At 32.1% G+C, this 125,512-nt stretch overlaps 4 protein-coding genes across 4 annotated transcripts; 1 reads left to right on the top strand and 3 right to left on the bottom strand.

Moving 5' to 3' along the window:
- Positions 1-17,339: 17,339 nt before the first annotated feature.
- Positions 17,340-21,252, bottom strand: LOC130670167 (uncharacterized). Its single transcript, XM_057473407.1, has 2 exons — positions 20,195-21,252; positions 17,340-20,109 (listed from the first exon to the last, which is right to left on the bottom strand). The coding sequence occupies exons 1-2, from the start codon at positions 20,880-20,882 to the stop codon at positions 20,069-20,071; spliced, it is 729 nt and encodes a 242-aa protein (XP_057329390.1). The 5' UTR covers positions 20,883-21,252; the 3' UTR covers positions 17,340-20,068.
- A 3,360-nt stretch (positions 21,253-24,612) lies between these two features.
- LOC130669885 (putative sodium-dependent multivitamin transporter) lies at positions 24,613-119,752 on the bottom strand. Its single transcript, XM_057473026.1, has 7 exons — positions 119,595-119,752; positions 94,455-94,589; positions 94,160-94,381; positions 93,744-94,087; positions 93,555-93,674; positions 34,536-35,192; positions 24,613-25,015 (listed from the first exon to the last, which is right to left on the bottom strand). The coding sequence occupies exons 1-7, from the start codon at positions 119,598-119,600 to the stop codon at positions 24,754-24,756; spliced, it is 1,746 nt and encodes a 581-aa protein (XP_057329009.1). The 5' UTR covers positions 119,601-119,752; the 3' UTR covers positions 24,613-24,753.
- LOC130669887 (uncharacterized) lies at positions 46,283-47,303 on the bottom strand. The gene is made up of 2 exons (XM_057473028.1): positions 47,079-47,303; positions 46,283-46,665 (listed from the first exon to the last, which is right to left on the bottom strand). Exons 1-2 carry the CDS (start codon positions 47,181-47,183, stop codon positions 46,384-46,386), a joined length of 387 nt encoding a protein of 128 aa, XP_057329011.1. The 5' UTR covers positions 47,184-47,303; the 3' UTR covers positions 46,283-46,383.
- Positions 49,715-51,475, top strand: LOC130669886 (uncharacterized). Its single transcript, XM_057473027.1, has 2 exons — positions 49,715-50,097; positions 50,190-51,475. Exons 1-2 carry the CDS (start codon positions 49,926-49,928, stop codon positions 51,443-51,445), a joined length of 1,428 nt encoding a protein of 475 aa, XP_057329010.1. The 5' UTR covers positions 49,715-49,925; the 3' UTR covers positions 51,446-51,475.
- Positions 119,753-125,512: the final 5,760 nt, after the last annotated feature.

Below are 125,512 nucleotides of genomic sequence, written 5' to 3'. Positions count from 1 at the left end.
AATCTGATCGCTCTTTTGAGTCGAGCAGGATTGAGATACCAAATTTCCACATTCGATAATTTTTTCCATCTAACTTCGTAAGATTTGCTGTTTCTTTCTCAGCCATCTTAACACAATTACACTTCACCAACAAAAAATATTAGAATTACCTAGCAAACAATGAACTACTTAAACTCTTACACTTATAACTTCACTGTATCAGTCAACAATTATCAATCACTTCGCGCAGTGGAAACGTGCTGGGCCCATAACCTGTTAGAAATAAGTACTCAGGTATTGTTTAATTATTGTTTATTGATACAAAATAAAAATAAGTATATTAATTAATATCAAATTAGCTACACACTGAATTTCAACTAAACGAACAATATTAAGTGAGGTTAAATTGACAGAAATATAATGTTAAATTCTTTGCAATATAATGACTCTAAATTTGGACAATCGACACTTGATGGTGAAGAATTTTAGCTCGACTAACTATAACAGAAAAATTATTAGTTACATTCAGTACTCTCAGTACTCAGTATACTCCCACTACTTTATTAAGGGTCAAGGGGTAGTGGAAGGTAACATTACCAGGTATCCTGAATACAGGACTTTACAGTAGACTGTATACTATACAAACATGTATACGTGTATAGGTATACTAAATACAGTGACGTTGTACTGTACAACTTTTCTCTAGAATAAATCTAAATATTATTTCTAACAAAAATATAGATATTTGACAGTAAATCCTGAAAATTTCATTAATTGATCTTCAACGGTTGTTTTGGCATCAATTTTTAAATTAAAAGTACTCAAAATTTTCATCGAAAAAAAATTGATGTTCAATTGAAAATTTTGAAAAATCGTTTAGGGGATTAATTTTTCATAGTGACTACTTAACAAAAAAATACATAGACTTAATTTTTATAATCAAGTGGAAAATGGGGGGGGGGAGTCCACTTGAGGTGATCTTGCTCAAATACTACTTTTGAATTATCAAATGGGTTCAACAATCAATTTAGTCAGTCAATGAAACAAATAAATATTTATACAAATAAATAACAATAATTATATTAATGATTTTACGTTTCAGTAAATAAATAGATTGAAAGCCTATTTAATAATTCGAGAGTAGTTTTTTTTTATTAAATCGAAAGCGATCCTTGAATTGAATTACATTTAGAATATTAAAATAATTTTGAAGCTGTTAAATAGTTTGGATAGGTCGCTGTTCCTCTGTTAGATTATTAAAAATACCCTTATCCGAATCATCATCAGACGGGTTTGTTTACATGAAATTAAAAATATTTTTCTATTAACTTTTTTGTACTAATTTTCTCTAAAAATTTTAAAGTTACCACTAAAATTATTGTAAAAAGATCATGATTAATCATTTAACTGTGCTTATTCATTACTAAAGTCTTTCTTAATCACTTACATTTCTTTTTTATTTATTTTAGGTTATTATTTTCGAAACACATTTGAACACACGTTTTTAAATTTAAATATTATACATCTTCAAAGTATTTATTAATGAGCAAAGTCACTTCAATTTTTTTTCTGTTTTTTATATTAGCAGTTTTTTAAACTTGGCTTAAAGCTAAGCCGTATCTAACAAATTGTCGAATTTTAGTTTTTTAATACGTTTTAAATATTTACGGAACTCAGATGATGAAAATCTTCCGAGGAAGTTTGTCTTATGAATTTTTCCGGAAGCTAATAAAGCCGCTGTAAGGATAATCAATTCATGAATTAATAGAAATGTAGAATAAAAAAATACACTGTTAGGAATTTTGTGTATTCGTGATAAAAAATTATTTGGTTAAATTTGTTGTGTTGATTTACAACGCACTTGTGTTAATTCGACCCTCGCGGTCCTGCAACCACCGTGGAACCACCGTGGATCCACGGTGAAACCACCACATCGTGGACCCACCGTGGAACCACTGTGGATCCACCGTGGTTTCGTGACATTTCACCACTGTTGATCCACGGTGAATCCACAGTGTATCCACGATGAATCCACAGTGAATCCACGACAAAACCACGGTGGATCCACGGTGAATCCACGACAAAACCACGGTGGATCCACAGTGGATCCACAGTAGGCCCATTGTGGATTCACCGTGGTTTTTCCGTGGATCCACCGTGGTTTTTCCGTGGTTTTACAGTGGTTTGACGCGAGATCTTGACATGAATTTTTCAGTTGAAATAGTGATAAATGAAGACGTTTCTAAAAATCTAACTCAAGTAAAAAAATTTTTTCCGTAGTTTTACCGGATGAAAACGTAAAATGAATTTTTGTACGCGTGTAATTCAAATAGAAAAATAGAAATTCATTGAATCTCATTAAGAACTGAGATATAAAGCTGTGCTTTGAAGGGAATTTTTTTTTGTCTAAAAGCAGTTTTTTCTTTGGACCACTATAGTATGTATAAATAATAGTGATAGTTTACATAATTTTTTTATCGACTTAATTAACCTAAAATATGATGCAGCAATCATAAGACGTTTTTTTTGTCCAACTTTCTGTAAATAATAATTAACGTTACCTCATTGATTTTCAACAACCTCACGAATAAAATTATCTATAACATTGTTTTGGAGTGATAACTTTTACGTAATTTTATTGATCAATTCCTGAAAACTAACTAGTAATTTTATTCAAACACAATATCAAATGTTGCAAAGCATGTAATAATTAGCTGATTCGCTCAAAAAATTCTGTGGACGAAGTCTTTCGAAATTTTTTTTTGACAATGATAAATCATTTCAGATACAACAAAAAAAAAATTTTGAAAAAAAAAAAATTTTTTTCAAAATTTTTTTTTTTCAATTTTTTTCGATAATCGATCTTTTTGAACGAAGAAATGAAGATTATCGGTAAAAAAAACCATTTTTAAATCGAAAAAATGAACAAAAACCGAGAAACTACCAATTATGGTGATTTTTGACAAAATCGATAAATTCAAAGCTTCGGGGCACTAAGAAAGAAAAATCGCAGCGATTTGAAATTTTCAGGGTTTTTTCAGGACACTTTGAGGTTGAAAAAAAGTCGAAGATATCCTTTGTTCATCCTTTATATCCAAAGTTATAGCAAGATTTCCGAATATCCTTAAATTTGTGAATTTTGACCTGTTTTTTACCAAACAATATCGCTTTAAAAAAAATATTTCTATCAAATGCCACTAATTTTGCCTTATAGAGAATGTTTTCCAGTTTTCAAAACCCTGCTTCCATTCTCTGTACGACCGATAAATCCGGAGTTATTGATTATCAAAGCCAAAATGGACTTTTTTGCTTTGATCAATGATAACTTGGCGCCAAATCGTCGTAGAGACTTTTTTAGGCCCACCAAATTAAAGGGCATAAAATTTCCGAGAAAAGTCAGACAGTCGGATTATTCAAAAAAATTTATTGTCGCCTATAGAGGTATTGAAAGACCAGCAAAAATTAAAAAATTTTTTTTTTCGTTGGTTTTCTTATGATAACTCCGGAACCGTACATGATAAAAAATTTTAAGGTCCAGATCTGAAAACTAGAAACTTGAGGCTACAATTTGCTTTTTTTAGATTTTTTATACGACCATTTTTCACCGAGTTACAGCATGTTGAAAATCACCTAAAAATTTCGGATTTTTTTTCTATCCCTTAATTTCTGTGACCAGTGTATATATTTGTTCGAGGTTAATGAATATATATTTAATCCTAATGATTATTGATTTAAAAAGTTATGATGCTAGGCAGCAGCAGCGGAAGTAGTTCAGTGCTCACCACTAGATCGCGCCCACCTTTTGTAGTGTCCCTGGTAAGATACTTATTTTAGAAGTTATAAATTCTGATCTTGAAGCAATCATGAAATGCGTTACTCGCTGAATGTTAGCAGAGAGATAATAATCCATTTTTGATAATAATACAGGGGTATCTTGTATTACTCTATGACATTAATGTTTTCTTGAACTATTTCTGTCAAAGTACAAAAAATAAATTTTGAGGTGAGACCAAAATATACATACGCGCTTTCGCGCTAAGGCATGTGAAAATCGGTCTTCGGTCACTTACTATCAACCCAGCAAAGATGAATCTAGTTTATAGTAAATTTAATTTTTTAAGACTTATAGCTTTACATCGTAATTCAATTGTAGTTTCACTCTCGAATTTTTCATTTTTTATATTTGATAGTTGGTAAAATCTATTTTTAGTTAGTGCTTATGTATTAAACGGTATAACTATACCATAAAAGTACGTTGAAAACGTACTGCAAACACGACAAAAAAACCATAAAACCACTATGAATCCACTGTGGAAACCACCGTGGATCCACCGTGGTTTCACCGTGGATCCACCGTGGTTTCACCGTGGATCCACCGTGGATTTATAGTGGTTTCACCGTGGAACCACGGTGGATAAATGTCACAAAACCACGGTGGATCCACGGTGGATTTATTGTGGTTTCAAGACCGCGAGGGGACACAAGTCGTTCGTGTAATTTTACAACTACAGAATTTTTGTGTCAAATAATCATGAAATCTGAAATATAACACATTTCTTGTGTTATTAAAATATTAATACAAAAAGTTTGTTATTGAGATTCAATAACATATATAAGGTGTAAACTTAATAAAAAGTTTGTGTTGTTCAGTAATCCTGATTAAATAAAACGATTTACTCAATGATGAATGTATACCTATATAGTATTAAAATTGAATCGTTTCAAATTGTTTTGAATCATTTTTAATAATTTTTTTTAATTAGGGATTCGAACTCTCGAATCATTTTAGATTACATGAGAGAATAATATCGCAATTATCTGCATTATTTCAAATTATAGTTTTAAGATATAATGCAATATGAAATAATTTTGCTTTTTTAAATCACCACTTATTAGATTTTTCAATGAGATAACTAGCTTACCTTATTTAAAAGTTTGGAAAATGTTTGATGTGTTATTTTTATGTCATAAATAAATTAATAATTTTTGAACTTTGTTTTAGGGGAATTATTTTTTTTTATATAAGTTTTAAAAATTAAATCGTTGTTTATAAAGAATTAAATGAAGACACACAATGACATTGTAGGAAAATTCTTCTTGCACTACACTGTAATAAAAACGTATAATTGTGAATTTAAATTACTTACGATAAATGCTTCTAAAGCAATCGTTTGTATTATTTGGAATGGTATGTTAGTGAACACCAAAAATTTTAACTTCAATAATAATTCTGTTTTCTTCTGAGTTGGGATTACAGAGAGCTGCAGACCCAAGATTTTATAGTAAATAATCGAAATTAAAAATCAATTAATGAAAAGCAAACATATCCATGGAGATATGATTATAGGAAATATGAATTTCGTACAATTGAAATTACAAATGAAGCGTTTCAGTTTTCATATAGAAGTAATAAGAATATTTGAAGAATAAATACTCAATATTAGATGAATAAGCTGTAAAATGTTAAATGTTCAAAATAGTTTCATTAATTGAGATATAATTCATAATTATTTTAACCGTGATCGATCAGCGCTTACGATTTTATCGTCGATCGATATACCTTCCCACACAAACTCTAAGAGCGCTTTTTTCTGATCTTTTTCTAATTAACTGTTTAAGACTTTAAATTTGATTTTCAATTTTTGAATGAAATTCAAAATCGAAAAAAGTTTGTGTAACGATAAAAGTCTGTGTTGAAAATATTATGTAGAATATTTAACATTTTTGTGTGTTAATTTAATATACTGCTTTTGTGTTGCTTGATCAGTTCATTTGTAACATAATAAAATATGCTTCACAAGAAGGGTGAAACTTCAAATCCGAACAACTACAGAGCCATTGCTCTAGTGAACTGTATAACCAAACTTTTCACTCGGATCATTCATGACAGAATTATGAGTTGGGCCGAGGAAAATAGTGTACTCCCTGAGGAACAAGCTGGCTTTCGGCGCTCAAGAGGGTGTGCTGACAATACTTTTGTTCTACAATCAGCCTTACACATATTTCTTAGACAGCAAGGAGCTAGAGCTTATGGTCTGTTTGTTGACTTTAGTAGAGCTTTCGACTCTGTCCCCCATGAAGCTCTCTGGGCCACCTTATTATCACGTGGCATTTCTACAAAGATCGTCGTTGTTCTTCGGAGTCTCTACAGTCGCACAAATATGCGAGTTAAGGTCAATGGCTCCTTTTCCCAATCGGTGGACGTTACGTTAGGTGTCTTACAATAGTAGAAGATCCGAACTGAAATCGACCTTCACCGGGCTGATAATTCAATAAAGCTTATTTTATAATAAATTTAGTATAATAAAAAATATATTAAAAATAGGTTGTCTGAAAATATCCTGTACAGAGTATTTTTAATTATTTTTTGAAAAATGATGTTTTATAAAATTTTGCACCATCATGATAATGATATAAATTTTATCCAGACTTAAAGTATAAAACATATAGAATGTGCCAATGTTGGGTTGTCTATTATTTACCTCTAGAAACTACTGGGTTGCCAGGTGTAAACAGGTACATCAATGCCAGTTACCTTTACTCGTTATGATAATTTAAAAAATATTATACCAACACAAGCGCTGTTTTATTGCGAACACGTTAATATAGGGTTGTCTGCGAAAAATTTGGTCCTAATAGCGGTTGGCGAATTTTAAAGATTTTAATTTTAACGCGTGTGGACATGAGTGACAGAGAGATCCGAGGTAAGTATACTGTGTAATAATAAAAGACACAACATTTCAGTCGTGTTTGATGTAAGTAGGAGAAGTACCTTAACCCCTCCATAGCTTACGTGCCGAGCATGTGCACTTTCAGGGTCCTATCGGACACGACTGAAATGTTGCATCCTCTATTATTCCACAGTATACTTACCTCGGGTCTCTCTGTCACTCATGTCCACACGCGTTAAAATTAAAATCTTTAAAATTCACCAACCGCTATTAGGACCAAATTTTTTGCAGACAACCCTATATCAACGTGTTCGCAATAAAACAGCGCTTGTGTTGGTATAATATTTTTTAAATTATCATAACGAGTGAAGGTAACTGGCATCGATGTACCTGTTTACACCTGGCAACCCAGTAGTTTCTAGAGGTAAATAATAGACAACCCAACGTTGGCACATTCTATATGTTTTATTCTTTAAGTCAGGATAAAATTTATATCATTATCATGATGGTGCAAAATTTTATAAAACATCATTTTTCAAAAAATAATTAAAAATACTCTGTACAGGATTTTTTCAGACAACCTATTTTTAATATATTTTTTAATATACTAAATTAATTATAGAATGAGTTTTATTGAATTATCAGCCCGGTGAAAGTCGATTTAATTTCGGATCTTAGACTACAAGGTGAGATCTTGAGTCCGCTGTTGTTCATACTGTACATTGCTGACATTGTGGATTTATTTAAGAGCAAAGGCGTTACTGGTATCCAATTAAATTATCTTACTAACCTTCTCATGTTGATGTATGCTGATGATCTGGTAATCTTTTGCGTCAATGTTAGGATGGTCAGACTTTGCCTATTACTTCTTGAAGAATACTGCTGTTGGAAACGACTTGAAGTGAACATCAGTAAAACTAAAATTGTTATATTCAGACCCTCAGGTGGAAGACATAGATTGACCGACTCAAAATTCTTGTACAAAGGTGGAGAGGTTGAAACAGCTAATTCATACGTTTATCTCGGCGTGACGTTCTCCAGCTCAACACAGGGTCGACTGGCCACACTTTCTGCACTCTCTAAAGCTCAAATTGCTTCGGGTACTGCGTTAAGAATCCTTGATAGAGTTAAATCTGATTCCTGCTGGGCAAAATTAAGGTATACAACGCTATGGTTCGGTCAATTGCCCTTTACCTAGCACACATTTGGGGCTTAAGGTATCTGGACACCTTAGAACAGGCTCAGGCGGGCTTCTTTGAAAGAGTACTGTATCTACCGCTCAATACACCCATCCATGCACTTAGGCATGAACTTGGTCTTGAACCTCTTGCGGTACATATTTTGGATGCATCGATCAAATGGGTTGTTAAAATCTTAAAAATGAGCGAGGATAGACTGCCAAAGTTGTGTCTCCTCAGATTAGTTCAACTCGCCTTTCCACCTAAAATTTCCACAGCTAACGGCTCTACAGTTCGTCTCAGAATGGCTTCTAACACCACTCCTAACCTCTCGATGATCAAGCTGAACTGGGTTACTCAACTGTGGTACATATTACATGAACTTGGCGAAGAGGTTCTTTTTACGAAACTGTGTCCGGTATTTTGGGAATCAAAGCGCGGGATGATTGTATAAAAATATAAACATTTCCTCATGGAGAGGGACCAATCGAGATACCTGGCCTCCCTCTCGTGTCAGCTAAAGTTCCCCAAGCCTCTAAACTATGGGGTGGCTTACTACCTTAAACGCTGTCCTAGTTTTGCTGCTAATACTATGGCTCAATTGAAACTGGCCACGTTTCATGATGGCAGGTTTATAATAAACGGAATTTTCTACAAGATCACTCCAACGCAGCTGCGCTTGATTTGTAACACTGGAGAAATGGAAACCGTTAAGCACATTCTTATCTGTTGCCCAATCTATGCTGCTTTTCGTCAACACTACCTTGCCCACGCCCAAGTTTCGACTGACAGCAGTTTTGACATTCTCAAAATCTTGAACTCAGACAACTCATTCTGTACCAAACAACTTTATTATTTTTGGAAATGCTGCATGAAACTACGCTCGGATCTACTCAATGACTGATTGGTTAGATGCTTGGGATTTTATTTTATTTGGTTAATTTATTTTTATTTTGCCACTTTTAATTGGTCCAACTGTACTATCACTTAATGATTGCTGCTATTCTAACGTGTTAATATGTTTTTGTGTATACACTAAACTTAATTGTAAATTTTATTACCTAGTGTTTTATAAGAAATGTAATGCTGTTATGTTGCATAATTTCTTTCTCATGAATAAATAAAATAAAATAAAATAAAAACATAATTAAATATTAATAATTAAAACAAAAGTGTTTAAGTGCTAATTGACAAAATTCTATTTTTCATTTAATTTTTAAATTTACTTTAACTTAAATATTCATTTAGTGCATTTAGTTGTCTATATTTTAAAATCAAAACTTAAATAATAAAACTTTAATATTAAATTATCAAATATTTCTATAAAAAATGATTGTATTTTTAGTATGCATAATGTCTTCTAAAATACTCAATTTTATTGTTTGTATGCTTTGTATTTTTATGAAATAAGCCTGGCAGATGCACATTTTGCTCATTCATTTCATTTTAAGCTCTTCGTCTTATAATTTTTTCCCAATACTTTATGTTATAAATATTCTTAAATGACCCTGGAATAATAATTTGGTTTTCCCTAATCTTTTGAAAGTAAGCTAAAATGTACACATAAAATTTATCTTTAAACATCCCTTTTACTACTTTCGTGAAAATATTTTCATATATTTGTCAAATGTGCCGTTGTTCATTAAGTTCAATACTTTTTGACTCGTTTTGATCGTTTAAAAGTAAAATTGTAATCCTCTGTGTTTATGACCTTGCAACCTTTCCCAGGTACCTCTATCTCTCGGACCCAAAGTCTCACTTCTACGTCACGTCTAACTAAGTCCTGCCCTTCGTGGGAGAGCTCTAGCCCCTACTTCCCTAATTATTTTCCAATTACTTTCTTTCATTCGATAGAATAAGTTAGTGTTAAGTACAACATTGTAGAAGCAACTGCGCTTCAAAAAACATACATCAAGTTTTGTACGAGACAGCTCGGTCTCCATACATAAAATAAAAGTCATTTAAGTTTTTACTACAAAACTTTGTACCTTTTTGTGTCATTATGTTATTGCAATATTTTGGCTAAATTCGCACGGCAATCCAGTCGTGTGACAAAACAAAAAGTAATATTTATTCAGTGTTACTGTCAAAATAACATTTTTAAAATGTACCTTTAAAATAGAACGCGTGTTAATTCATGAAAGTCACGTTGTTATATCAAAATAGCACAAATAAGAATGTAAAATCAACATTTTACGTGATTTGTAAATAACACTTGAATGTGTTAAAGTTATAGAACCGGTAACGGAGAATATTAAAATCTTATTTTGTTACATTTAGCAATTTTTATGTTGTTCTGTTTATGCAAGAGAACATTGTTAAAACTACATAAAAATTTATGTGAAATGTCGTTCTAACACTCATTTTTGTGTTAATTAAAAATAATATTTTTTATTCTGTAAGATGACTTGATAATAGTTACTCAACTTCTTAATTTTTCATTCTACAAATCGTTAAATAGATTGCTTCATAGAATTGATTGAATTATTTATCAAAATACTTTCGCCATTACGATACTGACATTGAATTAATGATTTCAAAATAAATATAAATTATTGTAGAATAGTTGGGTTGTAAAGAAACAGCGTTTAACTATACGAGATAAGGGGATTTTTTAATCAATCGGAACGAATAGGCATTGTGCCTAAAAAGGCATCTCATTCGACTAGAACATCTGATCATCTCATAACGTTCCCTACTATTTAACACAACCCACGGCAGAGTGTGGTGTGTGTGAAATAGCCGTTATGGCTCGCCGCTGGTGAAACACTGAAAATAAAATAATAAAGCAAACGAATTTTCGTTGGAGATATCCCAAAGTCTTCCCTGGATCCGCAGCTTTTATCAGGATGGGTTAGAAATCCTAGTTGGGCGCCAGTTCGTGCACTTCCACGAACAGAATTTACTCAATAATGAATTAAAGAAGTGAGAATGAAAATGAAATAATAAAATCAGAGAGCAGTTTCAGATGTAGGAAAAGGATAGCAAGAAAGAGATAGTATACAGTAAATAAGCAATATAAATTAAATAAACTCCGGGTTGGTAGCCATTTATCAACCCAATATATTTTTAAATTATAATATTATCCATCGGGTATCAACAAACAATAATGCAAATAATAATAATTTACTTCAAAATAAAACGCTTAACCAATGGTCAAGTAACGCAAAATAATAATTCTAATACTTGTACGACTTGATATCACTCGCATGCGATAGCGAATAAATATAAATAATAATATTGTGCGCGCTAAATATAATTTAATCACAATTGATAATTAAATAATACGTATGAATAATTAATAATTTAAACAATTGTAACTATTTACCGCCAATAATGAATGATCGCTAATAATAATGGTAAATATTTACCGCAAAATAATGAATACTCACAAAAAAAATTTTCGCAATAAATCACAAGTGTTCACAAATAGTCATTGAATAATTGTAAATAATCAACGCAAAATAATAAATGACCACTGACAATATTTAAATAAATGTAAATATTTAACGCAAAAACAATAAATGATCACTGAGAATATTTAAATAATTGTAAAATATTTAACGCAAAAAAATAAGAAATGATCGCAAATAATAATTACATAAATGTAGATATTTACCGCAAATAATAATTGATCACAAATACTAGTATCGCCCTAAATCACAAATGATCACAAATAATACTTCAATACTGGTAAAATATTTAACGCAAAAATAATCAATCATCACCAATAATACTTAAAGAATGATGGTGAATAATAAGTGTAAATATTGTTAGATATTGAAACGAAGTTGAGGTCCACCCCTCTAGTAGGGATGAATCAACCGTCCGTTACCCATTTAAATTAAATGGGCCCGTGTCCCTTTTAGCTAGTAAGCTAATTATTTGGTAACTGATCCTGGTGTTACCCGGTTCGTAAGGACCAGACGACCGGTTGGCTATAAATTTATAAATGCAAAAGGCATATAAAGGATCGGGAGTCGTGGGGCATGATAGGTATAAGTAATATACGAGAAAGAAAGATAACAGACTACAGGTGCTTGCAAAATAAGCCAAACTAGTGAGAAGCACAAGAAATTATAGTGGTATAATAATAGTGTTATTATACTTACCTGTGAGGTATTGATTCACTGGTGTTGTTATATGAGTGCAATAAATAATTAAGACAATTGTGAGCTCTGTATCACAATTGTCTGGTATAGCTACAAGCAGGTATTGTAGATAAATATCGCGGCAGGTACGCGCTTCTGTAAGCAGGTATTACAGGATAGGTCGCGGCAGGTACGCGCTTCCACAAGCAGGTATTGTGGGATAATATCGTGGCAGGTACATGCTTCTACGAGCAGGTATTGTAGGAAAGGAGTGCAGCAGGTATGCACCTCTACAAGCAGGTATTGTAGGAGAATATCGCGGCAGGTACGCGCTTCCACAAGCAGGTATTGTGGGAAAAGGTCGTGGCAGGTACACGCGTCTACGAGCAGGTATCGTAGGAAAAGGATGTAGCAGGTGTACATCTTTACGGGGTTACCGTCTTCTACAGGAAGGTATGTAGGCTAGGAAATGTAGGTAGTTCTACGAGAGAATAATCATTGTAGTTAATGATTATTATATTATTTAAAAGAATACTTAAATAATAATGAATACTTAGTCGTAATCAGGTAAGTTAAAAGTTAAAAGAAAAAGAGTTAAAAGAATAAACTGTATTTATTATAAATTCATAGTGGTAGTAAAGTTGAGAAAAAAGCTAATATCTAAATATATTCGGCGCGCAGGCCTTTTTATAGATTCACGTCGATGCTTACGCGTCGACGTGATGCGCATCCCTTTCATTTAAAATTCAAATGGAGAGGGATTATTAAATAATAATAATAATTAAATATAGTCCAGCGGGTAAACCAGATAGCATGTGGTAATTACCCCAGGTAACGGCCTATTATCATGGTACGATAATGAGGATTTCATAAACCTCGTTACAATATTTACCGCCAAAAACCCATATGAACAGTCACTATATAATTACTCAATAATAAAAATAATAATTATTAGTTTTTCAAGTTTTGGAAAACTGACCGCTGGGATACACAAGTACGCAATTAGTTATATGTCTGAACTTTACTGATAAATATTGCGCTCTCTCTCACTCACACTCGTGAGATATGGAAATGGCCACCAACGCGGGAATGAATTACACGCCAATGTATACAGCACAAAGGTACTTACAGTCATCATCAATGTATAAAACACGTACAGGCTCCATTGGTGCTAATTATTACTTTGGCAATAATTATTGCAACAACCCAAAAACAATTTTATTGCCAAATGGCCAATACAATTTATATTTTTTTAATTATTGCCAAATGACGTCTCAAGAAAATTATAACAAGGCAACAGGCACACACTCTGCTCGTACAATTGCTTATCCACATCTGATCACGGCAGCATGTGTTTTTCACGCCGGCACTTCGGCTGAAGCCATTTTGTGATCTATCTCACTCTAACCAATGGAGAAATATACCTGTCGCATGTTAATTTTTACAACACCACCAACATGATGCATGACTTGTTTCGTGTAATTTAACCCATTCCCGACATTCAAAGGTCACCCACACATTTCAGAGTCAATTATTAATATAATTTACAGATAAATCCCGCATTGATTTATTCATAAAACTAGTAAATTTATTTATAATGAATAAATTTACTGATGCCAACTGTTGCGTTGACGCGCATGCGTCAACCAACCAAAATAATCATCAGCACATAAATAAAATGCGCAATTATCCATCCCAGTGCCAATAAAATCCATTTATATGTTTATATAAATCAGTAAATTTTCTTGAATCCGACGCAATTTACACCTAAGGAATCAAGCAGATAATAAAGATACAGTAATTAAAACAAAATCGTACATAAAATAATGATAATAATATTCAAGACGTGAGAGCAGCGTATGCTGCCATCTGTTGCCCCTCCCCGGCCTAATGCGAAGCTGCCGCGATATTTAAATATCGTGACAATCTGATTAGCATTAAATAAAATTTTTTAGGACATTTTTATTCTACTATAACCTATTATATTTGATTATATAAAATTCAGTATAATTATACAGTATTAAAATTCATACAAAATTTGATATTATTAATTACAGTATTTTATGTATAATCGTATATAATTAGGGGCCAGTAGCGGGGAAAGGACAAAACGGGGTAGGACGAGCAAAACGGAGTACACCCGAAGTTTTATAAAAACAATTTTTTTTAAATGTTTTTTAAAACTATCCCAAATCACTTAGGTAAATATGATTGATCGTTATTTTAAATTTTTTTTTGTTCAACTTTTTCAAAAATCGAGCGTTAGTCGAAATTTTAATGACTTTTGTTTAATAATGAAAACTATTAAAAAATTTCAAACTTCCCGCTAAGAATATTGTAAATTTTCAAAAATTCGGGAAGTTATTGGTTTCGGTCCGATTTTCGAAAATCGAGTTTTAATCAGATGTTGACGTTTTGAGGTCCTAGGAAGCTATTCTGACTATTCTCAGAATGATGTCCAAGTGTGTGTGTGTGTGTGTGTGTGTGTGTGTGTGTGTGTGTGTGTGTGTGTGTGTGTGTGTGTGTGTGTGTGTGTGTGTGTGTGTGTGTGTGTGTATTGGTGGGTGGGTGTGTGTGTTGGTGGGTGGGTGTGTGAGTGTGTGTGTTGGTGGGTGGGTGTGTGAGTGTGTGTGTGTGTGTGTGTGTGTGTGTGTGTGTGTGTGTGTGTGTGTGTGTGTGTGTGTGTAAACTCTTTGTAACTTTTTAACTAATGAACCGATTTGGATGGTTAAGGTGGCAATCGAAAGAGCTTGTTGGCCATCAACTTTCCTTACAATTTCAGATCATTTGTGTTACGTCCAGGATGACAAAAACACGGTTTTAAGTCCCTTAATTTTGAGTCAAAGCACTTAAGCCATTTACCCGGGTAGCGGGGATCTCGCTATTTAGTGTAGAGTATGTCAATATACGGAAATAGGATGTACGAGGTGAATGGATGTGTCTTATCACTAGATAAATGAATAATTAATCGAACTTACAGTTGGTTTATTGAATATTATAAATTGTCAGGATACAATAATTGGCTGAGCTGGAGACCAGATTGTTGATAGCAATTCGATTTGTCTTAATTGTTGTTGGGCGAAATTCGATCCGAAATGAAATGTTGTCAGATGGCTTGATGGTTGGTTACGGTTCTTGAATGTTGAGAAGTGTTGATGTAAATGAGCAAAGGGGTTTACTTATATTGGGTAATTGACAATCTGTCTGAATATACTTTTTAATACGACGAAATTTATTTAAATGTGAATAATAAATTTTAGAGCAGCAATAGTTAACAAAAATAATTTAATTATTTAAATTATTTATAATATTGAATAAAAGAATTAAAAATCGAAATTATATATATTTAATATAATTCTATTCAAACTGTATGAATTCTGAATTGAATTTTTAACGACTCGAGCAAGGAAATAGAAAATTAGTATTTAAAATAATAAGATTTTACGTAATCAAGAGCTTGATAATTAATGGGCACAGATGACTAATTTGCGGCAGTTTTAATAGGCGCTATCATACGCGAGGGGTGACACGCGTGACCTAGATTTGATTTTGTTACCAAAAACTAATGTTATTTAGAAGAGTTAAAGACTTGCGGGGCATGATGTGGAAAAAGGCGTACGTGACCATCTCGGGTAGAAGCTTCTAGAACAATACTCACACCAAGAAAAATATATCCGTTCCCCATGTTATTAGATAGGGACCATTTTAGTATTTTCATTACGGATTATCAATGAGATTTAAAGCATAGGTGTTTATTGATTATTAATCCCTTCATTATTATCTTTCGATTGATATTAGTTATTTCTTTCTACCACTACCGGCGTAGATGTTATACTCATTTTCAATTATTATGGGGTAATCTCGTATTATTCTTGGTTCAGCTAAATAAGATGGACATTCGGGTTACAATGATATTTTTAGTTTGTAATTATTTTAAATATTTATCGAGTTATTCAAGTGGAAATTATCGATATATTCATATGTGTTAGTGGGAAACGACGGAATACGTCACAAGAAGGGGTGGTAGAAGATGGGTCGTGTAGCACATATCTCCTAAAAAGGAGATTATAAATCTAAATCAATATTACTAAATAAGTAGAACTTATCTGTATAGTCGTATGTGTTAGTGAGAGATATGGTGACACGCGTCACAAGAAGAGACCGTGAAAACGCAAGCGAGAATAATAATAATAATAGAAAAGAACTGGGTTCGAAGAAATTTATAGATCTAGATCATGGTTATTAGAGGAGTATTTATTTCAAATTGTTAATTATGGATCATCCGTTACGATTAAGAATCGAGTGCTTAACAATTAATAATCCCTTTTTTTCCCTACCTATCGATGGGTTATGGTTAATAATTCCCGTTGTTAGTGATATAGAAGTTGTGACCCTTTTTTTATTTTAAATATTCAATAACTTGCAATTATTATTAATCTCGTCAGTAAAGGGACACTAGTAAATTATCATGGTATCATTGGTTGTAGCGTAAAGTACTAACAAAAAAAGGAAAAATTATCTGGTGTTGGCTGGTGAAAGGTCTTGAAAAAAAAACACTTAATTTTAGCACAAAAAATGAACACGTGGTTTGCTTTATTAAACCGCAAATACACTGGTTGTCCACGTGGCGAAGATTATTACAAAAAAAATAAGTGAATTGATTCAACAAAAAAAAATAAATAAATTATTTAGTACTGTAGCGAATTTATATCTCAATAGCAAATTCACGAACGAATAACTTCATATTTTTTTAAATTACAAAAGCAAAAAAGGCCATTCGGCAGCCGAAATGGAAGTAGATTTCTCATTGTTGAATTTTTTTCACTGTTCAAATAAAAGTTAATAATGAAATAAAATTTTTTTTACATTTTCTTAAAAATTCTCGAGATGGTAAAACAATAAAAATCAAATAATTATAAGTATAATGCCAAAAATTGAAGCTAACTAAATGGCTTCAGAAGAATTTTTGATGATAATGCACTATAAGTTTTGATTTGACGTTATTTGAAGAGACGTATGCATATATTCAAACTATCGGACCAATGGTATTCCGGACCGTATTCGAAAAATTATGATAGATTATGGTTTTAATGCTTGATAATTCTACCATAAAGACAAAGGCGATAATTTGCTTTCAATAAAATCTATACTAATAAAATATTCTAAGATTAAAAATTGATTGTGATACATCAAAGTGTCATACTTGAAATTAGTACTAATATTTGGAATAAAAAGCCTATTAGAATATCAAACGACGAGTAGATATAGAGAATATTATCATCATAACTAATGTTAATCTTGTTATTGGTTTATTTATTTATTTTATTTATTTATTTATTAAAATTTTTAGGCCCTGAAGCCTTAGCTCCCTAAGGGCCTTACAATAAATACAAAATAATAAATATATATAGAGAGGGGCAAAAATAAATTTCATAATAATAATAATAATAATAATAATAATAATAATAATAATATTGCCAATAACAAATAATTGTAAAAATTACAAGGGCAATAATAAGTTACGTTGTCTCAAAGCAAGTTGATCAATTATAATTTGCTGTGTACAAATGACAATAGTTAACATAAAATTTGGAATGTACAGGAATTACAATTATTGATTATCTTTATCTATAAAAAACATATAACATTTTGATCGAAATTCATTGTAATCAATAATTGTAACAATCTCCTCCGGTAATTGATTTCACACTCTAACTGCCGTAACAATAAACGAGTTGTCAAATGTAACCGTCTGAGCATATGGTAAACTTAATACGTCAGTTTGTCTAAGAGAACGTGCACGAACTGAAGTTAAAACACTGAAGTCTTGCAGTAGTATTCTATCATGATGTAATCTCAGCATCTTATAAACAGAGCAAGCAATCAGAAACTCACGCCGACCTGATAATGTCAGCCAACCAAGTGACCTTCTGCTTGGAGTAATATGCTCATATCTCGCCAGTCTGTAAATGAACCTGATGCAGGCATTGAATTTTCGCTGCAGCTTTTTTCGTAGAGTGCCTGACATGTCAGTGTAGGCCACTGTACAGTAATCAAAAATAGGCAAAATAGTTGCTGCAACTAATCTTCTACGCATAGGAAGATTAAATAAGTCACTGTTCATTTTCAATCGCGCTAGGCAATACATTGATCGATTGCACATTGCAATAACTTAATCATGCCATGAAAGAATATTATCCAAAATAACACCTAAATATTTAACAGAGACAGAGTAGTCAGTAACTGTATCTGTTAAATAACAAGAGGTAGAGAGTCAGTTTTTAATAGATTTTATTGACACTTTAATTATAAATGAACACAAGTATTTTATTGATTATAGTTTCACTTAGCAACTAATCAATGTAGTTTATGAGTTTATACGGACGACTGGAACGCTGTCTTAACGCCACAAACTCTCAGAGAAAGAGATGCTGACTCTATTGACAGGAAGAGACTTCTAGAATTTGTTCAAGGAAGCCTGTAGATGTACCTTACAAGGTGCTGATCAGCCGGGCCTTGGGTACGATGATTTTCTCGAGCATGTACTGCAAGGAAGCTTGTAGGCCACCTAGCAGGGTGAAACGAAAGAGCGAGCCTTGAACAAGATGAGTTTCTTGTCTAGAAGTCACCGAAAGTTGATTTTCTCTAGATTAGTTTTTTCTTTATCACACAATTAAGATGATTTTCTTATTGATGGATTAATTGCTCCCACTTAGATTAATAATACTTTACTTATAGGAGATGATTTTAGTTAATTGCACGATGCTTATAGTACTCGTTTAAATTTAAGACTGACTCGCAGCGCCAGGCGCTCTGGCTTATATACTTGACTGACGAGTTTCGAGAATTGTCCGCCGGAAGATTCTCGATCGGGTTCGAGAGACTTCTTTTTTACGAATTCACCTTTGTGCTGGATAAAAAGTATTAATTGTATAAAAGAGTGAAATTAGATTTTATATTAATTTATTTTTTATCTTAATTAACTGACTTTTAATTAAACTCAGCAAGATTTAGAATTTTTATCCAGACTGTTCTGTTACTAGATGTTTCTGGGCGCATGTGCGAGCTAAACGCAGGCGCGAATACCAGGGGTGCCGTTAGAGTTCTTATAAAAATCAAAAGATGGCGCCATGTCTGAATTTAGATTTAAAACTGATGTGTCGCTCGGGTTTTTTTTTTTTTTTTTTTTTTAAACAGTATCACCAATCATAATTTTCCGAGCAGCAATACAAGCAGGATCATTTACATGCTGAGGGGAACCAAATATAATTGACCTAGTCTTTGAAGCATTTAGCTTTAAAAAATTATTAGAACACCACTCAACTACCAAATTGACGTCCGGATTTAATTTTAACACTGCATCGTTTGAGTCAGACATTAAACAGGATATGTAAACAAACAAGTCATCTGCATAAAAGAGATGCTTGCATTTAATCTGTAGACCTAACCCTGAGACAAATAACGAAAACAGAAGTGGCCCAAGCACACTACCTTGCGGGACACCGCTCTAAAAAACACTGCTAAGAAGATAAACTATCTCCATGCTTAACAGCTTGGGTTCTGTTAGATAAATACGATTCTATCCATAATAGAGCTCCTGACGATAGATTTAAGTTCTTAAGCGTAAATAACAACAAACTATGATCAACACAGTCAAACGCCTTGCTGAAATTAAAGAAAACAGCAACAGTAACCTTGCGGCCATTAATTGCAAAGCGAATATCATCACATAGTCGGATCACTGCAGTTTGAGTATTCATTCCCTCTTGGAAACCCGTCTGATAAGGATCCAACAAATTATTTACTTTAATGTAGTAAATGAGTTGATCGTGTACACAACGCTCCAAAACTTTTGATAAAGGACACAAGATTGAAATAGGTCTATAATCATCACAAGACTGCGGACACCTCACTTTAGGCAAAGGTAACACAATAGACTTCTTCCATTGCTTCGGAAACTGGTATGTCCTCAGAGAAATATTAAATAAATTAGCAATTGATGGCAGTAAAATTTGCTGTAGTACTTTGTAATAAGTAATGGAAAGACCATCTGGACCAACAGCTGTAGTAGTGATGCGCTTCATATTTCTCTTAATATCTTCCTTAGTAATTTCAATAAAATTAAACTGATTCGTGGAATTGCTATCATTTACACAGACATCTTGATAATTATCACAATCGCACCTAGAACTACCAACAGACACAAAGTAGTTATTAAGCCGATCCAAATCAAGATCTGGTGAAACAAACACCTTAGAAGAATCTCTTAACAGACCCAGTTTTCTGAAGTCATTCCAAATGGCTTTTGGACACTTAGCATGCTTAAAATGGTCTTGCAAATAATTCTTCTTAGCTTCAATAATCCGCTTCTTTACAAGACGACGGACATTGCAGTACTCCTTATATGCATAACCAGATCTACGATAAATTCTATACAGTTTATCTCTGCGATGCTGCAAATCACGAATGTCATCAGATATCCAAGGAGCAGGCGGACAAGTTATTTTTATCACACGCTCAGGAGCAATGGAGTCAATAATATGCAATACATTCTGATTTAAATGAGAAACACTGTCATCAACTGACAAATAATTATCACAGAATAGGACTGACGAATTATTGACTTTATCAGCTATTGACTCACTACTAATAAGACTCCAATTTCGATGACGGAATGTCAACGGAGAATGCCTAGGAACACTAAAATTAAAAGTCATACTAATAATGTCATGTCCAGAGAGAAAAGGCACATCCGATTGACACGAATTAACCAAATTATTAATGTCATTAATTATACAATGATCAATCCATGTGTGAGACGTAGCAGTATGATGTGTCGCTCTGAACGGAACAATGGACAAATTATATGAATTGCAAAAGTCAATCAAATGCGCTGACAAATTAGAATTAGACAACATATTTATATTTAAATCACCCATAATAACAATGTTTTTATAAAACATAAAGAGATCACTGAAGTCATTTTCAAAATTATTTAGTAAAGCAGTGTTCGGAGGACGATAAATTACCGAAATTAAAATTTTATTACGTTACGTAGACCACACTTCAGCAATAATATACTCTGGATGACCATCTAGTAGATTAGAAGAACAGCAAATAATTCTTGATGATAATGTATCACGTATAAATAGTAAAACACCTCCACCATGACGTGTCTTCCGGTCATTACGGAGTAGGTGGAACTCAGGAAGGTAGACTTGAGCATCAACAACACATGACGAGAGCCAAGATTCAGAAATAGCAATAATATCATAATCCAAAAATCGAAAATAATCACGAAACTCGTCAATATGCGGAACTAATGACTGTGCATTTAGATGACAAATTTTTATATTAACTAATAAATTGCAAATATTATCACACTGTTTAGAGACAACGACACTACGTTATTGGCTTAATCCAGGAATCTTTGTTATATCCATCGACGGTCATATCTTCAGTGGTTCAGACCCATCTTGAAGTCTAACACATACAGCACTTGACGCTATCCAAACATTTTTCTTGCTAATCATCGGGAACTGCTTCACAATATTCTGACGTAGCTTATAAAGTGCAGATGGAAAACGTCTGTTGATATAAACCGGTAATTTACGTGCACCTTGAACTAATACATCAGCTGTAATGTCTCGACGCTTTTTCTTCGCCTCGAAAAACTTATTAACAATATGCGCAGACTGACACTTAACGAGAACATCACGAGAACGCGAAGAATCAACTCCAGCAACAGCTATCTTTCTTTTACCAAGACGCTCCACCGATGAAACACAGTTGACATCAATCTCTTGAAGTCCCAAAAATGTACTCAAATTCATCACAATATCTTTCAAATTCTCAGAAGGCATCTCAGGAATTCCAGAAACAACAAGTTCATCAGACAATTGTTTTGTTTCCATAAGTAGCTGGCGAACTTCAATACCTTGAATTGATTTCACATTGCTTAAATTATGATTAACCTCCAAAGAAACAGCAGTAGCATTTTCAACCATAGCAACACGTTTTTCTAAGTTGACATAGTCCTCACGTAAATCTTTGCAAAAGACATTCAAGCCATCCAGTCTTTCAGCAATACTAGTAACTTGCGTACTAACATCTTTAAGTAACCCTAACTTTTCATTTATCTCTTGAATTATTGTAGATTCTGGTTCAGGCTGAGGAAGTGTCTTTGTACAAAGAGGACACTTATCAGCAACAAAATTCACAACATCAGATCTTGAACGCAGAGCAAATCTTACTTTTACACATGTCAGATGGAAACAATGTTTACAAACATCACTCGTAACTGCATGCTCATCGGTAATCGAGCGAATACAGATACCGCACCAGTTAGTAGGTTTGTCCGGCATAGTATAGATGGCAGGAAAATACTTTGCAACTAAATAATTAATAGGTTAGCACACTATAGCTAATACTAAAAACACGTGCTAGGAAAACTTAAGATTCGAATTGCTGAGCAAAATAACTGTTATCACCAAAGTAAAATAGCACAAAACGAAAACAAAAAATTGCTTAATTAACTCAACACAAAAAAAAATTTTTAAATTGAATGCAAAACACAAAAATGATAGAAATATAAGGAGCGAAATATAATACAACTGTTCAGATTGCGCCCTCTATTGATTTATCATATCATTTATACACTGTCGATAAAACGAAATTGTATATACCCACTGAATTGAGATGTTTGGATTTTATAAGTGTCACACTGTGATAATATGGATTTAAGTAGCTCCATGAATGTACTAAGAAGTAGGAAAACTAATGCAATAGCAAAATTTCATTAAATGAATGGTAAAATAAGTAATTTCAGTGGTCTAGGCATATATATAGGCATGAAAATTAAAGCTTATTCGAAGAGCTTTCAGATAAATTTGATATAAAGTCGATAAGTTATCACATTCAAAAGATATTGAAGGAAGAATAAGTAAAAATATGAATTTTGGACATTATGAAAATTTTGAAATGCTATAACTTCTAAGCTAATAGACCGATTGAGCTCATTTTCAAACTCGAACAAGGTAGTCACCCACAAAATACGTATACTTAGTTTCAAGGTGATCGGTTTGAAATTGTGGCTATAATCAAAGTGAAAACCTGCATAAAATTAGTTTTTATAATATTTTGTAAATGTTCAAAACCATTTATCTGCTAGAAAAAATGGTCCAATCAATGAGCTGTATAGTCAAAGTTGTAGGCAATCGGACGAGCATGCACATAGAACAAACGAAAATAAGCTATCTCTTTCCGTTTAGAAGTTACATCTAGTTAAAGCGGCAAACAAATTTTTTTTGAAAATTTTACAAAATTTCAATTAACCATAACTTCTAAACTTATTGGCCGAATTGGCTCATCTTTGAACTCATCCAAGGTAATCGTCCATAGAATAAGTATACTAAGTTTCATTAAGATCGGTGTAGAATTGCGGACGCTATCGTTGGAGAACAGCGCGTTACATTATATATATATATATATATATATATATATATATATATATATATATATATATATATATATATATATAAATACATATATAAACTTTTGAACTGAATGTATTTCCTGACTCAGCTCATCGAGCTGAGTTGAGATATAGCAAAATTTTTCGAAAATTCCATTATGAGGACAAATACAATAGTTAGATTTCTATGAAATCTACTAAAAACTAAGATATTAAATTAAAAAAGTTTTATTTTAGTTTAAAAAATTTTAACTTCTCATTTATACAATTTACCAAAAAAGTACTTATGGTCTCACTGTTAGTAAGCGTACCGCTATTAGTCTCGTTAACCTATAAATAATAATATAATTCAATATAACACAAATAGGGAAATCAATCGTTTATTTGATGTCTTTAATATTCTCTAAATAAATACAATCAACCTTATCTTTCAAGTGTGTGAGTCGGCACAGTGGATAACAGATCAGACTTTAAATTAAAATGTTTTGAGATCGAGCCTACGAGTTAGTGGGATTTTATTTTCTGTAACAAAATTTGTGGAATAGTCACGGAGCCATGGTGGGTACACCGTGTAATCACGGTGGAAAAACGGTGGGTACACCGTGTGATCACGGTGGGTACATGGTGGAACCACCGAGATTCCACGGTATATTTACGGTGTTTCCACTTCGGCTTAAAACGGCCAGGTTTTTGAAAATCGCACTTCTATGTTTAAAACCAAGAAGATAAATTGAAAAAAAGAATTATCAAATTCTTAGAGATTTTTTATTGGAAGTATATTTAAAGCTGAAAAAAATGATGTACGATTTCATATATTTATTCATATTTTTCATAAAGTTATGAGCATTCATATAATTTGTATCTGAAATTGTCAAAAATTCATAACTTTTTCAAAAAAAAAACATAAAAACTTGAAAAAAAATCGGGGATGCGTTTTTCAACAAGGACTATAGCATGTCATAAAATCGGTCAAATAAATAATGGTCGGGTCCGCGACCTCGGTGATTTGGCGTGGAATGCCCCATATACATATGAAAGTTTGAAGAATCTTGCTCATTTTTCGGAGTAGCTCCGAGCATCCTAGAGCAAACTATTGAACACATTACTTGTTTCATCTGTATTTAAAATTTTTTTTTACACTAATTAAAGATTGATTTTAAATCAGCCTTCATATTTCCATAAAATTAAACGTGATATATCCAAATTAGAGTAAAATAAAGTACAATAAAGTTTTTGATGAACTGATTTTTTTTCTTCCTTACAAATGGATGAACATCAAATGCAAAATGTTAAACTATTTACAATATTCAAAAAATAGCTAGGATTACAAAAAAACACTATTTTTTATTTCAACCCTGCTTTTAATCTTGATTTCTCGAACTTAACACAAATATTTGGCTATTCTTCATATCTTCTGTTTTTTTTTGTCGTCGTCTTATTCTCTCTGCGATAAACGGAGTAAAAAGAGAGGGATCGGATACTGGCGGTGGTAGCTTTGAAAGTTTCTGGACTACAAGGCTTGCTAGGTATCCGGCTATTATTGTCATATTCATACCAAGAGGTGTTATCCAAAGGTAGGAAAGTCGATTAACGTAAGAATAGGATGAATCATCACTGGTAATTCTGAAACAAAAAAAAAATCTCTGTAAATTAGGCATATCAAACGAATTACGATTTTTAATTTGCGTCACAACTAATCAACCCTCTGTCAGTCGTGTAATGATCGTGGTGCCGTTTTTTTTTACATTTTATTTTTTTTTCTCAAAATCGCTTAAATTAGTAGCTTTGAAAAAAATTTAATTTCTTCTTTGAACTATTTTGAAAATTTAAACTCTGTTTGCAAGGATCAAACACTTGGAAAATATTCTTAAATTTCAATATTCGAGACCAAGTATGAGAAAGCGGCGCTCCGGCACACGGTGCAAGCACGTGTCCGAGTTCTTTTCAAACTGCGCTGTTGCCGAATTTCTTTACCGCCACTATCGTAGCCTCTTTTACCACTTGTGGAATGGGTACAACTGTTGAGAGTGAAGTGATTTTTCATCTTAATTAATGCTTTGAGTATTTTATTTACAACTTAATATTATTAACTTTATCCATATAAAATAATTGTTAACAATTTTCTCATTAAAAAAAAATTTTTTTTAATACTAAGAAAATGCATAAGGTCGTGGTTCGACATCTGGCTACAGCACGGCCGATTTAACACGGTGGCGTAAGGCGATGAGCGTAACCTAACTCGGCTAGAAAATGCATGTGACCGCTTCGTGCTTGAGAAATTCAAACACGTCATTGTTTGTTCGGCTGTCACTATTTCTCTCCTTTTTTTATATTCAGTAAATCATAGAATATTGTTAACAACACATTTTTCAAATAAAACTTCTTGATTTACAGTATTGAGAGTTATCTCACTTTTGACACGCATACGATAATGAATATTTTCATGATACCAGGATGGAAACCTGAAGTTTCAGTGTCTCTACAGCCCGCCGAAACAAACTAATTTTGAGCCGATGCTGCAAATAACTGCTAGCGAATTCGTAATTTGAAAATACCTTCACACAACGGGCAGAAACATGCGTGTTTCTTCCCTTGGGAAAAAACACAATTTTTTCTGCCCGGTGTCAGTTATATTTAATGTTCATTTGCAGCCTTGTTACTTTCGTTTGTTTACTTGTCACTTCAGTTTACTCATTTTATTTTTTAAGTGACAGTTTTAATTAACCAAATAAAATTACTACAAAATGAGTGAAAATAATATTTTTGTCTTATTTACTATTCAATAAGTGACTGTAAATCACATATTTTTCATTCTCGAACAGTTCTCCGCATCATCGGCTTGAAATTAACTTGTTTCCTACTGGCTGCTGACACTGAATCTTAAAGTTACGATGCAGGTAATCATGAAAAATATAGTGTGTGACTCAAGATAAAACACGATTTCAGATTCCAGGTATTGTCAGCCCTCGCGTGCGCCTCGGACAGCCAACCTTATCCTAGTCTGAAATCGTCTTGTTTCATCCCTTGTCCCACAATATACTATTTCACTTCAACAATAAACTTTTTAGACAAGTAATCGAATATTTACTTTTGGGTATTTCACGGAAGTGAATGATCATCATATATTCTTATACATTATCGCATTGAGTACCATCCCGGTGAACACACCAACGTAACAGTGATATCACATCTAGAGAACATATAACGTAACCAATTCAACGTAAATTTTACATTCTGATGATATAAATTGTAATGTAAATGGTACGTCAAATTTGCGACGTAAATGTGACATTAAGATTACATGCATGTTACTGACCGAGTGATATCACATTGGTGACCTAAAAGTGACGTTATATTTATATCACATACTAACGTTAGCTTTACATTCTAGATATTACCTCGGATTTACGTAACAAAATCGATATAAGTGACATAATCTTAGTGATTCTATTTTATCGTCACAATTACATCACCATGTAATGTTTCGGATAGGACCCGGCATGAATAACTCGGTCTATAATAACCCTGGTCAGAACAACTCGGTCATTACAACTCTTGTAAAATCAACTCTATACAAAAACAACTTGGTACGAAAATAGATTCTCTACTTTCAAGTATAGGCATTACGAGAGAAAATGAGTATGTATGATTAAGGCTTGCTCAATCTTGCATGATGTATGAGTAGATATGTTGGGGGTAATAGGAGTCTTTGTCCCCGGACAAAATATCAACCTGAATTGGATATACACAAAACATGTAAAAAATGGGCACAGTACTATTTCGAGCGTATATGTTAATATATTTTATAATTGAATACACACAAAACATGTGAAAAATGGGCACATATTATAGCATATTTAATATAGCATATTTAATATTGATTTAAAGTGATTTAAAATAGTCATAGTTAAAAAGAAATTTTATTTTGTGTTGATTAAGTAAATTATAAATAAATGTTATTATCGTAATTATAAAGTTATAAATTTAGTTGGAACTGACTAATATACATACATAAGTAATTAATAATAACTATAAAATTACCTCTATACTTTTGATTCAATTTGATTAATAATGAATGTATTGTTGTATTCAATAGCCGTTGAAACATTTTAATTTAATAAATTATGCAATGAAATAATAGTTAAATTAGTGTTAATTTATTAAAATTTTTTTTTCATTCATGCAATATAAGTGCTATCTTAGCGCACGCTCTTTTGTTCGCCAAATAGCTGTTTGCTCATTCAACTGTTTCCACGACATTTGTGTGCATTATATGATCATCTGCCTCCGACAAGTAAATTTGAATGCGACAAGTAAACTTTTTGTTTGCATGTTGCTTAACCCGAGTTGTACTGACCGGAGTTATTTTTGTACCGAGTCGTTTTGCCTGGAGTTGTTTTGTCCGGAGTTGTCATTGTTCGAGTTGATTTGTCTGAGTTATTTTGCCCTAGAGCCGTTGCGGATATGTTCATATTGTTACAGCACTCTTACATAGAAAATAGTTATATTTATTTTACATCGAAACATTTCATCACATTTATGTAAAAAAATTTAACTTCAAAATGATGAACGTATTATGACGGCATTGCGATAGAAAGAGTTATGCATAAAAATTATGTATTTGTTATAATTAATATTTTTACATTAAAGGCCCTGGGACGATAAGAATACAGAATCGGCCCCAGAAAGAAATCGGGCTCATAACTTCAGGAAATATTCGTATCTATGAAATACTTCGATACAACAAGTTTCAGATTTTTATCTACTACCACGTTTGAATAAATCGAAAAATACTGAAAATTAGTCAAAATTGATATTCTCTGCGTCTTGTTAATCGAATGATCTAGTAACCAGATATATTTTGGGGCATAATGGTAGCGTTTTGGAAAAGAAAATAAGAGCCATATTTGTCCGTAAGAACCTAAAAACAACAAGACTTTATTCTTAATTTTGATTTTTAAGCGTGTTACGATAATCGTAAAAATATGAGACTATTTTTTTTTATTTGTCCATTCAATTTCCGACGAAATTATGAGCTTATGAAATTTTTTTTAAGGATACCACATATCGAAAAAAAATAAAAATCGATTTTTTGCGCAAAAATCGATTTTTTTTCATGATTAACTTCTAAAATGATAAAATACATAGCTTTTGTAAATATTGTACTGGTTAAAACAACGAAATAAATTCAGAACGCTCATATAAAAGTAATTGTTCTTTATCCAATAACGTCAATATTAATATCTAATTATAAACTATGAAAAAATATATTAATTATATTAATCTGTTAACAATAAAAATCTTATGAACTCATGACTAGTTTTCGTCGCTATCTCATCAATCACAGTAGTGACATTGTCTTTATCGAATAAAGTACTGAGTATTTCTGCTGGTCTCGGGATTTTAGCCTAATATCGGCCGTGCGCCAGATAAAAAATTATTGCAGTTATGTGTGAACAACAACCAATTGTCCTCAGTCCATTAGCACATTCGCAGCTATATCTTGATACTCCACTCCATTCTATTGTATTTGGTTTATAATCAATGGAACATCTGTAAACTTTTTACCAATATGGCGAGATTGTACTTGAGCTTTCAATATATTGGTTTTATCTCTGACAAACTGAATTGTTAAATTCTCTGATTCATCAATCATCTCAGCTAAATATGATATTGCTTGTTTATATTGATAAGAACCAGTAAACAAAAGTTTCAATTCATTTTCAGTCATTTCTGGAAAATCTACAAAATCACGAGACAGAATTGTCTCAAATGGAAGTTTTTTCCTCTGCCAACTATTTTTGTCTACTTCTTCAGCTAGTGTATTATCATTAGAATTTCGAGATGCTATCATTTTAACAATTTCATCTGAATACTCTACATAAAAAATTAGACGTTTGTTGTACTGATTGTGAAGAAATGATGCAATTTTATAAATACTACCAATTCTTGGTAACATTTTATTGTCGAACTTTTGGTCAAGTAGATGATATTTTTGTTTCAGCATTCCGTGAACTTCTTCGACTACCCAACGAATTTTTGTGACATATCTTGACTCATTAGATTCAGCAGTTGTTAAACGATTTCGTTTGCCTTTTAATGCCATCATCAACACTTGATAACCTTTTTGTTCCAAGTGCGCCTGAACGTCACGAAATCCTCGATCAACAACAAAAACATCACCAGGTTTCAGTAGATTGCAAATACCGTTAGGAGTATCAATCATGTCTTTCATAATAGTAGCGTCATTCACATTAGCAAGGTAGGGCCCTAACATATCTACAATAAATCCGTTTGTCGTACAAATGGTGAATGGCTTACATAACGGTACTTTTTTCTGGCCAGACCCGGGAAAAAATGATCAGGCCTGACCATGCCTGTTCATGTATGATCAGGCCTGAAATTAGACCTGATCATGCCTGTTCATGTATGATCAGGCCTTAAATTAGACATGATCAGGCCTGATCATACCTGTCCATACCTGTTCATGTCTGAGGCGTTAAATACACTCAGGCCTGTTCATGGCTGTTCATGTCTGTTCATGCCTGACCATGTCTGTTCATGTCTGAAGCGTTATATGCGTTTAGGCCTGATCATACCTGTCCATGCCTGTCCATGTCTGTTCATGCATGTTCATGTCTGTTCATGTCTGAAGTGTTAAATACAGTCAGGCCTGATCATACGTGCCCATGCCTGGTCATGTCTGTTCATGTCTGAAGCGTTAAATACAGTCAGGTCTGATCATGTCTGTTCAGGCCTGATCATGTCTGTTCATGGCTGTTCATGGTTGTTCATGTCTGAAGCGTTAACTACGCTCAGGACTGATCATACCTGCCCATGCCTGGTCATGTCTGAAGCGTTGAATAAGCTCAGGCCTGATCAGGCCTGTTCATGCCTGGTTATGTCTGTTCATGTCTGTTCATACCCGGGAAAAAATGTTCAGGCCTGATCAGACATGAAAAATGATCATGCCTGATTAGGCATGTTCAGGTCTGATCAGGTCTGTTCATGTCTGTTCATGCCCATTCTGGTAAAACAATTATATATAAAAAATGGTCCTACATAATTATATATAATTATGCATAACTATATACAATTATATATAATTATTTCTATAAAAATGAAAAAAAAATAAAAAATATGGGAGTGTCTAGGATTCAAACCGTGGACCTTGCGCTTGAAAGTTCGCCTCATTACCTGTTGACCTAAGAGATTGAGTTGGAAAATAGGTCTCGTACGAACTTCAAGTACTGAAAGTCTTAAGACTCATGCCTGTTCATGTCTGATCAGGTCTGATCCTTTTTTCCCGGGTTATACGTGATGAATTCTTGGTCAAAAAAATTTTATATCTATGAACAGACATGAACAGATATAACCAGGCATGAACAGGCCTGATCAGGCCTGAGCTTATTCAACGCTTCAGACATGAACAGACATGACCAGGCATGGGCAGGTATGATCAGTCCTGAGCGTAGTTAACGCTTCCGACATGAACAACCATGAACAGCCATGAACAGACATGATCAGGCCTGAACAGGCATGATCAGACCTGACTGTATTTAACGCTTCAGACATGAACAGACATGACCAGGCATGGACACGTATGATCAGGCCTGACTGTATTTAACACTTCAGACATGAACAGACATGAACATGCATGAACAGACATGGACAGGCCTGATCATTTTTTCCCGGGAGGGTAAAAAAAGTCAACGGCTATTTTCGATAGAGAACTTCAGATTGTTGATTTAAGAAAACATTATATCGGTAATGTACCAAACTAACCTTCACGTAAACAACGTATAGAAAATTTAATTAGTATGAGATCATAATTGTGATTGCTATTACGATGGCAAGACCAGTTATAATTATAGGACGTACAGGTACGATTGAAACATCATAAATAATAAAAGAAATGCTTTCAAAATATAAAATAATTGTAAAATTTACAGGTTATTTTGTTCACAATAAAATACAACTGACAAAATTGTATCATAATGGGAAATGTATAGGTTACGTAGAATGAACACCATATTGTCAACGTTTTTTTGATTCCATTAGAATTATTAAGGCTATCAAATAATTAGAAGAAATGGTCAAAATATGAAGTTTAAGGTAAAAAATTAAAGCTCACTAAACAAGCTTTAAGATACTTTTTACCGAAATTGTCTATTAGTTTTAGTTTTAATGTTATATGAACTTCAATAGTGAATACAAACTGATATTTTCAAAAAATCGTAAAATTTTCAAACAGCTATTATTTCAAAACTAATCGAGCGATTTAGCTCATCTTCGAATTCGATCAAGATAATCGCCTGTAGAATAAGTGTAAAAAATTTAATTAAGATCCGATAAGAACTGTGGGCGCTATCGTAATGACAAGACCAGTGATAATCATAGGGATTAGAGGTACATTTGATACATCATATTATAGAAAAAACAAGAATTCTATGAAAAAATTCAATTTAGTGGTCCGTAGTACCCCATCTATATGAGTAACGACTTCGCGACAATGGGCATTTTTGTAGAGCATTTAATTCTGAGAAAATCGCGACTTTGGGCGAGATAATATCATAAAATGCCGCGGAGTTATAGAAGTTTAAAAAACAAAAACCCAAGTTTACGTGTATTTTAAATGGGAAATCTTCACACGCCGTGGTCGAGTACTTAATATTAATATTAAAGGTCCAAACTCTCAGGGAATTTTTTTGGGGGTATTTCCAACAAAATTTCGGGATGGGAGCGAAAAAAAAATAGTCGCATAAATAAAAGCACCCTAATATATATTATATATACATACATAAATTTTTTAACGAATGGTATTTTTGAACTCTACTCAACTAATTATGATAGTTTATGACGAAATTCCTTGAAAAATCGACCATGAAGACAGATACAATAGTTAAATTTAAAAAAAAATCTACCTAAAAACAGTATTACCAGTTTCAAATTATAGTGCCATCTCATGGTTTCTGAATGAACTGAAAGTTGAGCGGGAAAGTATAAATTATCTGAAAACTAGTTGAATTGTGTAAACAGTATTTGATACAGGTTTGATTATTATAGTTAGAAATATAGATTATAATAATAAATATAGTTCATTATATGTAAACAATTACTTTTATATGAGCGTTCTGAATTTATTTCGTTGGTTTTACCAGTAAAATATGCACGAAAGCTTTGTATTTTATCATTTTAGAAGTTAATCATAAAAAAAAAATCGATTTTTGTGCTAAAAATCGATTTCATTTTTTTTTCAATATGTGGTACCCTTAAAAAAAATTCCATAAGCTCATAATTTCGTTAGAAATTGAATGGGGAATTCAATAAAAATAATTTCATATTTTTACGATTATCGTTACACGCTTAAAAATCAAAATTAAGAATAAAGTCTTGTTGTTTTTAGGTTCTTACGGACAAATATGGCTCTTATTTTTTTTTCCAAAACGCTACCATTATGCCCCAAAATATATCCGGTTACTAGATCATTCGATTAACAAGACGCAGAGAATATCAATTTTGACTAATTTTCAGTATTTTTCGATTTATTCAAACGTGGTAGTAGATAAAAATCTGAAACTTGCTGCATCGAAGTATTTCATGGGTACTATATTTCCTGAAGTTATGAGTCCGATTCCTTTCTGGGCCCATTCGGTATTCTTATCGTCCCAGGGCCTTTAATAATTTAAAAAAAATGAAAAAGTATATCTTTTGAAAATGTTTAATGATATTTTTTTGTACATAAATGAATTTAATGTCTGCGCCCCCCCCCTCCCCCCGCCCGACCAGCAGCACTCGCTTCGCTGGTGCCACAAATGTCGGGGTTTCTTTAAGTCTTTATTCGATTTTTTGAATTATCGTAGTGCAAGGCATGACAACTGTTTTTGAGTTTCAAGAGCTCAAAGTAATATATGAATAATTTATTTGAGAAATCCCATAAGTCATGTTTTTTACGAAATTGGGTTTTTTTTTGCATTTTTGGGTTCTTCGGATGTCCCTCCTAGAAATCAATCAAAATATTTATTAAATCAGCGGTTAAAACAAATTTAACGGGGTGACAGCGATTTCATTTAATCGAGAAACCCTATAAGTCAATGACTCAAATAAGCATATGAAGTTTGAGTTTTACAGAAATAATTTTTTTTTTTTTTATTCAAAATTCACGCTTTTTGGGAAATTAATTTCAAATGTTGTTTTATTATGGACTGTTATTTGACTAATTAAAATGTTGAAATTAATTATTATTTTTTGTAATTTCCGAGTTTCAGAGTTCAAATACATATTTAATACTTCATTTTATCAGTGTAATAAATGATTTGAGTGGAAAAATTTTAAAAAACAATGATTTTATAACTTTTTTTCCGTTCGGTTCAGAAACCCCATAAGTCAATGACCTTCAAATAATTTTTTTAAGTAGTTTCAGTTAAAAAATTAAATTTTTTTTGGTGGAATCTTTTTCAGAGACTCTAACATTATTGTATTCAATTATTTATTTATTATTTTAATGTCAAGTTTTTCCAAAAAAATGTTTTTTTTGTTTCCTGAAAAATTTTGTTTTCTTGACTTATGGGGTTTCTCAAATAAACGATTTAACTGTACTTTAGAGTATTTTCAAACTCGAAGAGTTTAAAAATTTTTTGACAATAATTTTTTGGAGCGCCTTGACACGAATACAGTAGGATGTTTTGGGGCTGACCGGCAGGGCCTACCGTTTCCCAGATTTATTCTACATAAAAATATTACGCTATAAGATTAGTTGCCATAACGCATGAGTGTACTCTGTTCAGAAAATCTTATAGAATCCAATAGTTTCTCATAAATTCCCATAGAAATTTTATAAGAATGAATGAGTTTTATGACGACTGCTATAGTTACGTATAGGGTCTTATACATACAGCTACAAGCATCTGTCCGATTTTCGAAGTAGGGTAAAGTCAGTGCGCTATTAATTGTCATCATCTTGCAAAGAAATAAATGAATACGTTAAATATAAGCTATTTATCAATCTTAAATTAGAAGCTTTTGTTACCCAAATTAACTTTTTGTTTAAAAAAAACATTCTTTTTGAAGATAGAAATTGGAAATTGTATATTAACGCATGTAAGAATAAGTAGCTGTAGCAAGAAATGCATGTTATAAATACCTTATATCTTCTTGAATGAGATTCGTTGAATTGAAGCACCTGTCAATGGACATCGGTAGAGTAGGTGTAATAGGTTTTGGTGAAAAAGCAATCCACATATTGCAAGAGATAGAAATAATAGTGCCAATAACAGCTCCAGTTTCGTTTGCTGATTCTACGAACATTCCTAAAGTGAAGAGTCCCAGAATTGGACCACCGAATGCTCCGTTTATAGCTAATACTGCTTGGATGAGCGCGCCTAATCTTGAAGCTATAAAAGCAATAGAAATGCTAACAAACCCGATAATAAATCCCATAATTTTTCCATAAAATGCAGCTTTCTCATCAGGAAACTGACGGCCGAATCGCTGATATAGTGGCTTTATATAATCTGCTAAAGCTATTGCTGCAAGCGAGTTAAGCATTGCAGAAACTGTACTAAGACTTGCACTAAAAACACCTGCTATGAAAATTCCAGTGAGAGCAGGAATTTTGGTCATGCGATTTTTTGCGAAGTATGGCATTAACATATCATAAGACTTAATATCTCCCGCGATAACTGGATCACAATTTACATAATAAGCATAAAGTACAAGTCCTGCAAAAGAAATAGTTAATGCCATTGTCAAAGTCATTGGTATATTCATCCAAAGAGCTTTACGAGCATCTCCAAGTGTCCTAAAATTTATTATGGTATTATTTAGTCGTACAAACTTCACAACCCAATGGCAAAATACATAAGATCATATACAATAAGATATGATTATATATTATCGTATATACTAATAACATGCCCTGGAAAGATTATTTAAGTATCATATATGAACTGTAACGTAAATATCTTAAACGGTGCTAGATTAAATAAATTCATATATACAATACTCGAATTAAATAAATTCGGGGACACAAAACAGACTACGTTACACTTCGCTTACTGAACAGCTCCCTCATCTCTTTCAGATCCCGACGAGCGCCAACCGACCATTTTCCTTATTATAAGCAACCGGTGTAACCGTAACTGTAACTTAAAACCTAAAATCTGTATCCTTCGGATATGATCAAAATGAATAGTGATAGCAGCACGTCCTGGTGCGCCCAGTATGCTAGGTTATGGAGAGAGGGTTGAGGTAAGTCCAGGTTGAAAGAAGCTTCGTAAACTAAGTTATGGACCGAAGTAAAATCAAAAATGGATAACCAAATATCAATTAAATAATCGGACATGTCACCCAAAGGGGTAGGCTCTAGGCCTAGGCGTCATCACTGCTTGGGAGGCACGTTACCTTGGTCACTATCCATAACTTAGCTAGACGTCCCATAGGAGACTACTCTTACTTACACACGCACACAACTCATTCGTACTTAAAAATTCTAATGCTCGTGAACACATCATGCACGTACCGTAAACTGAACTTCATATTAAACACAACTAAAAGCAACCATACTCACATGTACTCAATACTCAACTCCAGACATACTTGAATCACACTTATCAGATACTAATCACTTACACCATACTAACTTAACCCGTAGTCTACCTAATACTCACTATTAATACCAGAAATTTATAGTCGATACTGAACTCTTCATTCAAGTCCTCAGTATAATTATAAGTATTATAAAATGTAACGTTACAAAACATATATGCTCATATATTCCTTCGAGAGGACAAATATACATATATATATATATATATATATATATATATATATATATATATATATATATATATATATATATATATATATATATATATATATATATATATATATATATATATATATATATATTTCGAGGTTCTTGAGCTCGAAAACAGCGGGAAGTTTTGGGGCTGGCCCGCAGGGTCAACCGATAGACAGATTTTTTTTCTTTGGAATTTCTTCACACACGTAAAGTGTGAACGGTTTAATGGTTTGGACCCGTAATGGGAGTAACGGTCGGATATAAGGAAATTATCAGCCAGTCCTCAAACTATCAAAATGTCCTCAAACAATCGGTTTACTCGGAGAATTGTCCTCAAATTATCGGTTTAATACACATTGTTAATACACTGGTCACAGAAATTAAGGGATAGAAAAAAAATCCGAAATTTTTAGGTGATTTTCAACATGCTGTAACTCGGTGAAAAATGGTCGTATAAAAAATCTAAAAAAAGGCAAATTATAGCCTTAAGTTTCTAGTTTTCAGATCTGAACCTCAAAATTTTTTATCATGTACGGTTCCGGAGTAATCATAAGAAAACCAACGAAAAAAAAATTTTCAAAATTTTTGCTGGTCTTTCAATACCTCTATGGGCGACAATAAATTTTTTTGAATAATCCGACTGTCTGACTTTACTCGGAAATTTTATGCCCTTTAATTTGGTGGCCTTAAAAAGTCTCTACGACGATTTGGCGCCGAGTTATCATTGATCAAAGCAAAAAAGCCCATTTTGGCTTTGATAATCAATAACTCCGGATGTACTGGTCGTACAGAGAATGGAAGCAGGGTTTTGAAAACTGGAAAACATTCTCTATAAGGCAAAATTAGTGGCATTTGATAGAAAAATTTTTTTTAAAGCGATATTGTTTGGTAAAAAACAGGTCAAAATTCACAAATTTAAGGATATTCGGAAATCTTGCTATAACTTTGGATATAGCGGATGAACAAAGGATATCTTCGACTTTTTTTCAACCTCAAAGTGTCCTGAAAAAACCCTGAAAATCTAAAATCGCTGCGATTTTTCTTTCTTAGTGCCCCGAAGCTTTAAATTTATCGATTTTGTCAAAAATCACCATAATTGGTAGTTTCTCGGTTTTTGTTCATTTTTTCGATTTGAAAATGTTTTTTTTACCGATAATCTTCATTTCTTGGATCAAAAAGATCGATTATCGAAAGAAATTGAAATTTTTTCAAAATTTTTTTTTTTGTTGTATCTGCAATGATTTATCATTGTCAAAAAAAATTCCTAAAATTTTTTTTACCGCCGGCATTAGAGTTACCCAAAAGGTATGTTTGTTAAGTTGACATTTGAAGCAGATGCAGTAAAATTTACCGTAATAATTTGGTAATAATATGGTTATATTGGCCAGTTTTTTTGCTGTACTCATACTGTAGAGTTACCAGATTATTATAGTAAAATTACTATAAAAATGCCGAACTTTTACCAAAAAAATGCCGTAAAAAAACTATAAAAATGCCGAACTTTTACCGAAAAAATGCTATATAAATACCGTAATAATACGATAATTTTGTAATAATAAAATCGTATTTTTTTGGTAATAATACCGTATATATCCTGCGATTTTGCCAGATTTATCCTGATATAATGAAAAATTGTAAAAAATTTGGTTTAATTTTATATTTGCTTCTGCGGTTAAAATCATCGAAAATGTGCAAAGTGTATAATTTTATATTTTATTCTGTTAGTTCACACATTTCTTATTGAAACAAAAGAATGTAAGTGAAAATAAGAATCCGGGAAAATTGAGGTTTTCAATTTTCTTAAGTTTGTTTGTATAGATATAAATACAATTAGTATCGACTTTCGAATAAGCGATTTGGCATAATGGTTAACAGATCAGGCTTTAAATCATTAGGACCCGGGATCGAGCCCACGAGTTGGCGGGTTTTTTTTTTTTTTTTTTTTTTTCATGACAGTTATTGTACATATAACTTTATAATGTTATATATAATTATATATAATTAAATAAAATTTTATATAATTATATATAATTTTTGTTCCGGGTAGAACGGTTTAATGCTGCAAAAATACCGAAAATATGCTGTATAATTACGGTTTTAATGCTGTTAAAATACCGTATTTTTTCTGTTTTATTACCGTAAATATTCTGAATTTTTTTCGTAAATTTTTGGTAGTAATGCGGCAAAAAAACTGGCCAAAATAACTTGAATAATACCCCTGATTAAAAAAAATGATTAAAAATGATTTCACACGTTAAATGTCCATAAGAGATAGGATTAGAAATGATTTGAAGGATTAAGAAGTATTTAAAATGATTAAAAAACAAATCATTTTAAATACTTTTTAATCAGGGACCATATTTATGCAGTATTTATACCGTATAATTCCGGTATTATTTCGGTATTTCCAAAACCGCGAGGGTTAGAACTATCCTCAAAGTATCGGTTAGATATAAGGAAACTTCGAGCCAGTCCTCAAACTATCGGTTTGATTGGAGAATGGTCTTCAAACTATTGGTTTTATATATTTGTAACTAACATATAAAATTTCAGTTTGTCAGTGGAAATTTGGTTTATTAAATTTCCGAATTTTTTACGGATTTCCACTAAATTTTATAAAATAGTATCAAAAATTATAACTTTTGAGAGTACTATTTACTCAAATTTTACATGATATTTTTTGTTAACTTTCCGCTGAGAAAAATCAAAATTACGAAAAAAAAAAGTAGAAGTTATCGGTTTCGGTTCACTTTTTGAAAACCGAGTGTTGAAAAAAATGATGACCAAAAAAAATTATCGTGCAAGTTTGAATTCTTAATAATAATATTAAGATTAGTGTATCATCGCAATTTTTTATTTTCTTTTAATGAACGGGTTTTTGTTTCATAACTTTCAAACAATCGAGATAAACGAAATTGACTCAGAAACATTACTTATAGGAAATTGAATGCTCTACAAAAAAAGTCCAGTTGAAATATTTCGTTAGATGAACCGTTTCTTTTCGGAAACTGATTTTTACATTAATGACAAATTTTCAAAGTTGAACAATCAAATTGTATAATCATCCCAATTTTCAAGCCATGATTATAAGGAAACAGTTCATCTGATGGAAAATTTTAAACGGACCTTTTTTGTAGAACATTCAATTTCCTACAAGTAATGTTTCTGAGTCAATTTCGTTTATCTCGATTGTTTGAAAGTTATGAAACAAACACCCGTTCATTAAAAGAAAATCGAAACTTGCGACGATGGACCTATGAATAGTATTAGTAAGGGCACAAAGTTGCACGATAATTTTTTTTGGTCATCATGATTAATTTTTTCACAGTATAGTTAAAAAAAATGTTTTTTTGGCCTCGTCGAGTACACGCACACACACACACACATACGTACAGATAATCGGACAACATTCTGAAAATAGAATAGCTTTCTACACAGAAAAAACAGTTAACTTGGTTCAAAAAAAAATTGTCTTCCGAATTTTCTTTCTTGATTCAATAAAAATAAAACACTTGATTCAAAAACTTTTTTTTGGTTCAAGACAGTAAATTCTTTTGCTCCAAAAAAATTTATTTTTAAAGCGAAATTGAAAATTTCTTGGTTTAAGAAAAAAAATTCTTGGCTAAAGAAAACAAGTCATTTCTTGCCAAAAAATCAACGTTTTGAACGAAAAAAAGTTTAACTTCGGCCAAAAAACTTTTTCTTGCCCCAAAAAAAAAATTTTCTTACTCCAAAAAATCCAAGTTTTGAACGAAAAAAAGTTAACTTGGGCTAAGAAAAAATTTCTTGGCCCAAGGAAAAAATTTTCTTGCTCCAAAAAATAAACGTCTTGATTGAAAAAAAAAAAAAACCCTTGGGCCGAGAAAAAATCTCTTGGCCCAAGAAAAAAATTCTCTTGCTCCGAAAAATAAATTGCTTAAGTGAAAATAAAAGTTGCTTGGGCCAAGAAAAACAAATTTCTTGCTCCAAAAGTTTGCTTCTTCAATAAAGACTTAAATTTTTCTTAGTCAAAAATGTATTCTCTCTCCAACGGGTTGACGTGTTAATTCTTTTTTTTTTTTAATCTGAAACGTAATTTATTGTGTTTTTTTTTCCGAGCAAAATAATTCAAGACTTGAATTTCAAGTAAACTTTAATATTAAATATTAAAGTCATGATGTATTATAGGATATACTATAGTACATATCAAAAGGATTCTTGTAGCTCTGTCAAATGACAGAAGAGCACTCGAACAATATCTCAATGAAATTTGGAATTTAACACTTCTGAAATAAATGCCTTACCAGGGACACTACATGTCGTACGCGCGATCTCGTGGCGAGTACCGAACTACTTCCGCTGCTGCTGTCTAGCACCGGTGACTTTTCCCTTCTCCATATCGATCTTTTCTCCCAAGAAATTTTTTCTCTTGGCTTAAGCAACTTTTGTTTTCTTGGTCGGAGAATACAAAAATACTTGCGTGAAAAAGAATAGTACTTGTTCCGAGAAATTTTATTTTCTTTAACCAAAAAAATGCAATATTGCTAAAAAAAAATAATGTATCTTGCTCCAAAATAAATATCTCTCACTTTAAGAAATATAAACTCTTGGAACAAGTGAAAATTTTTTGATTTAAGCGTAAAAATATGTTGACGTGAGAAAAAAAATTTTGATTCAAGACAAAAATTTGAAGATAATTGTTTACTTGGGGCAAGTAAATTTTTATTTTCCGAATCGATCAAAAAAAATTTCTTGAATCAAGAATATTTTCCTTGATTCAAGTTAACTGTTTTTTCTGTGTAGGACCTCAAAACGTTCACATCTGACGAAATTTCAATTTTCGAAAATCGGGGTGAAAACAATCACTTTCTGAAATTTTTTAAAAATCTTTTAATTTCTTAACGGGAAGTTAAAAAATTATCGAAGCCCACAGACTGTTTTTAAAACTTAAAAAAAAACCTAGAATATTGTTGTTTCGGAGATTTTTTTAGAATTACTCAAGAACCGTGAAAAATAATAAATTTTCCAGATCGTATCTGAAAATTAGATACTCAAAACTACAATTTGTTTTTATTTTTTTGCTGTACGATCATTATTATTTCCAGTAAAACCTGTACACAATCACTTTAAAATTTTGAATTTTTCTAATATCCTTTCATTTTCGTGACTAGTTGATTTCGCCCATATGAAAAAATATATATCCGAGCAAAATTGAATATATATGTCTCATATATGCATCATATACTCAGATTTGCCAAAGTATATCCCGGATTTATATTTTTTTCGTATGAGTAGAATGTGCCAAAATATAGATCGAACAGATTTTAGAAAACTGATAAACGCTTGATCCTGTGATCTAACCTCAAAATTTCCCGCTGTTTTCGAGCTGACAGAACTTGAAAACGTCATCAATAGTAAACTTTTGATCTCCTAGAGCTCAAAAGACGATTGGACCGAAAATATACATTCCGCTGAACAAAAGTTATTTATGTTGAACGATATCTTTAGGATAAATCGACTGATCTGCACGTGCTTTGCAGCAATCTTGATCAAACTTAGTTGTTAACCAGTCACGCGACTTATGGATTTTGCAACGAAAACCTAAAAAAATTTCTATTTTTGGCATAACTGGAAAACTAGTCAGTTCAAAGGCTCAATGAACTCTTTCGACTGACGCCAAGTATGCCCAAATTAGTCAATTCAATCCAAACATGTCGTCGAACAAAAAATTGAGACACCCCCCACGCGCGTGTGCACACACGCATACACACACAAGTGCGGACAGATGGACGTCTGTCTGCAAACAGTTAGGATAGCTTTCTTGAACCTCAAAACCTCGAGATATGTTGAAGACTCGATTTTCGAGAATTGGACTGAAACCAATAACTTCCCTTTTTTTTCGAAAATTTTGAATTTCCACAGCGGGAAGTAAAGAAAAAATTACAAATACAAACTTTTTCTATTTTTTCTGGCCGAAAATACGTGAAGTCGTGATTCTAAACAGTTATCAAATACTATTTTGAAGGTAATGAATAGAATAAATCAAACTGATTTTTTCTTCTTAATTGTGTGTATGTGATTGTCGTATTTGAGCTGGCTAAAACGTAAAATTAAAGTCAGACCTCAAAATAACAGTCCCCAAACTAACGATACTTTGAGGTCAGTCCTCAAAGTAACTGACCCCAAAATTACGGGACTTTGAGGATAATCCTCAAAGCATGCGTTATCCTAGTTGCATGGTTCGAGGACGATTCTCCGACGTATCAGATAGTTTGGGGACAGTCCTCAAACTATCTTTTTTGTCATATATTTTGGGAAAAAATCGTGTATATAAAAAATCAAAATTTGCATGGGACTCTTTAAGGCATATGTAAGCTATTTCAACAAAAAAAAACCGATGTCTCAAACTATCGGTTTAATATACATTAGGGTGGGTTGAAAAAAACCTTTTTTTTTTGTTTTTCTTAGCATCCCTCGCGGATTCGGGCTTACTGTGAAATCACAGTGAAATCAATTTTACCGTAAGTTTACTGTGTATTGATGGTAATTTCATAGTGAATTCACAGTCGTTTTGTGCCATTTCGTCACTCTGGTTATATAGTAATTTTACAGTAATTTTATGGTAGTTCCATAGTGATTTCACTTGTGATTCTTTTGTAGGTTACAATTAAATTACCATACTTTCATGATAATTTTACTGTCGATCAGCTATCGATTAATGGTTACCCAACAATGGTAACACTGAGGCTTTATCACGGGTTCACAGTCAGTTTATCGTGATTTCACTACGAATTCACTGTGATTCCATAGTATTCGATAGTGTTAACTCAGTGACTTTACAATAGTTTCACAGTCATTTTATAGTGGTTTAACCATGAATTTACCGTGATCCCATGACAACCTAGTAGTATTAGCACTGTGACTTTATGATATTTTCACAGCAAATTATTAGCGTTTTCTCCATGATTTAACTCTACTTTGATAGTGATCTGATACGGTACATCTATCATTAATCCAATTTCAAAATCAAATTTTGAATTTTTAATGTCATTAATCGATAGAAATGGAATTAAAAAAAAAATAATATCAATTATTTCATAAATGCTCCTATAATTATTTGTAAGTTTAGCAAATATTTGGGCACATATGTATTTTATTTTTTATAAATTTGGCTATTTTAGGAATTTCTGAGCGAAACTTTATCTGTAATTATCTAATTTAGTTAATTTTATGAAAGCTTAAGACGGTAAAATTCTTCAAGATTATGAAAAAAAATAAATAAATAAAAAAATTGAATAACTTTTTTTTCAAAACTGTATAAATTGAATTTAAACTACTGCAAAAAATAAAGAGAACATCATTTAGATTAATATTTAAATAGTAAATATTTATTATTTATCATAATTTAAAATAAAATATTCTTAAATTAATAAAACTTGATGATTTACAAATGAAGGCAAAAATTTTTTTTTTATAAATATCGAATTCTTTTAATTTTATAGTATTTAATAAAATAATTTTTCTTATAGCTTAGTCTTGAGTATATATAGTATTGAATAGCATGAAGTAACAGATTAATTATTCAATTCCGAATGCGTGTGGTGGCCGAGCGGGCTAAAGTACATGACTTAAGCTGCTCTCAATCGAAGGGTCGGCAGTTCGAGTCCCATCATGCGTTAAAAAAAAAAAAAAATTCCTTCTTTACCGAGGGTAAAAAAATAGCATTTAATCCTCCAGAGAAATTACATGAAGTCGTACAAAGGGATAATAAATAATTGTTTTAAACAAGCAAAATTATTTATTGAAAAACCAAGATTAGGATTATTGTTGCTATTATAATATTATTATTAATTTTATTATTATTATCTTTGAATCAATAAATATAGGATCTCAATATTGCCCCTAAATCTCGATGAAAACTAAGCAGATCCAGGATTAAATGATTAAGAAATCACAGTAATATTACTGTCAATTCACAGCGATATTGTTGTGATTTCACGAAGAATCTATAGTAAGACTGCTGTGAAATCACTATATGATGACGGTATTATTACCGAGAAAGTATGACTGAAACACTGCAGATCCAGGATAAACTGATAGTGAAATCACTGTAAATACACAGTAATACCACTGTCAACTTACAGCTTTACTACTGTAAATTAACTGTAATGCTATTGTGATTCTACTATGAATCGATGGTGAAATCATCATAAAATTACCATCGGATGGTAATAAAATCACAGTAAGCAAATGGCACAAAATCACAGTGATTTCACTGTCATTTCACCATGGGTTCACTATCTTTGCACTATAATCTCACCGAAATTTCACCATGATTTCGAAGTAATTCCGAATCCGCGAGGGATGGAGGTAGGATTTGTACCTTATGAAAAAAAAAAATTTTTCAAGAAAAAAAAAAATTTTTTACTCAACATTTTGAAGTGGCCCACTCGTTTTTAAAATAAATAAATGATTAAACGGGGTAGTTCCAACGAAAAAATTTTTTTTTTGTCCAAAATCGTGAAAAACATCTAATTATTGTCGAATTTGATTTTTTTTTACTTCACTTTCATTTCAATTCAAAAGAAAAAGCTTTTCATTTTTTGGATTTTTTACTTAAATTACAAAAATAATAAGAAAAAAATTTTTTCAACTTCTGACTTTCAATTAGCTTTCAAGGGGACACCCTACAGATTTTAGAACACCATGTAATTTTTAACTTCCCGCTAAGAAAATTGTAAATTTTCAAAAATTCGGGAAGTTATTGGTTTCGGTCCGATTTACGAAAATCGAATTTTCATCAGATGTCGACGTTTTGAGGTCCTAGGAAGCTATTCTGACTAATTTCAAGATGATGTCCGAGTGTATGTATGTATGCATGTACGTATGTAAATACTTGTATCTTTTGAACGGATGAACCGATTTTGAACTTCAAGGTGTCATTCGACGCGGCTTGTCAATACCTTGAAGCTGAAAGAAAATTGAGCTTGATCGGTAGGGCTTGTTCAGAGATATTCCAAAAATAAAGTTTTTTCAAAAATGTTTTTTTTGGATAACTTTCAATGTGCTCACTGGATTGATTCCAAAATGGACTGGGCTCTAGAGCTTTATAAGCCGCGTCGAATGCCACCTCAACCATCAAAATCGCTTTATTCGTTCAAGAGAAACCGTTGTCGAAAGAATTAAAAAAATTTTTTTTTTTAGTTTTTTTGAAATATCTTAAAATCGACTAGATAAATCAATTTCAAAATCTGGTCAGCTTTAGAACTTGATAAAACGCGTCGATTGCCACCTCAACCGTCTCAATCGGTTAATTTGTTTGAGAGATATCGTTGGAGAAAAATGGTGAAAAACTTTTTTTTTTTGGAAACAACAGCATACAAACGTATTTTCAAGTTCGAAGAGCTCGAAAATGTATTCACAATAACATTTTCGATGTTCTTGAGCTCGAAAACAGCGGAAAGTTTTGGGGCTGGCCCGCAGGATCAACTGACAGACCAATTTTTTTCGTTAGGACTACCCCGTTTGATCGATTATTTATTTTAAAAACGAGTAAGCCACCCACGAAGCCTAGATAGAAGGAGAACGATCGCAGTGTTAGGAATGTGTATACGAATATGAAGCATGATCAGATGATTTATACTGCCACTAGAGAGCGCAACGGTTTGACAATTCAGATTTTTTAAATAAATGTATTACTGATTTTAATCGGAAAAAATTGACAATTATATCTATTAATTAAATAATAATTTGTAAACTGATGGAAATGGAATGACAAATTATGATGTCAGAAAATTAAATATTGAGAAGAATGACACGAAAAAATATAAAAAAATCAACCTATTTACTTATGAAATAAAATGGTAAATGATCAATATGGAATTAATAAGATTTTTAATTCAGCAATTAAGTTAAAAAAATCATCTAAAAATTAAATTGATAATTAAAAGAAGCTGAAAAATGTATAATTGTAGATTACCTGATGAGCTGTAAGGATATAAATCGATTAATTAACGTAAAATCATTAAATAGTTGAATAATAGCAAAAAAAATACGACTTATAAAATTATGTAAATTTTATTTTTGAGATAAACATTAGAAAAATAATAAAATAACATAATATTGATTAGTTACATTAACTTTGCAGTTTTACGATATTTTCTTGTTCAATGACATTTAAAATTATTACATGATAGTAGTTATTTGAAATTTAAATTAATAAAATTTTGACAGCAGCTCTCACATTTACAGTTTCATCAACCGGCACATTAATTAAAGGTGACGTCTCGTTGATATTTTTATATAATGTAGGAATGGCACCAGGTTTGAGAGTTATTTTTTTCCTCTCTGATACGTACGGTTCTTGACCAGGGATATTTATCACATCTTTTCTTAAAATATATTCCTCATCAAAATGCTTATCACAAATGAATGAACTAAAAACTAAATCTTGTTCTAATATTTGACTCCAATTTCGGACAATCTCAGGATCCTACAGAAAATATGTAAATTTTTCAATTAGTTCAACATATATAAGCTTCATTGTATGAAATTATTTATAACTAAAATTAATATACAAAATAAATGTAGAAATGACTGACAACTGGGTACTAGAAGTTATGAACTTCCTAATTTTTTTTAAAAGCGGAAAAAGTAGAGATTTAAAATTTTTTTATCTTCTTCTTATACATGAATAATTTTTTCATAACAAAATTCAAAGACATTTGCTATTTATGCTTTCGGGGGAATTAATTATTTTTATAACCTTATGCATCATAAGACTTTTAAATATTTATTTGGATTTTTAATATAGTTTAATTGTATGAAAATTAATAAATAATATTATTTAATTATCAAATTAATATTTTTACATGGAGTAAATTGAAGCTTTAAGGTTATACTTACTTTAGGTACTGTAAACATAGAATTTTTCTGTAGTTGTAATTCTTTTTTTACTTTTTTATTGTTTTTGCTATTCGTACAACTCACCACAGTGCAATATTTAACCATATCTCACTTTTATTTATAACTAATAACAGAATAAATATTAAACAACACTACTTGTGAGTACAAAAACACATATACAAAAATCTGAACTCCCGAACAGTACCGCCGCCCTTGTGGAGAATTATTGTACCCGATATTGCCTCATTTTTTAGGACACATATACGGCGAGGAAACCTATAGCGATCGTTCTCCTTCTATCTAGGCTTTGTGAAGCCACCTCAAAATGTTGAGTAAAAAATTTTTTTTTTCTTGAAAAAATTTTTTTTTTTATAAGGTACAAATTCTACCCCCATGCTAAAAAAAACAAAAAAAAGTTTTTTCTCAACCTACCCACATATACATACAATCAGCTGCAGGTATTCATACCGTACCCGGTTACAAGCGTGTCTTGCAGATCTCTACCATTATCACTCTACCAACATACAACTCTCTTAAATAGATTTCTATGCGAAAATATCAATACTAAATATATTTATGTTGCAAAATAATTCTATGTAAAATTATCTCTATGTAAACTTATTCTATTAAGTATAAATATATGCGAAAATAATTCATGTCCAAAATATCTCTATATTATATATCTCTATGAAAATTAAGTCTCTACAAAATTTACTATAATATGACAGAATTATGTGTTAACATATTTATATTATGGAATTTCTCCATAACTATACAACTCTCCTTAATATTTCTCTATTCTGCATATCTCTATGACACAAAAATTCTATGAAAAAATTTTTCTATTTAAAAATTTTTCTATGTTGACAAAAGTCAGTTTCATAAGATCTCTCAGCAAAAAAAAAACTAAGTTTTACGAATGATTTTGTGTCTTACCACCAGCAATCGCGTGGCGCTACCATAAAATTCCAACAACAAAACAATAATAATGATAATGATTTAAGTAATTATAATTTTTTCTTTTTAAATGTCATTAAATTTGAATCCTGACTTTGTCAGTATTTTATTATAATTTCATTTGAATCCTGACTTTGTCAATATTTTATTATAATTTCAAATTTAATGACATTTAAAAAGAAAAAATTATAATTACTTAAATCATTATCATTATTATTGTTTTGTTGTTGGAATTTTATGGTAGCGCCACGCGATTGCTGGTGGTAAGACACAAAATCATTCGTAAAACTTAGTTTTTTTTTTGCTGAGAGATCTTATGAAACTGACTTTTGTCAACATAGAAAAATTTTTAAATAGAAAAATTTTTTCATAGAATTTTTGTGTCATAGAGATATGCAGAATAGAGAAATATTAAGGAGAGTTGTATAGTTATGGAGAAATTCCATAATATAAATATGTTAACACATAATTCTGTCATATTATAGTAAATTTTGTAGAGACTTAATTTTCATAGAGATATATAATATAGAGATATTTTGGACATGAATTATTTTCGCATATATTTATACTTAATAGAATAAGTTTACATAGAGATAATTTTACATAGAATTATTTTGCAACATAAATATATTTAGTATTGATATTTTCGCATAGAAATCTATTTAAGAGAGTTGTATGTTGGTAGAGTGATAATGGTAGAGATCTGCAAGACACGCTTGTAACCGGGTACGGTATGAATACCTGCAGCTGATTGTATATATATATATATGTATATATATATATATATATATATATGTATATATATATATATATATGTATATATATATATATATATATGTATATATATATATATATATATATATATATGTATATATATATATATATATATATATATATACAATCAGCGGCGGGTATTCATACCGTACCCGGTTACAAGCGTGCCTTGCACATCTCTACTATTATCACTCTACCAACATACAACTCTCTTGAATAGATTTCTATGCGAAAATATCAATACTAAATATATTTATGTTGCAAAATAATTCTATGTAAAATTATCTCTATGTAAACTTATTCTATTAAGTATAAATATATGCGAAAATAATTCATGTCCAAAATATCTCTATATTATATATCTCTATGAAAATTAAGTCTCTACAAAATTTACTATAATATGACAGAATTAGGTGTTAACATATTTATATTATGGAATTTCTCCATAACTATACAACTCTCCTTAATATTTCTCTATTCTGCATATCTCTATGACACAACAATTCTATGAAAAAATTTTTCTATTTAAAAATTTCTCTATGTTGACAAAAGTCAGTTTCATCACATCTCTCATCAAAAAAAAAACTAAGTTTTACGAATGATTTTGTGTCTTACCACCAGCAATGGTGACACGACAAAATCTCCCAGGAAAAAATCTCCCCGACAAAATCTCCCCCCTAAAATCTCCCCGCGACAAAATCTCCTCGCGATAAAATCTCCCCGACAAAACCTCCCCGACAAAATCTCCCCGTGAAAACATCTTGCCACTACACAAAATAATATTGATTATTCCATTGATTTACATTAGTTGATAATGTAGAATTTCAAATAAAATATTGTCAAGTGATGACATCTGTAGTGAGATACATGTAACTGATGTGAGTTATTTTACGCAAATTATATTAAGTGTTTACATGTACTAGAAGCGATCGGAGAAGAAAATTATATTAAGTGTGTACATGTACTAGAAGCGATCGGAGAAGCATTACACTGTAGTGAGATACATATAACTGATGTGAGTTATTTTACGTAAATTATATTAAGTGTTTACATGTACTAGAAGCGATCGGAGAAGCATTACATTGTGATTGATATTGCGAAATTTATATTTCTAAAATGCCATTGGAATTTGTGGTATCTAACAAAGGAAAAAAAAAATTAGTGTATGATGGCTACCTCTACACAAACCATAAAGAAAATAAAAACTCAATAACATGGTGTTGTTGTGAATATAAATCCAAAATACAGTGTCACAAGATAATACATACGGATTCTGATAAACCTGATGGTATGTTAATTTTCGTTCATTAAATATTTATTATATATTATAATTATCATTATTAATATTATTCTAATTATCGTTATTATTATTATTTCTAGGAAATGTAATTGGAGAAATTCCTATTCACAAACATGCTGGTGATGCCGTCAAAATTAAAATGTGTCATGTTATTAAAAAAATAAAGCAAAGGGCTAGAAAATCCGAAGACAAGCCAGTTAAATTGATTTCTAATCAATTAAAGAATGTTGATTCGCCAGTAATAGCACGTATGCCATCAATGAATACTATTTCGCGTACTGTCCAACGTTGTAGAAGACAAAATAACCCTGATATTGCCAATCCAATGACACGTGCAGACATCGTATTATCTAATGTATTATGTACAACACACAATGAAGAGCAATTTTTACTTCATGATAGTGGTGGAGGTGATAAAAGATATTTAATGTTTGGAACTAAAAAAAATCTACAATTTCTTGCATCGTGTGAAGAATGGTTCTCTGATGGAACATTTAAGACGGTTCCCACTCTATTTAATCAATTGTACACCATTCATGGAATGAAAAATGGTAAAACATTGCCATTGGTATATATATTAACGCCTCGGAAAAGTAAGTCAATTTATATGCAATTCCTGACAGTATTGAAAAATAAACTTGAGGATGTTAGAGCTACGCGAATGATGGTCGATTTCGAAAGATCGTACATTAATGCATTCACTGAGTGTTTTCCAAATATTGATATTGCTGGTTGTTATTTTCATATGACACAATGCGTTTGGAGAAAAATTCAACATTACGGTTTACAAAAAAATTATAATACTGATATAAAATTTGCTCGTAATGTTCGAATGTTATTTTCATTGGTATTTGTACCTGTCAATGATGTTATTGATGCTTATGAAGAACTGGTTGCTTCAGATTACTACGATTTACATAGTGAGGAATTGAACGATTTGGTTGAGTACTTCGAGAAGACGTGGATTGGTAAAAAGAATCGCATAGGTAAGCGTAGTGAACCATTATTTGCAATAAAAATGTGGAATTGCTACATTGCTGTGATTGAAGATTTTGCTCGTACGAATAACGTTTGTGAAGGCTGGCACAATGGATTTAATGGTCGCATTCAGATGTGTCATGCAAAGATTGACAAATTCATAATGGGTCTGAAGTCGGAGCAGACTATTACTGATGTAACAATGACGCAAATAAATACTGGATTGGATGTGAATCGTAAAACTCGCGCAACATATCGTGATTATAACTTAAGATTAAAAGCAATTGTATTAAATTATGATTCAACTAAAAAAATGGAATTTTTACGTAACGTTAGTTCATTGATAATTATAAATTAATAATTTCATTAGAAAGATTATATTCAATTATACGACTATATTATTATTTGACTGATTATTATACAGTATAAATATGTTATTACTATTTTCAATTTAAATATAAATTTTTGTATTTCAATATTCAACATTTATAATAAAAATAAAAAGTTTGAAAAATCAAAAAGTGCACGACTTATAATGCTTACTTAATTATGAAATATTAAAAAAAAAAAAATAAATAAATAATGTCGAATAAACATACACAAAAACCATGTTAAAAGGGCGCAACACGGTCACAAGCAAAAGTAATAAAAAAATCATAAAATATTTAAATTATAATAAATTTTTAAAATTAGTTGAGAGATTTTCTTAGTGAGATTTTGTCGTTGGGAGATTATGTCGGGGAGATTTTGTCTTCGGGAGATTATGTCGGGGAGATTTTGTCTTGGGGAGATTTTGTCGTGGGGAGATTTTGTCGGGGAGATTTTGTCGGGGAGATTTTGTCCGGGGAGATTTCGTGGTACAACCACCAGCAATCGCGTGGCGCTACCATAAAATTCCAACAACAATACAATAATAATGATCATGATTTAAGTAATTATAATTTTTTCTTTTTAAATGTCATTAAATTTGAATCCTGACTTTGTCAGTATTTTATTATAATTTCATTTGAATCCTGACTTTGTCAGTATTTTATTATAATTTCAAATTTAATGACATTTAAAAAGAAAAAATTATAATTACTTAAATCATGATCATTATTATTGTATTGTTGTTGGAATTTTATGGTAGCGCCACGCGATTGCTGGTGGTAAGACACAAAATCATTCGTAAAACTTAGTTTTTTTTTTGATGAGAGATGTGATGAAACTGACTTTTGTCAACATAGAAAAATTTTTAAATAGAAAAATTTTTTCATAGAATTGTTGTGTCATAGAGATATGCAGAATAGAGAAATATTAAGGAAAGTTGTATAGTTATGGAGAAATTCCATAATATAAATATGTTAACACCTAATTCTGTCATATTATAGTAAATTTTGTAGAGACTTAATTTTCGTAGAAACTTAAGAACTGGCCAATGAGGAGTTTTGATTGAGGCGGGAGAAGCTCGTTTTTGCAATTGCCATGCTTTGGAGTGCTGAGAGCGAGCGATCTGTCTCCATGGTCCGCGTAAAGTTAATGACTTACTTTCGAACATGTGGGTTATACGATAATCTGCATGTGACAAGTAAATTTGAGTGTGACAAGTTTACTTGTCAAGCCGACGACGGCAATTTATTTTTGTTTGTAAACGATAATTTTGTGACACCGATCAATTATTTTGTTTGTTTAATACACGACTAATTATTTTGTGTTAATTCTGATCAATTATTCAATTGTGATCTTAAGTGCCTGACCTTTCCCCGATCCGCCACCCTGGGCCGATTTGTTTTTGATAATTGTTCATTGGTGATTATAAAATCACTTGGCGCCCAACTTCAAATATCTTGAACATGGTTTCCAAATTGTATGTGGACCTCACTTCGGTAGATCCCCGGTGGTGCAGAATCCGTGACAATATGTATGAGCGAAATACTACCCATTCTCTCGCTCACCCCGAGATCTCCGAAACCATCGGTCCTATTGACTTGAAATTTGGGACACATATTCCTTTCTTAACCAAGATGCTATGTAAGGACGGATTTTATAAAACTCCTATTTAAAATAGACTTTTAAGCAATTTATCGAACTATCTCTCCTCATAAGCTATCTATCAAATGCGCTATTTATATTGGCTATTATCAGATGACGTAACAACCGTTGTAATAGTAACTGATACTATAGCAACCATTACCATAGCAACTGCTACTATGGCAACCGTTACGATATCAACCGTTGTCATAGCAACCATTACTATAGCAACCGATTTTATGACTACCCGACCTAGGACCAGTTGAAAAGCTTTCTCACTGGCCCAGCGAGAGCTTTGAAGAGCATGGGGAAACAGCTATCTCCAAAGGCGCCCCATAGTCAAGACATTCTCATCAGTCGCGGTCAGAAAAAGCTACTCACTGTCTTCTCCAAGAACTCCTGCGGCACATGTGCACCTCGTTAGTATCGATCCACACCCCTCGTCTCGCGCATCGTTATCTCAATCGACTTCTGCAACGTCGTCTCAAACAAACGAGATAAAGCCAGATTTAAACAATCACTGCAGTGCTTGTCCAAAGTCTCATTTCATTGCGTTTTGTCCCGCATTCAGACTTCTCAGCTTGGAAGACAGGATGAGGAACTCCATCATTAAACGCTACATTGTGACAAGACATTAGCAGCAGCTGTTTTAACTGCAAATGCTGGACCGTCAAGTACTCCAGTCACTTCAACAAGACCTCTAGACGTTTCTGTCAACACACCGGCTACCACTTATACATCTCAAATACAATAATGGTTTGGTAGGACCTCTCGGAGCTTAGAAAGTCGTCAGCGATTCCAATACTTGGGGTCGACAGCACCTCACCAGAAAAAACTCGAGGTTGAGCGATGCTAGACTTATAATCTACCCACAACGTCCCAAGTGCAATTGTTGGCTCATATATTACTTAGGATTACCACCCAGATTCCATCGGTAGTGGTAACTAATCGAGACTGGCATCATATGAACCAGTTAAAGTTGGCAGATCCAGAATTCTCAACACCGCGTCCAAGTGACATTCTCATCGGTGCAGACAATCTCAGAAGAATTCTCAAGTCATCTTGTCTGGTTATGAGTGGTCTATCCGAACTAATGACCATGTATACTATATTTGGATCGGCAGTTCTGGGTGCAGCATCTTCAGACTCTCATAGGAAACCTCTACAATCTCGTCATCTGGAAAGTAATTATGAATTGCAGATTAAAGTTCATGAAGAAGATTGGGATCTTCAGCGTATACTTTGGCTAGATTAGAACTCTCAGATTAGAGCGTATCAACTATCGACCGTAACTTATGGAGGAACCTTATCATCTGTGTACTTGGCTTATCGTATTCTCAAGCAATTAGTTGCCGATTCAGGTTGCAATTATCTACTTGCAGTGGATACAATTCCCAAAGGAAGTTATGTTGACGACATCTCAGGTGGTGCAGAAACTCTCGAACAGCTCAAATACATTGCCACTTAATTAAGGAGCATGTGTTTCTTAGCTTGCGTATCACTCGACAAGTGGAAAAACAATCACCCTCAATTCACACCAGCAAGCACGTCATCTCAAGAAGCACCACCTGTTCACTCATTCAAAGATTTTACATCAAAGATATTGGGCATCTCGTGGCATTTTCATGTAGACATCTCCTTTCAAGAAAACATCTGATTCAAGGAGGCCATTATCAAAAGAGCGATTCTTCCAAAGGTCACTCAATTGTACGATCCACTTAGATTGATCTCACTAGTTGTAGTTAAGGCAAAAATCCTTATGCAACAGCTCTGGTTGGAAAAGATTGGTTCGAATGAGCCACTGACTCCAGAGATAATTCATCAATTATCCAAGTTTCGTGATGATCTCAGTACACTCTCCACTCTCAAGATACCAAGATGGTTACCGTTGAACTTTCAAGCCTATTCAGTACAGATTCATGGGTTATCCGACGATTCTTAGCCGACAATGGCAACAGCAGTCGACCTCAGAATCGTATACTCAGATAACTCCTCAGTGGTCACTCTAGTCTGCTCAAAAACAAAAATTGCACCTCTCATAAGTCTCACAATTCCAAGGCTGGAAATCAAGTATCAGCAATTCATAATGCTCTTCCACATGCTCATTGGAGATTTACAGCACGTAATTTTAACCCAGCTGATTGTGCGTCGCGGGGATTCAGCGCTTCCTAACTCATTGAATACTCATTATGGTGGACAGGGTCACACATGGCTATCTCAGGACTCAGAATTCTAGCCATCATCGGTAGCACTATCTTCAGAGGAATAGTTGGAAAAACATCCGGGCACTTCTTCCACAGTTACGTCTCAACCTGCTCTGTGGAATCTTATCGACTTACCTGAGCTCAAATCTTTTAGTAACGGTCTTCCAAAAGTTTTCAGAATTATAGTCTAAGATCCCGATATAAAACGACCTTCACCGAGATGCTTATTTAATGAAACGTATTTTATATTTATTTTAATATGTCAATAATTATCATCCATATGGGTTGCCTAGCAAATTTCAGTCCAGAGTATGTTTAATTAATAATTAAAAAAAATTATTTTTTTAAACATTTCACCGGTATGATTATTAGATAAATTCTATACCAATCGAAAGTATGAAGCCCATAGAATATGCAAACGTTAGGTTGCCTATTCTTTTCCGGTCACAACTATCGGGTTGCCAGGTATAAACAGGTAAATCTGTACTAGCATTTTGCAACGGTCTGTTTATTGAATGAAATTTAAATGAAATTAAAGATTATTTTATTCTGAACACGGTGGTATAGGGTTGCCTGCGAAAAATCAGTCCAGACTTGCGGTTGTCGAATTTTAAAAAATAAAATATTGCTCCGAGTGAATGTGTGCGACTGAGAGGTCCCAACCGACCATCCCATGCAATAGAAGAGGACACAGCATAGCAGCTGTTTAAAGTCCACTTACTTAAAGAAAGAGAGTGCGCATGCTATTTGGGCTTGGAAAAAAAAAGGATAGCGATAGACTCGTATATACTATGCATCATTTTGGAGTAGAGTGTAGCTATAAATACAATTGAAAAAACGTACTACTATTTATTGTTGGAAAAAATGGCAAAAAAGTGTTTTTTGTGTAGATCGGATGATGAAATAATTGATTTCAATGATGAAACTTTTAAAAACTGTGTATTAACGTTAGCTTTTCGTAAAAAAAAAACACTTTAAATACAATTTTGTTGAAGTACCCAGTGCGTCTCTTCAATTTGTAGGTTATCATACCACGTGCTACAAAAAAGTGACCGTTTCGAATAAAAAATATAACGAAGAATTTCTTAATTTTAGTGCTGAATATACAGTAAGTACATAATAATTGAATCTTTAAAATTATCTTAGCTAATACATCTATATTTTTTTCATGTTTAAATAATTGTTAGTAAAATTCACCTATGGGTTTGTTAATTTTCGACACACATATTTTTTTTGTAATTTACTTAAAAACGGTAATTTATAAATTAAACAAGAAAATGATCTGATTTTCTTTTTTTTTTTTATAACAATTAATGAGGATGCTTTCAATCAACTATTCTTATCAAGAAGTTTATAAGATTTATATTTGATATATAAACTGATATAATTTGATATTAAACATGAAAAAAATATAGAAGATGTATTAGCTAAGATAATTTTAAAGATTCAATTATTATGTACTTACTGTATATTCAGCACTAAAATTAAGAAATTCTTCGTTATATTTTTTATTCGAAACGGTCACTTTTTTGTAGCACGTGGTATGATAACCTACAAATTGAAGAGACGCACTGGGTACTTCAACAAAATTGTATTTAAAGTGTTTTTTTTTTACGAAAAGCTAACGTTAATACACAGTTTTTAAAAGTTTCATCATTGAAATCAATTATTTCATCATCCGATCTACACAAAAAACACTTTTTTGCCATTTTTTCCAACAATAAATAGTAGTACGTTTTTTCAATTGTATTTATAGCTACACTCTACTCCAAAATGATGCATAGTATATACGAGTCTATCGCTATCCTTTTTTTTTCCAAGCCCAAATAGCATGCGCACTCTCTTTCTTTAAGTGGGTGGACTTTAAACAGCTGCTATGCTGTGTCCTCTTCTATTGCATGGGATGGTCGGTTGGGACCTCTCAGTCGCACACATTCACTCGGAGCAATATTTTATTTTTTAAAATTCGACAACCGCAAGTCTGGACTGATTTTTCGCAGGCAACCCTATACCACCGTGTTCAGAATAAAATAATCTTTAATTTCATTTAAATTTCATTCAATAAACAGACCGTTGCAAAATGCTAGTACAGATTTACCTGTTTATACCTGGCAACCCGATAGTTGTGACCGGAAAAGAATAGGCAACCTAACGTTTGCATATTCTATGGGCTTCATACTTTCGATTGGTATAGAATTTATCTAATAATCATACCGGTGAAATGTTTAAAAAAATAATTTTTTTTAATTATTAATTAAACATACTCTAGACTGAAATTTGCTAGGCAACCCATATGGATGATAATTATTGACATATTAAAATAAATATAAAATACGTTTCATTAAATAAGCATCTCGGTGAAGGTCGTTTTATATCGGGATCTTAGACTATTACTGCACTTTGCCAGCAAGCTGTTTCACGTTTTAAGAAGGTGTCAAACTCAGTCCTAGCTATCTCACCAATTAATTTAGCTGACTTAGAAGCTGCAAAGCCATTCCGGATACGTGCAATTCAACAAGCGTACTTCTCATCAGAAATCAAAACCATTCAATCGGGCAAAGAAATTCATAAAAACCATATCCTCTCATGACTAACTGCAAGAGTTGACCATGCTCGTGTCTTGTGAGTTGGTAGTCGTTTCCAAAATTTTCAGCTAAACAAGGACATCAAACATCCAGCTACTTTACCTCATTAATGTAAACTCTTAGATCTCATCATCGCAGATACTTACTCAAGAGCTCTTCTTGGCGGTCGATACTAAGGTGGACATTAACCGGAGGTATAATCGAAATTCCTTATTACGTGTGGTATATAACCACAGCCTCTACGAGTCCAACCTCACGTGGACCCAACACTCCTCCCATCTCAAAAAATGAAGAGACTCTGGTCGAAGTAGGGTTTGCATTGGGCCCCCCTAGTACCAATTCTATGTATTGGTCGACATACCACAAGTGGTCGAAAGGGGACGTGGTCTCTTTCCCCTGCCTTCCTGAGAAGATACCCAGTTTAGTCAACATTAATTCGTCCATACATCAACACATTCTCACACACACCTAACTTCGGACTGACACCCGGGATGCACAGAGTCTTCACAAATCGCGAGTTCTGCACACCCATTCCCAGATGCTCCGACAACAACTTGGTGGATGCCAGTTGAACCACGATCTAGTAGTCCTCTCCTCCTTCCTATCGGTGATAGAACTGGCTGCTGAGCTTGTGGTGGAGACAATCTTTGCTAAAACCTTTGCGAGTCCGTATTTGAAGAGTCTATCTTTGAAACAGCCATGACCGGTTAAAATCTGGGTAAGCCAGAAATCAGGGCTAATGTGTTTGCTCGCTAGACGTTCAGTAATGTCGGGGAAAAAGTTGAATGTGATGCGTCCTTTGTCCGTTGTGGACCACTGTTCTTGCCATCTGCGAATGGTTTGTTTTCTGTGGGAGACAAGGCCTTCCTCGTCATCTGGCTGCACGGTCACGGATCCAAGGGTTGCCTGTTTGCCAGTGCGAAGATTGTAACTGGCGCAACGTTTGTTAATCACAAGCCGAATGGGCATTGCCCCTGCAGCTACACAAAATCCCTCATACAATGCCGTCTTGTATGAAGTCGTCATCGCAATCGGGGCTCTCCACTGCAGGGCCCTAAGCCCCCTTCCAACCTCCACCCCACATCGATCACTCCATCCAGCTGCCGCCTAAGTGACAACAGGCAGGAAGTAACCCCCGTAGATGGTTAACATAGCCGGAAAGCGTAGTCCCCATTCAGTCCGCGCAAGACGGCGTAAACGACCAAAAGTTTTGTCTAATTTCGCGCACCTTGTCATTATGTGCGTTGTTAGTTTGAGGTCCTGGCCGAAGTGTACCTCTAAGTATCATCGCTCTTTTTAAATGCTATTTTCGTTTTACCTATTACGATATTCGGTGGCTTTAAATCATATTTGAGCTTTTCGTATCTTTTCGGTTCGCAGGGGTACGGACCTTTGTCTTTGCGTGGACCGCGTCGAGTGTACTCTCTCTTGAGGAATTTCGCGACTCCGACAGCGTAAGTTTCGCAGGACTACACCATTTCAGTATCGAATTTACCATCCCTTGTGCTTTCCTTTTAATGTCCGCGCATGAGGTTCCTTCTATAATAACGAGGAGGTCGTCAGCAAAGGCTACAAATTTATTTCCGTGCTCTGTTGATTCTAATTCATTAAGTCAGTCATCGAACATAATGTTCCAAAATAATGGCCCTAGAACTGATCCCTGTGGACATTCGCTTGTAGGTTTTTCTTTTCTTTCCCGAATCCCCATGACAGTGAGATTGTCCTATCTTCAAAATATCTTTGTATCACCCTGTAAACATTTTTGGGGCATTCCCGTTTCTTTAATCCCTTGAGTACTCGCGGCCAACACACGTTGTCAAAGGCACCGGAAAAATCGAAGAGAAGTCCGATTGCCAGATTCTCTGTTGTCGAATCTAGCAAGCGGCGCATCTCAACGATTGCATCTTCAGTCGACCTTTTGGCCATGAAGCCAAATTGTTGACTGGAGATCTTATCCCCAGCTAAGACTGTGGTGATGAGTCTTGATTTCAATAATCTTTCAAATACCTTCCCAATTACCGAAAGTAAACATATCAGCCTATAAGATTTGGGGTCAATCGCGTGTTTATCTCTGCTCTTAAGGAGCATAATAATCCCACTCTCTTTCCATGCGGTTGGGAAAACTTCTAACTCTAGACATCTGTTGTATAGTTCTAAAAATTCCCTTAATAAAATAACTGCCGCTCTTATCATTACCTCATTTTCTACCAACTCCGGTCCGGGTGCTTGTTTGTTTTTAAGGGTCTTTAAAATTTTATATAATTCGCGCGGGGTGAATAAATCAGCGTCCGTGGTGTCTGGTGGCGTCTCTGAATTTTCCCGGGTAAGTGGACAGATGGTTAACTGAATGTCTTCAAGCTCATCAGTCGATCTCAAAATAGTTGAAGACTTAAGAAAAATATTCAAATAGGCTCAATATTACTTTTCGCCAACAAGCGGCTATCACCCTTACAATGGCCGTTCACTCGTGTTATACAACTGCATTCTGGTAGTGATGGATTGTGCAGACTAGTTACCATCAAGACAACTTCAACCACCTTGACCAGATCTATTCATAAGTTGTCATTGTTCCCTGAAACACCTCATCAAGACGAATCACCTTCGGAAAATTCGAATTCCTCACTTGGTTGAGGAATTTGGGAGGGGGGGGGGGGTAGATTGTTTGAAATTAACGGATGCAATTGGCATGGACCATGGAGAGAGCACTCTCCCTCTCCAGCATTTCAAGTTGCATCATTGGACTCAACGGCTGCAATAGCCAGACCCCTTCCAGTCTCATCCAAGTCGCCTTATTGGTGAAATTAATAATAACCTTCACTTAAGCATGAAACCTTCTAGAAGCTGTCTCAAGGATATAAAAAGAGATACCCTAAGAGCCACAGGCAATTCTTTCATCGCCTGTCAAACGGCCCGGATTTTCTGGTCAGCTACATATAATGCGCAAGGTTACCCAAAACTCTAATAGTAGCATATCCAAGCGAGCTAGACTTGGCTATTGTTGATCTACAAAAAAAACCAGCTCTTTTCAGGACTTTTTCATGTAGTCTTTTTAATATGACGTCAGCTCTTCACAAAATCCTCTTCGAAAAATAGTTTTTCTAAAGACCAAATAAACTCCTTCAAGTACCTCTCAGAACTCTCTCCACAGTCTTTTTTAAGACCACAGACGGTTTTTCTCAAGACCACCCATATTTCTTCAATCGTAAGAACCCCGCTTCAATGGAGAATATAATGCAGTCATCTCCTCGACTACCGTGGTGTGGCCAACTGGTACAAGTTCAGCTTCAATGCAGATCAAGGTTCAAACTAAAGTCATGCCAAATTATTTTTAATCGATTTGACAAATAATTGTTAAAGAATAACGATGGAGATCGAATTCATTTCAATAGAAAATCATAACTAGCATTATTTAAAAATAATTTATTTAGCTTAGATAATTTTTTTAAACCTACTAGAGTATGATATATGATCACACCAGGCTTTGTAAACATACAAGGCAATATATTACCATATATGATATGTCGTATTATCATGTATCATACGTTCATAACATATAATCATATTATATTTTATAAAAATAATTTACTTATATGATCTGTTTTGATCGAATATGAAGCCTTTCTACATGATCATATGTATAAGGGGCATTCCACGCCAAATCGACCACTTTTGAACCCGACCCCTTTAGATTTGGCTGAAAATTTTTTCTCTATTTCTACCTCATCAAAAACGTTTCTCACAATTTTTTCACCCAACCGAAAAAAAGTTATAATTAAAAAAAAAAATGGCTTTTTTATTTTGAATAGCTATAACTTTTTCAAAATTCGACTGATTGGGAAGAAGCAGCTTTTAAATTTTTACTTTCGATTATGTTCTCTGAAGTACATGTATGGAGGCAGAAATCGATGTCAGTGATCATAATCAAGATTTGAATGAGTTTTAACTTAGGTCAGAGCAATAATATATGGAATATCCGAGAAAAACATTAAAGACTGGGTTTTTTCAATTTTTTGCTGACAATATGTTTAAAACTAAGGAACAAGTTACGTAACTTTATCTGATGATCGGAAGAGACTATATTGAGAAGGAGTTGGTATGATTTCAGACACATTTTAGCACATTATATTTTGATTTATCCGGAAAAAATAACATAAAATGTTATTTTTTTAACTTTTCAGTGCCGATATCTTTTGAACTAATCAACCGATTTTGACGTTTAAGGTGGCGCGTTTTATTGAGTTCTAGAGCTGATTAGATTTCGAAATTGATCGGATGAGTCACTTCGAAGATAATCGAAAAAAACCGTTTTTTACCACTTCTTTCTCCAACGATATCTCTCGAACAAATTAACCGATTGAGATGGTTGTGGTCGCATTCGACGCGGCTTATAAAGTTCTAGAGCTGATAAGATTTTGAAGTCGATCGTTTAACTCGTTTCTGAGAAATCAATAAAAAACTAAAAAAAAAAATTTTTTTTTTCGTAATTCGCCAATATTTTCGAGTATACTCGATCAAATTGTCACGATATTTAAATATCGCGGCATCTTCGCATTAGGTCGGAGAGGGGCAACAGATGGCAGCACACGCAGCTCAGCACGTCCCTAATATTATTATTATTATCATTACTATTATTATTATTATTATTTTATGTATTATCTTATTTTATTTACTGTGTTTCTATTATTTGTTTAAGTCCCTAGGTAAAAATTGCGCCTAACTCAGTAAAATTTACTGAATTTTATGAATTGTTGATTGGATTTTATAGCCGCCGGGATAAATAGTTGCGCATTTATTTATTTGATGATTTGATTATTATTATTATTATTTTGGTTGGTTGACACATGCGCTGCAACGCAACAGTAGGCCTCAGTAAATTTATTTATTATAAATAAATTTACTGATTTTATAAATAAACTAATGCGAGATTTATCTGAACATTACATTAATAAGTGGCTCTGGAATATGCGAATGGTCATTTAATGTCGGGAATGGGCAAATTACACTAAAAACAAGTCATGCATCATGTTGGTGTTGATGAGTGAATTAACATGCGACAGGTACATTGCTCCATTGGTTAAACTGAGAAAAATTATAAGATGGCGTCGGCCGAAGTGCCGGCGTGAGAGGCACGTGCTGCTTTGGTCAGACGTGGATACTGACTTGTGAGAGCAAGGTGTGTTGCTTGTTGCTGCCAAATATTTTCCTAAATTGAGACGCCATTTGGAATTGCTGAGATTTATAAATTGTATTGGCTATTGATAAAGTGTTTGAGACACTTATCAATTAGTACTTAGAATATTTGCGGCATTGATTGGTATTATATTAAATATTCAGACCAATGGAGCCAATAACCATACTATTTTACAACGACGACTGTAAGTACCTTTGTGTTTAATACATTGGCGTGTAATTTGTCCCGCGTTGGTGGCCATTCGCATATCTCTCACGTGTGAGTGAGAGAGAGCGTAATACTTATTCTGAATTTCAATATATATATATACACTCGCGTACTTGTTCGTCTCAGCGGAAATTTTCCAAACTTGGGGAAGTGATATTCAGTGTTTATTGTTGAATAATTATTGGTGACCGTTTATATGATTTGACGGTAAATAATTAACAATATTCACCTGTATTATTTTCTTATTGAATAATTATTGGTGACTGTTTATATGAATTGACGGTAAATAATTAATGATCTTTATAATTAATATTATTATATTATTAAGTAATTATGGGTGATCGTTTATACGTCTTGACGGTAAATAATTAATATTATTTACGTTTATTATTTATCATATTCTGAATGGTATTGGGAAAAATATTTTACAATTATTTAAATATCACCAGTGTTTTCGTTATTAAATGTGCGTTAAATAGTTAAATCTTATTATTTGCCATAACGATTATTAGTTGACATCACTTATTTTTATTTTACGTTGATTATTTACAGTTATTTGTTTTTTATTTGTAAACACTGGTGATTATTTGCTGTAACTATTTACAAGTATTACCAGCGATTATTATTACGGACAGTAAATAGTTACAAGAGCTCAAAGCATTAAAACATTTAAGCGTATTATAATTATATTTGTGCGCCTAATAATCATTATTTATACTTATTTATATTTGTTTTGCTATCACGTGCGAGTTATAGCAAGTCGAACATTTTTTTATACAATTAGTAATTTGCGTAATTGACTATTGGGTAATAATTTATTGTTAAGTGAACGATTATTATTTTTATTATTGTTTTGTTAATACCCGTTGAAACGTTATTATAATTTAAAATATATCGAGTTGTTAAATGGCTACCAACCCGGGATTTATTTAATTTTACTATTTATTCATTGCATACTATCTCTTTCTTGCTATCCTTTTCCAACACCCAAAACTGCTCTCTGTATTTTATTATTTCATTTTCATTTTCATTTCTTTATTTTATTGTTTATTATATTTTTGTTCGTGGGGTTCACGAACTGGCGCCCAATTCGGTTATCTATCCCAGCCTGGGAAGAGCTGTGTGTCCAGTGGGGATCGTGGGCATCTCCAAAGGATTTTTTTTTGTTTCGTTTATTATTTTTACTTTCAGTTTTACCATCGGTGGGCCATAACGTATATTTTGCACACACCACACTCCGCCGTGGGTTGTGACGAATAGTAGTGAACGTTATAAAATGATCTGAAATTTTCAGGAAAGTTGACGGCCAACAAGCTCTTTCGATTGCCACCTTAACCATCCAAATCGGTTAATTAGTTCAAAAGTTACAAAGTGTTTACACACACACACACACACACACACACACACACACACACACACACACACACACACACACACTCGGACATAAACAAAAATTTTGAAAAAAAAACGTCCCAATCAGTCGAATTTTGAAAAAGCTATAGCTATTCAAAATAAAAAAAGCCATTTCAAAAGAAAAAAAAAGCCATTTCAAAAGAAAAAAAATTTTCAGCCAAATCTAAACGGCTCGGGTTCAAAAGTGGTCGATTTGGCGTGGAATGCCCCATCTATATTAGACTGATTCAAATTAGAGGCTCAATTTTTTTTTTTGAAAAACATTGAAAAATCGAAAGGGTATCTTAAAATATGGCGACAGTTGAAATTCGAGCTCTTAATATTGACATTTAGAGGTGGCTGTTGATAATTTTCGATTTTTCATTTAGTAACATAGTAAAGAATACATAACTTCCGAAAAAATCAAGATACGAAAAATGTCTTCTCGAACATTTCGTAGCAAATTTACTGATCTACAAAAATGGTCTTGTTTGATTTTTGCATAAATTCAACTCTTCACAAGATATCTGACGTCAGAGTTTGATACAATTCAAAGAACTTGTTTTTGCTTGTTCTGAATTTCAAGCCATGTCAACTAATGAGAATTCAGAAATTCTCAATACAGTCTTTTGTAGAAAGTCGATGCTTTACAAAAAAGGTCGAATTCGAAATTTTGGCAGATTCGAAAATTTTGAAGATATTTGCATCGCAAAATTACACTGTCTGAAAATCATGATATTCCTCAATTTTGAACATTATTCAGTTTTTTTATCGCTTCATAATTTAAATTATCATTCATCGAAGCTCACGTTGTTAAAAACATAGTAAAAAATAATTCTTATATACTCAATGTTTAAATAATTAATAGCTAAATCAATTATAATAATGACAGGATGAGAGGATCTGGTGTGCGTGAATTGGTCTGGTAGAAATAATTTTATTTAACACAGATTTTGGAAAAATAAACACTGATAAATATTTTATTTACACTATTTGCATTTAATGAGAATTATTTAGCATAAGAAAACACTGGATTAAATGCTTTTAGTATTTATTTAAATTAATTATCACTCGCGTGCACTACGTGGCCAAGATGGTGTCGCAGCGGCAATGATTCCGGTACACGCGGTGAGACTAATTTAATTGAGAACACACTGAAGTTAATAATGAGAGCAAAAATAATATACTAAATAATCACTTTGAATTATTATAAACAAAATGCACTGAATTATTCACTGATAAAGCAAGGGATTTATAAATAACTGAGAGATTTAATGAGAGCATGAGGCATCTGCACCGAATAACTGAGATATAGAATGAGAGAGAGCGTTAAAAGAGTGAGTGAGACATCGCATCCGTCTTCTTCATTCTCACTCGAGTGGTCTTTGCGATGAGAATGCGAATAGCAGAGCCGCCTATGATTGATGACTGATCGATTGTACTGTCGCTCATATATCAGCAGTGAGAATTGAAGATGAGAGCGCGGGAGATTTGAACATTCTCCCCACCTTCTATTACTCGTTGGAGAAGTTAGATGATTCATGAGAATCTTCCGTGGATGACGAGATCGGTAGCAGCTCGAGTTTGCTGATAGGTCGTTTGAGAGTGGATGGCGATGTCTTGAGAGTAACAACTCTGGTGAGACCATCTGCGCCAGGATGCAATTGGATGACACGAGCGAGCGGCCATTTTGTTGGTGGGTGAGAAATGAGAGCTTGTGCAGTTGCCAACAGCACTGTAGTTCGAGATGTCACCGGCTTGTGATCTGGTGAACGGCTGATGGCAGATGAGATAAAAGCTGCTGCTTGAGAATGGCAAAATTGTTATTGCTGAGACTGTTGAGACTGACATTCTGGCTGGGGTGCGGTTGGAGTCGATGCCTCTTCCTTAACTGCCGGTGGCTTCTTTGTAAGCCTCATGAGACGTGAGTAGTGCAACATAAAATGATGAGGCTCGTCGCATTCTTTGCAACATCGACGACTCTTGGACTGGCAATTTTCAAAACTGCGATCGCCCAGGCAGTTGCGACACAGATGATAATGCGCGGCTAGTTGAAATCGCTCGTCCGGAGACATCGCCTGGAATTTTGGGCATTCAACGATGAAATGATTGCCTTCACAGCAATGGCAATAATCGGAGTTAAATGAAAGCGTGTATTTGGGTGCTGGTGGACGAGACTGAGACGAGTTGGTTTGAGACTTTGGATGCTGAGATTGATGGTTGCATGGTGCCTGATGAGACTGCTGATGACCTTGATGAGACTGGTACTGAGATTGGTAAGACTGGTCATGCGTGGCAACATGAATCTGCGTGGATGAGATCCGGGAAGTTTGCCCCTTGTTTAAACGTAAGTCAGATTGAGACTTACGTGGTGAGACGCCGCACTCCATGGCTTCACGAGCTCTTGCGCGACCGTTGAGAAACGTGCGCAGATCTTTGTAGCTTGGAAACTCCGTAAAAGTGCCTAAGTGCACTTCCCAAGCCTCACGTAATGAGATGACCAGCATCTGGACGATGAGATGGACCAGAATCTGGTCCCAGTGCTCGGTGGGCGATCTCAGAGCCTTGAGAGCTTGCACTGCCTCGTTGGCAGTGTTGATGATTGCCTTAAGCTGCTTGGTAGAGTTTCTGTCAGCTGGTCTAATGCTGAACAGCTTTTCTAACTGTGCCGAGATGAGAAGACGCTCGTTGTCATACTGCTGTACAACAGCGTCCCATACTGATGCAAATGAGTCCCCAGTGACTTTGATGTTGGCGATGAGACGTGCGGCATCACCCTCCAATGCCGACTGGAGATGGTACCCGTGCAAAAAAAAAAATTTGTTTCATTATGAATTTGATAATGAAATTCACATTTTTAAACAAATATGACTTTGGTAATCAATTAGCTACAATAATCCTTTAATTTTCTATTACAGCTGAATCTAACAGCTAACCAACAACTGAAATCTAATAATTTAATGGGTAATTTTTAAAAACTTACCTTTTGCTTTAAACGAGCAATAAGTACATTATAAAAATGGTATATTTCAGCTTTGAAGAAGATTCAAAATATTTTAATCGAAAGAAATTAAGACAACGAAGAAGAGTAATTCATGATGAATTTGATAATAATTATTATTAATTTATTACGAGATTTATATTGAATTAATTATAAAATAAATGTGTTTTATTTTATAATTGTATTTTTTGTTCTTACACCCGAAATCTTAAAAAAAAAATAAATAACTATTTTACTTAACTTAGATGAAATTTATTACTAATTGGATTAAATTTAACAGTATAAAACTAATACTTGATTCATAATAAGCTGATCATAATAATGTTTTAAAGTTGATATTAATTTGATCGTATCTTAATACTTGATTTATAATAAGTTTATTATAAACATTTCACGAAGTTGATATTAATCTGATCGTATGTTACATCTGATAATGAACAAATTTTATAAAACAATAACTGTCAAGTTATAGTTCTAAAAAATGTAGCCATTAAATTAGAAAAAATAAATTATAAACGAAAATTAGTTTAATAAATTCAATTTAATAATGTGGAGTAAAATATATTTTCTAGTTTATTTATTTTTTGTTAATAATAAATATAGATTTTTTAGAGTAAATTTTAAATCTTACTAACGCTTACATTTATTTTAAAAATAGAATTATAATTAGTGTGCCGAAACAATACTTGATCTTAATGATTATTATAACTTTTGATTTAATCTATTTCTATCAGATTTATTGTTCTGACAACGTAAAATGTATTTGGTTCATTTTTGTCATAATTTTCTATATAAAAGCATAAATTTAATAATTTATTTATATGTATAGCCAATGGGGGCTGGTTTGATTTAATGCACAAATCAATCATGTCAACTAAAGAGTGAGGAATAATCGATCGTAATACAATACAATTTGTGACAATTGCAAAAAAAATCACAAGTTGTACAATTGACCTGGCAGGAAGATATTTGACAAGGACAATTTTTTATAAACTCATTAATTATCCCAATTCTTTTTCTGTCATTATAATCGTAAAACACAACAGAAGAATTTTTTTTTTTTTCGTTTATAACACTCAGCATCATACGCCACACAATTTTTAAACAATCGAAAAAATTTGAAAACATTGAGGGAAGTTTGTAGGCGTATATTGCTTCTTTCAAAAATAGTTTGGAATGAGACTGACAATTCGTATTTAATTAGTTTACCAATAACAAATTGTTTTTCAGATCTATACAAGAGTTTATGTTTTCGCAGATTGAATAGTTCTAATTTTTTTCTAAATTGTGTAACATTCTCATTTTCTAATATTTTCGATTTCAGTTCAATTACATTATTGAAAAAACACAGCGCTGAACAAATTTGTAACTGTGCGTAACGAGTGCCTTGTACTAAACGTCGAAATGATCCATTAAGATCTTCATAAGAAAAACAAGATGTGATCGGTAATGGTCCAAACTTTCGTAAAGCATCGGGTAAATGATATAGGCAATGTAAATTACATGACATGTGAGTCAAGCCATATAAGTCTTTAAAACGAGAACAATAAATTTTGATTGAGGTAAACGAAATAGAAATCATTTTTTGACTGATGGAAGTGTAACTCAAGTACCTGATAGCAGTAATTAAAAGCTTATGGTGTTCTAAATATTCATCAGTCATGATTAAATTCAAAATAGGTATAGAATAAAACAGTAACCATTGCTTCCCTCTGATGCTTTCTAGGATTTGTAATCGGAAACAGATCTTGTCAATCGAGAAACAAACCCAGGAGGAGAAATAGATTCAATTTTACTATCAATAAATTGCAAATGTTCATAGAGGGAAAATTCGCAGTTACTATAACTACGGTCAAACTACAAACCAAATAATCTTCTGACGACACCCAAGTACACGCAATGCATTACATCAACAACAGTTGTATTAAAAACATCATACACTATTTGTGTTAAGACTGTTGGACCTTTGATTCCATGAACTGTACTTTGAGATTTGAAAGCTTTTCTACCGTCGTCAATTGATTCTCTAGTAGTTCTGAGTGGAGAGTTTGGTTTGAATGGATAAATGCGTCTTCGATTAAAATATTTGCTTTGGATTTTACAGCGGCAACATCCAAAAATTCCATTATGCCCTTTCATGATCAGAAAACTAGCCTTTGCCGGTAAATCACAAGTGCCACAGATTATTTTGCCACGAACTTTTACCCAACGATTTAAATCAGTCGTTTTACACCAAATACCGTTGTATGTTTTTTTTTAATTCATTTCGAAAACTATTTAAAAATGGGTTGCGTTTTTTCACCAAACCAAATGCCAGCTAATAATAAATTTTCTTTTTTTGTTCGGTCTTTAAATGGTAGCTCATTTATCGTTAGATAAAAAGGCCATAGACTAAATTTTAAAGATTTAAAAAGAGATATACTGTCTGTATTCCACGTAAATGAAATATTCGAAGGATAAGATGAAAAAACCGTTATTTTGAAATAAATTTTAATACATATTTCCATCCCAAATGACTTCCAAATTTTCATTATTAATTTTACGTCTTTCAAACCGACCTTGTAAGAGTTGATAAAAATTTGGTCTCTTAAAAAGATTAATCAATTGCGGTACAAGCGGAATTTGTATAAAATAGCTAACTTCTGTTTTTACATTACATTTTAGACAAGACTTTTTTGAGTCTCTAATTTGAAAAAGCATACAGAGCAGAAATAGTGACGACAAATTGGCGATTGAATATTTTTAAAAAATTTTTCAAAATAATATAAAGTTTCTATACAAAAATTAGGTTGAATGCAATGCAAACTTATGAGAGATAATAAATCAGATAATAAAGCTCGAGTCACTTTGTGGTGGATCATAAACGTCAAAATACATAAAACGCTTTCACCTAACGTCAATGGGACATTATCGTACAAAGGGTCATTTAAATGATCAGTACCAAAAGTTGAATCACTTTGACTACTGTCAGAACTCTCCTCAGATTCATTACTGTAAGATTGATTATCTTCAAAAGATCCATTACAAGTGTCGTATTCTTCATCTGAACTTGAATCAATTGATTGATTCTCATTCTCATCGCCGTCAATTGAATATTCACTACTGTCGCTACTTAATTTATCAGTTTCCATATTAAAGTCATTAATATGATTATCATTTATATTTTCATAAATAGAATTATCATCATCTTCTAAATCACCAAAATACTCAGATTCGGAAGAACGATCAAAATTATAATTGTGGGTTGGTTCTCGATCGTCTGAAATTCGTAAAGATTACAGTTAAAAAAAAATAGGAAAGAATATATAACATCGCTGTGAAGCTGACGTTGATTTTTCCAACATTGACAATCTGTATCTTGTTCATCATTCAAGCAATAAAAACTATTCTTAGTTTTATTGTGCTTTATAATGTTTTATTTAGTGCTTTTTTGTTGCTAATTGATTGCTATAATCAGAATTTTGTTGCTCGATTAGATTTCAAGCACTTACTAACAATATTGAATTGTGTAAAAGTTAACTTTATAGATGTATATAAAACTTAATATCAGATTAATCGTGTTGTTTTACTTCGAAATTAATTTTTAGGACAAAAATTTAAATTTTAAAAAATACAAAAAAAAAATACTCATTTAATTATTCCCAATTGTCATTAATCATCAATATTAAAAAAAAAATCTGTCTATCGGTTGACCCTGCGGGCCAGCCCCAAAACTTCCCATTGTATTCGAACTCCTTGAGCTCAAAGAGCTAGAAAACGTTGTTGTAGATACATTTCCGAGCTCTTCGAGCTCGAAAATACTTTTGTACACCATTGTTTTCGAAAAAACCGTTTTTCAGCATTTCTTTCTCCCACGATATCTCACGAACGAATTAACCGATTTTGATGGTTGAGGCGGCAATTGACGTATTTTATCGAGTTCTGGAGATGATGAGATTTTAGAATTTTTTAGTTTTGTTGTTTCAAAGATATTCGCAAAAAACCGTTTTATACCATTTCTTTCTCCCACGATAACTCTCGAGCGAATTATCCGATTGAGATGGCTAAGGCGGCAATCGACGCGTTTTATTGAGTTCTAAAGCTGATAAGATTTTGATGTTGATCGTATAAGTCATTTCTGAGAAATCAATAAAAAATTTAAAAAAAAAATTTTTATAATGTAAGAGATTCAACCACACAAAAAACACCGGAAATTCAAAATTCTCTTGCAAAAGGTAAAAATAATATTCTATTAATGTTATGATTAATAATATCATCAACTAATAACTTTATTCAATTTCGAAGAGAAGGAATTATACGAAGAATTCCTGAAATTGAAAGAATACAAAGAAAAGATGTCAAAATCTAAAAGTGAATCTAAAGGTGAATCTAACGAGGATTCGAAAATATTAAGTTCTGAAAAAGTCGAAAGGAAGAAAAATAAAGAGGTAAAAGTAGAATTTTATAAAATGCAAGTTGTTCTTTATCTAATATTTTTTTTTTTTATTTTAATTGTTTTTCTAGTATACAGCCGTAGTAACGGCTTTTTACACTTTTTGCCTTTATATCGCTACTGCTTTACTTCTCTTTCTGCCTTCATTATGCGGCTGTGGCCCGACTTGTGCTTATACTGTACTGCATCATTACGGTGATGCCCTACAACCTTCTTTGTGCAATGAAGGTGTAGTGGCGTAGGGAAACCACAGAGAAAACCTAGCCAGTACAGTTTCGGTTTGGGTGAAGCTCCAGTGATCGATAAAATTCCCATTTTACCGATCACTGGATCTTCATCCCGCGCCTAACGGTCAGAGACCTTCGTTCGAACCCAACGCGTGGCTAAACGGTCACCCAGCCAAGTAGTGGCCATGCTCAATGCTACTAAGCTTTGGTGATCACCCGAGCCACGCGTGTGCCGAACGGCTGCCTCAGCCGCCTGTTCTTTATCTAATAATTTTTCGTTATCATTTCAAAAGGTGGAATTGGTGGCTGGATCAAGTGTATTTATAGATCGATCTAAACTTCAGTTAATTACAAAAAAAAATTTAAAGAAGCCGGGTCAAATGGCGAGGTCATTATTCAAAGCTATTGTTACGTCCAGCTAAATGCTGAACGTTATATTTTATTGACATATTTTTTTTTATATAATTAAATTTATGCGGCAACCAGATTTTATTTTATTTTTTTTTTTTAATAAACTTAAAGCGATAAGACATAATGTAATTTTAAAAGAATGCTTTTAAAAGATTTAGGATTGTTTGTTTTGACGTTCGTGAAACGCTAGAACAAACACCTAAATGTAATTTTAATGACCCCGCGAGTAATTGTAAAGGCCTAAAGGCTATCTGAAAACACTTTTCGTAGAAAAACCGAACATATTTATCAACAAAAGTGTACGTGGAATAAGTAAACAGTAAATAATTTTTGGTTATAAAAAAAAACACAATCTTAATCCCTTACTTTCTCTTTGAGTGCACTTTTGTCGAGACATCTCGGTATCACAAAACAAATAGGCAAATTAGATTCTAATGACAAAATAGTCATTAAGAAATTGAAAATTCAATAAATAATTTCTACTTTTTTAAAACAAATATTCAAATAAACAATTTCTCAACTTCAATTAAAAGAATAATTAATAATCCAATAAGTAATTTAAAGAAATATTCAACTAAACAACTCATCAATTTCAATTAAAAGAATAAATAACAATCCAATACATAATTTCTAAAACGTAATACTTCTTAAAATAAAAGAATATTCAAATAAACAAATTCTCAACTTCAATTAAAAGAATAATTAATAATCCAATAAATAATTTAAAGAAATATTCAACTAAACAACTCATCAACAAATTCTCAACGTCAATTAAAAGAATAATTAATAATCAAATAAATAATTTCTAAACGTTGTACTTTTAAAAACAAATAAAGAAATATTCCAATGAACAATTTAGCAATTTCAATAAAAAGAATAATTAAAAATTTAATAAATAATTCCTAAGCGTTTTAAATTATGATAACTAAAATTAATATTTTAAAGTTAACAAATCATAATATTACAAAGTATAATAAATAAATTTAAACGATTATTATAAATAAATTTAAACAATAATTATAAATAAATTTAAACATTTAAATTTACAATATTGTTATAAGTCAAATATTGTACATGTGGGTGCGTACGCACATAGGTCCACATAGGGGCATGCCCTTACCACTCTCCTAAGGTGAAAATCATAGAGAAAGGGAAAGGACTCATAGGAACTGTGCTCCGATTGGACACAGTTTTCCCCCAAAACAATACATTGAATAGTCCAGATAAGAGTTTATAAAAAGTGTCGTCGAACTAAAAATCGACAGTTAGGGTTCAGTTGGAGTTGAGAGTTAGAGTTTAGTCGGAGTCAGTAGGAGCTGAGAGAGTTGTAACGGGGTGACCTGGTGTTCGACTGCCAGGTCAGCAAAAATTAAATTTCGCGCCCTTCTTTATCTGCGCACCCGCCCTCGCGTCGAATTTTGGTTTAACGGCGCGAAGGTAGGGGTAAACTGGACACCTCGTTGCCAGACGACACAACCGAAAATTAATTACCATCCACTTGTCGAACCGAGCGGTCGCTCAAGTTTTCTATCACATCACAATTTTTCTACAGTTTATTATTCAGGCAGACGCCACCAATTTTAAGTATAAAATCTATCGTCTAAGTTCCACTTCAAGTGTTTTCCCGTTGGAAGGGAAAGACCCTGTTATTCTCGCCATCAAGATGACCAGCACCACGAAACACCTGAGACAGGTCGATGTAAGTTCTTCTGGATAAAGGTTTTTGAAATTTACAATTTTACATTTGTCAAACACGTGGAGGAGATCCCCTCACTTATTTTATCGTCTTTTTATTCTAAATTCTTTTTATTAAATTTGTCAAAATTATTTCCTACTTTCTGTGCATGCGAAAAATTTATTACCGGTTAATTTTAGTTGTCAGGATTTTTCCTCGACATCGCTGAATCTCTTTATTCGTCTGAATTAAATAAAAGACTCGGGAATCATTATTATAATAAAATTTATTGAGAAAACTTATATCAAATAAAGTTGGGACTGGTATCCCGGTGAAACGGAAGCGGCGCATGCGCAGTAAAACTATATTGCAAAACTCTTGATTATTAATTGCTAATTATAATTAAATTTAGCATTAAGTGTATATTAAACAATTAATTATTTATTTATAATAAAAGAGCCAAAATTTAATTTAGAATCATTGTTAAATTATTCGTAACAACCTTCCTCCTATTCCAAATCGAGCTGCGTACTCAGCTACGTCAGACATTTCAGAACCCAGAAACTTCAAACACCCAAGTTACTATCGGAGGATTGTCCGAACTTCCTAGTACGGGGAAGCAAGGGCAAACCCTTACAGAGTTAACTGTTCGACACAGTTCGGCTCAGTCCAGTTTAGTTCCGGGTCAATAAGGATAGGAAAACTCAAGTATTCTCACACTCTATTTCCATACTAGCTCAGCACTAGTTTCCTTTTTTTATACAAGTGTCCTCACACTTAAATTAACTCAACTATTTTCCAAGTGTCCTCACACTGAAAATTAATTCAACTATTTTACAAGTGTCCACACACATAAATCCATTTAATTATTATACAAGTGTTTCCACATTTGAGTTTATCAACATTTCACGAGTATCTTTTTTTTGTAATAACAATTCATTTAATAATTATTCAAGAGAATAAATTCAACGACAAAATAAATTTATATATCGCGAATAACACATTAAATTCGGTGTAACCTACTAATAAACCAATCTAGTTGCTGCGATCTCAGGTATTTTAATTCTTAGATAATTTACTTTTTATACAAGACAAATTATTTTATATTCGAATTAATTGGTTATTGAAATTAATCTCATGGTGACAACTTAATAGTGAAATTCAAATTCATACTAACTAGTGTCGGCTGATAGCCACCTAATATACAGATAAATCCAAACTCATGATATCTAGTGTCGGCAAGTAGCCACCGAGTACTTTTATAGAATAATTTCAAGTTATTGTATTCATAGCATTAAACTTTTTATTTGTAAACTCTTGTAATTGTAAAACTATTTTTTTTTTTTGGTCTCAATATAAAGATAATTAATTGTAATTTAAGTTTTATCAATCATCAACCCAGACAAACATCCTCACAGATTCCCAGTCTATAAGCCATTGGCTTGGACTAAAATAAATATGAAATTAAGTCCAATAATCTGGACGTAACACTATCTTAGGAGAGGAAAAACTCGCTACTATGGTACGTGGTCGTGAATTGATACCGGAAAATGTTTATGAGGCAATTTACGGTAGTATTTAAATTTTAATTTGATATCATTTTAATTACGTTTTTATCTGTATTCATTATTTTTTTGTTTGTTACCAGAATATGTAAACCAAAAAGTTGCAAGGGGTCGAGAATTAGAACTTGATGAATTTCAAGGAATGGTTGGCAGTATGTGCTGTACCATTCGGGAAGCTATAAAAAAAAAGAGTCAATAATCAAGTTATTAACTATATATTACATGTTATTTGGTTGAATTAAATTTCTGTTCGTTCTGCAATAACTTATCGTAAAGTTGCATTTTCTTACACATGAATCTACAATAAAGAGTTTAAATCACTATTTTCATTGGAATAATATTGTGCAAAGGAAAAATAGTTATGTTTTCAAAAATTTTAAATGTTGAAAGGCTGCTTACAGGCACTAATGACACTTATATGGTAAACTAAAGTATTTACTTTATATTTATAGTTAACAATTATATTTATTGCTAACAATTTTTCGTTTGTGCTATTACAAACTGTACAACTAGTAATTTTTTGCAATTGTCACAAATTGTATTATAGTACGATCGATTATTTTTCATTCGATAGTTGAATTAAAAGTTAAAACTATAATTCTATTTTTAAAAAAATTACTTGCGATTCTCATTTAACGTTAGCAAGATTTAAAATTTATTTTAAAAAATTTATAACTATTGTCAACAGTTTGTTTTTTCCGCTATTACAAAAAAAATTTTGTTTATTAAATAATTTGAAAAATAAAGAAACTAAAAAATATATTTTACCCTGCATTATTAAATTGAATTTATTAAACTAATTTAAATTTATAATATATTTCTCTAATTTTATAGCTACATTTGTTAGAAACTATAACTTGACAGTTAATATTTTATAAAATTTTTTAATTATCATATCTCGAGTCAAAAATCAAACTTGATTTAGACTTGGTCGTCTTCAATCGTGACTATGTAAGACGAGTGAAGTCAAAGCTAAGGTGAACTCACACAAATCCGCCTTGGTTTTGACTTAACTGGTCTTATTTAGTCAAGATTTAAGACGCCCTCGCAGATTTGAATCACGGTAGAAACACGATGAGTTTGTTCCATTTTACCACTGTGATTACGCGGTGTATCCACCGTGATTCCACGGTGGCTTGACCACTGTGTATACACGGTGTTACCACTGTGATTACGCGGTGGATACACCGTGGAACCACGGTGATGAAATACCACAAAGCCACCGTGGAATCACGGTGGATACACCGCGTAATCACAGTGAATACACTGTGTATACCTGGTGGTGAAATGGAACAAACCCACCGTGTAACCACGGTGGATCCACGGTGTTTACACTTCTACGGTGTTTCCACCGTGATTCAAATTTGCGAGGGCGGCCAAGTCTAAATTAAGTTTTATTTTTTAACCAGGGATGTGACATACGATCAAATTAATATCAACCTCGTAATGTGTTCATAATAAACTTATTGTAATTCAAGTATTAAGATACGATCAAATTAATATCAACTTTGTAACATTTTTATGATCAACTTAGTATGAATCAAGTATCAGTTTTATACTGTTAAATTTAATCAAATTAGTAATAAATTTCGTTTAAGTTAAGTAAAATAGTTCTCTATTTTTAACTTCCCGCTAAGAAAATTGTAAATTTTTAAAAATTCGGGAAGTTATTGGTTTCGGTCCGATTTACGAAAATCGAATTTTCATCAGATGTCGACGTTTTGAGGTCCTAGGAAGCTATTCTGACTAATTTCAAGATGATGTCCGAGTGTATGTATGTATGCATGTACGTATGTAAATACCTTTCTTTTAACGGAATACCGTATTTTTTGAACGGATGAACCGATTTTGAACTTTAAGGTGTTATTCGACGCGGCTTGTCAATACCTTAAAGCTGTAAGAAAATTGAGCTTGATCGGTAGGGCTCGTTCAGAGATATTCCAAAAATAAAGTTTTTTCAAAAATGTTTTTTTTTGATAACTTTTAATGTGCTCGATGGATTGATTTCAAAATAGACTGGGCTCTAGAGCTTTATAAGCCGCGGCGAATGCCACCTCAACCATCAAAATCGGTTCATTCGTTCAAGAAAAACCGTTGTCGAAAGAATTTAAAAAAAATTGATTTTTTATTTTTTTTTAAATATCTCAAAAATGACTCGATAAATCGAATTCAAAATTCGATCAGCTTTAGAACTTGATAAAACGCGTCGATTGCTACCTCAACCGTCACAATCGGTTTATTCGTTTGAGAGATATTGTTAGAGAAAAAATAGTAAAAAACTATTTTTTTTGAAAAGAACGGCATACAAAATGATTTTCGAGCTCGAAGAGCTCGAAAAAGTATTCACGACAAAGTTTTCGAGCTCAAAGAGCTCGAAAACAGAGGGAAGTTTTTTTAGGGCTGGCCCGCAGGGTCAACCGATAGACAGATTTGTTTTTTAACTTCCCGCTAAGAAAATTGTTAATTTTCAAACATTCGGAAAGTTATTGGTTTCGGTCCGATTTACGAAAATCGAATTTCCATCAGATGTCGACGTTTCGAAGTCCTAGGAAGCTATCCTGACTAATTTCACGATGATGTCCGAGTGTATGTATGTGTGTAAATATTCATAACTCTTGAACGGATAAACCGATTTTGATCGTTGAGGTGTCATTCGACGCAGCTTGTTAATGTCTTGAAGCCGTAAAAATTCGAACTTAATCGGTAGGGTGCGTTCAGAGATATTTCAAAAATAAAATTTTTTCGAAAATGTTTTATTTGGATAACTTTTAATTTGCTTGATGGATTTATTCCAAAATCTAATCAGCTCTAAAACTCTATAAGCCGCGTCGAATGCTACCTCAACCATCGAAATCGGTTTATTCGTTCAAGAGAAACCGTTGACGAAAGAATTCAAAAAAAAATTTTTTTTTGGTTTTTTCGAAATTTCTCAAAAACGACTCGATAAATCGATTTCAAAATTTGATCAGCTTTAGAACTTGATAAAACACGTTGATTGCCGCCTCAACCATCAAAATCGGTTAATTCGTTTGCGAGATATCGTGAGAGAAAGAAATGCTAAAAAATGGTTTTTTACAAAACAATGGAATACATAAGTATTTGCGAGCTTGAAGAGCTCGAAAATGTATTCACAATAATGTTTTCGAGCTCAACGAGCTCGAAAACAGCGGGAAGTTTTGGGGCTGGCCCGCAGGGTCAACTGACAGACCGATTTTTAAGATTTCGGGTGTAAGAACAAAAAATACAATTATAAAATAAAACACATTTATCTTGTAATTAATCTAATATGAATCTCGAACTAAATTGATAATAGTTATTATCAAATTCATCATGAATTACTCCTCTTCGTTGTCTTAATTTTTTTCGATTAAAAAATTTTGAATCTTCTTCAAAGCTGAAATATACAATTTTTAAAATGTACTTATTACTTGTTTAAAACGAAAGGTAAGTTTTTAAAAATTACTCATTAAATTATAAGATTTTAGCTGTTGGTTAGCTGTTAGATTCAGCTGTAATAGAAAACTAGAGGATTTTTGTAGCTAATTGATTATCAAAGTCAGATTTGTTTAAAAATCTGAATTTCACTATCAAATTCATAATGAAATTCATAATGAACCAAATTTTTTCCTGCATGGGTACATCTTCTCCACTGCGGTGAGAGATGGATTTTCGCCGATAAGAGATACATATCATAGAAGTGTTTCCACTCCTAATATCTTCCTGAGAATTTTGGCACAGGAATCGTGGGCACGTTGAGACAACTTCCTGCTGGCATGATGAGACTAGCGTTTGCGAGAGCGCTGCCTTGAGAAGGTAGTGCTGACTCCAACTTATGAATGCGATGGAGAAGAGCATCCTGTGCTCCTTGATGTAATTTGAGAGCCTTGTGCAACAAACCGTTCGTATATTATTTATTTTACACGGTCACATCAGTCTTGGATGAGAGCAATTTTTCATGGTCTTTGACCAACTTGGCCTAATTTTGAGAGAGCAGGTCCATCTTTGCGTTGGCTGCTCGTAATGACATAGTGTCAATTAACCCAGCTTTAGTAGCTGCAGTAACTGAAGTGGAAACAAATATACGGCTTTGCTGAAGTGCAATTATTTTGGCGACAGCAGTCACAACTGTAAAAACGCTAAATGAGGCACAAAAAACAATAAAATGCTCAAATGAGCCTGAGAATGTTTATGAGACAAGGAACAAACTGACGGTAGAGTGCTGCTCGATGATGAGATGCTGCGAACTGATGTAGGTAGACACTGATGAGATACTTGGATAATACGCTGCTGAATGAGAATGAACTAGTACACTGATCACTTCGGCGGAAAAATAGTTCTTTCACCTACCTTTCGATGTAACTTCTTCTAGTACGGCAGGTGTTACCCCTCCAGAACGTTGCAGCTCGATTGACCTTCCTCCTAGGATTTGGGTTGAGTGGGCGCGGCTGGGTTGTAGGATAAGATCTTATGTACTACTCTCGAATGAAAACCGCAAGGTTGGAGTGATGAACTTTGTCTTTATTTAGATTTTTCAATTACAACGTTTCAACTAAACGTCATTTATTCACTCTAATTTTTGACAATTTTATTTTTAATTTGTGTCATAAGATTATTTATCTTTAACAGACATTTTTATGAGATTTTAATTTATAAGATTTTGATGCATCCTTTTTACACCCAGAAGGGGTATTATCGCAAATTAACTCGGCACGAGATGGAATCGCAAATTCTCGTGATTTGCGTCAATGTTTCGATCGCACCAGATGGTTTTTATGATCCGACAAATATTGTGCTAAACGAACGATCACTACAGTCAGATCGAATTTCAGATCAATATTTGAGGATTTTTAATAAATAATTTGAATTCAACTACTGACTTTTCGACGCCAAAGCGGATTCCTGCAATAACTGATTACAAAAGATTTTAGTCGAAGTCCCTTACTGACTTTTCAACGACTAGGGCGGATTCCTGCAGTAAAGTTAATAGAATTTTACAATCTTGGACTATTTCTTATTAGCTTTTCAACGCCGAAGCAGATTCCTGCAATAAGAATTAGTCTAGATTATTTTAGAATTGCCTTATTGACTTTTCAACGCTGAAGCAGATTCCTGCAATAAGGTTTAAGTTGAAAATATTAAAAATCGTCTTATTGATTTTTCAACGCCTAGGTCGGATTCCTGCAATAAGAGCGCACGAAATTACGAAGTTCGAATTTTCGCGGACCGTCAGTTATATGAACAGACTGGCCGTGAGCTATGGGAGCTCAGGCTTTTTATAAACTTTGTTTTAACAATTGATGGGAAATTTGTAATTATCGTCATTAGTGGAAGGTGACGACAGTTTATTGTTTATTTGTTGAACTTATTGCAGTTGTCTTTCCACTATTATTTGCCGCATAAAAAGGTGAAAGAGCTAACGCTGCGTTTTTGCGCGCTTTTGAAAAAAAGAGCTCTGTAATAATTATTTTTAATAATTATTAATAAAAAAGAAAAATTTTATTTGGACATAACAATAAAAATTATTTTTTACTGTGTTTTTAACACGTTGTTACGTGAGCTTCGATGAATGATAATTTAAATTTTAAAGCGATAGAAACACTGTATAATGTTCAAAATTAAGAAATATCATGATTTTCAGACAGTGTGATTTTGCGATGCAAATATCTTCAAAATTTTCGAATCTGCAAAAATTTCGAATTTGACCTTTTTTGTAGAGCATTGAATTTCCTACAAAAGACTGTTTTGAGAATTTCTAAATTCTCATTAGTTGACATGGTTTGAAATTCAGAGCGAGCAAAAAAAAGTTCTTCGAATTGTGTCAAACTTTGACGTCGTATATCTTATGAACAGTTAAATTTATGCAAAAATCATAAAAGACCTTGTAGATATATCAGTAAATTTGCTACGAATTGTTTCGAGGAAGATATTTTGTGTATCTTGATTTTTTCGGAAGTTATGTATTTGTTACCATGTTACTAAATGAAAAATCGAAAATTATTAACAGCCACCTCTAAATGTCAATATTAAGCGCTCGAATTTCAACTGTCGACACATTTTAAGATACCCTTTCTATTTTTTAATGGTCATCGAAAAAAGAAATAGTCCTCGAATTTGAAACAGTCTAATACACTGGTCACAGAAATTAAGGGATAGAAAAAAAATCCGAAATTTTTAGGTGATTTTTAACATGCTGTAACTCGGTGAAAAATAGTCGTATAAAAAAACTAAAAAAAGCAAATTATAGCCTCAAGTTTCTACTTTTCAGATCTGGACCTCAAAATTCTTTATCATGTACGGTTCCGGAGTAATCATGAGAAAACCAACGAAAAAAAAATTTTCAAAATTTTTGCTGGTCTTTCAATACCTATATGGGCGACAATAAATTTTTTTGAATAATCCGACTGTCTGACTTTTCTTGGAAATTTTATGCCCTTTAATTTGGTTGCTTTAAAAAGTCTCTACGACGATTCAGCGCCGAGTTATCATTGATCAAAGCAAAAAAGTCCATTTTGGCTTTGATAATCAATAACTCCGGATGTATTAGTCGTACAGAGAATGGAAGCAGGGTTTTGAAAACTGGAAAACATTCTCTATAAGGCAAAATTAGTGGCATTTGATAGAAAAAATTTTTTTAAAGCGATATTGTTTGGTAAAAAATAGGTCAAAATTCACAAATTTAAGGATATTCGGAAATCTTGCTATAACTTTGGATATAACGGATGAACAAAGGATATCTTCAACTTTTTTTCAACCTCAAAGTGTCCTGAAAAAACCCTGAAAATTTCAAATCGCTGCGATTTTTCTTTCTTAGTGCCCCGAAGCTTTAAATTTATCGATTTTGTCAAAAATCACCATAATTGGTAGTTTCTCGGTTTTTGTTCCTTTTTTTGATTTGAAAATGTTTTTTTTACCGATAATCTTCATTTCTTTGATCAAAAAGATCGATTATCGAAAAAAATTGAAAACAAACAAATTTTGAATAAAAATTTTTTTTTTTCAAAATTTTTTTTTTTGTTGTATCCGCAGTGATTTATCATTGTCAAAAAAAATTCCTAAAATTTTTTTTACCGCTGTAACTGCATCTGCTTTAAATGTCAACTTAACAAACGTACGCTTTGGGTAACTTTAATGCCGGCGGTAAAAAAAATTTTAGGAATTTTTTTTGACTATGATACATCATTGCGAATACAACAAAAAAAAATTTTGGAAAAAAAAAATTTTGAGGTCCAGATCTGAAAACTAGAAACTTAAGGCTACAATTTGCTTTTTTTAGTTTTTTTATACGACCATTTTTCACCGAGTTACAGGTTGTTGAAAATCACCTAAAAATTTCGGATTTTTTTTCTATCCCTTAATTTCTGTGACCAGTGTATATATTAGACTGTCAGGAAAAATTTTTTTTTTATTTTTGATAAAATGCATCTAAAAAGATTACTTGATAGGAAAAAAAAAATCTTCTGAAATTTGAGCTTGATATCTTAAACATTGAGCTGGCGCATGGGGGGGGGGGGCTCCCTTTTCCCATTTAAAATACATTGAAAAAAAACTCTTTTATTCATTTTCAATATAAATAGTCGAAAAAAATTTTTTCTCAAGTTTTCGTTTACATTATCTTACACGAAATTAAATTCTCTACAATAAAGGTACCTGTAATTTTTTTGCTCAAGCTCATAGGAAGAAAGATACAGGGCGTTAATAAAGCGAAAAAAAGTTAAAATTATAAAAAGCCGAAATTAACTCATGTTTTCAAAAAGAAAAAATCTATTTTCCTTGTTTTCAACATAATAATTTATTTGTACATTTCTGAACGCAATTTTATGTGAGCAAATTATTGTATTTTGTAGAAATCTTTTATTTATTATGTTCACATTCAGTCTTTCAATCAATTCTATCTACATTCGATTTATAGACAGATAATAATATCAAAATATCAAAGTCGATAAAGCTGTTTTTTTAAAATGGTGACATCTAGCGGAGATCATATTAACCTCTAAATAGTAACGTAAAGATTTATATTAAACGCTGATTGGTTCATTTTTATTTTTCCAATGAAACTTGATTTCTTATTGGTTGATTCAAAATTTAAAAATATTACTTTGATTGTATTTGCTTATTTCTCTGAGGATAACTCATTACAGTATTTTTCATAAACTTAGTAGTTTGTTTATAATTTCAAGTTATACTCTCTTTGTACTATGACCAATTTCATTCTGAATCATTTGCATCTCGATTTGAAGTTATAAAAAAAATTAAATTAAACTCAAATAAGGAACAGCAATCAATCATTAAAATTAATATAACCATTTTTCAAATTTATGTAATACGTTGTACTAATGTCAGATAAAAACGAAATTGTATATTTAATTGGTCTTTGTAGCAGTAAACTTGATTATCGCAAACTACCAAATTACCGGCAAGATCAATGGTTCAACAAATATCAAATTTTCAAAAAAACCGCTCTTTTTATGGTTTTTTGATCATAACTTTCGTAAAATTCAATGGTTTTTTTTTCAATATTTTTGTTTTCAGATGGCCTTCACAGCAAAAAATACAAAACAAATATACGAAATGATTTTAACCAAGATTTTGGAATTTTAAGTTTTCAATCGTGATTTTAAAAAAAGATGTATCTGTCAATTTTCTTGACAATTTTTCATCTTAAACTTTTATCCATTATGCAACTTGTGAGCCCGGTCCGGTAGTGGGACTTCCATAATTACTTTTTTTTCGATTATTGAAAAATTGAAAAAATGTTTTTTTCGTTATTGTTATGTCCGACTTCACAAACTTTTTCAAACTCATGTTGAACACTCCTAGGGAATAAATATTCCATTTCCTCATAAGAGAAACCAGGATGGGTTCAATTGAGCGATACAGAACGTCATACCAGATTTCTTTCTTCTGTCTTTCATTCCCTTATCCTTCTTAAGTTCCCCACTTACTTTTTACAACAATTATTCTAATGCGTGGTAACACCCACAACTAGCAATGACTTAAATTGATTTGCGTCAACGGGACATCTTATACGACGCACCTCACCAGAAAACCCCCTCTTTTCCAAACTCGGACCCCCATGGTTGCAGCGTTAAAAATTTTGAAGAGCAAATCACTCTACCGAGCACCGGTTTGCTTTTCGGTTATCAGTTGATTAGTTTCGGCGAAGAGTCGCAAATTAGGTACAGCAGTATCCTTACACAATTTCTCAAATAATTTTATTCAGGAAATAAAATTATCAAACCAATTAAATAAATATATATACTATATATATTTATAACAAATATAGAAAAGAAAAGTTATAGCAGTGAAGAAAATATGTATACAAATATACAGCTCAAAGAAAGCAAAATAAAATCGCACAGCGAGGAAAAATTTATAATACAAAGAAAAAGAAAATTTCAATACATAATAGTGTTATCGGTTGTGAGTTAGTAGTTAAGTGCTTAATAGCATTGTTCAGTGTAATTAAATCGAAATGATAAATGTTGTAACGAAAAGTGAATACATGTTCAAAAATAAAAGTCCAATCCTTTAAAGAGTATCATCTCTAATTTCTATTAAGAAAAAAATAAAGGCATTTTATAATTGCTAAAATTTAAAGTTTCTAAATTAAAATAAAAAGAAAACCGAAGTGAAAACAGTTTTTGTGTTTGATTAATTAAAAATAAGTTAGTTAATATTAACAACCTACCCTCGCTCGAACATCGCTTGCACGAGAGAGAGAGAGACCGGAATCAGTCCAAGAAACACACAACAAGGGTTCAAGGGTCCACAACGAAGGAATCCCCCAGGAAAAAAAAAGTAATCGAAGAAGAATTATCACCGTAAAGGTAAGAAGTTTATAAGTGGCTATTTTTTCTCTTAAACTCGATAACAAAATTTCAATCAGCCTCAACTTAGGAGTAAATAAGGAAGTCATAATTTCATAACTGTATGTATCAGTTAACTTATAATATATACATATAAATAGAAAGATACCTCTATTTAATTATTACTAGAATTAAAAGAAGATCCGCATCGAAACGTGTCCCTAAAAATAAAATAAGGCTCGAACTAAACATTTGAGCCGAAAATTGCATTGGTTAGTCCGAACGCCTAATCCTCGCAACCAAATATTAAATTAAATAATAGTCGGACATAATTAATTAATGTAACGGGGCCGTTAAGCCCACCTCCGTTTAACGGGAGGCCGATACCTCGCCCTTTTGGGCATACTCGCGCTGCGAACTCCCTATTGTATATACTGAATCCACCATATATTATAATAGCGAAATATGAGCATAAGCTCACATTAACTTACCCATTAGGCATGCATTGCATGTGGGTGTCTCACCAACAGCCACCACGAAACCGACCCCATTTGGACCCAAACACTCCTCCCATCTCAGGAAATAGAGAGACTCTGGTCGAAGTGGGGCTTGGAATGGATCCCCCATGGTACCAGACTTCAGCTCTGGTGAACTGCTTGCTTAGGATTAGTGGTTGGGTGCGCAAGTTCTTCCCCAACCGATAAGGGCTACCTCCACTTAGGAATATAATCACCAAGATTTCGAACACGCCATTATACACGCTTGCCCTCATCCATCACCTAGTGATCTCTAATCTACGAATTTTTTTGAGGACACCATGATGTTTTAAGGCACAAAATGGCGGAGGTATTCCACTCGGGGAATAGTCGGACATAACATTATAAATCTTTACACCGGCACACGAAAAAAATATTGTCTGGCCACCGGGCGCCTCCTATCTACGGGCATGTTTTTCGACCCGCTGAATAAGAATTTCAAGTCACCCGAGTCAAAATTAAAAAGGTGATTTGAGCCTCCAAGTCCTACATGAGGTTAAGGAAGTTCAAATCATCTTTTTCGAAAATGAAGATCCATGCATTAAAAAGGTAATTTGAACCTAAACGTGGTAACTTTGTCCGCTTTTACCAAGCTTAGGTTCAAATCATCTTTTTAAAAAGGTAAAATGAGCCTCCAGAGCCTAAATTCATAGATCGAGAAAGACTCTCATCGGATCGCGTACGATTGGTAAAGAAACAGAAGGGAAAAGGGGGCCACTAATTAAAAATGGCTGCCATGATCAAAAAAAGTTTGAAAGGCCCTAGGGGTATAAGCATGGTGAATTTGCCCCCGAAAGGTATCGGCTTGATACTGCGGGGATTTTTAGGTACTAATAAGACATTAAGATCCTGAGAGTTTCAGCTTTTGAAACCAATCGGTCTTCGAGAAAAAGCCAAATATGTAAAATTCAGATAAAATGAATATTCTCAGAGACTATTTTATCGATTGACTTAAACTCGGGATATGTTTTGGGGGTCGATAGTAGCTCCTCGGAAAAAAATTGGGAGCTTGATCGGTCGACAACAACCTCGAAAAAAATGACTTTTTAGTTTTAATTTCGACTTTTCACGATGTTACGGTTCTGGTACAATTATGAAATAATTTTTCTTGGATTCCTCATCCAATTTCCTATAGACCTAAGTGCTTTTAAAATTTTTAAAAAAGGTACGCCATATAGAAAAAAAATAAAAACCACTTTTTAAGCAAATATTTACTTTATTTGCATGTTTAAAGTGTGAATCATTATTTTTCTAGTTTGTATATGTTCTTGAATGTTATTTGCAAAAATAATCTCTGCATCAGCAGTTAAATTTTGTCATATCATATAATATCAACTAAAATATTATAAACATTATACACATATAAAACAGGAAATAGATTTTAGTTTGTAAATTATAAATACATAACAACGAATGAAAGATATACTTGAGGAAAAAAATGTTTAATCATATTTTATCAGTCTTCATCACTATCCTCTTCAATCACAGATGAATTACTGTCTCTATCAAATAATTTGCTAAGTATTTCAGCAGGCCTTAAAATCTTTGTTAAATATCTCTCGTGTGATAAATAGTAAACAACAGCAGCAACATGAGAGCAACATCCAATTGTTCTCAGACCATTTGCACACTCACAACTATGCCTCAATATGCTTTTTGGACCAATAGCATTTTTTTTTATACTCAATAAAACATCTATAAACCTTTCTATTAATGTGTCTAGATTGAACTTGAATTTTGAGTATATTTGACTGTTCTTCCACATATTGAATAGTGAGATTACCTGTTTCATCACCCTCGCAAATTTGAATCACGGTGGAAACACCGTAGAAGTGTAAACACCGTGGATCCACCGGGGTTACACGGTGGGTTTGTTCCATTTCACCACCGAGTATACACAGTGTATCCACTGTGATTACGCGGTGTATCCACCGTGATTCGACGGTGGCTTGACCACTATGTATACACGGTGTTTCCACTGTGATTACGCGGTGTATTCACCGTGATTCCACGGTGGCTTTGTGCTATTTCACCACCGTGGTTCCGCGGTGTATCCACCGCGTAATCACAGTGGAAACACCGTGTATACACAGTGGTCAAGCCACCGTGGAATCACGGTGGATACACTGCGTAATCACAGTGGTAAAATGGAACAAACCCACAGTGTTTCCACCGTGATTCGAATCTGCGAGGGCAAGCATTTCTGCTAAATAGGAAACAGCCTGTTTCAATATGTATAGTAAGCGTCTTACTTCCGACTCAGAGTTTTTGGATGAAGTCATCGAAACAATGAAATCGCAAAATAATGTAGTAAATACGTTAGCTGAAGACGTTCAAAAAAATGGCTGGCAGCGGAAAAAATTGCCGTTTCAAACAATTTCATCTGAAACTCTTGAAGACTTTCCAGAAATGACAGAAAATGATCTGCGTATTTTTTTCACTGGTTCCTATCAATTGAAACAGGCTGTTTCCTATTTAGCAGAAATGCTTGATGAAACAAGTAATCTCACTATTCAATATGTGAAAGAACAGTCAAATATACTCAAAATTCAAGTTCAATCTAGACACATTAATAGAAAGGTTTATAGATGTTTTATTGAGTATAAAAAAAAATGCTATTGGTCCAAAAAGCATATTGAGGCATAGTTGTGAGTGTGCAAATGGTCTGAGAACAATTGGATGTTGCTCTCATGTTGCTGCTGTTGTTTACTATTTATCACACGAGAGATATTTAACAAAGATTTTAAGGCCTGCTGAAATACTTAGCAAATTATTTGATAGAGACAGTAATTCATCTGTGATTGAAGAGGATAGTGATGAAGACTGATAAAATATGATTAAACATTTTTTTCCTCAAGTATATCTTTCATTCGTTGTTATGTATTTATAATTTACAAACTAAAATCTATTTCCTGTTTTATATGTGTATAATGTTTATAATACACTGGTCACAGAAATTAAGGGATAGAAAAAAAATCCGAAATTTTTAGGTGATTTTCAACATGCTGTAACTCGGTGAAAAATGGTCGTATAAAAAATCTAAAAAAAGCAAATTGTAGCCTCAAGTTTCTAGTTTTTAGATCTGGACCTCAAAATTTTTTATCATGTACGGTTCCGGAGTAATCATGAGAAAACCAACGAAAAAAAAATTTTCAAAATTTTTGCTGGTCTTTCAATACCTCTATGGGCGACAATAAATTTTTTTGAATAATCCGACTGTCTGACTTTTCTCGGAAATTTTATGCCCTTTAATTTGGTGGCCTTGAAAAGTCTCTACGACGATTTGGCGCCGAGTTATCATTGATCAAAGCAAAAAAGTCCATTTTGGCTTTGATAATCAATAACTCCGGATGTATTGGTCGTATAGAGAATGGAAGCAGGGTTTTGAAAACTGGAAAACATTCTCTATAAGGCAAAATTAGTGGCATTTGATAGAAAAATTTTTTTTAGAGCGATATTGTTTGGTAAAAAACAGGTCAAAATTCACAAATTTAAGGATATTCGGAAATCTTGCTATAACTTTGGATATAAAGGATGAACGAAGGATATCTTCGACTTTTTTCCAACCTCAAAGTGTCCTGAAAAAACCCTGGAAATTTCAAATCGCTGCGATTTTTCTTTCTTAGTGCCCCGAAGCTTTAAATTTATCGATTTTGTCAAAAATCACCATAATTGGTAGTTTCTCGGTTTTTGTTCATTTTTTCGATTTAAAAATGGTTTTTTTACCGATAATCTTCATTTCTTCGATCAAAAAGATCGATTATCGAAAAAAATTTAAAAAAAAAAAATTTTGAAAAAAATTTTTTTTTTTTTCAAAATTTTTTTTTTTCAAAAATTTTTTTTTTTTCAAAATTTTTTTTTTGTTGTATCTGCAATGATTTATCATTGACAAAAAAAATTCCTAAAATTTTTTTTACCGCCGGCATTAGAGTTACCCAAAGGGTATGTTTGTTAAGTTGACATTTGAAGCAGATGCAGTTACAGCGGTAAAAAAAATTTTAGGAATTTTTTTTTGACAATGATAAATCATTTCAGATACAACAAAAAAAAAATTTTGAAAAAAAAAAAATTTTTGAAAAAAAAAAATTTTGAAAAAAAAAAAAAATTTTTTTCAAAATTTTTTTTTTTTTAATTTTTTTCGATAATCGATCTTTTTGATCGAAGAAATGAAGATTATCGGTAAAAAAACCATTTTTAAATCGAAAAAATGAACAAAAACCGAGAAACTACCAATTATGGTGATTTTTGACAAAATCGATAAATTTAAAGCTTCGGGGCACTAAGAAAGAAAAATCACAGCGATTTGAAATTTCCAGGGTTTTTTCAGGACACTTTGAGGTTGGAAAAAAGTCGAAGATATCCTTCGTTCATCCTTTATATCCAAAGTTATAGCAAGATTTCCGAATATCCTTAAATTTGTGAATTTTGACCTGTTTTTTACCAAACAATACCGCTCTAAAAAAAATTTTTCTATCAAATGCCACTAATTTTGCCTTATAGAGAATGTTTTCCAGTTTTCAAAACCCTGCTTCCAATCTCTATACGACCAATACATCCGGAGTTATTGATTATCAAAGCCAAAATGGACTTTTTTGCTTTGATCAATGATAACTCGGCGCCAAATCGTCGTAGAGACTTTTTAAGGCCACCAAATTAAAGGGCATAAAATTTCCGAGAAAAGTCAGACAGTCGAATTATTCAAAAAAATTTATTGTCGCCCATAGAGGTATTGAAAGACCAGCAAAAATTTTGAAAATTTTTTTTTCGTTGGTTTTCTCATGATTACTCCGGAACCGTACATGATAAAAAATTTTGAGGTCCAGATCTAAAAACTAGAAACTTGAGGCTACAATTTGCTTTTTTTAGATTTTTTATACGACCATTTTTCACCGAGTTACAGCATGTTGAAAATCACCTAAAAATTTCGGATTTTTTTTCTATCCCTTAATTTCTGTGACCAGTGTATTTTAGTTGATATTATATGATATGACAAAATTTAACTGCTGATGCAGAGATTATTTTTGCAAATAACATTCAAGAACATATACAAACTAGAAAAATAATGATTCACACTTTAAACATGCAAATAAAGTAAATATTTGCTTAAAAAGTGGTTTTTATTTTTTTTCTATATGGCGTACCTTTTTTAAAATTTTAAAAGCACTTAGGTCTATAGGAAATTGGATGAGGAATCCAAGAAAAATTATTTCATAATTGTACCAGAACCGTAACATCGTGAAAAGTCGAAATTAAAACTAAAAAGTCATTTTTTTCGAGGTTGTTGTCGACCGATCAAGCTCCCAATTTTTTTCCGAGGAGCTACTACCGACCTCCAAAACATATCCCGAGTATAAGTCAATCGATAAAATAGTCTCTGAGAATATTCATTTTATTTGATTTTTACATATTTGGCTTTTTCTCGAAGACCGATTGGTTTCAAAAGCTGAAACTCTCAGGATCTTAATATCTTATTAGTACCTAAAAATCCCCGCAGTATCAAGCCGATACCTTTCGGGGGCAAATTCACCATGCTTGTACCCCTAGGGCCTTTAAAAATTCCAAAAATAATTTCTTAGCAATAAATGTTTTGTTGTGATTTAAAAAATAACAAAATTGAAAATATTAATAATAATAACTAAACTTACACGAGCAGGCGTTCGAATAGAATAGTACTATGGCATTTGAAATTTGAATTGAATAATTAGAGCCTTTGACTTATTAGTATATGATTAATGAAATTATTTTATGTCAACAGTAAATACAAACGAAGTATTGGAAAACGAAAACTGCCGAAGAATTTGAAAAAAACTGATGAAAACTAATCTGCTGCCGCCGGGATTCGAAACCACGACCGTACGAATATGAAGCACAACCACTGCCGCACTGCTACTCAGACACTCACGATCGATCGGAAATATCTTTATGTATAACAATAATATCATGCTAAAGAATTGAGCTCATTCGAAGTTACAGATTAAAAGTATGGTAGGCCATGGAGAGTTAAAATACCATTTTAAAAAGGGGATTGAGTCCTCCATGCGCTTCGTTTAGGACATCGAGGATTTAAATAGCATTTTAAGATGAATAGTAGGCCATGGAGGGTTCAAATACCATTTTGAAAAGGTGATTTACTCCTTCGTACGCTACTTTTAGGACATCGAGGACTTAAATAACATATTACATTCAGCGGCAAGTGCAACATCAGAAGAACTGAGGCTAGAGGCTCAAACTACTGTTTCAATTTTGACTCAGGCAGTTTAGGCTGTTCAGCCTTCGATTTCGAGTAAATAGCAAAAAATCCCCAAAAACAGCGAAAATTCGATGTTTTGGCAAGAAAAAAAATTTTGAGATCTAAGGTAAGCATAATTTTCATGTATTTGGATCTGTTAAATACTAATTCCGATCATAATTTAATCATAAATCGTTTTCAATTCAAAAAAATCGTAAAAAATCATCAAAAATTTCAGAAATTGAAGAAAATTGGGATTATCTTGGTATAAAAAATGTTGTGGACCCGGATTGACGGATATTTTCATGTAATTTAATCTGCTTGATCTGATTCTGCAATAAATTTGGCCCATAGTCCCCTCAAACATTCATAAAATTGCAAAAAATCGATAAAATAGCAGAAAATTTGCTGCTGAAAAAATAGAAAAAAATCTTTTAAACACAATTAAATAAATTTTTTGTAATTTTTATTAACAAAATACAAGATTAAAATCTCAAAATGCAAACAAATTGCAAAATCTATGGAAATGACGTATAAGCAGAATTAGAAGAATGATTTTTCCAACTTTTAAACTGTTTTCCAGTGGTAGTGAATTGAACTCTTTTAGTTTTAAATGATCTACGGAGTAGATTTCTCTTTCGTTTGTTATTTTCTTTTGGTATATTAAGCGCACCAGGACATGCTGATTTCACCGTTCATGTCTCTCATCTCCGAAGGATTTAGATATTAGGTTTTAATTTGCGTGTACGTTTAGACCGGTTGCTGATACCGGGGAAACAAAAGTCAGCTGGCGCCCGTCAGGATCTGGAGGAGATGAGAGGGGTGACTGGTGGGCAAAGTGTATCGTAGCCCAATTTTGTTTACTTTGAGTTTTGATTTATTGAGTAATTTTATCGAGTAGAGTTTATGTGTAATTTTTATCGGGTTTAATTGAGTATAAGAAATATTACGTTACAATATATATAGATATATATTTGTCCAGAAAATTTAACTTACTTGGATGTTAACATTCTTTGAACTTGAACCTGGTTGCAAGCGAAAAGGGAAAGAAAGAAGTAAGCCCCTCCGATAGTCAAAGACCACCATGTGTGTCGTATTGTAGGATCAGGATCAAAACTTAAATAAAAAATACATTTTGATTTAAAATACTATCATATTAGCAAATGATTGTATGAAAAATTTTACTTGAAAAAATTTAATCGTCCGCCTTCATATGCTATATTAAATACACTTCTAACGCCGCCTTCAAGATCACTTAACGCAACACCAATAACGCAAGATACACATATAAACATAAGTGCACCTTGTAAAATATCGGTTACAATTATGGCTTTAATACCACCGATGCTGGAATAAAAAGTGCAAATCAACCCAATCAGTATTATACTCATATTTCCATTGAGTCCTGTAGTGGCTTCTAATGCCAATGCCGGAGCATATATAACAATGCCCGTATAGAAATTAATTTGTATAAAATTTATTGCACTCGCTATCAACCTCGAAGTTACTCCAAAACGTCTTTCGAGATACTGAAATATCATAAAATATCTTCTAATATTAGAGTCCTCTATCATATAGAATTTTCGCTTAAATATAATTACCTCAAAAACACTCATAATTTTGAGTTCATAAAAGACTGGGAGGTAAAAGTGAGAAACAACAGGCGTTCCTAAAATCAGACCCACATATATCACGTTGAACTGTGCACCATGACTATAATTTTCAGCGCTGCTCCCAAGTAGTGATATCGCTGACAGATAAGCAATCATCATAGTAAAAGATAACAGAGTAACTCCTATGGAACGGTCGGCAGAAAAGTATTCCTAAAAATAAAAATCGAAAAAATAAGTGGTGACTAATTCAAGAAAAACGTGTCTATATTCTTAATTTTCTCACTTCAGCAGTTTTTTGCTGTCCACCCGTAAAGCGGAAATAAACTCCAATAGCTGCTGATGCGATTAATGTGATACCAATAGTTATCCAATCGACCCACTGAAGTGACGATTCAGCAATAACGGTGGAAGTAGTATTCTATCACAATGAAATAATGTAAAATATTTATAATTAAATAGTTATCAACACATTAAAATTTTTAGAAAACATTCTTAGATCTGTTAAAATAGGATTGCGTTAAATTTTTTAGATCAATATGTACAGGTAGCTCTGACTTAATCGAACCAGATACTGCTAGATATCATTTTTCGATATAGATTTGGCTGGTTAGATCAAGATAGAAATCACAACATCTAAATTAGTTCGGCTGAATTAAATCAAATTATACTCGAAATAAAGTTTGTGTGGATATTCAGCTGCTTGAATTCGACAAATAAGTGTATATAGAATAAGATATGGTCAGATAAAATAAATGACCTGTATATAACTTTTTTACCATACCTGTACCAAAAGTTTAAATTCCTACAACTAAGTTTAGAGGAAAAAAAGACTTTTTTAATGAGAAAACAAATGATACAAGTTATCGCATGCACCATTATTCCCGCAAACACAGGCAGAAATTCAAAGTTTTAGTTACAGGTTTGGTAAAAAATTGTATACACACCACGGAGGAAGGTAGGACGTCCCGATCTGCGTGTTTTTCAGTCTCACCTTCGGCTTGGGTAGGCAATTGTACATGCTGGTTGGAATGTCCTACTTTTCACCATTGGTGTATGATATACTATTACGTAAGATTTAGCTAAAAAGGTCTAAACAGATATTATGTTATCTGTATTTATCTAATCGAATAGTGCTTGATCCTGTGTTTGTTTATGCTTTATTGTGTAATAATAGCTTTACAAGAACTATAACAATGTAATTCAATGGAGGAAAATATATGATGCAGTAAATGAATTTTTTAATATAGTATTAAGCAGAAGATAATAAAATCTGTGAAATCCTAATTACGGTAGTTTGGAATTTATAAATGATAAAAAAAAGACCACCGGTGAAGCGTCATTTATAATAAATAGTCCTTCGGTTGAAGAGGAGAGTCCAAATACATTATTTTGGCCAATGACTCTTTCAACGGTTTCTTACGTATTATGGGCCAGGGGTTACAATAATCTAGTCTATTTTGTTCAAAAGTGGTGCAAACGATTGTTAAAAAAATTTAATTGTTTAAATTAATATATCTTTCGAACCACTGATTCGATAGGAAAGTTAACTGAAATTAAAATGTTTAGAATGAAAAAATACACAAAAAAGAAACCACACGTTCACAGAAAATACCGCAAAGATTTTAGTTCGCTATTGGCTTCTAGATTGCAGCTAGATAGCGGAGATTCCTTTTTGGCTACTATTGCGCATGATACGCATAAAGTAGTGTTTATCTTTATAAAGTCAAGCATAATTCAGAAGAACTATTTTATGTAATTTTTAATTATTTTAAGATTAAATTTAAATAAAAATGGTAAAGTGTTGTGCTGTTTTAAATTGTTTGATTGGGACAAAAAAGAGCGAAAAAAAAACAATGACTCCAATCATCGACAGACTTCTCTATTTGAAATTCCACCAGTATCCTACAAATAATATATATTATATTATTTAACTAATTTACTTATTTGAAGTTTAATAACAACATTTAATTTGAAATAATTAGATATATTTATTATTCCAGACAAATTTGTTTACGAGTTACATTTATTGAACGATGAAATTATTAAAAAAGATAGAATACCAATATTTAATCAAGATACTTATATTTCAAATCGAAAGGAATATACTTTAAAGCCGAATGTCATTCCGACAGTTGATAGAATTCCAAATGTCGCGGAAGCTGCGAATTTGCGAATAGATCCTGATAATGTACTTCCGGCCGCTAGAACTCGCAAAGTTAAAACTTCTAGTAGTACTCCGGATCTTAATAAAGTAAGTTGATTTTTGAGATATCAAAACAAATTTATTTTTCTTAAATTGAAGCCAATTATACATTTGTTTTACATTTTATTTAATAGCAGTCTGAAAATACTCACCATGAAAATTTAAGTCTAGGAGAAACAAATTTTCACAGTGATAGATTATTGGAAACTTTGAAAACTAATATGTTGCCTCAAAAATGGAGCTGGGCTAATGATGTAACGGATAATCACAAAATATTTTTGTTTTATGCTGATCCCAAATCTTTATCATTAAGATTTCACGTTAAGATAGATGAATCATTGAATACACCGGCACACAAAAAAAAAATTTTCTGTACACCGGGAAACACCTATCTACGGGCATGTTTTTCGACCCGCTGAATACGAATTTCAAGTCAGTTTAGGTCGTCCAGCCTTCAATTTCGAGTTAATAGCAAAAAACCCCCAAAAATAGCGAAAATTCGATGTTTTGGCAAGAAAAAAAATTTTAAGATCTAAGGCAAGCACAATTTTCTTGTATTTTGATCTGTTAAATACTAATTCCGATCATAATTTAATCATAAATCGTTTTCAATCTTAAAAAATCGTAAAAAATCATCAAAAATTTCAGAAATCGAAGAAAATTGGGATTATCTTGGTACAAAAAATTTTGTGGACCCGGATTGACGGATATTTTCATGTAATTTAATCTGCTTGATCTGATTCTGCAATAAATTTGGCCCATAGTCCCCTCAAACATTCATAAAATTGCAAAAAATCGATAAAATAGCAGAAAATTTGCTGCTGAAAAAATAGAAAAAAATCTTTTAAACACAATTAAATAAATTTTTTGTAATTTTTATTAACAAAATACAAGATTAAAATCTCAAAATGCAAACAAATTGCAAAATCTATGGAAATTACGTACAAGCAGAATTAGAAGAATGATTTTTCCAACTTTTAAACTGTTTTCCAGTGGTATTGAACTCTTTTAGTTTTAAATGATCTACGGAGTAGATTTCTCTTTCGTTTGTTATTTTTTTTTGGTATATTTCTTTTGAGTGTCCAGCAATAGTCTGCCATTATGTTGATATGCCAATTTCCTTGATACCTAGTCTCCATTTCACCTATGTCTCGATGAAAACGTTCTCCCTGCTTTTCACTGTACTCCCGAAGATTCTTAGGAAAGTGGTCGATGTGAGAATCTAGGAAGTGTTATTTCAGATTCATTGAGCATCCTAAATTTTTGTAATTTGTCACTAATTCTTCGACTATTGTCCTGTAATTTTCACTTTTATTCTTTCCTAAAAAGGTATGACACACATTTTTGAAACTTACCCAAGCTGCTCTCTTCGTATCATTCATTTTACCTATAAAATTAGCATCCTGAAATAGAGTTCTGATTTGGGGTCCTTTGAAATTTTCTCTTTTAATTTGGCATCACTTATCGCCGGAAACTTTTCTCTCAAGTACTGAAAACAATCACCATTCTTGTCCAGAGCTTTGACATATTGTTTTATGAGACCTAGTTTGATGTGAAGTGGCGGTAGCAGATAGTTTGAAGGCTGAATTAACGGTGTTCGTATTACATTATGAGTACCGACATTTAATTGCACTCTCGTAGGCCATTTTTTATTACATAGCGATTCTTTCTGTCTCTGCTATCCCACAAATATAGATAGCAAGAATATTTTGTGAATCCTGATTTTTGGCCTAAAAGAAGTGTGATTTTAGATCCCCGCAAATTTGCCATTGGTGTTCTGAATACTTTATCTTATCCAATACAATTCCCAAATTTTCATAAGTCTCTTTAAGCTTCGTTGAATGGGCTATTTGGATTGGCGCTAATATGTTTCCAATGTGAAGCAAGACAGCTTTGAGACTTCTAGTTGATGAATCTATAAAGAGTCTCCACTTATCGTCTTTAGAGATATTAGGTTTTAATTTATCAACCAAGCCTTTAACATTGGAACAGTGCACCACCGAGTTCTCATCGTCCTTTGTGAAAATCTTCCGGAATTCCTCTTCTTTTTTCCGATAAAAGTAAGCCGTTACCTTTTTAGCTAACAAATTTTTATTTTTTAGTCTTGATGCCAGTAATTCAGCTCTATCCTTAGGCAAATTTAAATCTCGTATGAGATCATTTAGTTCTTCTCGACTAAATGTTTCAGGGTCTTTCGTTTTCCCATCTGGCATGAAATCTTCATCTTCGGGATTTTCATCTTCAGAAATTTCTTCTTCCTCCATTGGCACTTCTTCTTTTTCTACTTCCATCTCTTCAAGAGCTTCGGTTTCATCAACAATAACTGTTTTCTGTGGCTTAACAGCTGATAAAACATTGGCGTACTGTATTTAACTTCTATTCGACGAAGTAAAACCGGCAATTTCAGTCATACACAAGTAACAGTTATGCGAACTAGTTGGTAAAGTCCAGATCATGGGAATTGTAAATTTCAAGTTTTCTCTGTTTTTGGTTTTTTCCCATCGTGTCAACATAATATTAAATCGACCACAAAGTGTGGGACCCAGGCAAAATCCAAATTTGTAATTTGAATGCAAAAGCATTCTTCATAATTTCGTTTTAATCTATCTGAAAACGTTCTGCGGTTTTTTACCGGCTCAAACTTTCCACAAACGTAACAAGATAGATCAAGACTCATTGCATAGATGGGAATTGCTTCTTGTAATAGTATACTCTCCAGTAGCCAAGTTTCCCACTACTGAAGAGCTGCAGTCGCTGGATGACGTCGCCTGCCGGCCTGCTTTCTCACCCTGACCAGACGCCGATACTGGATTCCGAATTCCTGCATCGTAAATTACTCATCACTTGTACCTGCCATGACGGCACATATGCCGTTAACCCAGGGACTCTGCCAGATGATTCTGTTGCCCACCGTCACCTCGAGGAGGTGCCCTAGTTGCAAGTACGAGCAAGCATGCAATGAAATGAAGTCTGCACATCGAAGAAGTTGAAATCCCAACACGATGGCAAATTTTCAATAAAGAAAGGAAAAGATGGAAAAAGAGGTATCCACGTCGTAGATCATTTGAGAATGAAACAGTAGAATACCCTCAAAAAACCGTTAAAAATCCAATTTGTGTACATTCTTGGATCTTAATCTTGTATTTTGAAAATAAAAAATACAAGAAATTTATTTAATTGTGTTTAAAAGATTTTTTTACATTTTATTAGCAACAATTTTCTGCTATTTTATCGGTTTTTTGCAGTTTTATGAATGTTTGAGGGAACTATCGGCCAAATTTATTTCAGAATCGGATCAAGCAGATTAAATTACATGAAAATCTTCGTCAATCCGGGTCCACAAAATTTTCCATACCAAGATAATCCCAATTTTCTAAGAACCCCTCCAAGATCCTAAATATTACGTTTCACTTCACGCAAGGGTCAGCAACGAAAATGGATAACCTTCAATCTCTTTTTGACCAAATCAACATAGAAAAGTCAAAACAAACCGATGTCATCATGACACGAATTGATGAAAAATTAGCTCCTTTCAAAGTAGCAATGCAGGAATTAAATTCATAAAATGAGGAACTCAAGGAAACGATAAAAAATCTAGAAAAACATAAAAGATCGAACAACCAAATTTTATATGGAGTAACAGAAACTGGAAAATCGACCGACAATCTCACCGAGATCGTTATAAAGAAATTTAAAGACGATTTAAATATCATCTCAGAAGACAGAGACATAAATACGATCTACAGAATTAGCAAATACAACATAGAAAATGGAAAGGATAGGCCAATCCTCGTGGCATTTGTAAACTTCTGGAAGAAAAACTCAATAATGACAAAAAAAAAGAAACTGAAATATGTGTATGTGTCTGAAGACTACCCGAAAGAAATCCTCGACATGAGAATAAAACTACAGCCAAAACTGGAAGAAAACACTAAATAAACAAGAACTTAAAGATACTCTGGCAGTTTTGAATCACCTGGGAATCACGGTGGGTTTTTTTTTTCATTTTATCACGGTGATTCCGCGGTGGTTACACGGTGTACCCACCGTGATTTCACGTACACCGCGTAATCACCGTGGATACACCGTGGAATCTCGGTGAATACACCGTGGAATCATGGTAGGTACAATAACAGAAACAAAATATCCCCATCCCGACTTGTCCTCGTGGGGAATTAGACTGCAACCCTCCACCAAATACAGAAACAGATAAAGATATTGTCACGTAGTGATTCAAACGTGAATCGCTGCGCGCGATTTCCCATCTCACCGTGAATTTAACAACACCTCCTAGCTAATAAAGCGCATTTATTTATTATAATTTATTATTATTTAAGTATTCATATTATTTTTATTAATTATTAATTATGATTTATTCAGAAATTATTGATATTATTGTTTATTATGTTTATGTTTTGATAATTATTTTGAATTTTATGTATTTAATCAATATTTTCATTTCAGTTAGTAGCACACGTGCCCGTATATATTGTACAAAAATATCAACCGAAGGGAGAGTAAGTCGATAGGGTGGGGATAAAAATCAATATATCCCTCCCGCCATGTGGTGCACTGAAATAATTATTATTTTATTGTTTAAAGGGTTAATTATTATTATGTTTATGAATATTGATGAATAATATTATTTAATTTATTATTATCATATAACTCAGGTCGGGCAATATGTTTAAATATTTTATTTTAATTGATAATTTTGGGTCCGAGGTCATTAGAGGGGACAATACGTGAGTGATACCCATCCCTCGGAAAACCGACGCGGAAAATAATTAGAGAGGACCGGGCTATTGTAAAGGTAGGACGTGTTGTTGACCGCAATTTTTAAGTAAAATTATTCTGGCCCAGTTGCTGTAATAAAAGTAATTAAAAGATTAAAGAAAGTCAATTTAGTGATAATTAATTTTGTTATGTTATTTTAAGAGTATATAGTTTGCATATTGTTTATTGTCGAAAGATTCCGGAAGTAAATTATTATCAACGCCGGTAAGTCATCTGTATTATCATTTGTTGCATTGGCTATCGCTGGACCCTCGGTAGAGTTGATCGCGATAAATAATTGATTAATAATTGAACCTGAGTTATTGTTGTAATTATAAGTTGAGTATATTCGGCGTATGTCCCAGAGTTTGGTATACGTGCATAGACGCGTCGAATAAATTCCTTAGTAGATTATTGACAAGGATAGCGTATTTGACTCCTTGTCTTACAATAGTATTTTAAATATTATTTCTCTGGGTAAAATTTATTTTGTAAATTGATGGTATGCAACCCAGTGTTGCCAAATATATTCTGAGTTCTCGCGTCTTTCTCTCCGCAGAGTAAATATTATTAAATCAAGAAAGAAATTTGTAATTTCATTCCCCAGTGGATAATTTAATTAATTTGATTTTTATTATTATTATTATTTGGCTATAATGAGTATATTAATATTTGATAAAATTTATGCCAAAGAATTAATGTATAGTAGATGATATTTGGTAATGTAAAAAAATATTTTGTTGGATTTATACTTATAAATATATTTGGATTAAATAATATAGTAAAAGGATTCCAGTGATAGCCAACATTTGTTTGCTTATTTCCTGGATATATTTTAGTTACAATTATTCTTTAGTTATTTTATTCATTATATTTATTTGGTTATATTTCCGTTTGGTGCATACATTCTCGCTCGAAATTTGGTCCCGTGATCTCTTCCCTGATTTGTTATTATTTTTGTCCGTTTTGTAAAAACGGGCTGGCGCCCTCGTGCACTAACCCAGCCTGAGAAGCTGGTTCAGGCACACCTTTATTTTATTTATTGTTTAATATTATTATTTGGGAATATTTATAATTTATAATTTTGTATACACGTGGGTGACCGCATAGGTTTACCGAATTTTTTCGCGTCTCCGTTGCGAATTCGAAAACGGTATACGTTATAATATAAAACCAACCCTCAAAATTTGTACGTATAACGTAAGATCACTGGCATCAACAGAACGATTCCTAGAACTAACTAATGCTCTAAAAAATATCAATTGGGATATCTTAGGTCTCGCAGAAATTCGAAAAATGGAATGTAGGATAGAAGAATACAACGACCTTATTTTTTGCTACACCGGCAAAACTAAAGGATTACATCGAGTAGGATTTCTGATCAAGAAAAAATAAAAAAACAACATAATCAACTTTATAGGAATCTCAGAAAGAGTAGCACTTTTACAAGTGAAATTTCAATGCTTTTCCTTATCAATAATTCAAACATATTCACCGACAGAGAGATCAACGGAGGAAGAAATTGAAAAATTCTACAAAGACATTGAATATGCTCACACCAAGACCGAAGGAAAGGTTATAGTCATGGGAGATTTCAATGCTGAAATTGGTTGTCCACAAGCAAACTATTATCCAATAATGGGAAAATACGGTTACGGAGTGTGCAATGAAAGAGGTGAACGTCTCTTAAGTTATGCATACTAACACAAACTGTCAATAATGAACTCATTTTTCAAAAAGAAGGAGAACCGTAGATGGACATTAGAGTGTCTCAAAAAAATCGAATGTTTTTGTTTTTCCAATGAACGTTGAGAAATCTTTAGAGTATCTCTAGAAAACGATCCTCTGAAAATAAGAGTTCTTAATATTAATATTTAGAGGTGGCGTTTTGTAATTTTCTATTTCCCATTTACATAACATAGGAAAAATTGTTTTTAACTTTGGAATTTTGTAACTCAACATTGAATCGCTAAAGAAGATTGATGAAAATATATTCTTCTAGGAAATTAAACGCTCTATAAAAAAGTTTTGAACAAAGATTTCCGTAAGTCAAGCCGTTTCAAAGATATCAAGCCTTAAAGTTAGATCTATTCAAAATTTTTGGATCAGTTATTTTTAAATGTGACAAAATTAATTTTTACCACTTATATACCAAATATGATCAACTCAATAAGAAATATCTCTAAATAATCAGTAAACTAATGATCAGAAATCCATAATAATTAATAATAAATGATCAATTCTTTCTATTTTTAACAAAAATTACTAATATCTCACTGATATATGGCAAAAATCATCATAAATTTTTATATAATATATGTAAATGATTTATTTCAAGTCATATTAAGTCTTTTGGGTAATTTATGAACAAATAACCCTAGTTTATTTTTTCTCTTTTATTTACTAATTCATGAGTATTTTTTATTTTGAATTCGATTATTCTATACAGTGAGTAGCTTAATGAACTTCTGAAATGACTATAGGTTTTATTTGTATTATCTCAGCACTATATACATTGTTTTCAATAGCTTTTAATAGGATAGTCAATCCAATTTTTTAAGATTGATAATACAATGCTAGGAGGTTTGATAGTACATGCATCATTCACGCCTCTTCCCATGCAGGAGCTGCCAGAGTTAAACGACGGGCCCCTACTTGGCCCAGCACTGGGGAACCTAGCTTTGGCACACCTATATTGGCCTATGCTTGGCTCAAGATTGGGTACTCAGTCCTGGCCGTCAGGATGATTACCCGAGCTTGAGCGAAGACTAGGCAACCTAGCCTTGGCCATCTAATGGCAAGCCAGACTTAAGCCAAGGTAGGATTACCCTAGTTTGGCTATACCTTGAGACAATGTGAATTGTCTTCGTCGCCTTTAGCCTTGCGGTTCCCGCTTTTATCCGTCTCGTTGCCGTCTAATGTTATACGTCATAGTGCCATGGTCACATGACAACCTGTTACGTCGACGCATGTCTGTTAGGAGGGAGTGGGGACAGTCAGGAGGCTAGCCCTATGCCCAAAAATGATCGGTCACCACTTCGATCCTGGATCCGTTAACGTTCAGACGTTCTTATCATTTAGTATCAATTGTTATACTTGCGATATTCACGTGCTTTATATCTTGTAAATCTCATATTTCTTTCTGGCAATTAACTTGCAAAATAATATTTTTTATTGTTTATTAGTTATTAATTATAATTAAATTTAAGTACATTGAAAGTATTATATGTTACCGGCGACGTATTCGCGGTGATAAAACTAAGTTAAATAATAAAATCAGTGTATGACAAGGATTTATTCCACGTGGCTACTACTGCGTAGCCTGCGTTCCAGCTAGGACCATTAATATTGTATTCTGCGTGAAACGTTATTGTAAGTAATTGAACTTATTATGATTGGCAATAAATTTGCACATTGTCCTCATAAATTCCTTATTCTATCCATCACCTTATTCTATCCATTTTTTAATATACTGGTGGGATTATTTAATATGATAAAACAGTTATTAATTAAGTTAGAAATAATAAGTAAGTCAGCTGTAAGAAAGCAGCATACAAATTATCAGCCGTGAGGTAAGTTGATAAGCTTTTTTTTATACGTTGCCGAGTTTGAATAGGTACGGGTCTTTGCTTTGCAAGAACCCCAGCCCACTGCTCTGTTCAGCATAAAATAAAATTAGTTAGAGGCCAGCCTAAGCCAGGGTTCAACCCGCGAATTCTGGTGGCTGCTGGTAAAAATCGCGAAGACAAAAAGCGATTTGTCTCAACTGGCGCTCGAACAGGGACTTTGCAGTAGTTCAAATCGGCAACGAAAAATTTTATTAATTTTTCTCACGGCTTTACCCAAAATTTTTACCAAATTTCTAGTCACAATTGAATTTCTTACCAGTATTAAAAATTTTATTTCCCTACATTCACCTCTTCATTATTTTCCATGATTCATTATTCATCTAATTTCATAAAATATTTAATTACTTCCCCTATTTATTTATTTATCAATTCTATTTATTTATTTATTATAAATTATTTATTTTATTTATTATATTATAAATTATTTAAGAAACTGTCATTGTAATATTGTGTGTCAGTTTCGTTCCATAAGATTTTCGTGCGTTGTAACCTTGAGCATATACTAGCTATACGCGTCGTAACACGAGACACTAGTATTTATTTGCTTTACAGCTTACAGTCTCTACTCAAGTATAAAGACAACCTAGTTCGCGCCCAGAGCCCAACAGAATTTTCACCGAGTTTTTTTCACATCATTTACCTCCTTTAGATAATTTGAACGTTAATGATCCTGAATTCTACGAGGTTAATAATACTAAAATTTACTTTTCATTAAATTTATTCGTTTCCTCGATGTTTGAGCCAGGTCTGGCAACCAACCAGGGGCCAAGTCTGGTAACCAAGTTTGGACCAGGTCTGGCAAACAGGCTTGGCCCGAGATTATCATTCCAGACTTTTACCAAAACTGGGCCAAGACTAGCTTACAAGCCTGGCCCAAGGTTCTACAAAGTTGGGCCAAGTCTGGGCCAAGCCTGGGCCCGTGGTACTTTCCTCTCTGTGTTATTGGCTATCAGACTAACAACATCTCGAGCTTTTGCATCACACATTTCTTCTTATTAATCTTCGCTGCTAATTGTTTTTTATACAAAAAAAAATTAAGATAATTTTTCGTTTAACCCATTAGTACTCCGGTTATGAGCATTTTGCTCACAGGGCACTATTCAACTTAGAGGATGTCGCTGTAGTGCAAGCGAGACACTTAAAATCACGAGAGTGCTGACAGGTTAATAATTTTTGAATAATTCAGTGCATTGAGTTATTTAATTCTCAATATGACTTGAAATAAATCATTTACATATATTATATAAAAATTTATGATGATTTTTGCCATATATCAGTGATATATTAGTAATTTTTGTTAAAAATATAAAGAATTGATCATTTATTATTAATTATTATGGATTTCTGATCATTAGTTTACTGAATATTTTGAGATATTCCTTATTGAGTTGATCATATTTGGTATAAGTGATAAAAATTAATTTTGTCACATTTAAAAATAAATAATCCAAACATTGTGAATAGATCTAACTTTAAGGCTTGATATTTTCAAAACAGCTTGACTGACGGAAATCTTTGTTCAAAACTTTTTTATAGAGCGTTCAATTTCCTAAAAGAATATGTTTTCATCAATCTTCTTTAGCAATTTGTTGTTAAGTTACAAAATTCCAAAGTTAAAAACAATGTTTTCCTAAGTTATTTAAATGGGAAATAGAAAATTACAGAACACCACCTCTAAATATCAATATCAAGAACTCATATGTTCAGAGGATCTTTTTCTAGAGATACTTTAACGATTTCTCAACGTTCATTGAAAAAAAAAAAAATATATTCGATTATTTCGAGACACTCTAATGGACATGGTTGTCACCCGACCAAAAAACTAACCATGAAATAGATTTTATAATGATAAACTTATAACTAATATTGAAGTACTAAGCAAATTTAATTTCTCTTCCGATCACAGATTGGTGAGAGCAACACTGTGATTGAGTCGTCCAATGAAGCGTAGAAAAACCTACACAACACCATCTAAAATCCCCAAGACAGAAGCAGAAATCAAAAGATACATTGAAAATTTACGAGCACACACAGAACACATAGAAGCAGAACGTATCGATATCCAAACATATTATAATATCCTAGAAAAAGGTATAACAGAGAGCTTAAAATGTAAAAACGAAATCTAGAAGAGATGTAATAAACCATGCAGCAAACTTTTACAAAAATTTATACAGGAAACAAAATAACACTGAAATAGAAGCGCAAACAACTCACATAAAGATGAGTGAATGCATCAGACCAATTGAAGACTCCGAAGTTTACGAACATTAATTAATTAATGTAACGGGGCCGTTAAGCCCACCATTGACTACAGCAAAGCTTTTGACAGTATTAGTCACAGCTCAATCTGGAACGCACTACAACAATCAAACATTAAGTCTAAATACATCAATATCTTGAAATATACTTATACAATAAGCATGAGCAGAATAGAACTAGAAAAAAGAGGAGACGAAATATACATAGAACGAGGCGTCAGGCAGGAAGATCCTCTATCCCCAAAACTGTTTATAGCAGTACTTGAAAATATTTTCCAAAAACTGGACTGGAAAAACAGGGGAGTATATATGAACGGACACTATTTAAACCATCTGAGGTTCGCTGATGATATTGTTGTATTAGCTGAAACTGCCAAAGACCTAGAGGAAATGATGACATCACTTGACTGCGAAAGCTCCAAAATCGGCCTGGAAATGAATGTAGATAAAACTAAGATAATAACTAAAAATCGTGAACGCCCGATAGAGATAAAAGGTAAAAAAATTTGGAAAATCCAAAAGTGCACGACTTATAATACTCATTTATTACGAAATAATAAAATAATAATAAAAAATGGCGGGAAGCACGAATAAATTTAAGATATATACAAATTTCTTTCATTAAAATTTGTTGTGTTTTTCTTTTTTTTTCTTTTTTTTTTAATTATATTAGTATTTTTTTCATAATTATAGAAGAACCTACTCAAAATATCTTGATTAATAACAAAACCGAAAAAAATATGTAAATAAAAAAAAATAAAAAAAATTGAATTGAAAAAATTCAGGCTTATCAATTAGCAAATGAAAACAGCTGTACAAGGACGGTAATTCGCAAGCGCCCCTGGTGGGATAAATGTACGTATGATGCATAGATATATCACCATTCATGTTAATTTCACATAGATATATATAGATATAGTTATACAGCCTTTTTTTTATTTTATTAATTGTAATTAAACGACACTGAGTTACCTAGCCATTTGCAATAGGGGACCTACAAATTTATCAAAGAATTTATAAAAAAAAATTTGATTCAGTTACTGGATTTTTTCGCAAGTCATCATGTATACGGGTTTCAGACTTGACGGACAGAAAATTTTTTAAAACTATTTTGATGTTTTTTCCGTTTTTATTGAACTAAATAAATTTTATAAAAGTATAGAACTAATCTCCATTAAATTATCTTCAAAATAGTATGCAAAATATTTTGATTCCGTGAACTAACAAGGGTATAATAATTGAAACAGTTGCCGAAGTGAGGCGAAAAAAATTTATCGATCGTAAAGCACTCTCTGATGCTTCGCATCATGAGTCGTGCAATATAGGATATGTCAGGGACTACATCTACTTAGGAAAACAAATTTCATTTAAAACGTCAAGCAATGAAGAAGAAGTAACAAGAAAAATTAACACAGCTTGGAAGAAATTTTGGGCACTAAGAGAAATCCTAAAAGGGAACTTGCACATGAAAAAGACAATATTTGACACATGCCTACTACCTTGCTTGCTGTATGGTTGCCAAACTTGGTATTTACAAACAAAATAAAATAAAAAATCAAATGCAGTTAGACAGTAATGGAAAGAACCATGCTGAAAATTAGAAGAATCCATAAAATTAAGAACCAAGACATTCGTCATAAAACTAATCTTACCGATGCTCTTAAGCACGCAATCTCATTAAAGTGGAGATGGGCCGGTCACATCTCATGATAACCAGATAGAAGATGGACCATTGAAGCCACACGATGGAAAGACCAAACGGGAGAAGGAATGTTGGTCGACAATTAAGACGGTGGGCTGATGACATGATTCACGTCGCAGGAAAAGACTGGATAAAGTCAGGCAAGGACAGGGATTTATGGAAGAGGATGGAGGAGGCCTATACCCAAACAGGGGTCTTTATGTCATAAACAATACTAACATTAATTATAAGTATTTTCTTTTCTTTGTAATTTTAAGCTATAACTTACTAACAAATACAGATATGTAAAATGGAAGCGAAGATATGGAATAAACTGGCTTTATTATTATTATTATTATTATTATTATTATCACAATGCCTCATAGAAATAATTTTGTAGGGAATTAAATGCTCTACAAAAAAAGATTCTTATCATTTTTCGATAAATCTATTTGTTCAGAGTTATTTGAGGTTGAAGTCGAATTCATATCAAATTTCGAGATTTTTTTACTATTCCGGCGAAACTAACAGACTTATTACAAAATATCATTGGATTTTTTTTGTAGACAATTTTATTCAAGCTCTTAAAATCGATCAGAAGACTATTTTTTTTATGAGCATGACATTAAAATAAACATAACTAGAAAATAATGCGGAATTCGAAAAAACTTTATTAAAAATAACTTCTAGGAAATAAAATTGTCTACAAAAAAGGTTCAATGATATTTTGTAATAGGTCTAATAGTTTCGCCGGAAAAGTAAAAAGATCTCAAAATTCAATATGAATTCGACTTCAACCTCAAATAACTTTTGAACAATAGATTTATCAAAAAATGATAAGGAACTTTTTTTGTAGAGCATTCAATTACCTACAAAATTATGCCTATCAATTATTCCCATGACGCATCGTTAACTACTTATAAAAATCAGAAGACGTAAAAAAAATTTGTTCCATGTTATTCTTATGGAAAATAGAAAAGTGCGATGAGGAACCTCTTAATGTTAATATTTAGAGCACTAATTTTCGCAGGCGTCTTCTTTTATCTAAATGAAACTTTTAAACCTGTTTCCGAGAAAAAAAAAATTTTTTATTTTTTGGATCACCCTAATATATATATATATATATTAGGGTGCGTCATTTCGGAGCAAATTTTTTTTTTTTAAGTGCATGCGGAAAAAATCATATTTTAACACAAAAAAAATAATTTCGCGGAAGAAAAAAAATCCTATGTCGATTACAGACCTAGCTCATCGAAAAATTCGATTTTTCCATTTAAATAACACGGGAAAAATTTTTTTTTTAGTTTAAAGTATTGTTAACTCATTAAACAAATTAATAGATCGACTAGACTAATACATAATTTTGTAGGAAATTGAACGCTCTACAAAAAAGGTCTCTTATCATTTTTCGATAAATCCATATGTTCAAAAGTTATTGGAGCTCGAAGTAAAGTTGGAGATCTTTTTACTTTTCCGGCGAAACTATCAGATTTATCACAAAATGTTGTAGGATCTTTTTTGTTGACAATTCTATTCTCTACAAATTATTATCAGTAAAGTTTTTTCGATTTCTGCATTGTTTTCTAGTTATTTTTATTTTAATTTCAAGCTCTTAAAAAAGTGGTTCTGATCGATTTCAAGAGCTCGACATTAAAATAGAAATAACTAGAAAACAATGCAGAATTTGAAAAAACTTTACTGATAATAATTTGTAGAGAATAGAATTGTCAACAAAAAAAATCCTACAACATTTTGTAATAAGTTTGATAGTTTCGCCGGAAAAGTAAAAAGATCTCCAACTTTATTTCGAGCTCCAATAACTTTTGAACATATGGATTTATCGAAAAATGACAGGAGACCTTTTTTGTAGAGCGTTCAATTTCCTACAAAAATATGTATTAGTCTCTTCAATTTATTGATTTTTTAACGAGGTTAAAAATACTTGAAGCTAAAAAAAAAAATTTTTTCCGTGTTATTTAAATGGGAAAATCGAATTTTTTAATGAGCTAGGTCTGTAATCGACATTGAATTTTTTTTCTTGCGCAAAATTTTCTTTTTTGTGTTAAACTATGATTTTTTCCACATGCACTTAAAAAAAAAAAATGTTGCTCCGAAATAACGCACCCTAATATATGTATATGGGGCATTCCATGCCAAATCACCGAGGTTTCGGCCCGACCCCCTTCGATTTCGCTGAAAATTTTTTATCATTTTCTACCCTACCAAAGACATTTTCCTGAATTTTTTTACCCAACCCAAAAAAAGTTACGAATTTTTGAAAAAAAACGCTCTTTTTTTTTCAAATTGCTGTAACTTTGACACAAATTGACATTTTGGCACTTTTTTTTTTTTGAAAAATTTTGTTTTTAATTGTAGTTTTCAGAAAAAAATACAAAAAATTTTTCGGAAGTCACGATATATAAAATATTTCAGTTTTTTCAATAAAACCGTAATTTTTTCGAAGTCGGAAACCTTCGATTCTCAATTTTTTTGTCTCAAAAAAAACTTCAACCAAGACAGTATTGGACCCCGCCATTCCCATTTTGTGCCGACTTTCCTTTACATTTTTTTTTTTCGATTGAAATTAAAAAAATTTCTAAATTTGGCTTATTTTTTATGACTTTGCGCTGAAGTTTCTTTGAATTGTTTTTAAAAGCTCAGAAGTTGAATAAAATTGGACAATAACAACCGTAAAGTGTATTAGGGGCAAGAATTGATTTTTTCGGAAGAAAATTCCCAATTTTGAAATACAGTGAAACCTAAACCTACAATTAACCTTCTCACTAAGACAATTTATAGATAAACTCAGAAAAATATCGATAGCCTTATAGACAATTTTAGATCAAATTGAACGGAATATAGTATAGTACCGGATATCTCAACTGGTAGAGCACTCGGCGCGATACCGACATGGTCTAGGTTCGATTCTCAGTTCGGGCTATCGATATTTTTCTGAGTTCATCTATAAATTGTCTTAGTGAGAAGGTTAATTGTAGGTTTAGGTTTCACTGTATTTCAAAATTGGGAATTTTCTTCCGAAAAAATCAATTCTTGCCCCTAATACACTTTACGGTTGTTATTGTCCAATTTTATTCAACTTCTGAGCTTTTAAAAACAATTCAAAGAAACTTCAGCGCAAAGTCATAAAAAATAAGCCAAATTTAGAAATTTTTTTAATTTCAATCGAAAAAAAAAAATGTAAAGGAAAGTCGGCACAAAATGGTAATGGCGGGGTCCAATACTGTCTTGGTTGAAGTTTTTTTTGAGACAAAAAAATTGAGAATCGAAGGTTTCCGACTTCGAAAAAATTACGGTTTTATTGAAAAAACTGAAATATTTTATATATCGTGACTTCCGAAAAATTTTTTGTATTTTTTTCTGAAAACTACAATTAAAAACAAAATTTTTCAAAAAAAAAAAAGTGCCAAAATGTCAATTTGTGTCAAAGTTACAGCAATTTGAAAAAAAAAGAGCGTTTTTTTTCAAAAATTCGTAACTTTTTTTGGGTTGGGTAAAAAAATCTGAAAAAATTCAGGAAAATGTCTTTGGTAGGGTAGAAAATGATAAAAAATTTTCAGCGAAATCGAAGGGGGTCGGGCCGAAACCTCGGTGATTTGGCATGGAATGCCCCATATATATTTTTATATAAATATACATAATTGTGTTATCTTATATATAATCATACACATTGATACATTCGGTCGAAAAAATTTCATATAATTATATAAAATTTTAGATAATTTTATATAATTACATAAAATTTTATATAATGAAGTTCTAAAAAATTTTATCGAATGGCAATTTCTAAATATAGAATATTAGTGGGTATACCGCTATTAGTCTCTTTACCCTATAAACAATACCATAATCGAATATAATACAAATAATAGAATCAATCATTTATTAATGTCTTCAATTATCTGAAGTTCATTTGTATCCAAATAAATATATACAATTAACTTATCCTCTCAAGTGTGTGATCCAGCACAGTGATTAATCAACACGTCAGACTTCGAATAAGAAGGTCTTGGGTTCGAGTCTATAACTCGGCGAGGGTTTTTTTTTCATGGCAGTTATTGTATACATATAAATCACTATATAAAATTATACTATATTTATTTTCCCGAGCAGTCCGATGAATTTGTAAATTTTACATCTAAATGCGTGTGATTGGAGAATTAATCTACCGTAAATTGAGCGCATAATGTCGGTCGAAATGCAGTGCAATTATTCACATATGTTTGTACATTCGGTATCCACAGTCGGTAAATCAACTATTATGACATTGGTGATCGACGATCATACTATCGTTATTTAGCGAAATATGATAAACGATTAGATGGTGTTATTGCTGTAAGTGCTGAAAAAATATATGGTAAAGATTTTTCACAACCGCACTCGGGAACGATCGTCAAATCACTCCATGCGGGAATTTTCGACGGCAGAACTTACGACAATTTAACGTCAATAAACAGTAATTTTATCGTGCCGCTGAAACCGCTAGGGCAGGGACACTACTCTGCACAGCAATAGTTACCGTTTTTTATTTTCCGTATGCTTGCATAAATTTAATAACTAATGGTATTTTACGACTCTATTCGATAGAAGAAGACAAATAGTGACTAAGGTTTTTTAAAGTTGCGTCATCAGACCTATTGCGATGGACATGTTCTTAAAGGAAATCTAACTATAGTCTAGTCAAGGAGATGAAAACCTGCAAAAAATAGTTACAGGTCTCCTAAAAATATGGTTGATGGTTTAAACGATCCGGAATGGTGTCTAGAGAAAAGCGTTTTTTTTTTTCTGGAAAAGAAAATCACAATTGTTATTAAAAAAAAACCGTTACAAAAAGTAGCCGTCCAGCTTTTTGGCAGAATGTCAAGAAGTATAAGTAATAGCTCGAATATTGAATAAGTATCTGAAAGAGCAGAAAATTTTGGTAAAAAAGTTCTAGACTCCCCGAATTGTAGCTCCAATACTTATAATTTTTATTTAACGTTGAAAATCAGCTTTGGCGCGGCAGTTTCGACATGCGCGCGCTACTGCTCTAGTGAGCGTAGTTGTTAAATAATTTTTTTATGCAATTAAATATTAATTAAAAAATTCTGGTGTCATCTAGACACCTCAAAGAATATGATTCCGCGGTACTAAAAGTTGTATCACCATTTTTCGAAAAGTTATTCGATTGTTAATTAACATTTTTTTACGAGTAAGTTACCCGCGGGTAATAAGGCCTGTCGGGAAATAAGGCCTAAGTGACAGAAATGATATTTAAAATAACCGCCTCCACTAAAGGCTACTCTAGTAGAAGGGTCTTGCATAGAGATGCTACGACAAGTTGATAGAGTCCCGATACTACGTTCCCTGTCTTCTATATTTCATCGTCCGTCATATGATGTCGTAGCGCAGAAGAAATCATAAAAAACAATCTAGTCTTCTGACTCTTAAAAAGGATACTGATAGTTTTCAGTGCTGTTGAGCAAAGCAATCTAGTCTTCTGTCTTTATAAAAGTATTGTTGCTAAATTTAAGTGACGATTCATCTCAAATACCAATTTTATTAAGTACAATTAAACTATTCCAGTTTGATTAACCCGTAGGCCTTATTATCCTACCGTAGTAAAATAAGGCCTATTCGTATGGCTTTTGTAAAAGTTTGATTTTGTGTTCGTTTGGGGTATGAATTACCATTACTTCAATATATTTTATGGCTAATGTATTGAAATAAAGATTAATGATGCATTTGGATAATTAAATACAATACTTTCGATTCTATTCAAAATCTCCCTTACCTAGGCCTTATCACCCGCCGGTACCTTATGTGTTGTCATAAAAGGCGGTATAAAAGTTTGAATAATTAATCTATAAATTTTTTGTTTCTTGGAGCCCTTTTTATAAGCATACTCAACAAAATGACGTGATGAAAGTTTATAAAATGATTTTATTTCATTAGTTATTAATTTTTGAAGTAACAAATAAATTAAAAATTCAAATAATGTATGTTAAACAATTTTATTTTTAATTTTAAGCTATTACTGATTTCATATCCTTGTTAGGCATTATATAATTACTTTTTGAATTTTTTTTATGCCATTTGTTTATAAATTTTTTATAAACAAATGGATTATTTAAATATTTTTGAAAAATTTTTTTTCACCATATTGTGAGCGTAAGAAAATAATGATTTAAACAAAAAATTTTTTTCTTAAAAACAATGTCTTATTGTTTACAATCGTTTTTTTCATGTTTTGATTATTGAAATGCATAATTAAGGAATCGTTTTTGTTTTAAGAATCATAATTTTTATTTCTAAATATAATAGCAGAAAATAAATTTTTTTCATCAACAATTTATTCATTTATTTCTTTAAAAATTTGTTATAAACAATTTTTAACTTCTCGCTAAGAAAATCGATGATTTTCGAAAAATTCGGAAACTTATTGTTTTTACCCCGATTTTCAAAAATCGAGTTTTCATCAGATGTCGACATAAAATCGACTTTTTAAAATTGTGTAAAATTTTATAAAATGCTACCCCACACTAGAAGCAATAGTGACATCAAATTCTCTAAAGTTTTATAAAATATTATAAAATTTTATATAATTTTATAAAATTTCATACAATTATATAAAATTTTATCTAATTATTACTTCCCTTTTGAGATCTTACTTTATAAAATTGTATAAATTTGTATAAGATTTTATAAGATTGCATATAATTTTATGAAATCGTATACAACTTTATAAAATTTTATAAAATTTCATCTAAATATTACTTCTCTTTTAAGGACTTACTTCATAAAATTGTATCAGATTGTATAAAATTTTATATAATTTTATGAAATCGTATAAAACTTTATAAAATTTTATAAAATTTCATCGAAATATTACTTCCCTTCTAAGGAATTACTTTATAAAATTGTCTAAAATTTTATATAATTTTATGAAATCGTGTAAAACTTTATAAAATTTCATACAATTATATCAAATTTTATTTAATTATTACTTCCCTCACTAAGATCTTACTTTATAAAATTGTATAAGATAGTATAAAATTTTATATAATTTTATGAAATTGTATAAAAATTTCTACAATTTTATAAAATCTCATTAAATTTCATACCATTATATAAAATTTAATCTAATTATTACTTCCCTTTTAAGATCTTGCCATATAAAATTTTATAAAATTTTATACAATTCTATGAAATTCGATAAAATTATATAAAATTTTGCTGTACAGTCTTATAAAATAGTATAAAATTTTATATAATTTTATACAATTGTGTAAAACTTTATAAAATTTTATTATATTTTATACAATTTTATAAAATGTCATACAATTTTATAAAATTACATTTATTTATTACGTTCCTTACTCAGAGCTTACTTTATAAAATTTTATTGAATTTTATAAAATTTTCGAAGATTTTATAAAATTGTATAAAATTTTATAAAATTGCATGAATTTTTATAAAATTTTGCTGTAAAATCTTATAAAATCTTACAAAATTTTATAAAATTGTATAAAATTTTATATTGTTTCATAAAATTTTATAAAAACATTTTTTCCCGGGTAGTTTAAATCATATTATCAGCAAACAAATTGAGAAAACCCAGTTTTTAATATGTTTCTCAGATATTTCATATATTATTGCTCTGACCTAAGTCAAAACTCACTCAAATCTTGATTTTGATCACTGACATTGATGTCTGCCTCGATACATTTATTTCATTGACGATTCTTAACTTGTTAAACTTTTGCAAAATACGTAACTTAGTAGAGCATGAAAAGCTCATAAAAAATAACCTCAGGTAACTGAGCTCGAAGAGCTTGAAAATATATTCACAGTAATGTTTCTAAGCTCCTTGAGCTCGAAAACAGCGGGAAGTTGTGGGGCTGGCCCGCAGGGTCAACCGACGCCCAGATTTTTTTTTTTTCATTTCAATTTTTTTCTAGAACACAAAAAAATGACAAAAACAGTAACCTGCAACCAAATGGCAAAAAAAAATTTTTTCAAGTTTTTGAAAAACATTTGGATTTTGGAGCACGACAAAGTCCAAGCACTGACCCGATTCGTCAACAAACAAATTGCTGTAACTTTACATCTAATGTAGATACAGTTTTCGACCTTCAAGTCGTTTTTATACAGTATAAGTTAATTATTTTTATCAATTTTTAACCTAACGTTTATCTGTTATAGTTCTCTAACTACACGTATTTATTCATAAAAATTAGCATTTTCTATTTCTTACAATGCTTATATCCCATAAACAATTAATTTTATGACGAATATGCTTCAAGACTTTGTTGTTACCTGATTATTAAACTATTTAAAAATATTTTTTTTATATTCTTAACCCTATTTGTTTCTGAGATTTTTGAATTTATTAAAATGATTTTCTATTTTTACTCTCATTTTTAAAATGTCCAAAGTATATAGTGATTGAAACTATAAATTTTTACTGTTTATTATATTGTTCAAGTCAATCTCACGATTTTATTTATTATTATTCATATTGAATATGAAATAAAAATAATTTATGAACTTTCATCACGTCATCTTGTTGAGTATGTTTATAAAAAGAGCTCCAAGAAACAAAAAATTTATAGATTAATTATTTAAACTTTTATACCGCCTTTTATGACAACACATACCCGTAAAAAAATGTTAATTAACAATCGAATAACTTTTTGAAAAATGGTGATACAACTTTTAGTACCGCGGAATCATATTCTTTAAAGTGTCTAGATGACACCAGAATTTTTTAATTAATATTTAATTGCATAAAAAAATTATTTAACAACTACGCTCACTAGAGCAGCGGCGCGCGCATGCCGAAACTGCCGCGCAAAAGCCGATTTTCAACGTTAAATAAAAATAATAAGTATTGGAGCTACAATTCGGGGAGTCAATAACTTTTATACCAAAATTTTCTGCTCTTTCAGAAACTCATTTAATATTTGAGCTATTACTTGTACTTTTTGAGATTTTGCCAAAAAGCTGGACGGCTAATTTTTTTAACGGTTTTTAGGTAGATTTTTCTAAAATCTAACTATTGTATTTGTCCTCATGGTCGATTTTTCAAGGAATTTCGTCATAAACTATCATAATTAGTTGAGTAGAGTTCAAAAATACCATCCGTTAAAAAATTTATATATGTATGTATGTATGTATGTATATATATATATATATATGGGATATAACGCAGTTTTGAGGACACGATTACGGCTACAATTCTTATCAGATCTTAATGAAATTTTTCACACTTATTCTATGGGCGATTATCACGGTTAAGTTCGAAAATGGGCAAAATCGGTTGATTAGTTTAGAAGTTATGGCTTTTTTAAATTTCCATGATTTTTTGAAAAAATCAATTTTTTTCCACATTCAAGTTCATATAATTTTAAAACTAATACTCATAGACAATTTCCGTAAAAAGTATCTGAAAGCTTAGCTAATAAGCTTTAATTTATGACCTTAGACTTTATATTTCGACCATTTCATCCTATAATTTGATGGCCTTGAAAATTTTAATGGAATCAAAAAATGTTGAAAATATGGGTTTCATTCCACATAACTTATGAATTTCCCATTATAATCCGGTTTCGTCAGTTGTATTTTATTGTGCACAAAATAACCTGTAAATTTCACTGCTATTTTATATTTTAAAAGTATTTCTTTTATTACTTATAATGTGTCAAATGTACCTCTACTCCCTATGATTATCACTGGTCTTGTCATTACGATAGCACCTACAGTTCTTATCGGATCTTAATGAAATTTTGTACACTTATTCTATAGGTGATTATCTCGATCAAGTTTAAAGATGGGCTGAATCGTTCAAATAGTTTTGAAGTTATGGCTGTTTAAAATTTTCACGATTTTTCGAAAAAATCAGTTTTCATTCACTTTTAAAGTTTATATAACTTTAAAACTGAAACTCATAGATAATTTCTGTAAAAAGTATTCTAAAGCTTGATTTATAAGCTTTAATTTATGACCTTAACCTTTATGTTTCGAGTATTTCTTCCAATAATTTGATAGCCTTGAAATTTTCATGAAATCAAAAAAAGTTGAAAATATGGTTTTCATTCCACATAACTTATGTATTTTCCATTATAATACAATTTTGTCAGTTGTACTTTATTGTGAACAAAATAACCTGCAAATTTTACAGCTATTTTGTATTTTAAAAGTATTTCTTTTAATATTTATGATGTTTCAATCGTACCTGTAGTCCTAAAATTATATTTGATCTTGCCATCGTAATAGCAATTACAATTATGATCTCATACTAATTAAATTTTCTATACTTTTTTACGTGAAGGTTAGTTTGGTAGGTTACCTATATAATGTTTTGTCGAATCAACTATCTGAAGTTCTCTATCGAAAATAGTCGTTGTCTTTTTTTACCCTCACTCTAAGAAAACGAGCCTAATATCATATCATGTCTATATACACTAACATTTATCACAAGTTATGTATGTATGTGAGTTTTTATAAATCTACCTTCCATTTCGGCTGCCGAATGGCCTTTTTTTTTTATAACAATTGTGATTTTCTTTTCCAGAAAAAGAAAAAAAAACGCTTTTCGCTAGACGCCATTCCGGATCGTTTAAGCCATTAATCATGCTTTTAGGAGACCTGCAACTATTTTTTGCAGGTTTTCATCTCTTTGACTAGACTACTAATTAATATTTCTTTTTGACAAAATTTTATTGGCTTAAGTAGGGCTATCCCTTGAAATAGAGAGTTATTCTTCAGTTAATTCGATTTAATCCGATAAGAACAGATTCATCTCACTTTATATATTATAGGTTTTAAAAAAAAGTATTAGAAAATAGTTTCTTGACAATTATAAAAAATTTACCTCCATATTGGTATCAATTACAAAAAAGTCTTCAATACTTATTTGATAGCATTTAATTAAATGGAACTATGAACAACTTGTATTTCAAACTGCACTATCTTGTTGTTTTCCAAATACTATTTTTAAAGGAGACTTGCATTCTATTTCTTATCAGAACCGCTGTCACTATTATAACGATTACATAAATCATGAGCAAGCATAACATAATGACGTTGCAACGTTTTACATAGTCTGTATTTAAGTGTTTTTTCTCTTTTCCTTCTCTTTATGATTTGCAATGCCGTTTCTGTGGAAAAAATGATTTTAAATTATTTTTTAGATTCTAATTATTGTTGAAAAAGGACACAAAAAAATAAATTATGAAGAAAAGAAAACGTATTTAGATTTTATACGTGATCTCATGTATTAAAAGTATTATTTAGACTGGTTATTTTATTGCCTTGTTGATAAAAAAATGTGATGACTGCTAATCTCTATCCTGGATTGACCTGGATGCACCGTACTGTGATCGAATGTTTTTTAGGTAGATTTTCGAAAAATCAAGCTATCGTATCTGTCTTTATGGTCGATTTTTCGAGAAATTTCGCCATAACCTATCATAATTTTTTCAGTAAGGTTCAAAAATACCACTCGTTAAAAAATTTATTTATATATATGTATATATATATATATATATATATATATATATATATATATATTTTTTTTTTTTTTTTCGATTTCACATGAAAATTTGTTGGTTTACGATGTTTTAGAAAGCCTCTCCAAAAATCAGCTCGATAAAACATTTGCAAGAGGTCGCTCACGAATTTTAAAAATATCAAAAATGGTAGATATTCGACTTTTCTATTTTAAATTTTTTTCTTTCTCGTAGCAGCAATAGTTTATATTTGTGAAACCATGACCACGCTGAAAATTTAAGCCCAAAATTTAAATATTTAAACCTCGCTCAAGAATTTTGAATATTAATTGATTATATGTAACTAATAGTTTGAATCAGTTTTTGTATTTTTTTATAACTAAATTATTGTCATTTCAGTAAAATATAACTTTTGCCTAACCAAAAATATACAGAACAGTCTTAAACAATAAAATTTAGTAAGTTTTGAATAAGCGAAAAAACCGACAAATTGAATAACAAAAGAGAAAAGTATGTAAATAACTTATTATTTTTATTTCTTGGGTGATATTTTCATTCATTGTCATGCAAATTAATGGTGAAAAAATCGAGAAGCTTCACTTTTAATATTTAAGGGTCGCTCAAAAGCGTCCAAAAGACAGCACTCGGAAACATTCAAAATACTTGAGCGAGGTTTAAATATTTAAATTTTGGGCTTAAATTTTCAGCGTGGTCATGGTTTCACAAATATAAACTATTGCTGCTACGAGAAAGAAAAAAATTTAAAATAAAAATGTCGAATTTCTATCATTTTTGATATTTTCAAAATTCGTGAGCGATCTCTTGCAAATTTTTTATTGAGCTGATTTTTGGAGAGGCTTTTTAAGACATCGTAAATCAAAAAATTTTCATGCGAGATCGAAAAAAAAATCTGGGCGTCGGTTGGCCCTGTGGGCCAGCCCCAAAACTTCCCGCTGTTTTCGAGCTCTTCGGTCGAAAAAAATAGTGTGAATACATTTTCGAACTCTTCGAGCTCGAAAATGCTTTTACATGCAATTGTTTTCTCATGAGTCTTTTAAGCTCTAACAAGTTACGTTTTATGTTGAAGTTTGAAGATTTTAAAATCGAAAATCAGTAATGAACATGCGGTTTTTAAGTTTTGAGTTCTGATTATGTTCAATAAAATAAATAAATTGAGGTAGAAAACAATGTCAGTCATAAAAATAAAGATTTAAATGAGTTTTGACTCAGATCAGAGCAATAATATATAAAATATCCGCGAAAAATTTTAAAACTGTGTTTTTTCCATTTTTTTGTTGATAATATGACTCAAACTAAAGAACGAGTTAGATGAAATTATATGGGGATCGAAAGAGACCATAATAACGAAGAGTTGGTATGATTTGGGACATATTCTAGTACATTACATTATGACTTATCCGTAAAAAAAAACATAAAATGTTATTTTTTTAACATTTTGACGCCGATGATTTTTGAACTAATCAACCGATTTAAACATTTAACGTCGCAATCGACACAATTCGTTGAATTCTAGATTTGATTGAAATTTGAAATCGATTGGATTAGTCGTTTTAAAGATATTTGGAAAAAACCTTTTTTAAGCATTTTTTTTTCTCCAACGGTATGTCTTTGATAAATGATCTGATTTTTATGTATGAAGTGGCAATCTACCCGTTTTGATGAAGTCTAAAGCTGATCAGATTTTGAAATCATTTGGTTCAGTTATTTACAAGATATTTGCAAAAAACCGTTTTTCACCATTTCTTTTTGCCACGATACTTTTTAGACCCGATTTGATGGTTGAGGTGGCAATCGACGCGATTTAATAAATTCTAAAGCTGATCAGATTTTGGAATTTTTTTATCAGTTGCTTCTAAGATGTTCGCAAAAAACCGTTTTTTATCATTTCTTTCTCCCGTGATGACTCTTGAACAAATTATCCGATTGAGATGGCTAAGGCGGCAATCGACGCGTTTTATGAAGCTCTAGAGCTGATTAGATTTTGAAGTCGATCGTTCAAGTCGTTTCTGAGAAATCAATAAAAAACTAAAAAAAATTTTTTTTTTTCCATAATTCACCAATATTTTCGAGTTTACTTGATCAAATGATCTGAAATTTACAGAAAAATTGATGGCCAACAAGCTCTTTCGATTGCCGCCTTAAACATCCAAATCGGTTCATTAGCTAAAAAGTTATAGACCGGTCATACACATGCATACACACATACACACATATACATACATACAGACACTCGGACATCATTCTGAAAATAGTCAGAATAGCTTCCTAGAACCTCAAAACGTTGACATCTGATGAAATTTCGATTTTCGCAAATCGGGGTGAAAACAATTTCCCGAATTGTTCGAAAATCGTCTATTTTCTTAGCGGAAAGTTTAAAATTGTCGGTTTTTTGGGCAACCCTAATATATATGAGTCATTACGCTAAATAAAGTTATTTCTACGGGGCGGCCCTCATCGATTTGGTTTAAACTTTGTGGAGCTGTTTTATGTATTGAAAAAAAAAATTCTCTAAAAATTTGAGCCCTTAATATGCAACTGTTTCAAAGTTATGATTTTTTGGATTTTTTAAAAATTTTTGTTTTCAACTTTTTCATTAATTTTTTTGAAGGAAAAAATTTTCTTAAAAAAATGAGCACATAACAGTTTTTCGTAGGAAAAATTCTCAGCTTTCCAATGAAAATATCCATTTTTTATTTTAAGTTACAGAAGACCTTTTAAAATTCGATTAAAGAAGATAAAACAATTTTTATGACTGTGTGGTGCTTGATACATCTAATTTGATATTTTTTTCTGAAAGCTGAGACTTTTTCCCACAAAATATGGAATTTTCACGATGTGCATATTATTTGTTTAAACAAAATCAATAATTATGTAAATACAAGTCATTGATTTTATAGTTTTATCGAACTGTAATAGTTCATTGTGTGGCACGAGATGAAACAAAACGATATCAGACGAGAGTAAAGTAGGCTGCCCGAGTCGTAGGCGAAAGCTGACAATAACTGCAATCTGAAGTCGTGTTTCATCTCGTGTTACACACTATTTTATTTATGATGACCTGCATTGAAAATTGGTTTCAGTGTTAGCAGCCAGTTAGAATCAAGTTAATTTATGACCAATGGTGTGATCAACCATTAGTGTACGCGTAACTCATGATTTGCAATGTATAATAAAACAGAAACCATAAATACTATTTATGATTTTCACAAATTTTTATAAAACTTGATTACAAAGTCAGAACTGTCATTAACGCAGGTAACATCAATAGTCTGAAATCACTATCAAACAAAACACAAGAATCAATGTACAAATAACGAATTCCTAGACTTGAAGCTTTGATGCTGGTATCATGAAAAATAGTTTTATGATTTTTTGTTGTCAGAGCTTTACTGCAGATACATCTCAGAAAACATATCCTCACACCGCAAGATTTATACATCCAGGCTATTCAAAATTTTACAGGCGTTGATTTCACGTTTATAATCAACCCTTATTAAAAAAAACGATTTAAAACGAATGGAAAAAAAAATTTCAAATACTTTTTAATGCTTTTGAATACTTTGAATACTTTTAAATCACCCTTTCTATGGGCATTTAACATTACAATTCGTTTCTTTTAATCAGGGAATAATGACTTTTTATAGAAAATAAATGCTTTAGACGTACGATACTTGGGGTCAAATACGGTGGAAGGTACTTAAGTAGTGCATCCTTTCTCACCTATTGTTGATAGCCTAGGATATATTTGTGTTAAAAATGTATCAACGTCCTCAAAAAAGTTAAGAATTGAAGTTTTTTAATCATAAAGAGTTTATATTTTATTTAATTTTGTTCAAACAAAAAATATGCACATCGTGAAAATTACATATTTTGTAGGAAAAAGTCTCAGCTTTCAGAAAAAAATACTAAATTAGATGTATCAAGAGCCGCACAGTCATAAAAATTGTTTTTTCTTCTTTAATCGAATTTTAAAAGGTCTTCTGCAACTTGAAATAAAAAATGGATATTTTAATTGGGAAGCTGAGAACTTTTTCGACGAAAAACTATAATGTGCTCATTTTTCTAAGAAAACTTTTTCCTTCAAAAAAATTATTGAAAAAGTTGAAAACAAAAATTTTTAAAAAATTCAAAAAATGATAACTTTGAAACAGCTGCATATTAAAGGCTCAAATTTTCAGAGAATTTTTTTCTCTGAATACATAGAACGACTCTACAAAGTTTGAACCAAATCGACGAGGGTTGCCCTGTAAAAATAACTTTATTTGATGGAATGACCCATATATATATAACGGTGCCCTCGCGGGTTTCATGATACGGTTTGAACACTGTATTAAAAGAGCATAAACGTAGTCGATAACAAGTAGTTTTACCGTATTTATACGGTATGTTTGTGGAATTTAATTACGGTATTCCTACAGAGCTTATACTGCGTTTATACGGAGCTTATACGGCATTACTACCGTATTAATACGTTATTTTTACCGTAAAAATACGGCATTTGTGCTGTAATAATACCGCATTTCTACCGTAATATTATAACATTGTTACCGTAATAATTCGGTATTTCTACTGAATTTATACGGCATTTCTACCGAGTTCACACAGCAATTCTACTGATTTAATAAGGTGTTGACACGGAATTTATCAAGTACAGGGTAAAAAAAATAATGTATAATTATTAATGATAAATGGCTCTATTTAATTATTTAAATATATATATATATATATATTTATATATTGCTGTATAATTTATTATATCATTCGTATATTTTTAACTATACGGTAGAGATTCTATAGACTTCTGATTAAAATATTTTATTTTTGAAGTTCAAGTTCAATTTCAGAGATAAATTATTTAAGGAAACATTGATAATAAATATTTTTATCTTTATGTAATATAGGATGTACTATATTACCATCAAAAAGGTACTTATCACTTGGTCAAATAACGGAGGAGTACCCGAGCCTGAATAGTCACAAGTTTGGAATATGAAGCTTCTGAAATAAGTTTCTTACCAGGGACACTACAAGTCGTAGGCGCTATCTAGTGGCGAGCACCGAACTATTCTTGCTGCTGCTGCCTAGCACCAGTGACTTCCCTCATCTCCATATATATCTTTTCTCCCAAGAAATTTTCCTCTCGGTTTTGAGCAACTTTTTTTTTTTGGTTGGAGCATACGTAAATTCTTGTGTTAAACAAACAGTAATTATTCCAAGAAATTTTATTTTTTTCCAACAAAAAAAGGCAATATTGCTACAA

This window comes from Microplitis mediator, chromosome 6 (assembly GCF_029852145.1).
Source record: "Microplitis mediator isolate UGA2020A chromosome 6, iyMicMedi2.1, whole genome shotgun sequence".
Taxonomy (NCBI): domain Eukaryota; kingdom Metazoa; phylum Arthropoda; class Insecta; order Hymenoptera; family Braconidae; genus Microplitis; species Microplitis mediator.
Note: the sequence above shows the minus strand (reverse complement) of the source record. Positions and strands in the feature narration are given on the sequence as shown.

Excerpts from the sequence above, each read along its gene's own strand:
- LOC130670167 (XM_057473407.1), bottom strand. The coding sequence starts at position 20,882 with ATGTTTTATAAAAACATTGTTATTATGGGTGATTTAAATATAAATATG. Across the intron at positions 20,110-20,194 it reads GAATGACTTCAGAAAACTGG|TTCTAGGTGCGATTGTGATA; the intron begins GTCTGTTAAGAG and ends GTCTGTTGGTAG.
- LOC130669887 (XM_057473028.1), bottom strand. The coding sequence starts at position 47,183 with ATGGTTAAATATTGCACTGTGGTGAGTTGTACGAATAGCAAAAACAAT. Across the intron at positions 46,666-47,078 it reads CTATGTTTACAGTACCTAAA|GATCCTGAGATTGTCCGAAA; the intron begins GTAAGTATAACC and ends TATTTTCTGTAG.
- LOC130669886 (XM_057473027.1), top strand. The coding sequence starts at position 49,926 with ATGCCATTGGAATTTGTGGTATCTAACAAAGGAAAAAAAAAATTAGTG. Across the intron at positions 50,098-50,189 it reads GGATTCTGATAAACCTGATG|GAAATGTAATTGGAGAAATT; the intron begins GTATGTTAATTT and ends TATTATTTCTAG.
- LOC130669885 (XM_057473026.1), bottom strand. Across the intron at positions 94,088-94,159 it reads AAATTATGAGTGTTTTTGAG|TATCTCGAAAGACGTTTTGG; the intron begins GTAATTATATTT and ends ATGATATTTCAG. Across the intron at positions 35,193-93,554 it reads CAAAGAATGTTAACATCCAA|GACACTTGGAGATGCTCGTA; the intron begins GTAAGTTAAATT and ends AATAAATTTTAG.